The 138,188-nt window shown below is 52.6% G+C and overlaps 5 protein-coding genes across 13 annotated transcripts in view; all 5 read left to right on the plus strand.

Annotated features, from left to right (window-relative positions):
* The first annotated feature begins 4,802 nt into the window (after nt 1-4,802).
* On the plus strand, nt 4,803-41,381 carry ZNF541 (zinc finger protein 541). Its single transcript, XM_036834514.1, has 16 exons — nt 4,803-4,925; nt 15,330-15,734; nt 18,879-19,122; nt 21,478-23,350; nt 25,106-25,164; nt 25,371-25,530; nt 25,688-25,861; nt 26,765-27,089; nt 34,043-34,106; nt 34,722-34,864; nt 35,269-35,372; nt 36,607-36,682; nt 37,243-37,331; nt 40,586-40,726; nt 40,908-41,089; nt 41,207-41,381. Exons 2-16 carry the CDS (start codon nt 15,428-15,430, stop codon nt 41,379-41,381), a joined length of 4,116 nt encoding a protein of 1,371 aa, XP_036690409.1. The 5' UTR covers nt 4,803-4,925; nt 15,330-15,427.
* A 5,323-nt stretch (nt 41,382-46,704) lies between these two features.
* NAPA (NSF attachment protein alpha) lies at nt 46,705-72,080 on the plus strand. Of its 2 annotated transcripts, none has more exons than XM_036833375.1 (11): nt 46,705-46,943; nt 57,707-57,786; nt 60,739-60,855; nt 65,698-65,744; nt 67,201-67,278; nt 67,448-67,503; nt 67,591-67,675; nt 68,457-68,561; nt 69,750-69,822; nt 70,264-70,314; nt 71,303-72,080. In XM_036833375.1, exons 1-11 carry the CDS (start codon nt 46,825-46,827, stop codon nt 71,470-71,472), a joined length of 981 nt encoding a protein of 326 aa, XP_036689270.1. In that variant the 5' UTR covers nt 46,705-46,824; the 3' UTR covers nt 71,473-72,080. The 2 variants fall into 2 exon arrangements, with proteins under 2 accessions (XP_036689270.1, XP_036689271.1); XM_036833376.1 differs by having other exon boundaries at nt 46,706-46,943; nt 69,750-69,818.
* A 2,598-nt stretch (nt 72,081-74,678) lies between these two features.
* KPTN (kaptin, actin binding protein) lies at nt 74,679-81,951 on the plus strand. Its single transcript, XM_036833374.1, has 12 exons — nt 74,679-74,954; nt 75,336-75,418; nt 75,522-75,606; nt 75,704-75,758; nt 76,986-77,061; nt 77,182-77,255; nt 77,474-77,583; nt 77,683-77,760; nt 78,550-78,625; nt 79,391-79,526; nt 79,613-79,795; nt 81,532-81,951. The coding sequence occupies exons 1-12, from the start codon at nt 74,732-74,734 to the stop codon at nt 81,658-81,660; spliced, it is 1,308 nt and encodes a 435-aa protein (XP_036689269.1). The 5' UTR covers nt 74,679-74,731; the 3' UTR covers nt 81,661-81,951.
* A 2,160-nt stretch (nt 81,952-84,111) lies between these two features.
* SLC8A2 (solute carrier family 8 member A2) lies at nt 84,112-115,060 on the plus strand. 3 transcript variants are annotated; one of them, XM_036834885.1, is made up of 10 exons: nt 84,112-84,217; nt 88,596-89,289; nt 93,849-94,513; nt 100,240-100,662; nt 105,226-105,329; nt 105,478-105,495; nt 106,869-106,993; nt 107,297-107,396; nt 111,564-111,842; nt 113,606-115,060. In XM_036834885.1, the coding sequence occupies exons 2-10, from the start codon at nt 88,612-88,614 to the stop codon at nt 113,980-113,982; spliced, it is 2,769 nt and encodes a 922-aa protein (XP_036690780.1). In that variant the 5' UTR covers nt 84,112-84,217; nt 88,596-88,611; the 3' UTR covers nt 113,983-115,060. The 3 variants fall into 3 exon arrangements, with proteins under 3 accessions (XP_036690780.1, XP_036690781.1, XP_036690782.1); XM_036834886.1 differs by lacking the exon at nt 111,564-111,842; XM_036834887.1 differs by lacking the exons at nt 111,564-111,842; nt 113,606-115,060 and adding an exon at nt 110,196-111,542 and having other exon boundaries at nt 107,297-107,386.
* A 12,909-nt stretch (nt 115,061-127,969) lies between these two features.
* The window catches only part of MEIS3 (Meis homeobox 3), a 12,320-nt gene continuing 2,101 nt past the window's right edge, over nt 127,970-138,188 (plus strand). The window contains exons 1-13 of one of the 6 annotated variants that reach the window (XM_036834896.1): nt 127,970-128,111; nt 128,373-128,480; nt 129,885-130,066; nt 130,288-130,447; nt 130,544-130,594; nt 131,759-131,809; nt 131,990-132,139; nt 135,016-135,127; nt 135,315-135,463; nt 136,419-136,495; nt 136,735-136,793; nt 136,897-136,983; nt 137,336-137,405. In XM_036834896.1, coding sequence (XP_036690791.1) covers nt 128,100-128,111; nt 128,373-128,480; nt 129,885-130,066; nt 130,288-130,447; nt 130,544-130,594; nt 131,759-131,809; nt 131,990-132,139; nt 135,016-135,127; nt 135,315-135,463; nt 136,419-136,495; nt 136,735-136,793; nt 136,897-136,983; nt 137,336-137,385 — 1,248 coding nt within the window. In that variant the 5' untranslated portion in view covers nt 127,970-128,099 and the 3' untranslated portion in view covers nt 137,386-137,405. Of the gene's footprint in view, nt 128,112-128,372; nt 128,481-129,662; nt 129,778-129,884; nt 130,067-130,287; nt 130,448-130,543; nt 130,595-131,758; nt 132,140-135,015; nt 135,128-135,314; nt 135,464-136,418; nt 136,496-136,734; nt 136,794-136,896; nt 136,984-137,335; nt 137,406-138,188 lie in introns of all 6 variants that reach the window. The other 5 variants (XM_036834897.1, XM_036834900.1, XM_036834898.1 and 2 more) reach the window with 5 other exon arrangements.

The following is a 138,188-nucleotide window of genomic DNA, read 5'->3' on the forward strand; positions in this document are numbered from 1 at the left end:
CTTTGCTCCTGCCTTTTTCCCTGCCAGGACTGCCGGCCTCCCTCCTGGCTGTTTAATCATTCACATATGTTCAGCATATGTTATGATTCAATGAGGGCTTTCTTCCAAGTATTCCCATTTACTCTTTGTGACCTCCCATGCAGTGGGTCGCTGTCCTCAATCTGTGGGGCAGAAACTGAGGTTCGACTGAGGCCATATAGCTTGTGGGTTAGGCTGGGTTCAAATCCAGGTCTTTGGATCCTGACTCCTCCTTGATTCGGTGAGTGTCTCTGTGCCTCAGTTTACTCATCTGGAAAATGGGGATAAGAATAGTATCTACCTCATAGGGTGCTTGTAAGGATTCAAGTGAGTTAATATATGTAAAGGGCTTCAAACAGTGCCTGGCACATGGCAGGGGTGCTGCTGCTGATGATAAATATTTGATTCCAGAGCTCATGCTCCTTCCACCACGGCATGTGGTCTCTGGCAAGAGGTTAGCGTCCCCAGCTTCTAAGCCTGAGCTCACGTCCTACCTCGAAACTCTCCCATCGGAGCATCTCCCATGCACCAGGCCCTGCGTTTGGTACCTTCACACATATGTTGCATGAATTCCTTTCATTGTAGAATTAAAATTGTAGAACATCATCTGCAGAAAATGTAATTTAATAATTTAAAATTTAATTTTAATTCACTGCTTACTTTTATTTACTACAGTTTAATCAAAATTTAGTAAAAAAGTATAATCTAATCACTAACATTTAAGTTTAATGTGACTACCGAATTTTAATTTAACTTTCATCAATTATTTAATTTTTTTTTTTTGGCTGCGTTGAGTCTTCGTTGTTGCATGTGGACTTTTCTCTAGTTGTAGCAAGCGAGGGCTACTCTTGGTTGCGGCACACAGGCTTCTCATTGCGGTGGCTTCTCTTGTTGCGGAGCACAGTCTCTAGGTGAGTGGGCTTCAGTAGTTGTGGTGCGCGGGCTCAGTAGTTGTGGCTCGCGGGCTCTAGAGCGCAGGCTCAGTAGTTGTGGCACACAGGCTTAGTTGCTCCGCAGCATGTGGGATCCTCCCGGACCAGGGCTCAAACCCGTGTCCCCTGCATTGAATTTCAGTCTTTAAGATTTCACTAGTTTTTCCACTAATGTCCTTTTTCTGTTCCAGAATCATCCAATCCAAGTTGGTTTTTTGTTTGTTTTTGTTTATTACAAACATTGCTGCTTATGACTATTCTTGTGCACATCTCCTAGTGCATATGAGCAAGTTTCTCTACCGTCAATCCCTGGATTGCTGGGGCATGGGACACATCACATCTTTAATTTTATTCAATATCTTCAATTTGTACCCCACTGTGATTGTACCAAGTTTACCCATGACCAGTACTGTGAGTTCCCCTTGCTCTGCGTGATAGAAAAAATGTAAAAATTTGCCAAAACCGGTGGGCGTGACCTAATATCTGTGGTTTTAATTTGCATTAAAATCTTGCTATAATTAGGCCCCTTTTCCTATGTTTCCTCTTGTATGAAGTGCCTCTTCATATTTTTTATTTGTTTGTTTATTGGGCTGTTGCATTGACTTGTAGTCTTCTAAAATAATTTCTGAATGCTACTTCTTTGTGTTATGTGTTGCAAGGATATTGTCTCTGTCCATAAAGTGATCAATGTTTGTCAAAGGACAGGAAAATGTCACTTTCCTTCAGGAGCTTAAGTCCTGTTCCTTAAACTCTCATCTACCCATTGGCCAGGGTCCTCATTTCTTCCACCAGGAGAACACACTGCTGAAACTCAGTATTTTTTAGTGTTTGCTATATAAATCAAGAATCCCTCTTAAAACGAAGGCAGGTTTTTAATCCCTGTCTTTGCATAACCTACAAGGCCCTACATAATCTGCCCCTAGTTTACGCTTTCCTTTACTCATGTCATTCTAACCACACTGGTCACTGCTGTTCAAATGGACCCCACATCTTCCTGCCTCAGGGCCTTTGCACTTGCTCCTCCCCCAGATATTTTTATAGCTCCCTTCCTCATGGCCTTCCAGTCTCTGCTCAGAGTAACCTTGCCAGAGAGGCTTTTACTGACCTATATAAAATAGCATCCTCTGACACTCTCTACCTTCTTTCCTTACATTTTTCAAAAAGGATAACCACATTGCATTCTAAATGTATTTGCCTGTCCCCCACTAAAGGTATGCTCGCTGTTCAGTACCAAAGCCGTTAGCTACACTGGGCTATGGAGCCCTTGAAATGTGGCTGGTCTGAACTGAGATGTCCTGTAAATGTAAAATATACACCAGATTTTAAAGTCTCCCCAAAGTAAATTATCTTATTAAAAGATTTTGTATTGGTTACCTGTTGAAATAACATTTAGGGTTAAATTGTATTATTAAAGTTAATTTCACCTTTTTTTTTTTTAACCTTTAAAAAAATCTGGCTACTAGGAAATGTAAAATTATGTGACTGGCACTTGGGGCTTGTATTATATTTCTACCAGACAGTGTTTCTCTAGAACATAAACCAGAGCAGGGGTGTTTGACTCATATACTGTGGTATTTCAGAACAGAATGGAAACTCAATAAACAATATTTGTTGAATGAAGGAATCCAAAAGTGGAATGCCAGTCCTTTTCCTCTCCTCTCTGCTCTACCAACCCCAGGGATCAATTTTTTAAAACATCAAAACTTTATTGGGATATAATTTACATGAAAGTCACCCATTTTAAGCGTAAAATACAAGGATTTTTAGTAAAGTCACCACGTTGTGCAGCCATTGCTACAACTCACTTTCAGAATATTTCCATCACCCCAATCAGATCCCCTCGAGTTTGTTTACTAGTCGATACCCATTCCCGCCCCCAGGCAACCACGAAACTGCTGTCTCCATAGGTTTTCAGTGCGCAATTTCTAAGGAATGAATTCCCCGTCTAAGTCGTTCCACGGTTCAGACTTCTTGGCCGATCAGCACGCCCCCACCTCTCACCCCGGGCCATTGCTCCTCCCGGTTTCCTTCTGTCCGGCAGCACAGCTCAGGACATAGCCCGATCCACAGATGGTTCAGGGTTTGCTTAAAGAAAGGCGGAGCAGATCGCGTCCCGCTTTGTGCTTCTGCAGCCCCACATCTTCCCAACCCACTGCCAGGCAGGTCTCGGTGGCCCCTCGGGAGCACGGGGGACTGCCTCGCTGGGCCCCACGACGCTGCGAGGGCGGCCCCTGCTCTCACCGCCCCCCCTCCATCGCGGGAGGCTGCAGCTCAGCGTGGCCCGCGCGGAGCCGGAGTTCCCCATGCTGCGTCCGAACGACGCTCTCCAGGAACAATGGCCGGAGCTGCCCGACTCTTGGCCTCGGTGTGTGGGTCGTAGGGGGGGCCGGCCCCTCCCCCCCCCCGCAGCTCCTTTCCCGCTGCGCCTTCACACTCTCCCGCCTTCAACCGCCCTCCTCCCAAAATGGCGACCAACCGCCTCCTTTCCCGCCAGCCACTGGTCACCTGACCACGCCAAGCCACGCCCCTCGCGTGGCCCCCGCCCCTCAGAGGCGGCCGAATAGCCTCAGAGAATGCGCGGCCGGGCGGCACGCGCCGGGAGCCCGGGCGGCGCGAGGCGCGCGCGCGAGGACTCTCTGGGCGGTGCGAGCGACCCGTGGCCACGCCCGCGCGCCCGCGCTGCGGGTGAGCGGGGCGCCCCGGGAGCGGGCCCGGCTGCGCGTGCGCGCCTGGCCGGCCGGCGGGCAGCGCCGGGGAGGCGGGGGCCGCTGGGAGGCCCGCAAGGCGCGAGGCCCGGCGTGCGAGCCCCCGGGGTCGGGTAAAACCCGGTTGCTGATGCCCCTGCCCCCCTCCCCTTCCTCCCTATCCCGCCCTTTCCCGCCCCTTCCTCATTCTTCAACCCCTCCCCCCTTTTAAAATCTAATTAGTTTATATTTCTTATTTAGGGGGGGCCCAATCTCCCTTTCGAGGGGCGCAGCAGGCGCGGCGGGTGCCCCTCGCACCGCGTCACGCACGCACCTTCTGCATCCGCACAGCCCCTTCCCCCTTGGAGAAGACTCTCCTCAGAGGCCCCTGGCCCACTTTTCTTTCCTACCCCGCTCTCCCCGGGCCCCAACTGCCCCCTCGCAGCTTCCCAGCTCGCGCCGCGGGCCCTACCCGACCTCCGCACTTTCTGCATCTCGGCCTTGCATTCGCCCTCCGCTTTCTAGGCCCCTGGTGCTAAAATCTCCTTTCCTCCTGAAGAACCCCCCCCCCTTTAGGGGACCCAGATTTGTTTCCTTTTAGGATCTTCCAGCAAAACCAAAAAGCCCTCCCAGACTCCTTGATTACGCCCCTCCCCCTCCTTTTAGGAGCTTCCTCTAGCAAAAAAATTATTTTTTCTTTCCCAGATTTCTCCTCCATTGAGGATCACTTTCCAGCAAAAATTCTTTCTTCCCACCAAGAGTCCCCCTGTTTGGAAAAATCTTTCCACTGATAACAAACCAACTCAGTCCTTCCGTTTTCTCTCTCGTCTAATATTTATTTTTCCAACCCTCTTCCCCAACTCTCCATCGAAAACCCCTTTTCATCACCAGTTCCACCCCAATTAGGCTTCTCCCAGCAAAGCTCTCCAGGTTCCTTCCCAAGGGAGGAAAAATAAAGAAAGAAAAAAATAACTCCTTTAACAACAAAATCCCTTTTCCTACCTAGATCTCCCCAGTTCAGTATTGCTTTCTTCTTTCTTCCAAAAATTGCCAATCTCCCCCAATTTCACACCTGTGCCCTTGCTTCTTTGGGGACCCAAGTTCTGACTGCCCCTGCCTTTCCACCACCTGCTTTCAGGGCAAAAGAAGTTGGATGAGTGTCCCGAATTTATTATCCAGCATTCCAGGAGGAAATATCTAATGGTCTGTCACCTGAACCCCCTTCCCTGCGGGACCTAAACTGGGCCCTCCTGTTCCCTCGAGATTCTTTCACTCACTCGCACTTCTCCTGGTGAGTTTCCTCCCTTTGCGCTTGTCCGAGGACATCCACTTTGTCAGCTGGATTCCTTTCTTTCTCAGAAGGGTTTCCCGTCAATCCAAGGGTCTCTGTACCAATGGTGAAACCATTAGAAGTTGCTACTTTGGGAGGTCAGATGAGGAAAAGGGTTATTTATTGTACACGTTGACTGCTCTGTAGGAATGCAGACATTTATTAGATTGGTGTATGTTTTATCATTTATTGCAAAGAAACCCTTTTTTTTTTTCTCTAGCTCAGCAACTTAGATACCTACAGGGGATGGGCAGGTAAAGGCCCAGACTGTGGCGAACCTAAGATTGTGTTCCCCATCTAAGCGATGCCAGCCAGTGGAAATGGCCAAATGGAAATGTCAGGGCAGTGTTGCCAGAACTTTTACTTTCTTTTTTTCTTTTTCCAGAAGAAACCAGAACACTGTCTTTATGTGAAGCTTTTTGATCTTTAAATGTTGACAACCAATTTAATAAGTATTTAAAGACCTTTATTTAAATATAAGTATTTAATATATTTATTTAAATTATTTAAATTATTAAATTTTTAAATATTTAATTAAATATTTAAATTAAATATTTGATTTTAAAATTATTAAATATTAAATTAAATTATTTAAATTATTAAAAGTATTTAAATATAAGTATTTAAAGACCTTATTAAAGACCACACCAAGGTGTGGGACCTTGCAAAACATGTTACTGGCCACCAGTTTGGAATTTTGGGTTTAGGTTAGACACATACACACACCTATTTGGGCCCATGCGTACATGCTGGACTTTTTCTCTTCAGAGCAGCAGTTCTCAGACTTTTTTATCTTAGGACCCCTTTACGCTTAAAAATTATTGAAGACCTCAGGGTATTTTTGTGCATGTGAACTGTATCTGCTGATATTTGCTGTATTAAAAGTTTAAACATAAATTTTTTAAAATTAATTCATTTAAAAATAGCAATAGTAAACCCATTATATATTAACAATTGACATTTTTATTAAAAAACTATATTTCAGAAGATAAATTTAGCGAGAATAGTGGCATCGTTTTACTTTTTTTGGGGGGGCTGCGTTGGGTCTTTGTTGCTGCACGCGGGCTTTCTGTAGTTACGGCGAGCGGGGGCTACTCTTCATTGCAGTGAACAGGCTTCTCATTGTGGTGGCTTCTCTTGTTGCAGAGCACGGGCTCTAGGCGCGTGGGCTTCTGTAGTTGTGGTGCACGGGCCTAGTTGCTCTGCGGCATGTGGGATCTTCCCAGACCAGGGCTCGAACCCGTGTCCCCTGCATTGGCAGGCGGATTCTTAACCACTGTGCCACCAGGGAAGTCCCCGTTTTACATTTTTAGAGTCATCTGGAGTCTTATATCTGCTTCTGCATTCAGCCTTTTGAGATAAGTCCTGTAGCCCCTGGAAAGTTTCACTGAATAGGAAGGGCAGATAACATCTAAATATTATTATGAAAATAGTTTTGACCTCACAGACTCCCTGAAAGACTCTCGAGGACCCCAGGGGTCCTCTCATTGTCCTCATTATGAAAATGTCTATTCTAGATTTTAACGATTATCTGCATTTTCTGGTAGGAAGAGCTTGTGGAGTGAGAAACTTTGATGTCTCTTTTCCTCGTTTAGTTAATTCTGTGTAAGAAGTCTCTCTGGCAAGTGCAGTCATAGCCTTCTGATTCCTCTATGTCATTCTGTTTTCCAGCATAATCTTTACACCTGCTTTTTAAATGAGCGATCAGAGGAAATGAGTTAAACTTATGGTTAAAATTATATATTGGTTACATGGCTAGAGGAGGAGTTTTCCTTGGTTGTTCAACTGAAGAATGTAAGTGCAGAGTATAGGGCAGGAATCCCAGCGTCAAGCGTGGAATCACTGCACAGTGAGTGGTTAAGGGTGAGGGCTTTGAAGTCACACTTCCCAGGGTTGAATGCTAACCTTGATTTGGGACAAGTTACTTAACTTCTGTGGACTTGATTCACCTCATCCATAAAATAGGGTTAATAATATAGTTTATGCCTCAAAGGGATGTTGTGGGAATTAAATGAAGTGATATATAAGTGATTGCAGTAATGCTTGGAACATGATAAAGCTTTGGTAAATGTTTGCTGCTATTCTTAGTATTATGATGGTGGTTATTATGGGGGCCAGGCCGGAAGGTAAGTGGGGACTGTGGGACCTGGAGGCCATTGCCCCATCCAGAGATGGCCGTTGTCCCTCACTCTATCCTATTATTACCTATCCGGGAATATCAAATCTAATCATTTTCAAGAGAAGCCAGAAATTCATATCTCTAGGTGTAATCTCCCCATTAAAAAAAATGTTGATGACTGATCCAATTTTTATTTATTTTTTGGGTATTCAGGCAATCTGATCCCATTTTTTTTCCTTTTCTTTTTTTTTTTGATCCAATTTTTAAAAACACTGTGTAGGTTAAACAAAACAAGCCTGTAGTTTACAACGTTTGGAGTGGGAAAATAAGGAAAGAATTGGCGTCGGCGGGGTAAAAGCTGCAAGTCTCTCCTACCTCCCAGCTCCGAACAACCTGATGTTACTGAGACATGATCACTGTCTCCCTGGTAACACTGATGCAGAGAGAGGAAGAGAAGGTGGCTCTTGGTGGGGAGGGGGAGGTGGCAAAGCTGACACACCAACAGGTTAGGGCTTCTCAAAGAGGAAGAGAGGTGGCCCAATGGAATCCTGTCACTCATAAGGAAAGGGATGCTGAGAGCCTTCTTTGATCAGAGTTCTGTGACCAGCAAGATGCTCTAAGAAGTATAGACACATAAGGCAGAGTCAGAGTCATCCTAGAGCTTATAGTCCGGGGGAAAATAGAAGAACCTGAAAGATAATTAAATTTTGAAGCCATTCAGGATGAGTGTTACGTGGATTGTCAGACAAGTGCTTATCAGAGTTCAGAGGAGGGAGAAATAATCTCAGACTTAGTTATGTTGGGAGTATTCTCTGCAGTAGAGGGGGCGTTTCGATCTGATTTGGAAGCGTTTCATTTGGTAAAGCCGAGTAAAGAGAAGGTGGTCAAGGGAGACGGCACAAATCAGTGTCATAAATTCAGGGGCTGGGCAGGGCATATAGATGAGTGGGATGGGCAGGTGTGAGAGGTTAGGGAGTGGTGAGGACTGTGGCAAACTGGAGAGTGCATGCTGTGTCTAAAGGCAGCTGTGGCTTCTCAGCTCCAGCCAGTTGTCGCTTTGTGGACTCAGTGTTGACAGAGCATCAGATATTTTCCCCCAGGTTTTTCAATAGAAGTTGGACAACCTTATTTTCAATGCAGTGTCCCAGGTAGTAGCCACAAGCCACTTGTAGCTAACTTAATTAAAATTAAATAAAATAAAGAACTTAGTCTGTCAGTTGCACCAGCTGCATTTCTAGCTGCTCATTAGCTGCATGTGCTGAGTGGCTATCATTGGACAATGCAGATTTAGAACATTTCCAGCAGTGCAGAAAGTTCTTTTGGATGGTGATACTCAGTCCAAAAAAACTCTGACAGATTTTTCAACTTGATAACTAATTGAAAAATATTGAAATTTACTGCCGGCTGAGTAAAACATTTTTATAGAACAGGTAGATAATGAAATTGTTCTCTCCCTTCCCTCCAAACAAGGCCTCAGTAAATATTATTTTCCTAATTGTGGATTTATGGCTGCGGTCTAGAATCGTATGGTGGGTTACTTTCCCAAGAGGTTGTAGCATTTCACAGGAGAATCTGTTTCTCCTCCTACCCCACCAGTCATGGAATGATAGGCCTTTTTTAAAAGAAAAATAAAATTGCTTTGGATCCCCAGTGTTGACTTAAATTGTTTTTTAAACTATTAAACAAGGCCTAAGTGATGATAAAATGAGGCACAAGTTCCTAAAGCTTACAGCTCTTGTGCCACCATAAAGCCAAAGTCAATTTGCAAATCAAATAGAAACAAAGCAACCAAACTAATGAAACTCAAATTACGAACATTAATTTAATGAGAGGGATGCTATTTGGCTGGAATTTAACTGCTTCCTTGAAACAAATACTTTGCAGACTGCCACACCGGGCCCTTTTGAGTTTAGCAGGCCCTGTGGTATCTCAGATCTCCCGTCCCTTTTTTCAGTTTGAACTGCAGCAAAACCTCCACTTGTACCATGATGTCCGCTGGCTTTAGTTGAGCCCAAAAGCATTATCATGAGCTAAATCCACCTCTGTCCTCTTCTCATTAGCCTGCAGCAATTAAAGCAGTCCTAGTCAGCAGCGTTAGTGGCATTAGTGCAATTATAAACATACCCCGGGCATTGAAACCAAATGGTAGTATTACTGGGTTATAAAGTGGTAATCCAATAATCCAGATATACAGATTTTCTTGTTTTAGATTGTTCTCAAAACGAAAGCACAAAATTACAAAATTCTTGGAAAGAGTAGTTGGACGCTTGGGAATGTCTCCAGGGGACCAGAAACCCTGCCCTACAGGGACTAGCGGGGAGCTCTGTGCATAGAAGGTGCTAAAACTTGTCGAATTGAATTTATCTGTTGACAGAACAAGAGCAAGTTCAATATTGGTTGAGCGAGGGGTTGCTTTACTATCTGGAAAAGGATGTAAATATCAAATCCCAGCCTTTGGACTTCTGGCGTGCCTGCCTGAGGTTGTAACCGGACCAGTTTGTTCTCTGGACTGTAGGAATATGTTGGAAGGAAGGCGATTCGGCATTGGGGAAATCACGGCATAATCCTGTCTCCCACCCCGCCCCCATCGGCACCTTTTGTGTTTTCTAGTATAATTGGTGCACTGCAGTCTACAGATTAATTTATAGGGAATCAGTGTTGTGCAGCGGGTAAGAACACAAGCTCTAAAGTCAAAATATCTGGGTTTAAGATCTGGTTCAACTACCTGTTAGGTGTGTGACTGTGGACAAATGATTTACCCTCTCAGGGTCCCTTTTCTTCTCTGCCAAGTGGGAGTAATGATAGAACCGACCTCGGGGTCGTTGTGAGGGGTGAGTGAATTAAGGCACGAAGAGCACTTGGTGTGATACCTGACAAGGAGAAAATGCTTACAGTTTTACTTTATGAGATGTTGCTTTATGTTACTTTTAAATAATGCTTTATGTTTTATATTATCTGCTTGTTTTTATAGTTGGGAGGTGAAGGAGATGGGTTCTTTTCCCCTTGGAGTGCTGGGAGCACTTTATAGCAGCACTGTAGAAGAAACTTTGGAATTGGCAGAGAAATTCACTTTGCCTTAAAATATAAACTTCTGTCGTCCACATTCCCGTGTCTGCAATTTAGAATCCCCAGAAGCTCTGAGCATGCTGAGGTGGCTCAGACCTCTTTGTGGCCACACCTGAACTCACATACTGCTCTCTACTGTCTTTATTTATTCTGTTTACTCTGAGTTGTCAGGGTTTCGATGCAGAAAGAATGATTTGGTCACCAGGTGCTGCCCTGGACCCACTGGGGGTTACTTACAGTGTGGCGTATGCATTGATTTACCTTTCTGAATCCCTCAGATTCTGAATTCTGAAACTCACTTGGGTCCCGGAGTTCTGGTACAGGATTTCAGATGTGCACTGAACTTTAATTTGAGCGCCCTCAGTAGGCTACTTACACAGGCACACAGGTGGACACATAATGTGACACTCAGACGTTGCGCTTGCAGCTATTCTATTACATTGCAACATGAAAGGTTTAAAAACAATTGAAACCTATGGCCTAGGAAATTAGCCCAAACTCCAGTTATTCTAGGATCCACTCGATTTATCAGTGAGTCGTCAAGCGTTTATTAAATGTCTAGCTATGGACAGAATTACGCGTGATAGCCCCAAATGGAAACAACCCAAATACTCATCAACAGATGAATGGATGAAGAAAATGTGTTCTATCCACACAGTGGAATAGTGTTCATCCATAAAAGGGAATAAAGTGATGATATGTGCCCCAAGGGGGGGTTCAAACTCGAAAATGCTATGCTTAGTGAAAGCAGCCAGACAGAAAAGGCTGCATATTGTTTGATGCCATTTATATGAAATGGATGGCCCTCTCCATACTTTGCATACGTCATAATTTTTTGTTGAAAAACTGGACATTTTGAATATTATAATATGGTGACTCTGGGAATCAGATTCTCCCCCGCACCTCCACCCCAGGCTTTGCTGTTGTCCACTGTGGGTTGTAATTGTTTGTTCGTTTAGTGACTTCTCTAGGCTATTTTTATAAAGACTGTATTTTTTGTTATGCGTGGTCAGTGAAGACTCTCTTCTGAGATTTGACCGAGATTTCCTTAAGTGTCCAAAGAGGCATTTGACAGAGATTTCCTTAAAAGTCCAAAGCAAAACAAACAAACAAACCCCACATCAAACAACTCACAGTCTCTGCCGTTGAGATCTGGGTGAGTGTTGGGACAGGCCTTCAGCATTCAGCAGGCAGCTTACAGCTTACGTTGGGTCTTCACTGCTGTGCGCAGGCTTTCTCTAGTTGCGGCGAGCGGGGGTTACTCTTCGTTGCAGTGCACAGGCCATTGCGGTGGCTTCTCTTGTTGTGGAGCACGGGCTCTAGGCACGTGGGCTTCAGTAGTTGTGGCATGCGGGCTCAGCAGTTGCGGCGCACGGGCTTAGTTGCTCCGCAACGTGTGAGATCTTCCCGGACCAGGGATCGAACCCGTGTCCCCTGCATTGGCAGGCGGACTACTAACCACTGCGCCACCAGGGAAGTCCAACAGCTCTTTGCTTCTTATTGCTGGATAATATCCCATTGTATGATGTACCGCAGTTTGTTTATCCATTCTTCTGTTGAGAGACATCTTGGTCGCTTCCAGTTTTTGGCAGTTATGAATAAAGCTGCTATAACCATTTGTGTGGACATAAGTTTTCAGCTCATTGGGGTGGATACCTAGAAGTGCGATGGCTGGATGGTATGGTAAGGCCCTGTTTATGTTTAGCTTTGTAAGAAACTGCCAGTGTGGAACCCTTTCAGAGCCCTTGTTCCCCAAAGCATCTCACTCTCCAGCTTTCCTCCCTGGCTTTCAGTGCTGTCTGTTGTCGGCCTCAATTAATATCCTTTGCCCCAGGCTGCAGTGACTGGTTGACTGCCTTGAATGTTTTTGACAAATGCCCTCCCCATGGCCACTCTCTGCTCTGAGCAAGTTCTGAGTTACACACAACTCAGAAGGCAACTCACAAAGGCAACACCTTTTCATTAGACCTTCAGGAGCTATTTGACAGGTCAGGACAGACAGCCTCAGTTCTCTGAGAACAAGGTCCTGTCTGCTCCCTCCCACACCAGGAACCCACAAGAGAAGGTGAGTGCTGTCTTCAGAATCACTGCTGAGCTGGAGAGTGGAGAAGCGGGGGTGGGGGGGTTCATTCACCTTTCTCTTGATAAGTGTTTATACTTGGTTGCTGTAAACCTTGACTATTTTCCACAGTTCAGACAAGGTAGATTTTTTTTCACTGTTTCTATGCTGGCATGGGTGGGAAGTTTTTAAATTATTAATGCAATCTTTTTACCCTTATAGGTCTTTTCAGATAGTCTGTTTCCTCTTGAGTCAGTTTTGGTAATTTATATCTTTCTAGAAATCTGTCCGTTGTTCTCTGAGTTGCCTAATTTGTTGGCATGCAGTTGTTTATAGTATTCCTTTACAATCCTTTTAATTTTGTAAGATCATGAGTGATGTCCCTTCTTTAATTTCTGATTTAAATATTTTGAATCTTTTCTCTCTCTCTTTTTCTTTTTAGGATAAATTCTACTAGTTTACATGTTACATAGTTTATTCCTTTTCTCTTGCGGTTACACTTAGATTCTTTTAGTGTGAATACTTTAAGTATGAAGTTAATCTTCGTCTTTCTTTTTTTTTTTACTAAATGATTCAAAACCTGTGGTAGTCTTTGAGCCAAAGTCTACAAGGTACAGTCTTATGCCTTGTCTGGAAAAGTCTGTGTAGACTCTTGAATGCTGGTTTTCCTGTGCGTTGAGTTCTGCGCTGACTCCTGCCTTTCCTCAGTCTGCAGGTGGGGGTAGTCCTTGTCTTCTAGCCTCGTGTCTGTTGAGAAGTTGTAAATGATCTGCCTCGTCTTCCTGGTAGTTTTTAGGGTTTTCTCTTGGTCTTTAGGGTTCTGCAGTTCTGCTTGTGTGTCGAGGAGTGAATTCATTTTTATTTGTCCTGCTCTGGCCTTGCAGTGCTTGGTCATGAGTAACCATATACCTTCAAGAATCATATCTTTAAGTCTGGAGTCCTGTGTTTCCGCAGTTCTGGAAATCCCTCCACCATTCTCTCTAAGATACCATGTCTCCTCCATCCTCTCCTCTTCCCTTTCAGGACCCCTTTTAGGCATATGTTGGACTTTTGCATTTGCTTCTTCATTTGTATTTTCCATTTGTTTCTCTCTCTGCACTGAATTCTGGGGGGGAAATTATCTTCAGATTGCTCTGCCCGTTCATTATTTGTCTCTTCAGCACTGTTTAATCTGCTGTTTAATCCTCCCAGTGAGTTTTTAATTTAAAAGTCTTTCATTTCTAGAAGTTTCATTTGTTTCTTTTTTTTTTTTAAATACAATTTTCTTTTTGTTTTTGTTTGTTTGTTTGTTTGTTTATGGCTGTGTTGGGTCTTCGTTTCTGCGTGAGGGCTTTCTCTAGTTGTGGCAAGCGGGGGCCACTCCTCATCGCGGTGTGCGGGCCTCTCACCATCATGGCCTCTCTTGTTGGCGGAGCACAGGCTCCAGAAACACAGGCTCAGCAATCGTGGCTCACGGGCTCAGCCGCTCCGCGGCACGTGGGATCCCCCCAGACCAGGGCTCGAACCCATGTCCCCCACACTGTCAGGCAGACTCTCAACCACTGCGCCACCAGCGAAGCCCTCATTTGTTTCTTTTAAAAAATGTCCTTGCTCCTTGTGTCCTCTTCTTTTCTCTGCTAGGTTTTGTTGTCTCTCGTCCTATTTTTAACTAGTTCTTATGATGCTTTTCAAGGCTTGTGTGCAGTGTTTTTCTTTCATTTATTTAGTTTTCCTGTGGATGGCTTGGTTCTTCCAGGGTCCCAGGTCTCCCTTTCCTGTGAACTCAAGTCCCTGTTTCCTTTTCCATGTGTCTGTTACAACCTCAGGTCCCAGCCTCCAGGGCAGTGCTCTTTAAGAGAAATATAATATGAGCCATGTATATAATTTAAAATTTGCAAATAGCCACATTAAAAAATAAAGAGGTAGATGAAATTAATTTTAATAACATATTACATTTAAGCCAGTAGATCCAAAATATTATCATTGCAACATGTAATCAATATGAAAATGAATTATTTTTGGTACTAAGTCTTCCAAATCCAGTGTATTTGACACTCACAGCAGGTCTCAGTTCGGGGCCACATTTCAAGTGTGTCATCACCACATGTGACTGGTGGCCGCCATATTGGATGACAGTTCCAGGCCCTGTATTGGAGTCTGACTTTCCCCTTGGGCCAACTTGTGCTCGCACCTGTGGCTTTGAGTTTCCTCATTGTTGCTGGCACTTGGGGTCTTACCTGTCTCTTGAGCTTGACTCTGTATTAAAAATGGTCTTTTCTCATATCTCTATGTGTTTAGAGTTGGAGAAGGAGGTCAGTTTAGTCCACCATGTTGCCAAAATCCTTTCATTTATTCCTTACAACAATCTTTTTTTTTCTTCTTTTTTTTAAAAAATTTTTATTGGAGTATAGTTGATTTACAATGTTGTGTTAGTTTCAGGTGTACAGCAAAGTGAATCAGTTATACATATACATATATCAACTCTTTTTTGAGATTCTTTTCCCATATAGGCCATTACAGAGTATTGAGTAGAGTTCCCTGTGCTATACAGTAGGCTCTCATTAGTTATCTATTTTATATATAGCAGTGTGTATGTCAATCCCAATCTCACAATTTATCCCTCCCCCCCCACCATCCCCTGGTAACCATAAATTTGTTTTCTATATCCATGACTCTACTTCCATTTTATAAATAAGTTCATTTGTACCCCCCCCTTTTTTTTAGATTCCACATATAAGTGATATCATATGATATTTGTCTTTCTGTGTCTGACTTACTTCACTCATTTTGACAATCTCTAGGTCCATCCATGTTGCTGCAAATGGCATTATTTTGTTCTTTTTTATTGCTGAGTGATATTCCATTGTATATATGTACCACATCTTCTTTATCCATTCCTCTGTTGATGGACATTTAGGTTGCTTTTTCCTTACAACAATCTTATGATGGAGGTACTCTTACGCTCAATTTACAGCTGAGGAAACTAGGGCTCATGGAGCTTAAGTGACTTGCCCAAGGTCATGTGGCTGTTAAGTGGCCGAGAACAAACCCCCATACAGGTCTGTTTGAATTCCAAGTCCACGCTCTATCCACCATGCGTGTTGCTATCTCTTAATTGTGATTCCTCCTCGTTCATTCTCAGGAATTAGACACCACCAAGAGCTCTCTCCTCCCTGACTCCTTACACAGCCTTGCTTGTCTAGAGAGTAGCTCTTGGCCGAGACCTGGTAGTGGAGAGCCATGGACCAGTGCAGCCTGGGGGACAAGGGCACCCTTCCATCCGAGATGCACCTCCCTTCGTTTCCCGAGAGCCAGGCGCTCAAGTGCAGCGACACCCTCAACCGGGATCTGGGGCCCGGCTCACGAGACCTGCTGTACGACGGCCTGAGCCGCTTGGACCTGGACCCCAGCCTCCCGATGCCCGACGCGCCCAGCGAGATGCTGGAGGACAACTTGGATGCCCTGTCCCTGTCTTCAGGGAAGGACGGTGGCTCCGTGAAGCTGCTGGAGGAGCGCGCAGATCCAGAATCCCAGACTTCCTTACGAGGTGAGGCTGTCCAGCCGGGTCCCCCGCCTGGCGGGCTGTTTCGGCGCTCCTGTGGCTGGTGAGGGGTTGAGTGTACCCGGAACGGTTAAGAGCATTTTTCTCTTCCACGGGCGAATAGGGAACAGTCACTTTCTTCCTACTTGGAAATTGTTCCTAACTTCCTAGTCAAGGAAACTGAACACTGATCCTGGGGAATAACGTTGAGAAACTTGGATGTTTGGGGGTATCCTAATCTTGTGTGTGGTGTGGGCAGACCTTTGAGTTGATGGGACACTTTCCCATCCATCACCACAGCTCAGAGGCTCCTTCCGCGTGTCCAGAATGACCCAGTATCCTGTCCACCTGCTCCTTGGTTGTCTAACCTTCCTAAGCCTCATTGTCGCCATCTGTAAAGTGGGGGACAGTAATACCCACTCTGCTTCCCCCCCAGAGTGACAGCAGTAAGAAGTGAAAGTAAAAGCACTTTGCAGGCTGTGAAGCACTGGACAGATGGTAGTGATTTTTACCAATACTGTTAGAATACCTTCCGACAGCCCATTGATGCAGTTCTAAGTCTTTCTCTTCCGCAGCGGAGGAGCAAAGGGAGAACTAATGGAATAGTCAGAGACCTTGGTTAAATCACCTTTTGGTTTACCTTCAGGCTTCCGCCATAGGATAAATTTGATTTTTGTTTTTAACCCACTTCATGGGTTCTTGGGTAAGTTGCTTAGGCGAGTTGACTAAGAGCTCTTTGATATTTATAATCACACCACACGCGTGGAAGGCCACATCCGGAACAGCCCTGCAGAACAAATGTCAATGTTAATTGGGATCAGCCGCTCAAGAAATGTCCTGCATACTCGCTGGAATGAAAAACTGCTGAGGCCCGCCCTCCACACGATGTAGACAAGCCATTAGCCTTGTCCCCGTGTTGGAACCATGGCTAAATGTGAAATCCTAGAAACCAAGGACATCCTTGGTATTGCAGGTGCTGGGCCAGGCCTGGCTACAGTAATTAAGGTTCTCAACCTGGACCACAGAAATTACCTAGAAATGCTGCTACGGTGAGTACGTGTGCGTTTTGCTGGGCAGAGAAACTGATTTTCACCAGATTTTCATATGGGTCTGTGCCCCCCAGCAAATGTTACAAAACATTAATCTAGTTCAGTTTTTCCTAATTTGTTTTAAACTTGAGGATTTTTTTTTTTTGGTTACCTTATTTAAAAAAATCCACTGAACGTTAAATTTTAACTCTTTACACTTCTCTAACTTAAATTCAGATTCATACAAATGGATATGCTTATATGTTTTAATTAGAAAAGTAATACATATTTATATAGAAAACTTAGAAAATAAAAGTAATAACAAGAAAAATCCCCACCATGGCTCCCACACGTGGATTTTTAAAAAACGTAGGTGAAGCCACTAGGATACACGTGGTTTTGCAGAGATGTATTAAGTGTCTAATTCATTTGACGTTTCTAAAACTTAGTGTGTCTGCTTTCTTATATGAAGGTAGACTATTCGATTGTCACTGTAATGGTTATCCCATTGTATTGTCAGACCCTATTCTTGCCTGATAGACTGTTACAGTGGATCTGTGAATAACTTTGACATTGAGTTTTCTCGTGGATGAGTACTTCGCACATATTCCTCCCTGTAGGCTTGCTGGTCGGAGAACACACACAGTTGTAGAGCTCGTGTACACGCTTTCTGGGAAGAGCAAGTGGCTTCCCGGGCCAGTGACTCAGTGTGCCTGTTTTTCAGTGTCCCTGCCAATTTTTTTGAAACCACGTTTTGTTTTCTAGTTTAACAGTTGCTTTAATGAGCATTTTATTTATTTATTTTTAGAGAAAAACTTCTGTTTATTTAGGCTGCGTTGGGTCTTCGTTGCTGCACGCGGGCTTTCTCTATTTGTGGCGAGCGGGGGCTACCCTTCGTTGCGGTGCACGGGCTTCTCATTGCGGTGGCTTCTCTTGTTGCGGAGCACGGGCTCTGGGCACGTGGGCTTCAGTAGTTGCGGCACGCGGGCTCAGTAGTTGTGGCTCACGGGCTTAGTTGCTCCACAGCACGTTGGGATCTTCCTGGACCAGGGCTCAAACCCGTGTCCCTTGCATTGGCAGGCGGATTCTTAATCACTGCGCCACCAGGGAAGTCCCTCCCTTTACCTTTTATTCATCAAATCTAGCTCTGCCCCTTGTAGCAAGACAGAAGCAATCTGTTCCCTCCTCCACATCCTGGCCCTTCAGCTACTTGAAGACATCTCCCTCTCCCACATGGACATTCCCAGCCCCTTCACCTGTTCCTCTGATGACGTGATTCATGGAAATACCTTTTATCATTTACCCAAGGAGTACAGAAACATGGAAAATTCAGATATACAGGAAGAGGAAAATTAAGTTGATCCATGATCCTACCAATCAATCCCATTCTGTTTGTTTTCTATTCAAATTTATTTTTCCCTTTTAAAGACTAGATCATTCTGTTTTACAGCAGTCTGCTTGTTAGTGGCACAGCACTTAGTGGTACAGCATGAACATCCTTTCACGTCATCAGATATTTTCCTGCAGTTTTATCTTAAATGCCTGCGCCATAGACCATTGAGACCAGAATGCAGTCACCCACCTGCCCTCGTGTCAGTTATTAGGTGGTTTCTCACATTTCACCAGGAAAAACAATGCTGCAGTTAACTCGCTTGCAGTTAACTGCAAGATCTCCATTAATTTGTACAGATCTACGTTAATTTCCTTAATTAAAAAACCCAGAGTGGAATTGGCTGGGAGAAAGGACTTAAACTTTTTAAGATTTTGCATTGTGCATTTCTGGCTTGCACTTGCAAGTGTGCTGTTGATGTTACGGTCATGAAGCCCCTGCCCGTCGTGTCACTGTGTCCTGGAAGCGCTCAGACTGTTGCTGTCCCCTCCCTTACCCCCCAAGTGAGGCCTCAAGATTGGGTGCTGCCCTGGAGGGGTGGCCTGACCAGGGTCCCTTCTCCCCTTCACCTGGTGCTAAACCTGGCCTTCTCTGCGAGTGAAGCTGCTGAAGTTGGGGTAAGGGTTCTTGGCCAACTCCCTGAGTCCGCTGTGGTCCGAGGGTGCTAGAGTGCTTCCGCCCGGGCTCCGATGTCCCCGGATGTCATAACCTGTGCTTTCTCCCTCTGTCTAGACCTGGGGCTAGGCGCGCTCAAGGTGCCCAAAGAGGCTGACGAAGGAGGCAGGGCCACGTCCAGGAGCACAAGGAAAGGGAAGCGGCAGCACAACTCCCCTCAGAACCCACTCCTGGACTGCAGCCTGTGTGGGAAGGTGTTCAGCAGCGCCAGTTCTCTCAGCAAGCACTACCTGACGCACAGCCAGGAGAGGAGACACGTGTGCAAAACCTGCAGCAAGGCCTTTAAGCGCCAGGACCACCTGTATGTAGGAGTCTGGTCAGGACATCTGTTCAGGGGGCTGCTGGGGGCTGGGCGTGTTCCTGGTTCTTTTGCATCCCCTCCCATCCACCTGCACCGCCCCCCACCGCCGGGTGTCCCAGGTGTGTGCGACCTGTGCTCCTCCCATGGCCAGTGTTTTGGGGGGCAGGGCTTACACTGCCCAGGACAGGCCGCCCTCCCCAGCCTCCAAATTCACTCCAGTGAGGAGAGCGCCGCTGCGATTTGCAGACAGGACCCTTGTGCTTTAAAAACACACTCCGGAGGCAATTTTGTCATGGAGGGAGTTGGGCTAACTCTGCAGAGAAATTTTCAGAGTCCCTGGTAGGTGTCTGAGCAAAACAGATATGCACTTCATGATGAATATGTGTTGGGATAACACCAGGGCGTGAGGGGTTCTGAAATGCCTGTTTCTAGAACATGGCAATGGAGTGTTCACTCTTTTTTTTTTCCTTTTTTAATTCCCCCTTTCTTTAATTCATTTTTTTTTAACTTGACTTTAAAAAGCAAAAAAAACAAAAAAACAAAAACAGAAACAAAAAAAAAGCAAGCTCAGTATAAGAGGAGCAGAATTCCGTTTGTTCTTCATGTCTTAGAAATGATAAGCTTTTCTTGCTGCTGAGGGAGGAGAGACAGACTTTCAAACTGAGAGACTTGTAAGTGGGCGAGGACGATCCCTTGCATTTTTACAGCTCGCCCAGCCTTTACTGAGGGCTTCGATGAATCCCGCTTTCATTTTATCCTCTCCCCTCTCCCCGTGAAGGATGGGAAATGATTTACTCCTGTCACAGGCTGGTAACAGTTAGGGCTGGAAAGTGGGTCTCCGGACCCCCTCTCTGCTGCTTCCCTCAGATGGAGGCCAAGGGTCCACATTTGGAAAAGGGTTTTATTATTTATTGGGCCACATTGATTAGAACCATCCGGAGTAGGATTGTTGGGAACCCAGAGGGTGATTTACCCATTTGTTTATATTTGTAATATATTAATGTAGATATAAGAATGATGTAAATATAATACATACTTGCATTCTTTTATATTTGCAGAAATTATAGGCAAATCTGGCTTTTTTTTTTTTTTTTTTTTTGCTGTGGGGCTCCCAGGTAGCTGTCTAGAGGAATCCTATGGGAAGGTGAAGACTCCTTTGTTCAAGGAAGGATCATCCCCAAGTTAGCATTTCCTCAAGTGCATTCTCAGAACTCTGGTTCTCTGGTTCTTGGGGATGCTAAAAGGGGCTATTTAAAAAAATGGTTTTGTGGGCAAACAAGTTTGAGAGACATGGAAAGTTAAACAGATATTTCTTTTTTTTTTTTTTTTAATTTTTTATTTATTTATTTATTTATTTTTAATTTATGGCTATGTTGGGTCTTCGTTTCTGTGCGAGGGCTTTCACTAGTTGTGGCAAGGGGGTGCCACTCTTCATCGCGGTGCACGGGCCTCTCACTATCGCGGCCTCTCTTGTTGCGGAGCACAGGCTCCAGACACGCAGGCTCAGTAATTGTGGCTCACGGGCCTAGCCGCTCCGCGGCATGTGGGATCCTCCCAGACCAGGGCTCGAACCCGTGTTCCCTGCATTAGCAGGCAGATTCTCAACCACTGCGCCACCAGGGAAGCCCTAAACAGATATTTCTTTATCTATTCTGTGGCTTTTCAGTTTGCTACTATGAACCTCCAAGAAGTAAACTGTTTTTTCAAAACTTATTTGCCAGCTGAGCCCAAGTCCTCAGGGAGCAACTCCGGAGACTGGTGTTCCTTAGGAACCCACTTTGGGGAACTCTGACTTGGCTCCCACTGATTTTTTTTAATCTCAGATTAGGGGTTTGCTTAAGGGTGAGGGAAAGAGCTCCCCCTTCCAGACGGCTTTTTTTTTAAATTTTTTTTTTAAGTACATTTTTTTTTAATTAATTAATTTATTATTAATTTTTGGCTGTGTTGGGTCTTCGCTTCTGTGTGAGGGCTTTCTCTAGTTGTGGCAAGCGGGGGCCACTCTTCATCGCGGTGCGCGGGCCTCTCACTATCGCGGCCTCTCTTGTTGCGGAGCACAGGCTCCAGACGCGCAGGCTCAGTAGTTGTGGCTCACGGGCCCAGTTGCTCCGCGGCATGTGGGATCTTCCCAGACCAGTGCTCGAACCCATGTCCCCTGCATTGGCAGGCGGACTCTAAACCACTGTGCCACCAGGGAAGCCCTCCAGACGGCTTTGACCGTAGCAGGGGTCTTTCCTCATAGGGTCTGAGCACAGTTTCTGAGTTGCGATGCTGCTGCCCCCTGGGGACACGCCTGAGGTCCTGCAGTGCGTGACCCACGCCGAGACACCCGCTAACCTCCTCCTCATGTGATTCCAGGACCGGGCACATGCTCACCCACCAGAAGACCAAGCCGTTTGTGTGCATCGAGCAGGGCTGCAGCAAGAGCTACTGCGACTACCGCTCCCTGCGCCGGCACTACGAGGTCCAGCACGGCCTGTGCATCCTCAAGGAGGCCCCGCCGGAGGAGGAGGCCTGCGGGAGCTCACCCCACGCGCACGAGGTGGCCAGCCAGCCCGCGCCTGCGAGCCTGTGGCCCCTGGCGCCCCCGGAAGCCCCATCCCCCAGCTCCCTCTTGCCCAGCCGAGACCTCCTGCGCTGTATCGTGAGCAGCATCGCGCACCAGAAGGTCCCTTCTCCCGGGCCAGCCCCGGGAGGGCCTTCAGACAGCCGCGAAGGGAGGAACACGGCCTGCTCCTGCCTGCCCGCATCGGGGTCCTCCTTCTGCGGCCCAGCCAGCACCCCGGCGGCCCCAGGAGCCCTGGGCACTGAGGTTCCCGAGGAGCCCCGGCCCCCACAGAAGGAGCCTGCCACTGACGTGTCCACAGCCGTCCACTCGCGGGCAGCGGAGGAGAGCGGCCCCGACCCAGCCGAGCCGGAGCCGCCGCTGCTCCAGCCCCCGTCATCCCTGGAGGGCTGGCCCGAGGGCGCTCCCCTGCCCCCCTGCCTGCCTCTGTTCCGTGGCCAGACTGTCCCCGCCAGTTCCCAGCCATCAGGCCACAGTTTCCAGTGGCTCTGGAACCTGTCGGGCTGCCCTAAGAGCAAAGGAAACAGTATGTTTGTCGTCCACAAGCCCTCTGCAGTGCCGTCCCGGGAGGGCTCCGAGCCTGGCCCCGGGCTCAGCAGCGACTCCCCTGCAGGGGAGCCCTCACCCAGCCGGGGCACCGGTCTGGAGGACACGCCGCCCTTCCCTCCCACGCTCCTGAAGGCACCGGGGGAGGCCTCGGGTGACCCCAGCTATGCCAGTACCAGCGGGGAAGATGACTCCTGGGCTTCCAAGAAGAGCAAGTTTGACTGCGACTCCTTCTCGTGGCAGAACCCTGGTGAGCCTGGCCCCCAGGACGGCCCGAAGTCCAGCGGCCTCCCGTCGGATGCCATGCCGCTCTTGCGGCAGCTGTTCCTGAAGTCTCAGGAGTCTCTGGTGAGCCACGAGCAGATGCAGGTGTTCCAGATGATCACCAAGTCCCAGCGGATCTTCTCCCACACCCAGGTGGCCGCCGCCTCCTCCCAGCTTCCCACGCCCGACAGCAAGCAAGTTGCCCTGAAGTCACTGCAGGGGCTGTGGCCGCAGCAGCCCCCGCCTATGGCGCCCACTGTTGACTCTCTCCATGCTGGCCCTGTGAACCCTGAGCCAGAGGGATCCCTAGCCCGCAGGAGAAGATCCACACCCGCTTTCCCCACAGAGGCCTCCCCCAGCAGCGTGAGCCAGGACACAAAGGGAAGAGCAAAAGTGGCTGCCACTCCACCTGCCCTCACAGCGTCGTCCCTGGACCCTCCCAGGAACCCAGACATCTCCTCTCTGCCCAAGCAGTTGAGATCCTCGAAAGGGACCTTGGACCTGGGGGACATCTTCTCCCCTGGGGGCCTGCGTCAGACCCAGTTAGGAGGGGAGGAGCCATCCAGAGCCCACCTCCCAGGGAAGCAGGCCCAGGCTGAGAATGGCACGGCTTCTGGGGCCACAAAAGGTGAAAAGGGCCCGGCCTGCTCCCGGGGCGGAGGCTACAGGCTCTTCTCTGGCAACTCCAGGGCCCAGCGCTTTTCAGGCTTCCGGAAGGAGAAGGTGAAAATGGATATGCGCTGTGCGGCTTCTCCAAGCCAGGTAGCCATGGCCTCCTTCTCGTCGTCGGCCGGGCCTCCAGCGGATCCCCCCTGGGACTCCAAGTCCAAGCTGACGATATTCAGCAGGATCCAGGTACCAGGGCCCTCTCACGGGACCTGACCATGCGGGAGGCAGAGTCTTGTCCTTACCTGTTTCCGTGTTTCTAACTTGTCCAGGCACCGTATTTAACCTCAGCAAATCCTCAGATGCAGTTTGTTTACAGAGGGGGGAATGAAGGTCCAGAGAAGTGACGGTTCCTCCCAACACCCTCTGCCTCGCAACACACACACACAAAACAGAACAGGGCTTTAGAGTTGTCAGAGACACTTTGTGTCATGTTTCTTCACTAAACTTTTTCTATTTGCTTTCTTTCTGCCTTTCGCTTCCTTTTGGATTTGCCTCCTTCACTTCTTCAGAGAATGTAAAGGCAGAGCTCCTTTGCCTTTGACATTCGTACGTGAAATGCTGTCTTTTCTGGTTGTGAATCACAGGTCCACAAGTCCGACTTGGCCCCTGCTGCAGCCTGGCGCCGGTCCGCCCTTGTGGAGCAGCTTGGGTCCTCCCACGTCGTGCCCACGAGGTCCTGGGCGCAGAGAGCTCGGCCCCGTGTCTTCGTGATGCTCTGAGGGCCAGCGTCCTTCCTGTCACACCACAGCTGCCTCCTCCTCTTTTTTTTTTTAACAGCTTTAATATTCACGTACCATCTAATTCACCGTTTTGAAGTGTACCATCCAGTGGTTTTTAGTATGTTTACAAGGTCATGCACCCATCGCCATTCTTTGCCAGAACACTTTCATCACCACAGAAAGGAACCCCACACCCTTGGTTGTCACCCGCAATCTCTCCATCCCTCCTAGCCCCTGGCAACCATGAATCTACCTTCTGTCTCCATGGATTTGCCTTTTCTGGACACTTCATGTGATTGGAATCATACGCTACATGGCCTTTTGTGTCTTTTGCTTCTTTCACTTAACATGATGTTCTCAAAGTTCATCTGTGTCGTAGCATGGATCAGAACTTCATTCCTTTTTATTGCTGAGTAATCTGTCCATTGTATGGATACACCATATTTTATTTATCCATTCATCAGTTGATAGATATTTGGGTTGTTTTCACTTCTTGGCCATTGTGATAACGCTGCTATGAACATTTGTGTACAGATTATTGTCTAGACATATGTTTTCATTTCTCTTGGGAAATACCTAGGAGGGGAATTGCTGGGCTATAGGGTAATTCTATTTGAGGAAGTGCCAGACTTTTCCAAAAAGCTGTGCTGCTTTATATTCCTACCCAGAGTGCATGAGGCCTGCAGTTGCTCTGCATCCTCGCCAACACTTGTTATCGTCCAGTGGTTTCTTTTCATTACGGCCACCTTGGTGGGAAATGAGAATCTTGTTATGGTTTAATTTGCATTTCCCCGATGGCTAATTCTGCTGAGCATCTTTTAATGTGTTTATTGGCCATTTGTATATCCTCTTTGGATAAGTGTCTTTTCAGAGTCTTTGCCCATTTTTAAATTGGGTTGTGTTTTTATTATTGAGCTGTGAGAGTTCATTATGTATTATAGATACATAAAGATACGTAGTCCCTTATCAGATACATGATTTGCAACTCTTTTCTCTTATTCTGTCTTTTCACTTCTTGATGATGTCCTTTGAAGCACAGAAGTTGTAAGTTTTGATGAAGTCCAATACGTTCTGTCTTTTGTTTGGTTTTGGAGTCATCCAAGAAACCACTGCCTACTCCAGGGTCACCAAGAATTACACCTGTGTTTTCTTCCAAGTCTTATAGTTTTCACTCTTGCATCTCATTTCTGATATGTTGGCTCAGATGTATTTTCATCTTCAGGGTGGAAGTATCTACCGGCTCCCCCACCCGATGAAGGAGGAGAACATGGCAGGTGGCTGGTAAGTTCAGAAGCCCCTCGGGAATCCTCTGGTGGCTTTGATGTGCTGGCCCTGGGTGAGCGAGCTCTGGATGCTTCACTCCTGAAGGGGCGAGCACCAGGCCACGGAGAATCGGGGGCATCGTCTCCATTTCTTAGGGTTCGTCCAGAGCTGTCAGGGGATCAGTGTTTGGGGACGGAGTCCCATTCTCCCTTTCTTCCCCACAGTCACCAGCACAGTGGTGGTCCCACAGACTGGGCAGAGCCAAGGAGCACTTACGTCTGCAAGAATTGCAGCCAGATGTTTTATACAGAGAAAGGGCTGAGCAGCCACATGTGTTTTCACAGCGACCAGTGGCCGTCACCTCGAGGGAAGCAGGAGCCGCAGGTGAAGGGGCACGAAGCTGCCACTCATCTCAGGACGGAGCCGTCCTCCTGCGGGGAGCCTGGCTGGGGGCCGGGAGTCAGGGCTGTGCTGCTCTGGAGGGGCCCCTTGCTCCCTACCTACTGTGTCTCTTAAAGGGCTGGCTCTTCTCTGGGTGTAGGTGTTTGGCATGGAGTTTTGCAAGCCACCAAGACAGGTGCTGAGGCCGGAGGGGGACAGGCAGAGTCCCCCGGGAGCCAGGAAGCCGTTGGACAACATGACCGCAGCCCCTTTGGTGGTCCCTGTGTCGGTGCCTGCGGCTCCAGCAAACCATCCCCCGGGGAGCAAGGTGGGTGCTGAAGGAAGTAGGTGCACTTCCTTCCAGCTGCTTTCCCCCTGCCAGTGGGAGCTGTGAGAAAAGCCCCCAAATCCTGGCTCCAGAAGAGCTTGGTTTGCGTGTTCATTCATCCGTTCAACCTCCAGTGAACTTCCTTTGTGTCTGGCCCTGTGCTGGGCAGGGTTGGGGACACTGCAGCGACCACAGCAGGCCTGCCCCTGTCCCCTGGGGCTCCCAGCCCAGCGGAGTAGATAGACCCATCCCCGGACACTGACGACCCAGAATGGGCCGGGCTGGGAGAGGGAGCTGTGGGAGCCCCGAGGGGGCACCAGAGACCCTGCCTGAGGAGGGGGTATCGGAGCTGAGATCTGGAGGAGGAGGAGGAGTGAGACGGGCAGAGAGGAGGGGAGACTGCATGGAGGTAAGGGAGAGTGTAGCGAGTCCAAGCCATCGTCTCTTCAGCCTGTGCTGGAAGACCCCACCTGGAGAAGTTCGTGCCGGACTCGGGGACGGGGTGCATGGAGCCCACTGTTTGTCTCGCAGGAGCTGCTGTCATTTTGAGGGGAACAGTTTTTCCTTTTGTCATGCTGTTGCATCCATCTGGCCCCCACACTTTAAGTGCCAGTCATTTTAACAACGGACATGAGTTTCCAAAATGGTCCGAGTGAGGGCCTCTCCTTGGGGGGTGTGGGTGCCTGAGAAGGCTCCAGTGTCAAGTGTCGCCCGGCTTAGGGTCTGGAGTCTGGCTCAGGCGTGGTGGCCCTGCTCGGCTTCCCGCGCGGAGGACTCTGGGCACGGCCATGCTGGGTGTGCGCCTGGCTGGTCAGTACCCTTTCCCACTCTCATGCCATCTTGAGGACTGAGCTGTGGGGCCAGTGGCCTCAGGTGACCCCCGTGGTTCTGAAGTCTCTTCTTCTCCAGGGACAGGGGAAGGACGGGGAAGAGAGAGACAGCAAGGAGAGCAGCCAACACAGGAAGCGGAGGAAGCTGCCCCGGCCCAAGGCACCGCTCGTCCCTCCTCCGCCCTCCACGTCCGGGGAGCCGGGCCCGGGGGGATGCCGCCAGAGCTGGCTGCGCTCGCCCGTGCTCCTGGTGGACCGCCTGCTGAAGGGACTGTCCTGGTGCCCTCCCTACACGCCGCCCCCGATGCTCAGCCCCATCCGGGAGGGCTCTGGGCTGTATTTCAACACCCTCTGTCCCACGTCTGCTCAGGCCCGTCCCGACAGGCTCGTCAGCACCATGCTTGGTGAGTGAGGTTGATCACCCCACGACGGGCCTGCGGGGGGCCAGACCCCACCCTCTGTAGAATCTGGTCCAGCCATTCTCTCTGGCCTACGCCTGGGTCTGGTCTGGGGGTCCCGTTGCTGTTCAGAACTATCCCAGGACTATCTGGGACCAGCAGCCTTCTAGGTGCTTATAATTTTGTAGCCAGAAAGAAAATAGACGCCATTTAGCCTAACCACCCTTCTGCCTGCCCTTTCGAGTAATTTTTTTTTTAATTTTTTTTATTTTTGGCTGTGTTGGGTCTTCGTTTCTGTGCGAGGGCTCTCTCCGGTTGTGGCAAGCGGGGGCCACTCTTCATCGCGGTGCGCGGGCCTCTCACCATCGCGGCCTCTCTTGTTGCGGAGCACAGGCTCCAGACGCGCAGGCTCAGTAGTTGTGGCTCACGGGCCCAGTTGCTCCGCGGCACGTGGGATCCTCCCAGACCAGGGCTCGAACCCGTGTCCCCTGCATTGGCAGGCAGATTCTCAACCACTGCGCCACCAGGGAAGCCCTCGAGTAATTTTTTAAACAGCTTTATTGAGATATAATTCACATGCCATATGAATCACCCATTTAAAGTGTACAGTGTTTTTTTAGTGTATCCTTAGAATTGTACACCCATCACACAATCTAATTCTAGAGCATTTTCATCACCTCAGAAGATTATTTCCACGAGCGGTTACACACAGGCCCTGTAGCCCCCAACTCCTCAGCCCTGGGCAACCACCAGTCTACCAACCTACTTTTTCTCTGGGTCTCCCTATTCTGGACATTTCATATAATTGGAATCATACTATATGTGACGTTCTGTGTCTAGTTTGTTCACTTAGAACAATGTTTCCAAGGTTCATCCATGCTGTAGTTTGCATCAGTGCGTCATTTCTTCTTATGGATGAGTGATATTCCATTCTCTGGATAGACGACGTCTTATTTATCCGTTCATCAGCTGACGAGCATTTGGGTTGTTTTCGTCCCTTGGCTATTACAAGGGACGAAAATGTGCTGTTATTGCAAATGTGCTGTTAAGAACATTTATGTATAAGTTTTTGTTGGACGTAAGTCCTCATCTCTCTTGGGTATATACCTCAGAGTGGAATTGCTGGGTCAAAGGGTAACTATGTTTAACCGTTTAAGGAGCTGCCAGACTGTTTTCCAAAATGGCCGAGTCATTTTAAATTTCCACCAGCATTGTATGAAAGTTCCAGTTTCTCCACATCCTTGCTAACACTTCTTATCTGTCTTTTTTATTATAACCATCCTAGTGGGTGTAAAGTGGTAGCTCATTGTGGTTTTGATTTACATTTCCCTGATGGCTAATGATGTTGAGCATCTTTCCATGTGCTTATTATCCGTTTGTATATCTTCTCGGGAGAAATGTCTATTCAGATCCTTTGCCCATTTTTTAAATTGAATTCTTATCTTTTTATTATTGAGTTGTATCAGTTCCTTATATATTCTGGACGCAAGCCCCCTATCAGATATATGATTTGCAAATTCTCTCCCATTTTGTGGGTTGTCTTTTCATTTTATTTATGGTATGGTTTGCAGTACACAAGTTTTTAATTTTGATGAAGTCCAACTTATTTTTAGGTCTTCGATCAATCTTTAGTTAACTTTTATATATTGTATGAGGTAGGAGTCCAAATTCATTCTTTTGCATGTACATATCAGTTCTTCCAGCACTTGAAAATACTGTTCTTTTCTCATTGAATTGTCTTGGTACCTTTGTAGAAAATCAGTTGACCATAAATGATTTGAGATTTTTCTTCTTTTTTAATACAGACATTTTACAGCTATAGATTTCCTTCTGAGCATCGCTTTAGCTACATTTTGTAAGTTTTAGTATGTTGTGTTTTTATATTCATTCAGCTAAAGTATTTTCTAATTTATCATTCCACTTCTTGTTTAATACACTGATTATTAAGGAGTGTGTTGCTTAATTTTCACATATTTGTGAATTTTCCAAATTGCCGCCTTTTATTGATTTGTAATCTAATTCTCTTGTGGTCAGAGAACATACTTTGTTTCTTTTTAAATTTAATTTATTTATTTTTATTTTTTTGGCCGTGCTGTGCAGTTTGCAGGATCTTAGTTCCCTGACCAGGGATCGAACCCATGCCCCCTGCAGTGGAAGCGTGGAGTCCTAACGACTGGACCGCCAGGGAATTCCCTTAAATTTATTGTAACATTTAAAATTTATTGAGGCATGTTATATGGGCTAGAATATGGTCTGTCTTGAAGAATGTTCCATGTGAATTTGAGAAGAATGTATTCTACTGATGTTTGGTGGAATGCTGTATTTTGTCTGTTTTGTCTAGTTAGTTTCAATTTCCTTGTTGATCTTCTGCCTAGTTGCCCTATCTACTGTTGAAAGTATTGAAATCTCCAACTATTATTTTTTTTTTTTTTTTTTTTTTATAAATTTTATTTATTTATTTATTTATGGCTGTGTTGGGTCTTCGTTTCTGTGCGAGGGCTTTCTCTAGTTGTGGAGAGCGGGGGCCACTCTTCATCGCTGTGCGCGGGCCTCTCACTATCGCGGCCTCTCTTGTTGCGGAGCACAGGCTCCAGACGCGCAGGCTCAGTAGTTGTGGCTCACGGGCCCAGTTGCTCCGCGGCATGTGGGATCTTCCCAGACCAGGGCTCGAACCCGTGTCCCCTGCATCGGCAGGCAGACTCTCAACCACTGCGCCACCAGGGAAGCCCCAACTATTATTTTTTAATGGTTTATTTCATCCTTCAGTTCTGTCGTTTGTTGCTTCGTGTATTTTGGGGCTCTGTTTTTAGGTGTGTATATGTTTGTAATTGTCATATCTTCCTCATGGCTTGACCTTTTATCATTATGATGTGATTGTGATATCATTTGTCATTATTACAATAATTTTATCATTATCTCTAGTAATATTTTTTGTTTTAAAGTCTAATGTGCCTGACATTAGTATAGCCATTCCATCTCTTTTATGGTTGTTGTTTGCTTGGTATATATTTTTCTCTTCTTTTACTTTCAGCCTATTTGTGTCTTTGAAAATAAAGCATGTTACCTATAGACAGCATTAGTTGGATCATGTGTTTTTTTATCCAGTCTTACAAACTCTGCCTTTTGATTGGTTTGTTTAATCCATTCTTGTTTAATGTTATATTGATATGGTTGGATTTACATCTGCCATTTTGCTTTTTATTTTCTATATGTTACATGTCTTTTTCTCCCTCTGTTCCTCCTTTCTTTTGTATTAAGTATTTTCTAGTGTAACATTTTAATTCTTTTAATTTTTCACTTTTTCTTAGTCATTTCTTAGTGGTTGCTCTAGGACTTAAAATATATGTCTTATCAGAATCTGTTCAGATGTGTAATAACTCATTAACAATGAAATATAGAAATACTGCTCCTACATAGCTCTATTCCTTCTAACTCTTTTGCTATTATATGTGAGAGACCCAGTAATACCTTACTGGTCATGTTTATTGCTTTATATAATTTTATTTCGTGTAAAAAAACAGAGAATAAAGGAAAGCAAGCATGATTTATAGAGATTGTTATATTAACCTTCTTATTTACCATTTCTGATCTTTTCAAATATATTTCTATATGTTATAGGCCCACAATACATATTGTTTTATGCAGTTGTTTTTTAAGGCACTTAAGAAAAGAAATATTTAATCATACTGATTTTTATAGTTACCCATATTTACTAGTGCTTCGCTTTTTTTTTTTTTGGTTTGGATTCAAGTTACCATCTGATGTCATTTGCTTTCAATCTGAAGAACTTTCTTTAGTATTTATTTTTATTAGGGATATATAATTCACATACCATACAATTCATCCCTTTAAAGTATATAATTCAATGGTTTTTAGTATATTCACAGAGCTGTGCAACCATCACTACCATCAGTTTTCAGAAATTTTCATCATCCCCAAAAGAAACCCTGTACTTATTAGCAGTCCCTCCTTTCCATCCTCCCCACCCCCAGCCATGGGTAACGACTAATCTACTTTGTCTCTATCGATTTGACTATTCTGTATATTTCATATGAGTGGAATCATACAGTATGTGGTCCTTTATGAGTGCCTTCTTTTAGTTAGCATGATGTTTTTAGGTTTCATCCACGTTGCAGTATGTATCAGTACTTTGTTCCTTTTTGTGGCTGAATAATATTTCACCTTTAATATTTCTTGTAAGACAGGTCTGCCAGCAACAGATTTTCTCAGTTTTTACTTATCTGGGAGTTTCTTTATTTTACCTTCATTTTTGAAAGATAATTTGCTGAATATAAGATACTTGGTTGACACTTTACTTTCAGTAATTTGAATATATTATCCCATTGCCTTCTGACCTACATCGTTTCTGTTAAGAAGTTAGCTGTTAATCTTACTGTAGTGCCCTTGTATGTAACAAATTGTTTTTCCCTTTTTGCTTTCAAGATCTTATCTTTATTTTTGCTTTCAACATTTTGCCTATGTTATGTCTGGATGTAGAGCTCTTTGTGTTTAATCTTTCTTGGAGTTTATAGAGTTTGTTGGATATACATATTGTTTTTCATCAAATTTGGGAAATTTTCAGCCATTAATACTTTAAATATTCTGTCCCCTGCTCCCCTCTTTCTGGTACTCCCACTACATGTATAATGTTGCATTTAATGACATCTCACATTTCTCTGAGGCGCTCTTCACTCTCCTACATTTTTTTCTCTCTGTTCTTTAGATTTCATAGTCTCCATTGTTCTGTCTTCAGGTTTGCTGATCGTTTCTTCTGCCAGCTCAGATCTACTGTTGAGCCTTATTTTGCTTATTGTACTTTTTTAACCCCAGAATTATTTCCATTTGGTTCTTTTTTCTTTTTTTTTGGCTGCATCACACAGCATACAGGATCTTAGTTCCTCGACTAGGGATTGAACCCGAGCCCCCTGCAGTGGAAGAGTGGAGTCTTAACCACTGGACCACCAGGGAAGTCCACATTTGGTTCTTTTTAAAAAATAATTTGCATCTCTTAATGGCATTTTCTCTTTGATGAGAAATTTTTATTTTATCTTACTTTAATTCTTTAAGCATGGGAGCCGGGGGAAGAAGAAGCCCCCATCTCCTTGGCTGCACCTACCTGGGTAGAGCTTCCGTTACAAAGAGCCGGGGGCTAGGTGGGTAAGGGAGTGGGCCATGGCTCCAGTGCCACAGGCTCTCACTGTTCTTACCAAGATTTAGTAGATTCTCTTGAATGAGTATTTCTTAAAATGCTGTATGCCTTTAGGACAACTTGCAGAGACTTTAGCTTACTGTTCTTTTTTTTTTTTTTTAATGATTTTTTATCAGTAAATTGGTTGTTTTGCTGAGTTCCTTACTCTACTTTTTCAGAAGTCTTATCCCCCTTCTATGCAATCTTTTTATTTTATTTTATTGTGATGTGAACAGTTAATCTGTGATCTACCCTTTTAACAAATATTTAAGTGTGCAATACAGTATTGTTGACTATAGGTACAATGTTATACAGCAGATTTCTAGAGCTTGCTTAACTGAAACTTTATGCCCATTGATTAGTAACCTCCCATTTCCCACTCCCCCAACCCCTGATAACCCCTATTCCACTCTTTGATTATATCAATATGAATTCAACTACTTTAGATACTTTATATAAGTGGAGTCATGCAGTATTTCTCTTTCTGTGACTGGCTTATTTCACTTAGCATAATGTCCTCAGTGTTCATCCATGTTGTTGCATATTGCAGAATTTCCTTTTTTTTAAGGCTAAATGGTATTCCATTGTATGTTTATATCACATTTCCTTTATGTGCTCATCTGTCAATGGACATTTAGGTTGTTTCCACATCTTGGCTATTGTGAATAGTGCTGGAGTGAACATGGGAGTTCAGATATCTTTTTGAGGTCTTGACTGCAGTTCTTTTGGATGAATACCCAGAAGTGGGTTTGCTGCATGATATGGTAGTTCTACTTTTAATTTTTGAGGAAACTCCATACCATGCAATCTTTTTTTTTCTAATTTTTAATTTTATATTGGAGTGTAGTTGATTTTTTTTTTATAGATTTATTTATTTTATTTATTCTTATTTTTGGCTGCATTGTGTCTTTGTTGCTGTGCGCAGGCTTTCTCTAATTGTGGCGAGCGGGGGCTACTCTTGGTTGGGGTGCGTGGGCTTCTCATTGCAGCGGCTTCTCTTGTTGTGGAGCACGGGCTCTAGGCGCGTGGGCTTCAGTAGTTGTGGCTCGCAGGCTCAGTAGTTGTGGCTCGCGGGCTCTAGAGCGCAGGCTCAGTAGTTGTGGCGCACGGGCTTAGTTGCTCCGCGGCATGTGGGATCTTCCCAGACCAGGGCTTGAACCCGTGTCCCCTGCGTTGGCAGGCGGATTCTTAACCACTGCGCCACCAAGGAAGCCCTGTAGTTGATTTTTAATGTTGTGTTAGTTTCAGGTGTACAGCAAAGTGATTTTGTTATACATATTCACATATCTATTCTTTTTTAGATTCCTTTCCCATATAGGTTATTACAGAGCATTGAGTATAGTTCCCTGTGCTATACAGTAGGTCCTTGTTGATTATCTATTTTATATATAGTAGTGTGTGTATACCATGCAATCTTAAAGAGCCTGCTTTTAGCTGCTCTGGAAAGGCAGGCAGAAAGGGCCTCGTGGGTCAGTTCTAGCTAGTCTTCTTTTTTTTTTTTTTTTTTAATTTTATTTTTGGCTGCGTTGGGTCTTCATTGCAGTGCGCGGGCTTCTCACTGCGGTGGCTTCTCTTGTTGCAGAGCGCGGGCTCTAGGGCACAGGCTCAGTAGTTGTGGTGCACGGGGTTAGTTGCTCCATGGTATGTGGGATCTTCCCGGACCAGGGCTTGAACCCGTGTCCCCTGCATTAGCAGGCAGAGTCTTAACCAGTGTGCTAACAGGGAAGTCCCTAGCTAGTCTTCTTGAGGCTCTTCTTTGCGTGTTTTCCAGATCACATGGATGGCTCTTTTGGCATCTGTGTGGTGAAGGACGACACCAAGATCAGCACTGAACCGTGAGTTGGAACAGACTTAGAACCTGAGGGTCCTTCCAAAGTGGGGATGCTTTTACCCTCCTTGCATTCCAGTGACAGTTTTTCCCAAGGGAGCCTTCATCACGGGAAAATCAGGTCTAGATCCAGAGCCTCTCTAGGAGAGACGTGGTGGATTTTTCCAGGTGTTTCCCCAGTATTCCTTCTGTCCAGACATACCATCGTTTCGTTGGATCTCTGGGGACAGAACGCCCAGCACCCTGGGGCCCGAGGTAGAACCGGTGAGATACTCTTGTGTAGCCGCGGACTGTGGCTAGATGGGCGTTACCTTGGAAGTAGAAGCATGCCAGGTGTCAGCACATACCTCCCCTGTCCTAGACCCCAAACGCCTGAGGCCAGAAATCTGGCGATAAAGCAAATCGGAGGAAGGAAGGGAGTATCCATCCCTCAAGAGGTCTCTGGAATACCTGTGCGTGTCTGTTGGGGTGATGAGCACTCCCTGTGTCTGAGAGATGGCTGAAGGGTTCCACAGAGCAGGGCTGTGGCCTGAGAGCAGGGCTCACCGCACATCTCTCTTTTATTTCCCATCTTGGCCACACACATATGTCTTGTATGTCCGTGTGTGTGGCCTCATTTCAGACACATCAACATAGGAAGCTGGTTTCAGGCTGAGATCCCAGAGCTCCAGGACAGATCACTGGCTGGAACTGACGAGCATGTAGCTTCTCTGGTCTGGAAGCCATGGGGAGATGTGATGACCAACCCGGAAACGCAGGATAGAGGTGGCTGAGACTTTGGGGCCAGGTTCCCAAGGGCCCTCCTCCATCTCCAAGGAGTTTCTCCTCCCAGTTCTCACCTTGACCAAGAAGCAGTGATCCCCGGGCGGGGGCGGGGTGGGCAGAGCTGGCCTTCAGCGCAGTATTGCTTTGCTGTGCTGCAGCCCCTTGCCCCACCTCTCCTCTCACCCAGTAGCCGGCCAGGCCACCCAGAGCAGGCGCCAGGAGCAGGGTTTCTGCCGTCCTCCTTGTCCCTCCCTCCCCTCAGCCTGCTTTTAACAGAGAGGTGAGGGAGATGGTGACAGGAGCCCCCCGCCCCATCTGTGCTGTCGGGGAGGTTTCCTCTCTGGCCCTTGCTGACCCTCTGTGTCTCCTCTCCTTCCCGCTGCCGGGCTGCCTGCTGGAAACAGTGACCAAGCTCTGCAACGTGGCCTGCTCCAGCGTGATGCCAGGCGGGGGCACCAACCTGGAGCTCGCTCTGCACTGCCTGCATGAAGCCCAGGGCAACATCCAGGTGAGGTGCAGGCGAGGGTGGGCTCAGAGGAGCTGTGGGAAGCTCCCTGCTCTCTTAGGGCCAGGGGCTCTAGGCGCATGCCACGTGCCTTCTACTTGGGGCTTTGCAGCTCACGAGAACCGAAGGCTGGCCACCCACCCTTCTCCCTGGTCGCTTTGGGACTGGTGGTGTCCTTGTGAACATAGGGGAAATGCACACATACAGGCTCAATCAGTTATTTATCTGGGGTGACAGCAGAGCACCGGGGTTCCTCCAACATTACCTCATCTCAGCGGCACTGGGGAGGGGGTGCCTAGCAGAACCAACTCAGGGCCTGCATTAATCTGGTTTACTTACTGAACTTTAACTTTTTGATTAAAAATGGTGTGTGAAAACCTCTGATGCAACAGAAATGCCTCTGCCTCCTCCAAGGACCCTCCTCACAATCCTGAAATTTAGAAAATAAAGTCCAACTCCGTGTAGTGGGAGAGGAAGTCACGTCACCCGAGTTAGAGACCCAAGAGTCAGGGCTACGTGGTGCTTTTTCTCAAGCTGAGAGGCAGTGGCTGGCACGTGGCGGGTGCTCAGCAGAGTAATCAGCACATATTTACTGGGTCCTCCTGATACCTGGTGATGTCACGGTGTCAGGCTGGGGCCAGCTCAGGGGCCCATTCTTGGCTTAATGCTCTGCTGCCACCATCTTGAAACTCTTAATAGTTTTTGAACACAGGGCCCCGTGTTTCCATTTTGCGCTGGGTCCTGCAAATTACATAGCTAGTCCCGACCGGGGTTACGCTGTTGAGCAAGACAAATGCCCTCTCTTTGCAGGGCTTACATTTTAGGAGAGTGAACACATGAAATACATTTTTTAAAAGTGATAGATAATGATTAGTGCTATGAGGACCATAAAGTGGGGTAGGGCAAGGGCAGTGCCACTCCAAATGCTGCTCCTGGAAGAAATAAGGAGCTTGTGCCAGAATAAGTCCACACACTGTTTCCTTCATCAAGTAAACCTTGCTATGAAAAAGGTAACGTCAGCTGCACTCAACAGTACGCTTCGTGCTGTAGGCAATGCGTCCCAAGTGGTTCACAGCTGGTGGCCAGTCCACAGACCGACCACACTTTGAGTCGCCCTGGGGTAGGGGTGGCTTTAGGGAGGGCTGCACATATTTTTTGAATGAATGAAAGAATGAAGGCGGGCCTCTGCCTCACCTTCCCTCCCTCAGAGAGTTCCCCGCCACTCCTCTCGTTCCAGGTTGCCCTGGAGACCCTCTTACTGAGAGGACCCCAGAAGCCATGGACTCACCCTCTCGCCAACTATCGCTACACAGGTAACTGGAGCGTGGCTGCCCGCGTGGTTTGGGCCTGGCTGAGGCCCCTGTGAGCCAGTCAGTTTCCGTGGCAAGCTCTGCATGTGCCTCTCGGAGTTCTCTTGGGGCCTGCACCTGCCCTCCCAGAAGGGCCCGTCCTCTCTGGGGGACTCAGTGGGTGCTGTTCTCTAGTTGGATCCAACCTTCCCCTTTCCACTGGTTCCCTCACGGGCTCTGCCTGGCCAGAAAGGGGGTGCCAGGTTCGGGGGGGCTCAGGTTCCGCAGCTGAGCACTCCAGCCCTGGAGTCAGGCAACCTGGGGCCCCCGCCTGCCCTTGGCAAGTCTCTTAACCAGCGGAAGCCTCAAGTTGCTGCATCTGTCAAGTGGGGATGGTAATAGCCCCTACCTGCTAAGGTTTTTGTGAGGATTGTGTGAGATAAAGCAAGTAAGGGGCTTAGCAGAAATCTTGGCATATAATTGGCGCTCGGTGGCCTGAAAAAGGAGGGGAGTCTGCACTTCAGCCGTGGCTGTGGTCCCAGAAGGAGAAACATCCTTCCTCCTCTTGGCTGTTTCTCCAATAGGTTCGGACATCTGGAACCCCATGGAGAAGAGGCTCTTTAAGAAGGCGTTCTGTGCCCACAAGAAGGACTTCTACTTGATACACAAGACGGTAAGGCGAACGTGGCAGGCTGGTGTAGACAAAGCTCCCTCACACGGCCGAGGCGCTAGAACTGCAGGGCCTGTCAGGGGCGATACTCTGCTCATGCTGTGAACAGTTGACAACTAAAAAGCCATTGCTTTGAACAACCCCAAACAGTACAGAAATGAATCCCACGTTCAAAATAAAGCCCTCCAGGCCCCTCCCCACAATCCTACTTCTGATTGATAACCTGACAGGCATTTACTGCCCATACGGATTTTACACACCTATATGCACTTTCTCAAAAAAGGATGAGATCATATATTTAATATCCTGCTGATTATTTTGCTCTTTTTTTCAACTTGATGTACACAAAATTGCACATAATCAAAGTGTAAGATTTAATGTTTTTGACATATTTATACACTTGTAAGACCATCACCATGATCAAGATAATGAAAATATGTCACCTCCAAAAGTTCCCTCCTGCCCCTTTGCAACCCTTCCTTCCTGCCACCCAGGTCCCTAGTCAACTCTTGTCTACTTTCTGTCACTATAAATTAGTTTGCATTTTCTAGAGGTTTATATAAACGGAATAATCGTACAGCATGTGACCTGCTTTGTCTGGCTTCTTACACTCAACATAATGATTTTGAGATTCATCCATGTTGTCGTGTGTACCAATAGTTCATCCCTTTATTGCTGAGGAGTGTACCATTGTGTGGACGGACCACCGTTCATTTAATCATCCACCTGTTGGCGGTTTCCAGTTACTGATGACTACAGATAAAGTTGCTCTGAACATTCACATACAAGTCTTTGTATGGACATGTACTGGGTTCTTTTTTTTTTTGCGGGGATGGGGGTGGGATTATAAATACCTAGGAGGGGAATGAGGGTAACTTATAGCAGATGTATGTTTAACTTTTTAAGAAACTGCCGAACTGTTTTCCAAAGTGGCTATACCATTTCCCATTCCCACCAGCAGGTTATGAAAGGTCCAGTTGTTCCACACCCTCGTCAACACTTGGTATGCTCAGTCTCTTTAATTTTAGCCATTCTAATGAGTGTACAGTAGCATCTGACTCCATTTTCCTAATGACTAATGAGGCTGAGCATCTTTGCCTTTTTTTGCTATATGTGCACCTTCTTTGGTGGGCTGTCTGTTCATATCTTTTGCCTATCTTTTTATTGGGGTGTCTGTGTTTTTATTGAGTTGTAGGAGTTCTTCTTTTGTGCTGAACACCAGTCCTTTATCCAGATATATGCTTTGGAAATATTTTCTCCCAATATGCAATTTGTCAGTCTCCTAACAGTGTCTTTTGAAGAAAAGTTTTTAATTTTGATTAAGCATAACTTATTAGTTTCTCTTTTATAGACTGTGCTTTTCGTGTTGTATCTAAGAAATCTTTGCCTAACCCAAAGTCACAAAGATTTTCCCCTATGTTTTCGTCTGGAGGCTTTATAGTTTTAGGTTTTATTTCTAGATTTATGACCCATTTTAAGTTTATTTTTGTATGGGGTGCGAGGTGAGTTCATTTTTTGCATATGGATATTTATTGTTCCAATACCTTTTGTTGGAAAGACCATATTTTCTCCACTCAGTTGCTTTTGTACCTTTGTTAAATATCAGTTGGCCATATATATATGCATCTACTTCTGGACTCTGTATTCTGTTCCATTGATCTGTTTGTCTTTTATTAAGCTATTCCCATATTGTCTTTATTACTGTAGCTTTATTCTAAGTCTTGAAATCAGAAAATGTTAGTCCTTCAACTTTGTTATTCTTTTTCAAAGTTATTTTTTCTATTCTAGATCCTTTTTATTTCCCTATGAATTTTAGAAATAACTTGTCAATTTCAAAATAAAAATTCCTGCTAGGAATTTGATTGGTACTGTTTTTGACTCCATAGGTCAACTGGGGAGAGTTGTTTTCTTAACAATATTGAGTCTTCTGACTCGTGAACAGGGTATATCTCTCTATTTAAATCTTTAACTTTTCAGCAATGTTTTGAAGTTTTTAGTGTACAGTTGTTGCATACTTTTTGTCAGATTTATTCCTAAGTACTTCTGTTTTTTATGATGTTATAAAGAGTTCTTTTTTATTTCAGTTTCCAATGGTTTGTTGCTAGTATGTATAGAAATAAAATTGATTTTTATATTGATTTTGTGTTCTGAAATGTTGCCAAACTAACTTATTAGTTTTGGTAACTTTTTTGTGGATTCCACTGGATTTTCTACATAGACAGTCATATCATCTGCAAATAAAGACAGTTTTATTTCTTCCTTTCCAACCTGGATGCCTTTACTTTTTTCTTGCCTTGTTGCACTCTAGAACCACCAGTACAGTATTGAGTAGAAGTGGTGAGAGTGAAAATCCTTGTCTTGTTCATGATATTTGAGGGGAAACCACTCCACCGTTAGCTGTAGGGATTTTGTAGGTATCATTTATCAGGTTGAAGAGAAGTTCCTTCTATTCCTATTTTGCTGAGAGTTTACATCAGCAATGGACATCGGATTGTATCAAATGCTTTTTCTGCACCTATCAAGATGCTCATATGATTTCTCTTTTTTAAGTTTAATACGATGAACTACATTGATTTTAGATTGTTCAACCCATCTCACGTTTCTGGGATGGGCTCCACTTAGTCATGGTATATTGTCCTTTATAAATATATATATATATTGTTGGATTCTATTCGTTAAAAGTTTTGTTTAAAATTTTTCATCTATGTTCATGAGGGACATTGGTCTGTAACTTTCTTTCCTTGTAATATCTTTGTCTGGCTTTGGTATCAGAGAAATGTTGAACTTACAGAATGAGTTGGGAAGTGTTCCTTCCTCTTCAGTTTTTTGGAGGGCTCTGCCCAGCTGTCGCATAAGGCCATGAGGTATCCGCCACGTAAGGACACTCTGCTTTAATTAGTCCCAGTCGGTAGACATGTGGCTCCACAGGATGTCACAGTGAGCGTCCTTGTGTGTACCTTTGTGTGCGTTTTCCTGGAGAGAAGCGTTCCTGGGCCAGCCTTGTTGCTCAGAGCGTGCAGAGCTTAGGTGGGTTGACTCTGGTGGCTTCTCGCTGAACCCCTTCATCCCCAGGAGGACTTTGGGATTCTCTGTCCCCTGTAGCAGAGGAGCATACCAAGCCGTAGGGAGAGACGTTTCAGGAGGGCTTTCAAAAAGTGGCGGCTGGCCCCATGGGGAGGGGATTTAGGGCGTCAAGGCCATACTCACTGCTGCTCCTGAGGCACTGTCCTTAGCCGGCTTCTGTCTTCCTCCACTAGATCCAGACAAAAACTGTAGCCCAGTGTGTTGAGTATTACTACATCTGGAAAAAAATGATCAAGTTTGACTGCGGCCGAGCCCCAGTGCTGGAAAAGAGGGTCAAGAGAGAGCCGGATGACGCAGACAGGACAGAAGCGAAGGCAGAGGGTCTCGGGGTAGGGCTTCTGGAGTTCAGCGCGGATCTGGGTGCCCGGTGCCCATCCAAGCTGGGCGGGGGTGGGGGGGTGCACCCCGCGACGTTTGTGCTCTGGACCCCTGCTTCTCCCTTAGAAGGGCGGCGGGGTGGTCAGCACCCTTTCATCATCTCTGCCCCCTCTGCAGATCACTTGTAGCCCTCGGGAGAGACCCAGCCACCGTCCAACCGCCGAATTAAAGATAAAGACTAAGAGTTACAGGAGGGAGTCCATCCTCAACTGCAGCCCAAACGCCAGCTTGAAGCGGACCCCCGAGCTGCCGGGGAGCAGGGAGCGCCAGGGCTTCTTTCCCTGCAGGGAGTGTGAGAGGTACCGCCCTTTCCCTGGGTGCTCCCACACCGCCTGCCCTCAGCCCCCTGGGGTCCCTGCCTCAGGGCTACCCGCCTCCCCCTGCTCTGACCCCTGTGTCCTCTGGTGCCTCCTCAGGGTGTTTGACAAGGTCAAGAGTCGAAATGCCCACATGAAGCGGCACCGGCTTCAGGACCACGCGGAGCCCATCGTCAGGGCAAGGTGGCCCGTGAAGCCCTTCCAGCTGAAGGCGGAGGAGGAGGAGGAGGAGGAGGAGGAGCTAGGGGCTGACATCGGCCCTCTGCAGTGGTGATTCTGGGCGGGCAGCAAGTTGGGACGGGCACCTCCAGCCCTGTCACGTCTCCTTTAGCCACTCCAAGGTACCCCTCTGCCTCCCTGGCCCCGTCAGTGTCCCCACCGGGCAGCCCAGCTTGCAGACACGAAAGGCATTAGGCCACGAGCAGGCAGGGGACGCACGGTCATCTGATCACTGCGAAGGCCCTGCCAGCTGTGCCAGAGGCTCTGTTCTCTTTAGGTTAATAGTCTCTCGCCTTCTTTCAGTTCCGCTCCTTCCAGAGCAGAGAGGCTTGGGGAGGGAAAGGTTACATCTGGGTAGCTCTTCAGTCTTAGCCTCAGTTTCGGGCTTTGGTTACATTCGTTAGATAAGGCCAAGATGTAGAGAATCAGTGGAAAATACCTTCAGATCTCCACCGTGTTGGGGCCCCTTACCGGGGGTCTCTCTGCCTTCAGATTCCATCCCTAGTCTTGCCATGACTTGTACGTTGTTAGGTTTTTTTTGTACGTGTTGACTTGTAAATCTTATTAAATTGGGTTCTTAAGCAGCTGTCTTCTGGCTTCCCTGCCTGTTGATCCAGCGAAGGCTTCTGAGCCCCTGCCCCTCCCAAAAGCCACAGTGACGAGTAAACTGAGTCCCTGCCCTGGAGGAGCCTCACACATTCATGCAGCCCGCATTTATCAAGCACCTACTGTAGTTGTGCCGGACACGTGATGGGGACATAGTGATGTGGAGGGGCAAGGCCCCTCCCCTCACAGAGCTTACATTTTAGGAGCGGGAAGGTAGCAGTGATAAATCAGCAAAAAGGCGAGTTTAGATATCGATAGTGCGTATGCTTTTGGCCGTACTAACAGAGGAGTCAGCGTAGGTTTAAGCTCTCAGGACACGCGGTGGTGCCAGTGGCTCCACGGTGAAATCAAGGCCTGCCAGCGGTGGCCAGTGTCAGCAGGTCAGCAAGAATGCCCTCTTCTACGCGAGCACCCAAACCTTCGGAGGGTGCAGGGCAGAGAGCAGCTCCCTCCCTTCCTTGTTCCCCTTTTTAAGAGTGAGGAAAGCTTGTAGCAGCGCCCAACAGAACGCTCCTCACGTCTCCTCGGCCAGAACTGTAGCCCGTGCTCTTTCTAAACTGATCCCTGGCAGTGGCAAGGGAAGTGGCCACCGTTATCCCGGACCCTCAAGATTTGTCTCCAGGACTGGGGAGAACCAGTGTGTTCCCTCAGATTTGCTGTCACCCGATCAACACTGGAATCCCATTTGCCAGGAAAAGAAGAGGAAGCAGAGATGGCCACTGGGGAGTCAGACCTTGTGTCCACAGCAAAGCGACGTGAGGAAAGTACAGCAGGGGGCCAAGTCCGAGGGAGTGACAGGGAGTGGCAGGCCAGTAGGTGGGTGGCGTGGGGGTGGGAAGCCACACCGAGGAGGCTGCTGAGGCCGAGACCCGCTTCCAGGCCACGGCGTGGCGAAGCGCTGACTCTGCCACGGGACCCAGGGGAGGCTGTTCAAAGCTCTAGCTGCTGTGTGGAGGCCGTGGGCGGTGAGACGGGAGGCCTGGAGAGTAGCTGGAAGGCCCTCAGGGGAGATGGTGGCCTGGGCTGGAGAAGCAGCGAAGAGGCCAGAAGCGCAAGGCTTAGGGATCACGTTAGAAGTAGACTCAGACTTGCTGAGGGGTCACACGTCACAGAGAGAGCTGGTAAGGAAAAGGACGGATCGAGGTTGGCATGGCAGGTTGGGGTTTGAGCAACTGAGCAGATGCTATTAACTGAGATGAGGAAGAGGGACACATCAGAGGGTTGATAGCTTAAAGGCGTGATTGCGTCTATAACTATGTGCTGCCTTCGGAGGGACTGGCTAGGGGAGCAGGGTAAACGGTGGTGTCAGGAGGCTTCACAGAAGGGCCAGGTTTCAGCTCAGTAAATCGGAAAAGACGGGGAGGGAGGAGGAGCAGAGGAGGAAGTTGAGTTGGAAGCGGCGTGGGCACTGTGGCTGGGGAAAGGGCTCTGGCGTCAGATGAACCAGAATTTACAGCCTGGCTCTTCTTCCTTCTTTGCCACCTTGGGCAAGTCATTTTCCCTGTTTGAGTCTCAGTTTTCTCATTCTGTAACTGGGATGGAAAACACCTACCCCCATATATCTGTTGATGAGAAAATGTAAATCGGATATTGGCAGGTGCCCCGTATGACCTGAGCACTCATGCTGTTGCTGTCACCGTGTGGGTCCCACCCTCCATAACAAGTGAAGCCCGATGACACTGGAAATGAAAGTCTCTGGCTTCATGGTCGGGTGGTATATTAGTTACCTATTGCTGCGTAACAAATTAAGCTGAAACTTAACAGCTTTAAACAAATGGAAACTTTTACAATAGTGCTGCTTAGAGGGGCAGGGAACCCAAACTGTTTGTGGTTATCCAAACTCACCCCCATCTTATCTGCGGTCAGAATACAGTGGCAACCACAAGTGGGTGGTCCAGAAGAATCTCTGAATGTAAGAAGAGAGTTGGGCAAAGGTTTCTTGTGAATTACCTCCCCCCAGCCAAACTCCACCCCCAGAAAACAGTGTTTTCTCAACCCCAAATTATCTGCATCGTAATCATCTAGGGGTCCTGTAAAAAATGCATATTCTTGTACCCCACCACAGACTTTCCTAATCTGAATCATTGGAGGTAGGGCCCTGGAACTTAAATTTTTTAAAGAAGCTTTCTTAGAAGAATAGTTTTTAGATATGCATAAAAATTGGGAAGATGGTATAGAGAATTTCCATATACCCCCCACTCAGTTTCCCCTATTATTATCTTACATTAATATGGTACATTAGTTACAATTAATGAACCAATATTGCTATATTATTATTAACTAAAGTCCATCCTTCATTCAGATTTCATTAGTTTTTACCTCATGTCCCTCTTCTGTGCCAGGATCCTCCCAGGACACCACATTACATTTAGTTGTCACATCTCCTTAGGCTCCTCATGGCTGTGACAGTTTCTCTCACTTTCCTTGTTTTTGATGACAGTTATGAGAAGTCGTGGTCAGGTATTTTGGAGAATGTGCCTCAACTGGGGTTTGTCTTATGTTTCTCATGATCAGAGGGGGAGGAAGACCACAGAAGTGAAGTGCCACTGTCATCACATGTTATTAAGGGTACACAGTACCAGTGTGACTTGTCACTGTTGATGTTAACTTCCACCACCTGGCTGACAATGTTTGTCATGTTTCTACACTGTAAACTTAGTCCCCGCCCCCAATACTGTCATCTGTGGAAGGAAGTCACTGTGCACAGTTCATGCGTAAGGTGTGAAGAGTCACGCTTCAACTTCTTGAGGGTAGAATAGCCACATAAATTATTTGGAATTATGCACGGAATATTTGTCTATTTTCTGCCATTTATTTATTTGTTCAGTCATTCATTTATATCAGCATGGGCTCATGGAGGTTTTATAGACTGGGTTATTATCCAGTGCTACTTTGTTGCTCAAATTGTTCCAGCTTTGACTATTGGGAGCTCATTCAGTTAGCTCTTGTGTCTCTTTGACATACCGCATTTGTGTGTCTGTGTGTGTGTCTGTGTGTGTGTGTGTGTGTGTGTGTGTGTATGAGAGAGAGAGAGAGAGAGACGAGATGGAGGCTGAGAGACTTCTGTTCTGGAACTACAAGATGCTCTACGCGCATCCTGTATAATTTCCTGCCCAGTCCTAGAACCAGCCATTTATCCAAGGAGCCCTGGTTCCTTTTATTGGAGAACAGTATTAAAAACTAAGATCTGGGCACTAGGTGTGTTTGAACCTGAATTTTTAACACAGTCTCACCAGCTACTTCTTAATGAAACCAGAGTTAGAGAACCTCTGCTCTCAGTTTTGACTCCCGTCGCTCAAGTATCAGCATACCTCAGAGGTACTGCAGGTCTGGTTCCAGACCACCACAATAAGGCCAGTCATAGGAGTTTTGTTTGTTTCTTTCCCAGTGCACATAAGTTATGTTTACACTATACTATAGTCTATTCAGTGTGGAGTAGCATTATGTGTAAAAAAAAAAAAAGTACATATCTTAATTTAAAAATACTTTATTGCGGACTTCCCTGGTGGCACAGTGATTAAGAATCCGCCTGCCAATGCAGGGGACACAGGTTCGAGCCCTAGTCCAGGAAGCTCCCACATGCCACGGAGCAACTAAGCTCACGCGCCACAACTACTGAGCCTGCGCTCTAGAGCCCGCAAGCCACAAGTACTGAGCCCTCGTGCCACAACTACTGAAGCCCGCGAGCCTAGAGCCCATGCTCCGCAATAAGAGAAGCCACTGCAACGAGAAGCCCACGCACCGCAACAAAGAGTAGCCCCCACTCGCCACAACTAGAGAAAGCCCGCGCAGCAATGAAGACCCAGTGCAGCCACAAATAAATAAATAAATAAAAGAAGAGAAAAAAGTCTCCAAGTATTTGGAAACTAAATAGCACTCTTCTAAATAACTCCTGGGTCAAAGAAAGAAATAAAAAATGAAATTATTTTAAAAAACTGCTAAAAAATGCTAACCATCATCTGAGCCTTTAGCCAGTCGTAACAGTAACATCAAAGATCACCGGTCACAGGTCACCCTAACAAATATAGTAATAAAAAACTTTAAAGTATTGCAAGAATTACCAAAACGTGACAGTGAGACATTAAGTGAGCCAACTCTGTTTGGGAAATGGCGCAGCTTGGACAGACTTGCTCAACACAAGGTTGCCACAAACCTTCAATTTGTAAAAACCGTAATTTCTGCGAAAGGCAAGAAAGCAAAGCACGATAAAATGATGTTCGCCTACTTCACTGGCCTTCCCAAGCCAATTTCAGCATAGGTCGACAGAGGGCGCAAGAAAAGGGATACCATTTTCAGTCTTACCACTTACGCCTTTCCAAGTGAAGGAGAACGTCAGGAGGTAAAGAGCGAAGGCGGGGACTAAACTCTTGCGCAAGGGAACTGTCAAACCCAGGCGTGGATCGGCCGTGTCTTCCGGCATGGAGCTGTCACGTGAGGATCAATGGTCAGCTGACTATGGTCCAAATTCCGCCGGGAAGTGAGATGGGACCAAGGGCTGATGTTGATTGGTGGAGGAGGATCCAGAAAGGTAGCACCTCAAGGCGGGTCCTTGGCGGTGAGGACTACGACTGGCTTATGCGGGGTCACGTGGTCTGGCCCGGTAGCACCAGGAAGAGAGTAGGGTGCCGTACGCGGATGCATACGCATGCGTTAAAGCATCGGGTCGCCAATTGGAGGCTGTGAGTCACGGGGCGGCGTGCGGCGGCTGGTGAGGGCGTGGCCGACGGGGCGCGCGCCGCGCTACGACGCCGCTGGTTGGCCAGTGCGAATCACGTGGTCCTGGGCCGCAGGAGGCGCGCGCCGGTGCGACGTCAACGCAGACCACTAAGCTCTCCTGAGCTGTGTACCGCGGCCCGGCCGCAGCTGAGTCCTCCGAGGGCCCGGGCGGTTTGATGAGTACCTTTGCGGCCGCTATGGACAACTCCGGGAAGGAAGCGGAGGCGATGGCGCTGCTGGCCGAGGCGGAGCGCAAAGTGAAGAACTCACAGTCCTTCTTCTCGGGCCTCTTTGGGTAAGAACCGCGCCGAGGGGTCCGGCCGAGACCTAGACTGGGAGGACAGAGGAGTCGTAGACTGGGGCGGCGATAGAGACGAAGGGCTCGAGCCTAGAGGACGGGGGGTGGGTGGGGAGGTTGCAGGATCATGTGACATGGTCTAAGGCAGCAGAGGTGACACCGGCCAAGGGCCAGGGTGCCCGGGTTGTGGCATTGGCAGAATAGTTTGAGGAGAGTCTGTCCGAGATGGTAGAAGGGCCCTGGGCTGAGGACACCCAGGCCGAGGCGACACCATCTGGAGGCAGGAAGGGGACCCAGGCTGAAGATGGGCCAAGGGGCTGGAGGAGAACCTGGGTCGAGGGAATATGGTCTCAGGCCTTGAAGGGGACCTGGCCTGCGGGGACTGAGGGAGCCTGGGAGGGCAACCAGGTCAAGAAGCCTTTTGGAGCTCTAGGAGAACCTATTTGAAGGATCCCAGACGGGCGTCTTGGGTCCCTGGGACTGAGGACCCCTGCCCGAGGGCTTCACCTTTTCAAGGCCTGGGGCGGTGGATTTGTGTGAACGCAGGCTCAGGACTCAGGGCTAAGGTGATCCTGGGAGTGATGAGCCCAAGTCTGAGATGTGTGAGGTGTCTGGGATGAGTATGGCCTTGGTCACGGGTGAGTAGTGTAAGGGGACCTGACACCAGAGTGAGATCTGAGCAGAGGAATCCCTGGGGTGATGGAGTTACGGCTTCTGAAGAAGCCTGGACTGGGAGGCTGGAGACTAACGTGGGGTGAGGCTTGATTTAGGTACTGGAGGGATAAAAGGGAGAGATGAGGGAGATGAGAAAACCAAAAGGGGCCGAAGACCTGCTGTGTGATCCTTGAGTAAGGATTGGGTGGGCATTGTGAGTAGTATGAGAGTGGCGTGCCCAGGATACCGCTGAAGGGGTCTGGGAGACAGAACCAACACCTGCAGTGTGGCAGACGTTTCACATAAAGTTCACATTGGCTCGTAGAAGTTGTTTGGATGGCCGTCCTTTGAGGAATTTTAGTGGCTTCGGAGTGTCAAAAGCCCTGGTTTGAAGTGGTCTCTGCCATTTCATGACCTTGGGTAAGCTGTTTACTTTCTCTGTTACAGTGGGGCTTAGTGAAACCTATCTCAGGTGTTTGTTGCTAGTATTGAATAAGAATGTAAGTAAAGTGCTTAGAATTGAGCCTGGGATGTGGTTATCACTCTGAGAGTGCTAGCTGCCATCAGCGTTACTTCCAGGAAGGAAACAGATGTGGAGCCTGTGCAGGGCTGGTGGGGATCAAGGTGGGGGTCTGATGGGAGAAGTGGGGATGGGGGGTCAGAGCAGGGAGAAGCAGTGTGATGAGAGAGGAGCTGAAAGAGGTTAGGAAAGGAACTCCGGGCCATGGGGACTTAATAGGCTGAGGGGAGGGGGCTTGAGGCCCCGGGTGGAGGGAAAGGAAGGCCGCGGAGGACTGAGGAGGGTTGTGTTGCTCATGGGCCTGGGAGGAGAGCTGCAGTGGGCCGGGTGAGTTTGTAGTGAGTTAGGAGGAACCGTGAGGAGGGGGCCGCGTGGAGCCTGGCAGCAGAGACAGGCAGAGGTTGGGGAGGGCTGTGAGGCTGGGAGAGTCGTCCAGAAGGCTGGAGAAGGGGCTTGGGGGGAGGACCAGGGATTGGGAGAGATGGTGTTAAGAGGTTGGTAAGGAATGAAGTAGGGGAGGGTTCTTCCCAGGAAAGGAGATGGGAGCCGCTCGTTGTTATTTGAGGGTGGATTATGTTTAGTGAAAGAACTTGAGTAACCTGGCTGAGAATTGCCTGGTGTGGAGAAACATCCGGGGCTGATGGCCTGTATTGATTAGGTGAGAAATGTTTTATCTTAGAGGCTAAGAGTGGGGAGAGGGTATGTGTGTTTCTGCTTCCTTCACAAGGGGAGAAATTCAAGTGCTGTGTTCTGGGGTGGGGCTAAGAGCTCAGTTTTCGGTAATGGTTTTCCTGGGTGGCTTTTGGTGTCTGCTCCCTTTGGACTGGGGGTTAGTGTACTGTTGGGCCGTGCTTGGAGGGAGCAGCTGAGTGAGACCCTGAAACACCTTTCACCTGGTTGGGAAGGCAAGATGAACGCTAGCTAAAATACTATTAAAGCAAAATTGTCAAATGTGACTAAGGGCTAGATTCTGTTGTTTGTGGGAGGTGCCTGACCTGAGAGGAAGCTGCATGAACTGAAGGAAGGTTCTGGTGAGGTGTGAGCTGGGCCCCAAGGAACCCTAGGTCATGCTAAGGGAGTGGGGGCTGGGGAAGGTGTTCTAGGCAGAGGGAATTGTGTGAACAGAGGTCTAGTGTGAGGGGAGGTTCTGCCCGAAATGATGGGGAACTGAGATCTAAAGGGAACAGGGGTGGCTCCCCAGAGGAGAGCGCTCCATCTGGGAGGATGAACAGGAGTTCCAGGGGTACCCTCTGGCGGGGGAGCACTGCTCCAGGCAGAGGAGACAGTTTGAGCAAGGCCCAGATGAAGGTTTAATGCAGGGGGTTCCGTGTTAGCCCATAAAGGTAGAATGGGCAGAAGGGGGTGAGACTGAACAAGAACCAGGCCCAGTCCTGGAGGGTCTTCTGAGAAAGGGCTTGGATTTGAGGAGGTGCTGGAGAGTACTGAGGATGTGAACGGGGGCCTGTCTTCGCCTCTCCGGCTGCTGTAACAAAATACCATAGGCTCGCTGGCTGACAACCAACAGGAATTTATTTCTCACGGTTCTGGAGGCTGAGAAGTTCAAGGTTATGGTGCTGACAGATTCGGTGTCTGATGAGGACCTGCTTCCTCACAGACAGCTATGGTTTCACTGTGTTCTCACGTTGTGGAAGGGGCGGTGGAAGGGGTGAACTAGTTCTCTGGGGTCTCTTTTGTAAGGGCACTAGTTCCAATCATGAGGGCTCCACCTTCATGACCTAATCACCTCACAAAGGCCCTCATACCATCACCTTGGAGGTTAAGATTTCAACACATGAATTTTGGTGGGGGACCCAAGCATTCAATCCATAGTAGGGCCACTGCTGGAGGGTTCCCATTTGCCTTTTAGAAAGGACTGCAGCAGCTGGTGTTGGGGAGAGTGAAGACAGTGACAGTAATACTAGCTGATAACGTTTATTAAGTGCTCACTCTGACTCTGAGTCCGGCCTGGGCCAGGCGCTTTACCTGCGTCCTCACATGTAGTCCTCACGACATCCCTGTGGAGGTGGACAAATGGGGGCTTAGAGATGTTGATATATTTGCCCAGTCCTCTGGTGAGTGGGAGATCGCGTTCACACACAGGCCTGTCTGATCCCAAAGCCCTCTTGCTGCCACACGAAGTTTCTCCTTGATGCTCGGGCCCGTTTCTGGGCACTCCGTTTAGGGAGGATGTTGGCAAACTAACTAGGCGTCTTAGGGAGCTTCCTTCCTCTGATTCTCCCATCTTCCCCACCCACGTGGCAGTTTTCTCCAAACGTCTGAAAGAAAGAGCAGGTGTATTCATCCCAGACCCTTCAGCTCCAAGAGCGGTTGCCATGGTGCAAGGCTAGCGCACAGGACAGGGATGCAGACGGAGACCGAGACCCGCCTGACCAGAGCCTGTCTGCCGGAGGGGCCGGCCCGAGAGGACTTGCCTCATGGGCGGGAACCACTCCTGACACCTTCCCTCTGGAGCTGGGGTTGCCGGGGTTCCCGGGGTTCAGCGTTTCACAACCCTCTGTGGCTTCTGAGGACTGGCGGAGGGAGTGTCGGGGCTCAGCTTGTCCCTCTTGCTCCTCCTTCCCCTTTCAGGAACCTCAGCGATGACAGCAGCCCAAACTGAGAGGTCTCTGCTCATGTCAGAAGGGCCAAGTAGGGTTGCTCCCGCCTGGGATCGGGGGCAGCCCCGTCACCTTGGATGTTAAGGCCTTCTTTGCTCTTCGTTGTTTCTGGGCTGCCAGGCACTAGGGGGCTTTGGTGCACCAGCAGCCTGGGAGGGAGGCTGTACCAGCCGGCTCGCAGATCCAAGCTGCTTCTGTACCTTCCCTCCCCTCCTCGGCTCCCCAGCCAGGGCTCAGGAGATGGGAGAGCAGCCCAGACTTCTGCTCTGGAAGCAGAAAGGTGGCGATTTCCCAAAGACGATGCAGTTGTGGAAAAGGAGAGGGGAGATGCAAGATGCGCTCTTTCTTCCTTCCTGCTCCCTGTCTCCCAATGGATCCAGACTTCTTGCTGTGCCCCTTCGGGATGGCGCAGGTTCCAAACAGTGGTTCTGTTCCCCATGCTTTTCCTCGTCCCGAACATTTCCCCGTGACCCCTTCCCCCAAATCCAAAATAAAAACTTCTTTCCACTCAGATACCAGTGTGTTTAGCAAGTTTCTTCTTCTGTGAACTGAAGATCATAGTAATACCTACTTCGTAGGATTGTCCTAAGGAGAGAATGAGGTTATGCATGTGAAGCGCTGCGAGCACAGTGCCTGACCCTGGTGAGTGGTTATGAAGTGCTTATTGTTATCAACAGTATTAGTATTAGGTATTGTGATGGGAAGTTGAGCCCGAGGCGCTGGAGAACTAGAGATAACAGGGCGCTTTCTGTGCACAGACAGCAGCCTGCAGATCAAATGTTGACACAGTTCCTGCTTGAACCGCTCTTGGGCACCAGCAACCCCTGGGAGCCCTGGAGGCTGGCTTTCCTGAGGCAGAGATTGCGGCCAAGGTCCTCCGGGTAGGTGTCCCCCATCCAGGACCCCCCCAGGCCCTTGGCTGAGGAGTGCCAGCTTCCAGACCACCCTCCACCTGCAGAGCACGCAGGACCCCGGGATGCTGGTGAGCTGGGCACCGAGGTCACTCACTGTCCCCTGCCAGCTGCCAAGATCCACAGCTTAAAACTCAGCCTCCCTTGCCCGGGCTCAGAGTCGAGGCTTTCCTGAGGGGACACAAGGCTTCCAAGGAAGCCGGTCGTCATTTCGCCGCAGTCCGAGGGTTCTGCCTCTCTTGATGGATGGGACCCTGCTGTCTGCTCACACAGAGGTTTTGACACTCCTGTTTGGAGTGGGGCTACTGAGAGGCAAGGGTCTTTCCGAAACATCATTTAAGAATAGGAACCATTGGGTACTCTGGCTGGGATGAAGGAATCCTGTTGGGTTGCAGAGGGCATCCGTGTAAGAACCACGGGAAGGCCTGCTGGGCTGTGTGGCAGGCGTGGCCGCTGCCCTTGAGCTCACGGGCAGGAGGGCGATGGCCCCGGAACCAGCCCCATCCGTGTGGTGTGCAGGGGCTGGGGTAGGTGGGAGGCCCCCCGCTCTGTGGAAGCCAGGGGAGGGGCGCCATTTAGCTAATCTGGAGGTCAGGCAATGAAGCCCACGCTGAGATGCGAAAGGAGAACACTTCCAGAACCCGCTCTCTCCGCCAGCCTGAAGCGAGTGAGGATGCTCTCGTTGGCTCAGCACCTGCTCTGTGGCAGGCGCTCTCCTGGCTGCTGCCTGCGGGGACGGGGTGTTCCTCGTGCCTCCAGCAGGCCTGCCGGCTGCGGCGTCTTATCCCCACTTACAGCTGAGGAAGCAGAGGCTGGGGCGCCACGAGCCAGCACTGGAATCCAGGCCTGCCTGACTGTGGTCCTCGATTTTTCCACCCACCCCGAGTGACTCTAGAATTCCCGTTGCCGGGTGGCCGGCGGCCCTTGGGATGTATTTCTCCTCCGTCGTATAATAGCAGCTGTTGGAGCGCCTGCTCCGGGCCGCGCTCTGTGCCGTGTGCCAGGTACTGCGGCTTCTGACCCTCACGAGACGCCTCCCAGGTCAGGCTCGTTGTCTCTGTGTTACAGATAAAGAAACCAAGGCTCAGGGATGACTAGCCCAAGGCCGCACAGCTAGCAAAGTGCCCGAGGCTGACTCAAGCCCCCAAGTGCGTTCTCTCTCTCCCCATTGCCCATCCAGGCATTTCAGAGCTGGGCAGTTAGTGTGTAACACTGGATTCTTCCGTCGTTCCTGGGGCCCTACGGGAGCTCGACGCACCGCAGAGCCAGAGGGGCAGCGAGGGGCTTAGCGCTGGTGGGCGATGCAGGAGGAGAGGCCGAGAGATGCCCAGAGACCCCGCGGCTGTGGCTCTGTCAGCAGAGGGGCGAGGCTGGGGGGCCGCTGCTCCCGGCGCCGGGGGCCTCTCTGTTTTCTGATGTACCTTCAGCCTGCCACTCCGTGAGGCGGGCTGGGGCTCAGCGGGGGGCTGGCTTAATGGCCCCTCCGGGCCTCCAGGCTGCTCAGGCTGCCCCCAGCCGAGAGCAGCATTTTCTCCTCAGATGAGGGAAACCTGAGCAGCACTGGCTGTTTCATCGACAGGAGAGGCCGGAGCAGGCAGGGACCTTGTGCGCCCCCTCCTTTTCCAGAAGACTCTCGGACACAGGGAAGGAAGCTTCCTGGACCTCAGGGTGAGCAAGAGGCGGGGCAGGTTTCCCGGCCCGGCCGCTTCCTGGCAGCGTCGGCTTGGGCCAGCCCCTCACCACTGTGAGCCCAGCTTCCTCCTCTGTCAGCCAGGGTCATACCTAGAGGGTGACTGTGGGGATCTCTGTGCTGCTTCAGGTGGCACCTGGCAGGCCGCTGTAACGAGTCATGAGGATGCACAGCAAAGGAGAGGAGGTCGGGGCCCCGACCGGCCCTTGGGTCCGTTCTTCCCCACCCAGGGCGCGGACGGAGAATCAGGGCGGGGACCTTCAGGCCGAGGAGGGGGCTGAGGGCAGGTGTCTAATGGCACCGCAGAAGGACAGGGGTTTAGGGAGTGTCGGGGACCTAACGTGGGAGTTACTCCACCTGCCTTGCCTTCTGAGGCCCTCAGGAGACTGCAGGTTGGGTGGGTGGCTTGTTTCTGGGAGCCGGGAAGTGCCCAGGGGATGGAGAAAGGAAGGAGGGAGGCTGAGACTCTGCCCTGCTGATCCCCTGGCCTGGGTCCCACCGGGCTATCCGAGCGTGCCTGGCACCGCACCCTTCCCTCCATACGGCAGCCGCTGGAGGATGGTGGCTGTGCCTGGGAGACCTGAGCCTGCTTCCTCCACCTTGCGGGGCGGGGGAGAGAGCAAAGCTGCGTCGGGTAATTACAGACAGCCCTGCACCAGCCCGGCCCAAACCAGTTCCCTCTATTCCCGGTGTGGCTCGGAGCCGTGTGATGGGAAGGGCAGAGCAGAGGCAGCTTGGGGGGATCAGTGGGGGGAGGGACAGTCAGCTGTCCCAGGCGCTGCCACCTGGGCTCTTCAGAAGATGCAGGGCCAGCTAGCCCCTCTGGCCCTTGTGCAGGGGTCCGAGGGAGGCCTGGTTTCTTTCCCTCAGCAGGTTTGTCGGGGAGGCCACTCTTAGATAAGTGACATGAAGTGACCTGACCAAGGAGAGAAGTCCTGTAGTAAACCATGCAGATTTATCACATGGGGAGACAGCTTGGAAAAGCAGAGGAGCTGGGCTCTTCTTCCTTCTGCCCTTTCTTTCCTTGCCAGAACGCTCCTTATTATAGGGCCTAAACCCTTGTCCTGGCTTCCAGCATGGGGTCCCCCGTCCACCTCTCCAGCCTCAGTGCCTGCCACTCCCTGGACCATAGCCATCCTGCTCCCCTTCTCTTCCTTCAACTGGCCAAGTTTGTTTCTGTCTCAGGGCCTTTGCACGTGCTGTGACTGCTGCCTGGAATGTGCTTCCCTCTTCACATGGATGGCTCCTTAGTCATCTTTGGGGACTAAGCTTAAATCTCACATAGTCACAGCAGCTTTCCCTGACCTGCCCATTCAAAGAAGCCCCTCGTCCCCCAGTCCCTCTGCAGTTGTCTTGCTGATGTCCTGTTTACTGAGGGTCAGGTCTTTCTCCTTTGTTTGCTGCTGTTATCTGCAGTGCCTGGCACATAATAAATGCTCAGATATTTGCTCCCCAGTTGAATAAATAGCTATGTGAATGGCTTCTCCTTCAGGATCTGCCAGGGACCCAAGTCATATTACTTTCCCCTTTGATGACTCCACTTCCATCTCTAAGGCAAGAGGCTGGAGCTCCAGAGATTCTCCTGTCATCGCCTGGTCATGGGAGTGGCCCGGACCCAAGCTTTGAGGGGAAGGAGGAGGCAGGCCTGGAGGCCTGAGCAGATGTTAATCCCTCTGGCTTTTCCACCCGCAGTTAGAATCAGTGAGCCAGCACGGGGTTGGCCCAGCTTAGTCTGGGATCATAGAATTTCAGCCCAGCAGCTGACAGGCCTTGTGTTCTGAGCCCGCCCCGTCCCGCTGAGCTGCGACAAGCCAGCTGAGGCTGACTCTGCTCATTGTTATCACCCGGCTTTGGGCCTCTCCGTGGTGGGACGGGCCATTTCTGCTGCTCCGGGAGCCTGAGCTTTTTCAGAGAATGTCTGGGCCTGGAGAGGATTTAATTGCACTCACAAGGAAGGGAAGGATGCGCTAGGGGATCCATGGGGTGGGCAGATCTGTGGTTGCGGCCTGTGAATGCACCTGGCTCCTTTCAGAGAACCTTCCAGAGAAGATCCCCCAGGGGGTTTTGTAGCCTGGCCCCCAGGGACCCTTCTGAAATCTCTTCTGCCCAAAGCTTGTGAAAGTTCCTCACCTCTCCAGGGCCAGGAGTGGGTTCTGAGGAAGTCGCTCCAAACAGGGGCCCCAGGCCCAAGGCATCTTGTGCAGCTGTGGTGGGAAGATGGGGGAACCCAGCAGGGCGAGCGTGGGAGGTGTGCGTCACCACATCCCTCAGGGCTGCTTCCTGGGGACAGCAGAGGGTGGGTGCGGAGTGTCAGCACAGCCCCAGAAGGCAGAGGGGAGACTTCTCATCTGAAGAAGAAGCTTACCTGGTGCGATTTGGATTCAGGAAGCCAGGATTCCAGTCCCAGCCACCCTGCCAGCCCGCCCTGGGGGTATTGCCTTCCGACATTACCTGACATGGGACAAGTCACTGGTGGCTGCTTCCCAAGAGGTCAGTCTAGGTCAGCTTTTTCCCTCCCAGACTCGCCTGATGATCTGAATCATCTGAGGCCATTGTTACAAATCTTGATTGCAGGCCCCACCCAGACCTGCTGAGTAAGATCTCCAGGGAGGGTGGCTCCGGGGCTGTGGTTTGATTATTATAGCAAACATCTGATGTGCATCCAAAGCATGGGCAAGCTGGCCCTACCGCACCAGCAGTGCAGAGGGCAGGGGTGCTCCCCATACTGTGTCCAGAATTAGGTCGGAGGCCCTCGCCCTCTGTGGCTGGTGTCGGCGAGGATCTAGGGCCAGATGACACAGGACTGAGGGCTGGGACAGTGAAGATGATTTATTTGTGTGGCTTTATTTTTGGGGGGGGGGGGTGCCAGTGGGCAGCCTCACAGCTTGCGGGATCTTAGTTCCCCAACCTGGGTTGAACCTGGGCCCCGGAAGTGAAAGCGCCGAGTCCTAACCACTGGACCGCCAGGGAATTCCCATTATTTTGCCATTTTAAATAATCTTGTGCTGAGCATCCTTGTAGCTTCGCTGCTTAGTTTCTTTTTTTTTAATTTTTTTTTGTAGTTTATATTTTTTTATTTTTGGCTGCGTTGGGTCTTCGTTGCTGCGCGCGGGCTTCTCATTGCAGTGGCTTCTCTTTGTTGCGGAGCACAGGCTCTAGGCGTGCAGGCTCAGTAGTTGTGGCGCACGGGCTTAGTTGCTCCGCGGCATGTGGGATCTTCCCGGGCCAGGGCTCGAACCCGTGTCTCCTGCATTGGCAGGCGGATTCTTAACCACTGCGCCACCAGGGAAGTTCCTCTGCTTAGTTTCTTAGGATAAATTGCTAGGAATGTAATTCATTGCTGCATCACAGAACCCAATGTAAATGCTAATATTTAAAATACATATATATTTTTTTTCTCGAATAGGTAAAATATGCAGACGATTTTAAAATCCAGACAGTACTAACGAGGGATATGAGTCTGTCTCCCACACCTGGCACCCAGTTCTACAGACCCCACCTTAGAGAAAAATACTGTAACTATTTTTTTTGTGTGTATTTTTCCAGAAACCTTCTATGTTTACATGTATGTTTCTGTTCTCACCCTCTTTTTCTGTTTTGTTTTAACACAAATGGGAACTTGCGGTGTACATATTTTAGAACAGTATTTCTTCGTATGTCTGTATTAGTATATATCTGCCTGGTCGTGAATTGGCAGCAACACGCTTTTAGGGTTGAGACGTCTTCATTGGACAGCTGCAGTGTGCAAGGGACAGGGTTAGGGCCTCGAGGAAAGGACAAGGTGTGCTAGGATGGACTCTTCCCCCAGAATGCTTTGCGGTCTCGTGGGGAAAAGGGATTTGCAGAGAGCCTGGGATCCAGTGGTCAGCACCGAGCATCTGAGCAGGAAGTGGAGGAGACTGTCAGAGGCAGGGCTCCTGGGGGTGGTCGGGAAGGACCCCCCCCTGCAATGAGGGTCCAACCCAGACCTGCCCAGCGAGGGCCTAGCCAGCCTTTGCGTGAGGGGCTGGGGGCCACCGACTCCGTCTCCCTTGAGCTCGAGCAGAGGCCTGAGCTGTAGCTGGACTTGGGAAGCTGGCTTCATGGGGACATGCTGGGGCTGGGGCTGGGGCCACCATCCAGCGGAGATGTGAGGGCATATCTCCACTGTCGCTGGGGCAGAAGGCTTGCTTTTCCCTTTTTTTGGGGGGGCCTCACTGTGCAGCATGTGGGATCTTAGTTCCCTGACCAAGGGTCGAGCCAGTGCCCCCTGTATTGGAAGCTCAGTCTTAATTAACCGCCAGACCCCCAGGGAAGTCCTGGCTTGCTTTCTCTTTGATACCAGATTAGATCTTTTTCTTACCTGTTTTTCCTTTCCTTTTTCCCAGAGGCTCATCCAAAATAGAGGAAGCATGTGAAATCTACGCCAGAGCAGCAAACATGTTCAAGATGGCCAAAAACTGGAGTGGTATGTGATCCCTGCTAGAGCGCCTCCGTGGCTCTTTCTCCGGTTTTCCCTCAGCTTCTGGTCCCAGAGGCCTGGCTGAGGCGTCGGCCTTGCAGCTCCCCCACCAATGCCATCTCCAGCTTTACAAACCCACTGGCCTAACATCTGGTCATTCCGAGCCCGCTGGGTTGTTTTACAACTTGGGTCACAGGGCCTTGGAATGAGAACTTAGAGGATAAGGATAAATAGATTATTGAATTCAGATAGACCCATGTAGATTGATGAGCTCTTTGAGGGGTTTCTCCTTAAATTCAGAATTTCAGGTTTCCAGCAAGGACCTACTATATAGCACAGGGAACTATATTCAATTTCTTGTAATAACCTATAATGGAAAAGAATCGGAAAAAAGAATATATATGTGTAAAATTGAATCACTGTGTTGTACACCTGAAACTAACACAATATTGTAAATCACCTATACTTCTACTAAAAAAAAAAAAAGAAAGAAAGAATCTCAGGTTTCCCTGGAAGCAGTTCCCTAATACTTCCATCAGAGTCTGAATTCTGGGCTGGGGATCATTCAGGTGGTTCCAATAATAACATTAACACGGCTCCATTTATCGAGCACTCTCCTAAGCACCAAGCTTGCATTATTTAACTGAATCATCACAGCAACACCATGAGGGTCAGTACCATTAATATCCCCATTTCACAGATTTGGAAACTGAGGCTTGGCCCAGCCCTTTGCCCAACACGCCACGACTAGTGAGTGACTGAAGCAGAATTCAGAAACCAGAACTCTGACTCTGGAGCTGGAGGGCTTAACCTGCCCCATGTGGCTTCCTGACCTTTGGAGCCAGAGTGACTTGGATCTGTGTCACAGCTCAGGCTGGCCACGTGACCCCAGGGAGGTTACCTGGCCTCTCCAAAACTGTTTCCTCCTCAGCACGGCAACGGGGAAAGGAACGGTCCTGACCCTGCGGGGCTGTCATGTGGGTTCGTGGAGATCAGCCGTCCCCACGCAGGGCAGTCAGCACAGCACAGTAGCAGCTGCGAGCTCCATTTCCCACTCCTATTAGCAGCACCCCTCCCTCTAGAGTGGGAGGGGAAGCCTTTAGAGGACTCCAGTCAACAGACTGGCAGACTGCAGGAGCACTTACAAGGTCCCCAGCCATCTGTGTGCTCTCACTCCGGTTGGGGCAAGACACACACACAGACAGTATCATAGAATACTGGAAGGGCCTCTTTCCGGAAGAGGGCATCCCAGGTCACGTGCCTCCTGAGACTCTCACAAGCTGTGTTGGTGAACGGAGTGGCCCTTCTGACTTGGCCAGGAGGGGTATGGTCAGACCCTGGCAAGGCTGGAGCTTGGGCGGCGTCTGCCAAGGAGAGGTGGGTGGGCAGGGAGGGGCTCTTTTTTTAATCTTTTGGCCGCACCGTGCGTGCGGTATGCGGGATCTCAGTTCCCAGACCAGGGATTGAACCTGTGCCCCTGCAGTGGAAGCGCAGAGTCTTAACCACTGGACCGCCAGGAAAGTCCAGGGAGGAGCTCCTGGAGGTCCAAGGGGCCGAAGATCTGTTTGGGTGCTACCTGCAGGCCTGGAAGAGAGGTTCAAAAAGCCAGCCTCGAGCCCTTTGGGGGCTGACTTCATAACATGGCTTCAAACATCAGCAAGATTGGATCAAGAAGATCAAGCAAAGACAGTGTTGAAACCCAGGGAGGAACTTTCCAACTACAAAGGAAACGAAACCTGGGATGGGGCTGTGAAGGCAGGGTGTGGAGGCACAGGGCAAAATGGACTACCGTTTTCTGAGAATATTTTTGGTGTCCTGAAAATTAGAAGAGCTTTTTCCTAAGCTTTCACAGCATGTATTGTGCCTAGAGCCAGATCCTATGTGTATTTTTATATGCTCCTAAGGTAACAATACCATTAGAGAAAGAGTATTTCTTTTTCAATCGCATAGATGGTGCTTTTCTCCTAAAATTTGTCACCTCCCTCCTTCCCCCAAATATTCAAACAAAAGTCGTAGGCCTTTTTTTTTTTTTTAAGTTTTCCCCCAATGATGCTACTTTTCTGGAAATTCTGCACTCAAGTTTGGAGCCCTTAAAAACAAGAAAGAAATCATACATAGTGCAAACCTGGGTGGCTTTGTCTAGCCTCCTGCTCTAAAGGGACAGGATGGGGGCCAGGCCCGATTGTCCTCTTCCAGCTCAGGAATTCTGTGATTCGGACTCAGCTGGAGGAGGACGAAGGGCAGGGGCCTCAGGACTGAGCTGGCGTTGGCCATTGGCGCTCCCACTTAGCACAGCCCCTACCCCTGGAGGAGGAGGGGTCCCGCTGTCTCCCACAAGTCAGATTAGGAGCCGGAGAAAAGGATGGCTTGGGGCGCCTGGAAGGTGGCAGTTCGCAGCTGAGTACGGGACAGCCTGGGCTTCAGGTGTGGTCTCCGCCTCCCTCCACCCATGGGCATTGGTCCCCATGCTCTCAAGTTCGTGGCATCTCCGTCCTGTTTCCCTTTCTGGCCGTGAAGCCCCTGGGGGAGTGGACCTTGTGAGGCCTCCTTGCCATCAACATGCAGTGACTCCGGACGAGGGACCGGCATGTGGACAGAGGCAGGGGAGCTGGGGAGTTAGATTGGAAGGGCTGGGGGCCGTGCGGGGAGAAGTCAGGCTTGGAAGGGGAGAGGCAGTGGGGGGTCTGGGGTAGCTGCATCCTCATCGCCACTCTCTTGCCCAGCACCCCCGAGCAGCCCCATCCCACGGTTCAGCCGGCACGCTGCCTGGGCCTGGGGTGGGGGCAGCAGCTCCGGGGTCAGGAGGCCCGAGGTCTAGGCCTGCACCTCGGCTCACCCCGGCCAGGCTCTTCCTCTCTCTTTCTGCACCTGGAGAGCTCGACCACCTCCCCGGGCCCTGTCTGAGCGACCTAAAGCGCGGAGCCGCCCCTAAGACGGGATCCCCCTCTTCTGTTTCAGCCGCCGGAAACGCCTTCTGCCAGGCAGCCCAGCTGCACCTGCAGCTCCAGAGCAAGCACGACGCGGCCACCTGCTTCGTGGACGCTGGCAACGCGTTCAAGAAAGCCGACCCCCAAGGTGAGGGCCTCTGTGGGCCGCTGGAGCTGGCAGCCCAGAGCGCCAGCTGAGCCCCGACCCAGAGAAGGCCTCAGGTTTCCGACCCAAGATAGTAGGCAATAGGCTGGCCTGGAGGCGCTGGCGCTCTAACTTCAGAATTGGCTCCCTTCCGGCTGGCGTTGGCCTCCCCTTCTGCTCTGTGCCTGCAGCTGATCGCGCCCCTCCCCTCCTGGAGCCTGGGAGCATTTGGGAGTGGGAGTTACATTTCAGACCCACCGCATGCCAAGGAGAGAGGAAAATCTGTTCTGTTGTCAGAATTAACATGCGAGAGGGGGTGGGAGGGGGTGCAGAGACCAGCCAGGTAGGAGTTGCTGCCGAAAAAGGAGCGGAAATTATCCTAACCTGGCTTCCCTACCCCCTGGGTGCGGGGGGATGGGGTCAGAGAGAACAGATCCCAGAGACGTAGCTGCAGAGAACAAGTTCCTTAAAATGAGAGCGTGCTGGGGACAGAAGCCCAGTTTGGGACTGACTCACTGTGAGGAAACTGTTTCTGTCCCCCTGGGCTCATCCTGAAGTAGAAGCACAACCCAGTGGGTACCAGAATTTTGGATTTCATGGAGCTGGAATTTTATTTTTTAATCATGGTGCCAGACATCGGTTGCCAACTTTTAATTTTAACAAGCTCATTTTTTTAAATGACCATCTACTATCACTATTCACTCATAAGAGAATGGGAAATACGTGAATATTAATTTTTTTTTTAAAAAAAGGAGATGCATCATCTTGGAATAAAGGCCTATCCTTCCCAAGAGAGGGCATTTGGCACCAGTGCCCGGGGGTATCTCCAAGGATCTGTGAGCACTGGTTCACACACCAGCGCTGGGGAATTGGTGGCGGATTCGTTATCACCATCGGGACATCTAGTTCCCAGTGGAGGATTTGACGTCTGTGTGGACCAAGTAGCTGTTCTCTGTTCCCAGACGTGACGGGTGGTTCCTGTGCAGCCAGGTGTCTCACACATGTGAGCTCAGGCTCAGCAAGAACCAAGGGGAGGCCTTGTGACTGGGTGGGCCGTCGTCGCTCTGCACAAAGCTAAGTGCATCTGGCTGGCAGCGCTGTGCCACAGCAGGCCACGTGGTGATGTGATGATGACCCAGGGTGACCTTGGGTTTGTTTTCAGCTCAAATCACCCAGGGAAGTCTGTGCGTCCCCCGCAGAGGGCCCCCAACCCCAGCCTGCCTTCTCTCTGGGGAACTGGTCGACCTGCAGATGCTGCCCTAGCATCTGTGACGCTCAGCTGCTGCTCCAGAGTGCCTGGAAGGACTGAAGTCTGGGGCGGGAGCTGAGGCCAGGCTGCATGGCACGTGCACAGCGCCACTTGCTCTTCACACAAGCCCCCGCGCTTCCGGGGGACAGGCCCCACCTGGCACCGTGATGTTGCGTCCTTCCCCAGCTTTTGACCTGAGCCTTCTCAGCGAGCAGCGATGGTCTGCAGGGTGTGTGTGGGGTGCTGGGGCCCGGGTCGGGGGTGTGGCCCGGTGCCTGGCCTCCGGAAGCGTGGAGGGCGGCTGAGGCGTCGGTGGGAAGGCAGCAGTGGTTAGGTGTGGCAACGTGCCCATCTTGGGGCTCAGAGGCCAACTTGGTTTCTCTAGGGATCAGATCAGCGAGCCTGCTTCTCTGCCCTGGATGCTGAGGGTGGGAAGGGGTGGATTTGGTACTGGCGGTGGCTCTCAGGGAGCAGGAGGCACTGTGGCTCAGGGGAGAGCCTAGTGTGGGCAGAGCCGGGAGCGGTGCCTTGGCTGGAGCTCCAGGCTCTTGGTGCTGAGCCGGGAGCGGTGTTGGAGCGGCAGCGTCCCAGCAGCACCGCATCTCGACTGCCCACCCCAGTCAAGGAGGGCGGGGCTCACTGTGGTCTCTGAGGCCCGGGGCAGCCTGCTCCCCTGTGACCTCGGGGAGACACCTAATCTTTTGGGTCTCCATTTCCTGGTCTGGTAGAGCAGAGACCACACGTGAGATAAAGCACAGACGTGCCCAGCACGGCCCCTGGCGTGTGATAAACGTCCAGTAAGGGGCAGCCCTCGGCTCCCATCAGATGGCAGCCCGGCCTGGGCACCCCCTGCCTCCACCCCTGGCCGCTTGCCTTGTGAAGCAGAGCCGGAGGGCCCATGTGGACCACTGCCCGGTTTCCCCGAGCAGGTGGCCAGCTCCCGGGGCCTCGCTGCTCCGCTCGCCTGCCTCACAGGCCTCGCCTGTGCCAGCACTTCGTACAGGAGTCCTGGAAACGCCCCCTCCCCACCGCCGACAGGCCGCTGAGCCTGTGCCTGGGACTGCCAGGGCGGAAGGAAGCGATTGGGCGCCTGTCACCGCTCTCCCTCTGCGAGTCTGCCCTGAGGGTGAGCCGAGGGTGGCCTGCCGCCCCCTTGGTGGCTGAGGGCAGAGGGGGGAGGTGGTGACCACAGCTGTCATTGGTTCCCAGCCGCCGCCGGCCGCTATGGGTAGACTCAGGCCAGGGAGGCCTCTTACCCTGCCCGCCTGCTAGCCGGGCCCAGGGGTGCGTGTGTGCGCACACGTGCACCCAGGGCAGGGCAGTGGCCAGACCCCCACTTGCCGCCCCCGTGTGCTCCGCCAGCCTCACTGCCAGCCTCACTGGGTACCTGCTGTGTACCAGACACGTGGCGTCTTCCTTCTACCCATTCCACTTCTTCGTGGGGTTCTGCGATTTTCCTCCTTGTACTGAGGAGACCTGTCTCCCTAAGCCAGCGCCTTCCCCTCTCTGGGCCTCAGCCCTCCCCGCCCACCTTCTGGGGCTGGATCATTCCCAGAGCCCCTTTCTGGCTCCCGGTTTCTGCAGGTGTCTGGTCAGGGGCAGGTGTGCCAGGGTGCGTGGGCTGTGCGCCCCTGGGGTCCTGGTGACCGGAGATAAGCTGGTTGTAGCCAGTGTGTCAGCAGCTAATCCGCTAGTGCTCTGGCTGGGGTGGCAGCTGGCAGCCTGCCGCTTTCAGGGACAGCTGTCCTGGAGCGAGGGGGCTCAGCCTTGCGAATCCATGCTGCTGCCTGTGGGTGAGCCTTCTTCCCCTGCTGCCGCCGCAAGGGCCGTCTTGCTGACGACACTCCAGGCCAGCGCCGGCAGGCCCGGGGCGGCCGCTGCAGGGGAGCCCCTCCTGCCAGGGGAGCTTCCGGCCTCTCGCCCTCCAGGGCTGCTAGCCTCACCCGGGCAACCTTTGCCCCTCTGCCTGTAGGTGCCTGCTTGTGCGCCCCACGCTCCAGGAGAGGGCGCCTGCGAGTCGCCTGCGGGGGACCTGCCTGCCGCATCCACCCCCTGGGGTGGAGAACGGCGCAGAGCGGGGTGTGCGCGGCTCACGCGCTGCAGCCCTGCCGCGGCTCCCTACCCTCCGTCCACTGGGCTGCCAGCTCACCAGTTACTTCCAGACATGCTCTGTCACAAAACGTGTGTGTGTGTGCGTTAAAGTAACACTGCTTCAGGCTGTATTTGTTTGTGGTGTTCTCTCCCTTTTCTCCTTCTCTGCCCCTTCTTGCTTTCTTTCCCTCTTCCCTACTGCCTCAGGCTTCCCCCATCAGCCTCAGAACCTTGACCCAGTGGGGTACGCTCTCTGAATCTTTTAGGGGTCCCGAGGGGCCTTTCAGAATTGGACCCGACCTACCAATCCTCCCTCCCCCAGAGCAGTGCTCACAGACACCCCCTTTTGGCCTGTAAATTTGGTGGTTGGGGGGGGGCTTGTGGACTCCCTGAAGGGCCAGCCACAGGTCTGGGCCGAAGAGCCTCTGTCACACGTCTCCCTGCGTGATGAGACCATTAGCCCCTGGAGAGCAGACACCGGGCCTGCGGCTTCGTTGCAGCATCTCAGCCCAGTGGGCCCTGCTGACTTTGGAGACCCCGGCGGCAGACCAGGGGGCTTACAAATGCCGGACTGCGGGGTGAATTTTCAACCTTGCCCCAGCTCAGAGCCCACCTCCTGTGGTCTGTCCAGGCTCTCTGTCCGTCTCCCTCCATCTCCCCCAACACCCTTTCCTCCTGAGATGCATTAAAATGGTGTTAAAAAAAAATCCACCCGAGAGCTCATCTCTATCTGCTAGAAAATGCCACCCACTCATGCTTCTCTCTCTCCTCCAAATAACTTGTCAAAAAAAAAAAAAATGCCTTTCCCAAATTTCCAAATTTAAAAACTTGCAAGAGGTAGTACAACAAAGGTGCCCAATTCTTCCTCCAGGTGCCATCCCAGTGCGTGTGTTTTGTCGGTGAAACCTGTGGCTTGAGGAGCCAGCAGGCAGCAGTGCCAGGCGGAGGAGGGTGCAGAGGGCTCTGCTGTAGGCTGGGATGTGGGCAGAAGAGTGGGGACCCCAACCGCTGGGGCCTCAGCATCACAGCACCCAGCCGCCTCCTGCCGCAGACGGAGGCCAGGGGATGCAGCTGGTTCGGGGTCCCACCGTGAAAGGGTGGCAGAGCCCAGGTGGGACCTGGCCGCCTCTGCCGGCAGCTCATCCTCAGGGGCAGGGCCTTGGCAGGTCTGGCCCAAAACACCCGCGGGAGTCTGGCCGCCAGCTGGCTATGCCCTGTCCCAGGGGTTGCTGGGAAGGTGGTGGCATCGTGGCGGCCCGAGGGGGAGGGCCGCTGTATCAGCAGGGCTCCCCCGGAAGCATGTGCCCGGCAAGTCACGGTCAGCAGAATAAATTAGCCTGACCAGGTTTGCTGCGGCTCGGCGTCCCCTCACCTTCCCTCCCTGCTCAGGAGCGTAGCCCTGGCCCCTCCCACTGCAGCCCTGCACCTTCCTCCTCTCCTCGGCCTCTGCTGAAGTGACTTCACCTTCTTATTTCTCCTCCCCGCCTTCCTTTTTCTCTCCCCAGAGGCCATTAACTGCTTGATGAGAGCAATTGAGATATACACAGACATGGTAAGGGTCACTGCGTGTCCTGTCTGCCCCGTTGCAAGTCCTACCATATTGCCCCAGCTTCGCCTCTCCTCCTCCGGCCCTGAGAGCAGGCGGGAGACTGGCAAGGTGGGGGGTGTCACCGGAGCCGGGCTGGGCTGGCTGGGTCCTCACGCAGCTCCTCACCAGCCTGGCTCCTGGTGGCAGCTCCCAGCACGTCACAGGGGCTGACGGCCCCTCCCCAGGTCCTGCCTCTGGCCCCCCACAGGCCGTCATTGTCCTCACTCGTAGACGTCACTGCTGTTGGGGTCCTCGCGTGTCCGGCGCGTTCCCCTTACCCAGACCTCCACCCCGCCAGCGTCCCGTTTGATTCGGGGAGGGTGGGCAGGGCCCAGAGTCAGCTCAGCCCCGGCCCTGCCCCAGGGAGCATCCCCATGGACAGGTGAGGCCCAGGGAGGCGGCTGCTGGGCTGAGGCCAGGGAGCCAGGACCGTGGACCAAAGCCAGGCCCTGGCGCCTGTCGACTCCACTTTGCCCCTTCGCGCTCTACCTGTGTCAGACCCCTCCCTCGGGCAGGAACCTGGGCCGGAACCTGGGCCCTGCCTCTGGCCGGGTCCAGGGCTGTGCTGTAGTGGTGTCGCCGTAGCAGTGGCGGCAACCACCGTGCATTGAAGCAGACGCTCCGAGCTGGGTGGTTTAGTCTCCCCTGCAGCAGCCCCGTGAGGTGGGCACTGTTGTCATCCCGTTTGACAGGAAGGAGGGTCCCAGACAAGAGACGTGACTCGCTCAGGGCCCCACGCCTACCGACAGGAGTCGCTGAGACCCAAAACTAGCCCTGGCTGAGCCCAGGGCCTTGCCCCTTCCTGCTGCCCTCAGCAAGGAGGCGGCCATGGACCAGGCTCCGGGTGTGAGTGGCGGGCCAGGCATCTGGACCCCCACTGGGTGGAGGCAGGTAGGAGGTGCTCAGCCCCTCTGGGAGCTGGAAGGCATCCTTGGGGAAAGCCCTGGGCGCCTGCAGGGGAAGCTGGAGAGCAGGGGTTGATCTGTGAGGAGGGCTGTGTGGCCGCACGGGACAGGGAGGCCGGGAGGGAGGCTGTTTCTTAGGCAGCGGGGCGCCTCTACCAGGTGACTCTGGGCTGGTCCTCCGCCTCTCTGGACCATCTGTCACACGCCTCCTCGGGCCAGAGCTTCTGGCAAGTCCCTGTGCAAACGGTACCTCGGCGTTGCTCCATCTGCCTGTGCCCGCATGGAGACTGGATGTGGAGGGCCGTGCCCGCCGTCACCCAGGCCGCTCATGCTGGAGCCTCCCTTTTAAGCCCCGTGCCCCTCTGTCTCTTGGGACCTTCTGCACACCTCCCCTCCCAGGGGCGGCTGAGGGCTGAGAATCCAGCTTTGGGGGACGTGGAGGGGTGTGGTTGAGCTGGGGCGGGGCACTCAGGACGCCCCTCGTCACTGAGGGCTCCTTCCCACGTCTCACCCAGGGCCGGTTCACCATCGCGGCCAAGCACCACATCTCCATCGCCGAGATCTACGAGACGGAGCTGGTGGACATCGAGAAGGTCAGTGGCAGGTGGGGCCCCGGCCAGTCCTCTGAGACCAGGACAGGAGCACGGGGCACCGGCAGAGCCTGGGTAAAGGGCTCCGGTGAGCCCCGGGCCGTATGGCGCCCGAAGGTGATGAAGGCTGCATTGGCCCCTCGCCCTCCCCCCACCGCCCGTGTCTCCCCAGGCCATCGCCCACTACGAGCAGTCGGCAGACTACTACAAAGGCGAGGAGTCCAACAGGTACCCCTCCTGCCCGCCCCAGCCCCTCGGCAAGGGCCCCGGACCCGGCTGCCACCGACCTCCCTCCCCTCTCTCTGCCCCATTCAGCTCTGCCAACAAGTGTCTGCTGAAGGTGGCCGGTTACGCGGCGCAGCTGGAGCAGTATCAGAAGGCCATTGACATCTACGAGCAGGTGGGGGCGGCACGGCGCCCCATCCTGCCTGCCAGTGCCCCGCCCTCCCCCCCATTCTCTGCACTTCCCTCGGTCATCCCCACGCCCTCACCCTGTACTCAGCCTGGCTGAACACTCTCTCTGCCCACGACCCCACGCGGTGTCACCGCCTGTCACCGCCGTCTTCCTAGACAGGCCCTTCCCACACTGCTCACAGGGCCCTTCCCAGGCAGCCCCAGAGTGAGGCCAACTCTGAAGAAGCAGAGTCAGGGAGAGAGTGGAAAGAACTGCGAGGCCCGGGGTAGCCAGAGGCAGCGGAGGAGCCTGCTAGAAGGGGCCCAGGAGGGGGTGTCTGCTGGGCGGGGAGGGCTGGGGGGGGCCCGGCCGCCCTGGTGGGCTCAGCCTGGCCAGGAGAAAGGCAGGCAGCTGGCCTCAGAGGAGAGCGGGGCGGGCGCCGCCTCTCATGTTCCCGCAGCCTGCCACCCCTCTGCCCACCGATGTGCCAGCCTCCTTTCGGGCCTGACAGCAGGCCCGCCTCTCCCTCCACCATCGCGGGTGCCTCGGGAAGCCCACGGACACCTGGCCTCAGCCCTGTGGCCACACCCCCACTCCCCATCATGCCCTGGTCCTCGGTCACTCACAGACTGGTTGCTGACTTCCCCGGGGCTGGTCTCTCTTCTCCCTGCCCTCGGGGTCCTGGGTTAACAGGGCCCCGCTGGGGAACAAACCCCGTTCCCAGCTGGCCCCCAAGTGCCTGGCAGTGACCCTGGCCCTCTGGCTGCCCGCCTGCTCGTGCCTGCAGGTGGGGACCAACGCCATGGACAGCCCGCTGCTCAAGTACAGCGCCAAGGACTACTTCTTCAAGGCGGCTCTCTGCCACTTCTGCATCGACATGCTCAACGCCAAGGTGAGCCCAGGCCCAGGGGCCCACCCAGAGCTTACCCCACCCCCCACAGGGTGACTGCCCTTGGAGCACAGTGTCTGTCACTAGGCCGAGTCACCTCTTAACCCCTTCGGAGGGTAAGCCCCTCACTCACATCTGGCCCCTGGCATTCAGCTTTTGGGCAGGAAATGCTTGTTTCTATCTCTGATTTCACTCGCTCAGTCCCTGTAGCCTTTGAGTTTCCAACTCCCGACTTGCTCAGTGCTAGGCTTTTTCTTCTGTGGGAGTACTTTTTGAGTCCTTACTGCACCCCATGAGGTTGATACCATGGTCGCCCCATTTTACAGATGAAGACACTGAGGCTGAAACCAGCGTCCCTTGTTCAAAGCACGTGGCTAGTAAACTGCAGCCCCAGGATTCCAGATCTTTCTGACTCCCAGTGTCATGATTTGAACCAGAGCCTAAATGCCAGTTCCGCTTGTTCTCAGGGCTTCTTAGCAAGAGAGGGGTCAGGGCTGGGTGAGGGGTTGGGGAATGGCCAGGGAGAGGAGCTGGGTTCTGCTGGCGTCTGGGATTTCTTGGGGTCTCCAGCTGCCCCATCCTCAGCCACATGGTGTGTCTGAGCCCCACCCTTGCTCCCTTTGCCGGCGTCCGGCAGGGCAGGTGAGAGCTTGGGCTTTGGGGTCAGGCCAGTTCAGATCCCCAACACGTACCTGTGCCCTGAGCGGGTCACTACCATCTCTGGGTCTGTTTCCTACTTTCAAAATAGGGTCACCATCGTTTGACCCTCCCCGGGTCCTCGTGAGGGTTCAACGTGAGAAGTGCCTGGCGTCAGGCCTGACACATAGGATGTGCTGTTATGAGGCACTACCTGGCGGTTGTTGCCATTGCCCCTACCCTGGGTGGACCGGGTGCAGGAGAGGCACTGAGCACCGGCCTGGGGAACCCTCCTCCCTCCCCCAGGCCCCCACCGCCCCCGTCCCCTGCATCTGTCTCTGCGGCCAGGCTTGCACTGAGCTCAGCTCCTTGAAGCTGCCGCCAAGCACAGAGCCCGGCGTCACTGGAGGCTGGGGTGGGGGGGTGGGGGCGCAGACAGCTGACTCGGGGCCAGAGCGGCCCCCGGTCCCCTCGGCTGCCAGGCCAGCTGCTCCGAGGGCCCTTCTTTACTAACTTGTGCCCTTCTTCCTCCCCTCCGCCCTCGCCGACACTCAGCTCGCTGTCCAGAAGTACGAGGAGCTGTTCCCTGCGTTCTCCGACTCCCGGGAGTGCAAGCTGATGAAAGTGAGTGCCGGGGGCTCAGGCCACCCCTTTCCTGCGTCTGCGCTTGGAGCAGGGCGTGTGGATGGGAATCTGGAGGCTTGGCTCCGGTTAGCACGATCACCGAGATTTGTACAGTACTTTTCAAGGGTCTTTTGTTTCCCCTTCGTCTGCCGTTTGGGTCTCCAGTTTCTGGATGAGACAAGTAAGATTCAGTCAGCGATGGAGCTGGGGGCAGAGCTGGGAGGCTGTGGGATCTCACGCGCACACAGGCACGCGTGCACGCGTGATGTTCTGTGTTAGCGACTTTCCGATGCGGAGGGCAGGGTTGGAACACAGCCTCTTCCTTCCTGTCAGCATGGGAGTCCCCCCGACTTTCACTCACCCAGATAGTGTGTGTGTGAATCTCATCCAGGTCAGGCCTCAGGCCAGCCTGGGCCCCTGAGCCCCGCCTGCCATTTTCTTGCAGAAATTGTTGGAAGCCCACGAGGAACAGAACGTGGACAGCTACACCGAGGCGGTGAGTGGCTGGCAGGCGTGGCCGCCCTTGTCAGATGTGCTCCCATGAATTTCACCCTTTTTTATCTCCAGCCCCGGCCCCTGGCTATGAATTCCTTTCTCCCGTCGCTCCAGAATCCTCACAGGTAGCCCCAAGAGGTGCGGGGAGTGTTCTCCCCGTTGTAGAGATGATGGCACTGAGGCCTCTTGGGGCCGGAGCTGGGATTGGAGCCCATATCTGTCTGCTCCTGAAGGCCAAGGTCTTTGCACCACTCAGAGTCCCCCTGGGGGAGCAGTTAAGGATGTCTCACATCAGGCACTTCGGGTGATCCTGGATGTGCAGGGAGGGAGGGAATGAGTCGCATCGTTCCCCCTCCCCTCCCCGAAAGCAGGAGGGAAGAGGAGCAAAGGGTGCCGGAGAGGCAGCATTGGGAGGGTCCCCCTTTCCAGCAGCTTCTCTGATAGAACCGCCCCACGGAGATGTTTCTCCCTTTCCTTACCCTGTTCTGAGCTTTCTGGAACTCAGTTCCATCCAGCTCAGGTCCACATTAGGTCCTCCAGACTGTATCTGTCAAGCATGTCTCTCCCTGGGTACCCATCACCAAGGCCATCACCCATCATCGTAGGCCTCTAAATGATGACAGAGACCAAACTTGTCAGGTCCATCCCGCCCCAGACAGTCCATCCCGCCGCTTCTTATGTCTCCAGGCCTCAATTTCCCATCCGTAAAACAAGAAAACTGGACTTTTTTTTTTTTTCAGCTATAAAATCTTTCTTCCCCCCAAGGGAAGCCTCACACCCAGGCCAGTAGAGACACAGAAGGGAGCCGCTCCGGCTTGTGTTGGGGCCCACGCCTCCTCTTGCTCCTCCTCGGGGACTGAGGCTGACAGGAATACACCTGGAGGATCTTGGGAACAGAGACCGTGGGCTAGGATTGGTGGCAGGGCGGGAGCCGAGGCCAGGCGCCGGGTGGGCAGCCCCTCCTGACACCGGTCCCCCGGCGCACACAGGTGAAGGAGTACGACGCCATCTCCAGGCTGGACCAGTGGCTCACCACCATGCTGCTGCGCATCAAGAAGACGATCCAGGGCGACGAGGAGGACCTGCGCTAGGCCCGCCTGGCCCCCTGGCGCCCGTCTCCCTGCCCCGTCCGCTCTCCCCCAGCCTGGCCCTCCAGTGAGGATCGAGAGGATGGCGAGGAGCCCAGAGAGAGGTGGGGCCCGAGACGTTGGCTGCGAGACCTTCCCTCCTCCCCACCAAGGAGTCTCGCAAGCCACAGCGCAGGCTCAGCACTGCTTCGGGGGCCCCTGAGGCCAGGCCTGCTGGCCAGACGGTCACCCTCTGTTTTCGCCGCATCCCTTGCCCCCTGCCCTTTTATTTAAGCCCCCGGAGGTACCCTTCTCCCCGCCCCGACACGCAGAATCTTTGATGCAGACGTATTTGCTGTGGGTGCTGCCGGGGGTCAGGGTCAGCATCTGGCCCCCCATCTCCCAACCAGCTGAGTCGTGAGGTTGGTGTCTGTCTCTCCACCTTTGTCCCCCAGCCGAGCTCTGAGCCCACGTAGCCACCGTGATTTGCTGTCACCGCTGGGGGTGGGCTCCTTCCCCACCCAGCACGGGAGCCTCCCAGCCTCCTGCAGCCCTCACCTCTCAGGGTAGTCCCAGGCCCTGGAGCTCCGAGGGCCATCCCCATGCCCACCCCTCCATCTCCACCCTGTGCTTCGAGGTGTTGTTGGTGGGAAGCTGCCGCTGCCTGAGGAAGGAAATAAAAGACAACACTTGTGCACGAGTGTCTTCCTCCTCACCCTTCAGGGCCTGTGTCCCGTCTCCCTGGCCCTCCCGCCTTGGGCTCTGGGCATGCTTTGTGGGAAAGAAGAGGGCAGGCTTAACCAGGAGGATGGTCTGGGTCAGAGCCTAGAGAAGGGGAGGCCCAGGGCTGGTGGGTTTGGGAGCCATGGGCTTGCGATCTTTGAGCTCTGGGCTTTCTGGTCCTTGGTTTCCTCAGCTGGGATGATGGGTGCCAGTGCCCCTCCCCCAGAGCTGGCGGGAGGACGGATGCATCACCGGTGATGAGAAGGGGTGGAGGAGGCCCACCAAGTCTTCCAGCCTCACACCCCACGTCCATATTTCCCTGCAGGGAGGGCTGAAAGCCCCAGTGGCACTGTTCCATCTGTCGAAGGGTGGGGGAGGGAGCGGCTTTGGCGGGCGGAGTACATGGAGGACTGAGTGGGTATGGTGAGTGGGAGGGGAAACAGCAGGAGCCCTTTGCCCAGGAAAGGAGGGCAAGAATCAGCCGCCGCCTCCACACTCCAGCACGTGGGCCTGCCTGTCAGGTGGACAGTCTGATGTGCCTGTGCTTCCACCGGCACTGGGCTGGGCCGGGCGCTCCCCACTTTGGAGTAGGGGAACAGCTGGAGGAGGGTCAGTGCCCAGTTGCAGACTCAGTGTCACAGTATGTGGCGTGACGTCAGGAAGTGAACAGGGGCTGCAGAGGAGGGGCTGCAGAGGAGGTGCTGCCCAAGAAACCAGGGCAGGCTCCTCGGAGAGCTGCTCCAGCCTAGAGCCTGGAAGGAGTTCAGGAAAGGTTCAGGCTCAGCGTGTGTCAAGAGAGTGGCCTCTATATGACACCCTGCCCTGCCCCTCTGTCCCCTTCAGCTTCTCCCACAGCTCTAATCGATTGGTAACAGCTGCCTAGAGCTCAGTTAAGACTCCTGAGATCTCAGATTGATTACCAGTGTCTGCCATGGCACAGGCTGAAGAGTAAGTAGTGTGAGAATCTGTGCCACCCATGACCTAAATAGTGATTTTCAACCCTGGCTGTGCTTTAAAATCATATTAAAAGTGCTCAAGCTTGGGTTGCACTCTGATAGATTGTGATTTGATTGAGGTTCCCCACCCTTTTGGTTTTGGAGGGTTTTTTTCCATAGGTGATCCAAATGTGTAGTTAGGGTTGGAAACCACTGAACAGGACAGTTCTTTCCTTTCCAACCCATTTGTTTATTCATTCACTCAAACATGAAGGGAATGTGGTTTCGCGGTTACCAAGGGAGGTAGAAGAAGCCTGAAGAAAACATTGTTCAGAAGCGGCAGAACCAGACCCCACCCCCATTTACTCAGCAATTATCTACTCAGCACCTACTGTGTGCCACGCCCTGGTTCAAACCCTGGGATTACAGCACTAAATAGCATAACCAGATCTGGAGTGGACACAGACGCCTTTCTTTTCACCACCCTCCAGATCCAGTCTGCCTTTGAGAACTCTCCTCTCAGGTCTCTTATGCAAGTGTCCCAGGTGCTTGGTAAAGGGCCTGGTACATAGTTTTGGGTTCTTAACATGTTTACTAAATGCTCGTTCCATGTCAGGCCTTGTGGGCCAGGCATCAGGGATTTGACTGTGACCAAGGGAGATCCAGTCACTGCCTTCACAGATCTTGCAGTGTGTGTGCGTGCGTGTGTGTGTTTTCTTTCTGTATGGAAGGGGGTGACAGAAGATTACTCAAGGTGGCCAGGACAGCTGGCCAACTCATGTCTTATGGAAATAACATACAGGTATACATAGAGTCCCCAAACCCTTGATGCCCTTCTGGAGACAAAAAAGTATATACGGGAATCCCAGAAGACCTCATCCTGTCTCCACCACTTACTATCATATCAGTCAAGGGACTTATTCTCCCCGAGCCTCAATTTCATTCTCCAGAAACGGATAATAAACCTCTTTCCAGAGTTGTTGCAACAGTTTTTGGAGATAAATTCATACAGTGGTCAATAAATGCTGAATAAATGAACGCGGGGTAACGAGCAGGGTAGTTGTGAAGATTCAATGAGATAATCAGCCAACATGACTGATAAAGTAGGCTTTCAGTAAAGAAGGTGGTGGTAATTGGCCAGGACAGATAGCTAGAACTTTTTCCTTGGGGTAAGAAGAATGCATTTCACCATTTTAAAGGTGATGTGATTCAAACAAACTATGGAGCTATTGTGTTTGGGTTCCAATACTGACTGCTGCTTCTAGCTGTGTGATCTTAGACAAATTACTTTACCTGTCTGTGCCTCAGTTTGCCTGTGAGTTTTAACTAAAAATTGATAGATGTAAAGCGCTTAGAACAGTTCCTGGCAGGTAAGGGCTATATTGAGCATTAAGGTTCTTCTTATTCCGCCTTCCGCACAGCCCACAGCAGGGGCCACCACCTCCCACCTTCAGGTCTTAATCTGCCGGCGGCAGTCCCCACGGCCCTGAAAAGGACCAGGCAGGAGCGCGCAGGCGCATTGAGGCAAAGTCTGGTGGGAAGCCCAAGCGGCCCGGCTGGCAGCCATCTTGGTAAAGGGCAGCGTCGGCAGCTTCTCTACGTAATCAGTCTGCGCGACCGGCTGGCGCCCGGCGGTCCATGGCGTAGAGCGGGCAGCCGCGGGGGCTACGGGGACCGGTGTTTGAGGGGCGTGATGGGGGAGGCGGCCGTGGCCGCGGGGCCTTGCCCGCTGCGCGAGGACAGCTTCACACGCTTCTCGTCTCAGAGCAATGTGTACGGGCTGGCGGGCGGCGCGGGCGGGCGCGGGGAGCTGCTGGCCGCCACCCTTAAAGGCAAGGTGCTAGGTTTCCGCTACCAAGACCTCCGACAGAAAATCCGGCCCGTGGCCAAGGAGCTGCAGTTCAATTACATTCCCGGTGCGTGGCGCCATGGGGCTGGGGGCTTGGAACGTAGTGCTGAGAAGGCTTCTGAGGCTCTGAGCCAGGTCACCAGATGGGAGAATGGGATCAGGGTGATGGTGATTGAAGGGGGTCAAGGCTGGTTATCTGGAGGCATTGGGGTCAGAGGACGGGGCTAATAGGGGCCTGAAGTAGTTAGGGTTCAGGATTCCTCAGACTCAGAAACCAGGATCCCTCCTACCATGGTGATGGTGATGAGGACTCGCACCGTCCCAGAGGTCATGATAATTTGTGGTGGTCGGAGATGACTGAGTCCTAGAGGTCAGGGCTCACTGTTGATTGGAAATATTGGGGTCACGGGTCTGCCTGAAACGTGAACTTTGAACTGTTCTCTCCCAGTGGACGCAGAGATTGTCTCCATCGACACCTTCAACAAGTCGCCCCCAAAGCAGGGCCTGGTGGTGGGGATCACGTTCATCAAGGTACCCAGAGCCCTCCACCTATCCATTTTCTCCTCCTTACTGGGTCTGACCCATATCCCTCTTGCTGCCCCTACTCTCTCCTGAGGCCAGTTTCCTCTCCCAGGATTCAGGGGACAAGGGCAGCCCCTTCCTTAACATCTACTGTGACTATGAGCCTGGCTCTGAGTACAACCTGGACTCCATTGCCCGTAAGTGTGGCCTGGAGGGAAGGAGGGATGGGGAAGGGGGTGGGGGGTGGGGGGCTGTCAGGTCTCCTGTTCCCATCTGCCTGTGCTCCCCCTGCAGAGAGCTGCCTGAACCTGGAGCTCCAGTTCACTCCTTTCCAACTGTGCCACGCAGAGTAAGTAAGCCACAGGTGTGATACAATAGGGAGTGTGTGTGTGTGTGTGTGTGTGTGTGTGTGTGTGTGTTGGGAGGGCGGAGGCTGTAGCAAACTGGAGACCACAAACCTGCCTATAGACAATCAGACTAGTTTGTTTTTTAAAGCATCGTGCATTTAAGGTAGCCATGGACCAGACTTGGCTGATGGGCTACCATTTTGTTATCCCCGAACTAGATAATTTGAGAGTGAATTGAGCACCTGTGCTCCAGACGTGTAGAATTCTCAAATTCTAACGATCTAGATTTGGGTATTCCAAGACCCAGAAATGCCAATTTTTCTAGAGTTATAAGCTCTGGGATTCCAAGATTTGAAAATTCTACAGTTTGATGATTCTGAGATTCTGTAACATTAAAGCCCTAACGTTGTCATATTTCAAGGAGATAGAATACAGACCGTCTAGAATACTGATGTTCTAGAATCCCAAAGTATAAGAATTCCATTCTAGAGCTCTGAATTCCAGAACACCAGTGTTCTAGCAGAGGGGTTGGCAAACTTTTTCTTTTAAGGCGCAGCTTCGGGGTCAAATAATCTCTATCACAACTACTCAAGTTGGCCACTGTAGCAAGAAGGCAGCCATTGACACTGTGTAAATGAATGGGTGTGGCTGTGTTCCAATAAAACTTTATTCACAAAAACAGGCCGTGGGTTTTGGATTTTCCCTGCAGGTCATAGTTTGCCAACCTCTGGTCTAGCAGATGAGAGTTCTAGAAACTGAAGGTTCTAAAGCACTAATGTTCTGGGTTCTACAATCTGGGTATTCTACCAATTCTATAAGTCTGAATATCCATGATGGCAATTTCCAGAAGTTCTAGCATTTCAAAGGAGACAGAAAACAGAACTTCTAGAACACTGGGGTTCTAGGGTAAAGAGGTACTAGTGTTCTGAGGTTCTGCAGCCCATTCTAGAGCTCCATGTTCATTCCTGAATCCACATCCAGAGTGAAGATTCTAGCAAGTGAGGGCTCTAGAAACAGAAGGTTTCTGTGATTCTGGGACTGGAAAGTTCTAAAATCTGAGATTCTGTGAGGGCTAGTTTCTAGAATTCTACATCCTGAGATCCTAGCTCTGGATCCAGTGTCTAGAACCCAGAATGTTAGGGTTCTCGCAGGCAAGAGTTTCTGCAAGAGGAGGATTTTAAAACACACGGACTCTACCAAACTGGCATTCTAGATTTTTCTGCTTTCAGGGTCCAGGTCGGGGATCAACTGGAGACCGTGTTTCTCCTGAGTGGGAATGACCCAGCCATTCATCTCTACAAGGAGGTGAGGCAGGGGGAGGCTGGGTGGGCAGAGCCCTGCTGGGGCCACCATGGGCTGGCACGGGGCGCAGTGTGTGAGGCTGGCCTCTGACTCCAAGCGGGTGGCGGGTCTTGGTTCCCCCAGAACGAGGGGCTGCATCAGTTTGAAGAACAGCCCGTGGAAAACCTCTTCCCAGAGCTCACGAACCTGACCAGTAGGTAGGAGAGGCCCTGACAGAGACCAGTGGGAACCGGGGCAGGCAGCCTCAGAGAAATCAGGTGGTGGGAATTGACCCCTAGAGAAATCAGGCCCACCGGAGGCCCAGGGCTCTACCGGAGGTGGGGTGGGGTGGGGTGGATGCTTCTAGGGAGGTGGAGGTGGGGGCTGGGGCCTGGTGACGGCCCTCAGGCCCCTCTGTCCACCCGTCCACCCCCAGTGTCCTCTGGCTTGACGTGCACAACCTGCCCGGCACGTCCCGGCGACTCTCAGCTCTCGGCTGTCAGAGCGGTTATGTCCGTGTCGCCCACGTAGACCAGCAGAGTCGAGGTGATGGCTGGGGCGGGGGCCCAGACACGGGGGGCGGGGCAGGGCCGGGCGGGGCGGGGGTGCTCGGGGCTGGGCCCTGAGTCCTCGCCCTCCACACAGAGGTTCTGCAGACTTGGACGATCCTGCAGGACGGCCCCATCTCCCGAGTGATCGTGTTCAGCCTCTCGGCCCCCGAGGGTGAGCTCCGGGCAGGGGGAGGCCAGGCTGCGGGCTCGGCTCCTCCACCCACATTTGTACCCCTCTCCCCACATGCCCAGCTCCCCACCATCCCTCCCTCCCCACTGTGTGCCCCACTCCAGCCCGGGAGCTCCAGTGTACCCATTCCCTCCCCACGACGCTCCTGAATTTCAGCTCCAGCTACTTGCCCCTGTGGTGGTCTGACTTTAGCTTTTACCCTGGAGTTGAACTTCTGCCTTTCCCTTGGTGGTCTGACTTTCACCGCTCACACTGTGACTTCCTCTGACCCCCCGTCTGTGGCCTCTTCACTCTGTCTCTTGCTGCCATCCAAGTCCAGGCTTTTCTCATGGACTCAGCGCTGTCTCCCCACTCGGGGTCTCTCCTTTCGCCCCACATGTTGATCTGTTCCTCTTACTGCGGTCTGTCCTTCTCTGGCGTTTCTCTTGGCCTGACCTCTGTAGTCTGTCTTCTGCCCCTTCCCCTGTGGTTTATCCCCTGATGCTCTCACTGTGGTCTAACCACGGACTTTTGTGCTGTCACCTAACCTTTGTCTCTTCTACCCTGGTGGTCTAACCTTGGACTTTTTAAACTGTCATCCAACACCTCTCCCTCCTCCTGGCATCTGACCTCCATCATTCTCTCGTGGTCTAACCTCTAACCCTCCCCCTGTAGCCCAATCTCAGGGGTCTAACGTATGTTCCTCTCAGGAATGGACGGATGGGGAGGAGGGAGGAGGAGCCTAGAACCTGTCCCCTCACACCTCCCCCGCCATTCACGTTCCTTCTCCAGAGACCGAGGACAGGCCACAGCAGGAGGAGTACAGCGTGCTGGTGGCCAGCATGTTGGAACCAGCGGTGGTGTATCGGTGAGGGCCACAGGGCACGTGGGTGTGGGCTGACCCCATGCCTTTGCACGGTCATCTAACCTTGTCATTCTCCGCAGAGAGTAAAGCTTTGGGTGTAGTGGTTCAGGGCTGGGCAGGTAGAGGTGTCTGTGTCCCAGGGAGAGGAGCATGAGTGTTTAAGTCTAGAACTTGTAGGGGATGTGCTGAGGCCTCGGGTGGGAACCGAGATGTCCCGTCCCCCCTGGGGTAGGTGGACAGAGCATGTTGGCAAGTGTTTAATCACAGGCTCCATGTGGGAGAAAGCCCTGGTTTATGGGATCTGCCCATTTCCGTGCTGTCAACACTCCCACCTCAGTGGATTTTGAGCCACCAACGTGATGCCAAGCCGCTCACAAAGTTTCTGAAAATTTCCCAGTCGGCTCCCGTGAGCCAGTGCGAGCCAGCTGGGCACAGCTGGTGGGCGGTGAAGGTGTCCGGGCTGGGGCTGAGCTCTCAGGCTTCAGGGGGCTTCGTGGGTGTCCAGACTGGAGACAAGGGGGTCACCAGAAGGAAGGTGTGGGTTTCTATTTGGGAGCAAGGCGGTCCCACCTCCAGGGACAGTGTGGGCGTCCAGATCAGAGACAGTTTGAGCTCCCCTTGGTGGATATGAGGATGTCTAACTTGGAGACGAGGGTGTCCAGGCTTCAGGAGGAACAGTACATCCAGACCTGACCCGTGAGGGTCCGGTGCTAAGGGTGGCGGGCACCGCGGTCGACCTCAGTCTCCCCGCCGTGGTCTGACCCTCAGGGACCTGCTGAGCCGGGGCCTCGAGGACCAGCTTCTCCTGCCTGGCAGCGACCAGTTTGACAGCGTCCTCTGTGGCCTGGTCACCGACATCGATTTGGATGGGCGGCCGGAGGTCCTGGTGGCCACCTACGGACAGGTGGGGCCGGAGGGGTGGGGCTGCCGTGGCCTGTGTCCTCTGCCTCCTGCCTCTCCCCGTGTGACCCCAATCCCCTGCCCCTGCAGGAGCTGCTCTGTTACAAGTACTGCAGCCCAGAGCGCGGGCTCCCCGGGGCCCAGCGTGGCTTCCGCTTGCTGTGGCAGCGGAGCTTCTCGAGCCCCCTGCTGGCCATGGCGCACGTGGACCTGACCGGGGACGGGCTGCGCGAGCTCGCTGTGGTCTCCCTGAAGGGCGTGCACATCCTGCAGGTAGCCAGGGGCCCCTGAGACGGCGCCTTAACACCCGCCTCATTGAGGGCACGTTCTCATGGGAGAGGGGTAGGCAGGCCTCGGCCGGATCCCTCTGGAAACTGGAGCCTGGGCCCCGCGTCGGGCAAGGGGGTCATTGGCTGCAGGTCCCCTCTTGGGGGAAGCAGGCGGTTCCTGTTGGTCAAGGAGAAGGGAGGTGCTGGGGGCACTCACAGCCAGGGGGAAGGGGGTTCAGCCACAGCATCTGTCACCCCCGGCCCCCTGGCCTCCCTCCGCCTCCCGAACGCCTGTACTTTGTTCCGCCTGCTTCGACCGTGTCCCTTCCCTGTGGCCCAGCCTCGATCTGCCCCCGAGACCTGACCTGCACTCTTCCACTGCGCCCTAACCTTGGCCCTCCTACTGCAGCCACCCTTTCTTCTACCTGTGTGACCGGCTTCATTCTGCCTGTGGTCTAACCTTCAGCCTCCTTCTCCAGCCAATCTCCAGCTCTCTGCCATAGTCTAATCTCAAACCCTTCCACTTTGGTCTAACCACTGAACTTTCTACTGTGGTCACGCCCGTGACCTGTGGTCTAATGTCCAGCCTTCTCCTGTACTTTGACCTCTCACCCTCCAACAGCAGCTTAACTGCCCTTATGGTTTAATATCCAACCATTCCAATGGCCCAAGGTCCAGCCTGGAACCTTCCGTTGCTGTTTAACCTCCAACTAATATGTCTGACCTCTGACCTTTTCACTACGGCCCGGCCCCAGCCCTTCAGCTGTGATGTACCTCTGTTTCCTGATCTGGTGTTTTCCCACCCCTTCGCTCTGGTCTGACTCCAGGCTCCTTTCACATGTGGTCTCACCTGGGTTCTTTCTACTGGAGTCGAGCCTTACTGTCTCCGCTGCAGGCTTTGCTGGGGCCTTTTCCTTCAGTCTAGTCGTCAGCGGAATGGTCCAGGTTAGACCTCAGAGAGATAGAGGTTGGACCCCAGTGGAAAAGTCTGAGGCTGAACCACAGTACATGGGACAAAGGTTGGACCCTCGAGTAAAACGGAATGAGGAGAGGTCTGAGGTTAGACCACAGTGGACAGGGCTGTGGTCCACCTGGGGGAGAAGGGGCTTCCCTTCTGCTGCGGTCTCAGCCTCCCAGCATCCCGCATTGTGATCTCTTTCAAGCCATTCCACTGTGATCTCCCCTCCGTCCCTTCTCTCAGGGGCTAACTTCGGACCCTCCAACCAGGGTCTGGCTCCGTCCCTTGTGTGGTGACATAGTCCTCTCTTTTCCACTTTGGTTTGCTCCTTCTCTGTCCTGTGGGCCTAACCTTTTCTGCCAGGGTCTCACCTTTGTTCCCCCTGCTGTGGACTAACCTCAGCCTCTCTCGGGTGGTCAAGCCTCACCCCCATATAACGCGAGCTCTCCTTTATGTTTTTTTGTTTGTTTGTTGGGGTATAGTTGTTTTACAGTGTTGTGTTATCTCCGTTATGTTTTGATCCATCCCCGTCCCCTCCACTGAGTTCTAACCTCAGACCCACACATCTGGGGCTGGGCTTTGTCCCTTCCACCGGAAGTTCACTGAAGGCCGTCCCCCTGGGTCTGACCTTCACCCCATCACAGAGACCCATTCGAACCCCACACGCGGACCTCCCACCGTGGCTGTGCTCTCAGCCTTTGGGGGTTGGGGGGGGGGGGCGGCATGTAACCTGCACCTTCCAGCTCTGTCTCAGCCCTGCCCTCCTCTCTCGTTCCCCACAGCACAGCCTGATCCAGGCCTCGGAGCTGGTTCTGACCCGGCTTCGGCACCAAGCGGAGCAGAGGAGACGTCAGCCACAGAGGCTGGGGGACAAGGTGGGCGCCGGGCCTGCTGAGACCCCGGCCTCCTGAGCACCCACCCACTGCCCACCCCAGGCCTGCCACAGTTCCTTGGGGTGCCCACCTCCAGCTCTTCATGGCGAGGGAAGCATCCTGAAGGAGGCACTGGTCTCCCCAGACACCCCAGGGTGGTGGAGCGGTGGGTCCTGCTCTGGCTCTGCCCCAGCGTGCCCTGTGACCCCCACTCCCCTCTCTGTGCCTCTGTGTCCCCATTTGAAAATTGGATGATCCCACCCCACCCCACCTCTATCCCCTTGAGACTCGGTCAGTGGTGATTATTTCTATGTCTAGAGGAACCAAACTTGCACTTGTCTCCATTCTTTTGTTCGGCATACGCTTGATGAGGACCAACTGTTGCCAGGCTCTGTCGGGAGCCGGACTCACCCAGAAGAATGGAGGGAGGGGGGGACTTTGGGGATTGGGGATCCAAGGTCAGACCCAGCAGCCGGACTGAAGTGGGATCGTAGCGTAGATTTCAGAGGAAAGAAAGGAAGTTAGGCCCTACAAGAAGTTAAACCTCCATAGGAAAGACTGTAGAATATAAGGGAAAGGTCTGTAGGGTTATTAGACCTCCGCAAGTGAACTGAGGTTAGACCCCAGTGGAAAGCTCTGGATCTGAGGTCAGGGCTCAATTGGAAGATAAGGAAATTGAGCCTCAGAGGAGAAGATGTGGGTGGAAAGGACTGTCGTGGGGAAGCCATGGTCAAATTGTAGCAAGGGGTCTCAGGCCAGACCCCCTGTGAATAATGCTGAAGTTGGACCCTAGCAAAAATTACTATGGTTAGACCTTGCGCCAAGAGCCAAGGTTAACACCCAGCAGAAGTGATCGATTTAGGTCTCAACTGGGGAGTCCTGAGATGAGCCCCAGGCTACACTGTCCTGGAAAGGGCTAAGGGTAGGCCTAGTTGAAAAGCCCAGGGGATTGCGGAACCAGGAAGTGGGAGACAAGGCTAACTTCCCTGCCCCGTGGCTGTAGCGATTGCCCCTCCTGTGGCCACTTCCGTGGCACCAGGAGAAGGAATTGAGGCCTACATCACAGGGACCAGTGGAGGGCGGGGACAACAGAAGAAATCTTGCCAGGAATAGAATCGGGTCGGGAGGGTGGGGGAGCAATTCCTGAGCGGGGTCCAGGCTGGTTGTGGGAGGGAGTTCCTTCCTTGCTGCTGCAGGGTTTGGGTGGGACCCCTGCTTCCTGGGGGGGGGGGGCAGGCACCATGGTCGTTCTAGCCATCTGTCTACCTTCTGCCATGGAAGTCCACCCGTCAGTCTGACCATCTGCACCGACAGTGAAGACTAAGCTACCAGTGCCCCACAGTGGGTCTTCAGGAGGCTGGAGCCCACCAATTCTTGGCCACCCTTGTCTTCACCTCACCTCCCAGAACCCAAGTGTGGGAAATCGCAGGGAGCCGGAGCTGGGTCGTCTCCCTCCTCTCCTGGCAGTGGGCCCGGGGGTGTCCAGCCAGGACTGGCGATGGGCATGGGCCATTGGCAACATCAGGGTCTCCCTCCTGCTGCCCGTCTGCAGAGGCTGAGTGCTCCGTCGCCTCCTGTCCTGGGTGGGAGTGGGACCCTAGGGTGGGATTTGGGACATTTAAGTAGTGATGTTCTGGGTCTGTGAGGTGTGTGCACGTGTGTGTGTGTTCACCATTTCAGGACTCATGAGTTTGTGTTCCCAGCGCCTGCCCGGTCCTTTGCAGCTGGCTGCCTAACTTCTTGCCGGCCCCTCAGTCTGGGACAGTGTGTAGTGTAGCAGTTAAGGGAGAACCTGAAGCCACACTTCACCACTCTGTGCCTCAGTTTCCCCATCTGTAAAATGGGGCTAGTAGCATTTACCTCACAGGGCTTTTAGGAGGGTCAGCTGTGTCAACATGTGTCAAGCACTTATTAAAAATGTTATAACAATGCCTGGCACGTGGTAAGGGCTGGAAGCCCCTTGTGAGTGGCAACTGTTGCTATTATTATTAATGGGTGCCTTTGTGGTTGTTTCTGGCTGGCTTTGTCAGCAGGCACAGCATGTGAATTTGGATCTGACTCTGGCTAAAAACATTCTTGCCCTCCCCGCAGTTCTGGGAGCCTGTGACTATTTGTAGCTGTTTTGCCTCTTTGGCCCTTGTATGGATCAGCAAGTGTGTGTGTGTGTGTGTGTGTGTGTGTGTGTGTGTCCGCGCGCGCGCGCGCGTGTGCTGTCCCTTGCCTGTGGTGCTGAACCCAGAGGGTGGGTGGGAGGCTTGGGCTGCTTCATCTCCCCCCACCCCACCCCCCGCCCCTCCTCTCTCCAGGCCCCGCCCTGGCTCCCCGCGCCGGCCTCCCCTCTCCCCGCCTCCTCCTCCTCCCTCCCTGCTCTCTCCCCCGGCCCCCCTCCTCCCTCTCTAGCCGACTCCCCCTCCCCCGAAGCCCTCCCCCCTCCTCCTCTCCTCCCTCTATCCCCTCTCCCTCCCCTCCTCCCTAGCTCTCCCTCTCAGTCTCCAGCTCATCCTTCTCTCTCCCTCTCTCTCTCCCTCTGTCGGGCGGAGTCGCCCACCACTGCCAATCCAGTGCTGAGGGAACCTGCTCTAGGCTGTAGCTGCAGGTAGGAGACCCCCAGTTAGGGGGGGCTTGGGGGAAGGATGGTGTTACCCCAGGTGGGTGGAGGGGGGCATTTGAGGAGCCAGGAGCCGCTTCTCCCTGAGCTCCGTTATAGGGGATGGGGGGCTGCATATCCCGGGCGCGGGTACCAGGGCCCTAAGGTGCAGTAGGGGCGCCACCAGCGGTCAACATCCTCAACCCCTCCTGCGCTTCAGGGAGCACGGCGGGCTGGGGAGGGGGTGCCTCCTGGGCACTGAGGAGGTGAGAACACCCCACCCTGTCTGGGGCAGCACCCGCACTCGCGTTCTCCACCTACACCTCCGCCCCCGCCTTCCTGTGTCTGGGTCTCGTCTTTCTGTGTCTCCACATCTCTCAGGGGTCTCTGTCCTGCGGAGTCTGGCCGCCTCTCCGAGTCCCTTTCCCTGTCTCCCTCAGTCTCACTCTTGTCTCTGTCTCTCTCTGTGCCTGGGTCTGTTCCGGCTTTCTGTCTCTAAGTCCTTGGTTCCTCTCTGCTTTCCTCTTTCGCCATCTCTGTGTGTTTCCCTCTGTCTCTGTCTCTACTGTCTCAGCTTTCCCGTGTCTCTGTCTCGGTCCATCTCCGCGTGTATCTTTCTCTTCCCTGCTTCTCATCTCCATCTCCGTCTCTAGGACCTGGTCTCTGTTTCTCTCTCTCTCTTTCCTCTCCGCTTCCTCTCCCTGGTTAACTGCCTCCTACACACCTTTGTCTCCGCCCCTGGCAAGGGGAGACCTGGGGGAAGAAGACCCGCCCCGCCCCCTGCCGCCGCCGCAGAGTGGGCTCCCCCAGGAGGCACGGAGTCCCCCAGACTCCTCTCCCTTCCTCAGCCGAGCTCCCCCATCCTCCCGGCTGGCATCCGCCCGTCCCTCCCCTGAGGACAGAGCTCCTCTGCTTTCCCCTGCCTTATTTCTGGCATCCTGAAGCCAGTCCTTCTTGCAGTCTAACCTGTAGCCTTTGTAGAGGAGACTGAACCAGTCCTGTCTGCAATCTAACCTCCCATTCCTCTTCAAAATTGACTGGACCAGTCCCTGCTGCAGTCTAACTTCCATACCTCTTTTGCCGTTTGTCCATTTCTTGACTCATTCATTCTTTTGACAATTACTGAGCACCTTTCCTGCTCCAGGCACAGCTTTAGGTACTGGGCCAGGCCAGTCCCTCCTGCAGTCTCGCCTCCATCGTCTCATGGTGTGCCAGCCCCAGACCTGTCTCCCAGTGGGGCTGGAGCTCAAAAGCTTCTCCACCGCCCCTTGGGGGCTCTGAGAGGGCCCTTCTGAGTCTAGAGGTCCCTGGCCGATACATCCTCTTCTTTTCTGTTGGGAAGGGGGCCCCAGAGAAGGCGGGCGAGATGAGAGGTGTGGGGCTGAGCCTGTAGCCCAGGCTGTGATGGGGTGAGGTCCTCTAGTGCCCACGTGGGATTCCAGGTGGGTTAAAACAAGCACCAGCTTAGGAGTCCCACACCTTGAGTTCCATCTCTTCTCTGCCCCTGACTTGAAGTTGCATGACTTGGCCAAGCTCTTTGCCCCTCCGGACCTCAGTTTACCGATCGGCGTACCATAGCCTGAACACTGAGACTGTGTGTGTCTGTGTGTGATCCCCAGGCTGGGACATTGTGTGCAGGCGGGAGAGCCTGGCTTACCCTGGAGCAGTAAGCGTGCATGTTTAGAAGGCCGTGTCCCCACCGAGAGCAGGCAGCGGGCACCCCCTGCGCCCACCCTGAGCGCGGTCAGGAACCATCACCCCCCTTAACCAATATGAGGGACTTGAAGGAGGGGGTCCCACCTGGCCTGCCGCACTGACTGCCCCACCCCACCGAAGCTTGCAGTCCCACCCTACAGATGAGGTCTCCGAGGCCCCGAGAGGTGGGTGAGGCAGAACTGGGGCACTCGCCACTGACCCAGCTGGCCACCGGCCCACAAGGGAGGGGAGAGGTGGCCCCAGGAGACGGTGCCCGCCATCTGCCCTCCGGAGTCCCACCCTGGCCTCCACCTGACGCTTTCGCCCCTGGATTCTAAACCCAGATTATGTTTCACGGCTGCTCATGGAGCGCGAGGCAGAGGCAGGAGCCTCAGGAAGAGGGAACCCAGCTGTCCCCAGTGACAGGGCTCAGCTGTCCCCAGTGACAGGGCTCAGCCCTCTTGGTGGTTCATTTAACAGATATTTATCTAGTGCTTTCTCTCCCTGACCCCTTCTTCCCTAAGGCCCCGGGGAGAGGAAACCAGGTTTTGCAGGAAAAGGCATTGAACCAGGCTGCTTTGCCCAGCGCCAGGGCAAGGAGGGCGGGCCTCCTATTGGCTGACCCGGGTCTCCCTTGAGGACTGAGGCGGGAGGGACAGGTGGTTGGACTTGAGGGCGGACTTCCCAGGCCATGACCCTTCCCTGAGAGAGGGAGTGAGATGCTATAGATGAATTCTTGACTCCCAGGTGGACCTGGTTTCTCCTGAAAGCTGGGGGGAGGGGAGGGAGGGAGAAGAGAGCGTGAGTCTTTGCCTTGGATCCTGGTGGGTTTGTAATTATGCCTAAGTCGTTGCTAATTAGGGGGCTGCTAATTAGGTGTATCGTTAGGGGCCTTGCCGAGGGGGCTAATTGTGCGGTGGCCCTTTAAGAATCACCCCGCCCCCTGCCCCCCTACACACACACACACACACACACTCTTCAGGGAAGTTCTGCCAACATTTTGCCTCCCTCCCCCAAAGGAGCCAGCTCCCAATCCATGAGGACATGGGTGTACGTTGGGGGCAGGCTGTGGGTTAGACTGTGAGAAGAACTTTTCAGACAGAAATGGACGTTACTGGGAGAACTGCTGCGGCTGGTGGCCAGGAGAGGGGTCCGGGAGGGTGGAGGCCCTGAGGACCCCTGCCTTCCTCTCTCAGTCCCATATTATAGGCTACGGGGTTACCATGACAACACAAGGGTGGGGCAGGGGAGCTGGAAGTCAGGACCACTCTTGGAGAGAGAAACTGGGAGCTGCAGAATGGGTGCTGGGGGACGTTGGGCAAGTTATTTAGCCTCTCTGAGCCTTGGTCTTCTCCTCTGTGAAATGGCTGGGGACTCCCCAAAGTGGGATGGTGTCATTTCAAACAGAGTGGCCACAGAAGGTGACATCTGAGTGGAGAGCTGAAGGAGAAGAGGGAGCGGATATGTGGGGAAGAGTGTCCCAGGAAGGGGGAACAGCAGGTGCAAAGGCCCTGAAGCAAGAACTTGCCTGAGGAACAGCAAGGAGGTGGTGTAGCTGGGGCCAAGTGAGGGAGGGGGAGAGAGAGAGAGATGAGGCCAGAGAGGGAATGAGGGGCCAGATTGTGCGACACCTTATGAAGCGGGGAGGGGACTTTGGTGTTCTGAGTGAGACCAGAGCCATGGAGGGTTCTGATCAGAGGGGAGGATGTGAACTGATTGGCATTTTTAAAGGAGACCTAGACATAGAAATAGCCACTCGAACCCAGGACCAGAGGCAGGAAGAGAAGTATTCACCCCACACCCACAAATGTGGGTGTGGGGTCAGAAAGCCCAACCTAGGACCTCATGTCACAGCTTCTAAGGAATCCTGCACCTTCCAGAGACCCAGGGATGCTGGAGAGAGACACCTGCCAGCATTGCGGGGAAGGATGTGAGTGAGAGACCCTCCAGCAGCCCCTCCCCAGCCCTACCTGAGACAGACAGACAAACACCCCAGCAGCTGCCACAGCCCAAATCCCAAGCAGGAGCCCTCCAAGCACCAAGTTGGAAACCATAGGAATCACAAAATGAGTTGAGGGCTCCCCAGCCCCTTGCCTCTCCCACTAACTTATTCAGTCTGTGTTCTTTTGCGCCTGACTTCACTCTTCCATGGCATGTCTGTGAGATTCATCTGCATTGTTGAGTGTATCAGTTGCCCGCTCCCTTTTCAGTGCTGTATAATATTCCACTGCATGACTATTCCGCCATGTACTTCTCCATGTTCTTGCTGATAGGCATATGGGTTGTTTCAAGAGGGGAGCCATTATAAATGAAGCTGCTGCGAACATGTGTGTATGTGTCTTCTGACGAACACTTGACTTATTTCTCTTGGGTACATACCTGGGAGTGGAATTGCTGAGTCCTAGGATACCTGATGTTCAGCTATAGTTCCCTGCAGTGGTTTGACTCCCATCAGCAGTGCATGATGTCTTTATCTTTCTGTGTCTTTCTCTCTTGGTCTCTGCCTGGCGCTCTCTGTGTCTCTTTGTGACCCTGTCTCTTTGAATCACTGTCTCTCTTTGGCTCCCCCAGTCTCTCTCCTCCCTCTGTTAGTCCTCAGCTTCTCCCCCATTCTCCGACCCCGATGAACCTCGACTCCTGAGCAACAGGGAGGGGTTTGCTCCCCTCACCCAGACTTCCTCCTCCCCCACAGGACCCTGACCCCCTCCATGGCTCCCCTGGCCTTGGTGGGGTTTGCACTCCTCCTGGGGACTCCCCCATGCTCAGGGGCGGCCACCCCGACCCCCTCCCTGCCACCTCCCCCAGCCAACGACAGCGATGCCAGCAGCATGGGGGGCTGCCAGGGCTCCAACCGCTGCCAGCCAGGGGTCCTGCTGCCCGTTTGGGAGCCCGATGACCCATCGCTGGGAGACAAAGCCGCGCGGGCCGTGGTCTACTTTGTGGCCATGGTCTACATGTTCCTGGGTGTATCCATTATTGCCGACCGCTTCATGGCATCCATCGAGGTCATCACGTCCAAGGAGAAAGAGATCACCATCACTAAGTCCAACGGCGAGACCAGCGTGGGCACCGTCCGCATCTGGAATGAGACTGTGTCCAATCTCACACTCATGGCCCTGGGCTCCTCGGCCCCTGAGATCCTGCTGTCTGTTATTGAGGTCTGCGGCCACAACTTCCAGGCGGGCGAGCTGGGCCCGGGCACCATCGTGGGCAGCGCTGCCTTCAACATGTTTGTGGTCATTGCCGTGTGCATCTACGTCATCCCAGCTGGTGAGAGCCGCAAGATCAAGCACCTGAGAGTCTTCTTTGTCACCGCTTCTTGGAGTATCTTCGCCTACGTCTGGCTTTATCTCATCCTTGCCGTCTTTTCCCCGGGTGTGGTCCAGGTGAGCAAGGACCCACAGACATCTCCTTGGTGCATGTATGTCAGCAAAATCCAGAGGGGTGGCTCCCCGGGCTTGGAGAGTCAATGCCTGTATTTGCAGAAATGCATGCTCACATCTGAGAGGGCTGCCAGGTATGGTTGTGCAGGTCACGCACTGCACAAAGGCATTGGGCCGGAGAGGGCAAGTTGGGACTGGAGTCCAGTGGGTGCTCCCAAGCCAGGTCTGGATGGCACTGCAGGTCCTGGAAAGGGCTCATCTGCCCAGGATGGGGTGCCATTTTGCAATATGCCCATCCAGAACTCTCACAAGGGGGCCATATGTGCTAACAGAGTCCTAGTGATCTGTGTAATGCATACGACAGTCTAGCCAGGTATTTGCCAGGTATGGTCACACATGTTTTCTTATACTCCCTGCCTTTTGCATAATTTATTTCCACTTTGGCAATAAGACATCCCCCATTTGCATAATTTGCGTTACAGTTGCATAATCCAGCCTTGTGTTTTCTGACAGTGCTAACTTGGGTAACTTGGTGTAACTTGGTGCAATTTGCACAGTTTACCCATGGATTTTGCATAGATCCATGCCCACATCTGCGTAATCTAGCTCTGTATTTGCCAGATATGCAGTCGTGGTTTGCATAATTCATTCATTATTAATAATTGATTTCTGATGTTAGGATAATTTATGCCACTTCACTGTAACTCATACTCACATCCAATCCAACCTAGGTATAAGCCCAGCCCACTGCAAAGACCACTTTGCATAATTTATTCCAATAGTGAGACAAAATTTAGACCCACAGCTGCATAATTTACACCCACATTCACATAATCATTTGCCTCTCATTTATCCAGTGTCTTAATGGGCATACTGCTTAGTCTTCCTTTAAAACATTTGCCCAATTTATTTCCCACAGCCCCCATGACCACCACCTACATTTGCATAATGTATTCATGGGCCTGGCTTAATTCGCTCACACACGTGCATAATTTATTTGAGCCTACCCAGGATTCCTTCACACGTACGTATAATATACTCATGCATATCTGTCATGTTTTGCCAGTTATAGTTTCTTTCCAGGAAGGATCTAAAGTTAGAGTTATAAAAATTCTTTGCAGATGATATCGAGGCAGATCTGAGGGATTAGAAACCACAGTGAGGAAAAGGGGAGATGGTAGCACCGGAAAACAGGGATGAGAAAGGGAGAGAGACAGTTACTGTGATTGACTCACTACTGTAATGCTGAGTTTCCTGGCTGCCATGGCAAAAAGTACAGAACGATGCTTCACACGGTTCTCAGGCACTATTAAAAAAGGATGCTATTCTGACTTGGGTTTTCAAAGTGGTCCCTGACAAGGATTTACACCGAAACTGTGAAAGGAATTTTAGACACCATGGGTGGGAGGTGGGATAGGGATGGGATAGGGAGAGGGAGAGATTTCCCCTGAGAAGGAGCTGGCTCAGACATAGGGAAGACAGTGTAAAATGCCACAGCTCTGGGTAGAGAAGTGTCTATGGAGGATCTCTTCAGGAGTAAATGGAGACCAGACTGTTGGGATGTTTTCATGAAATGGCCAGACTTATGGGATGTTTTCATGACATAATCGAAAGAACGGGCATGAGCTAAAGATGATGCCATTCCCTCCTAGAGGCAACGAACTGGAGTAGTGAGAGGTGGGTCTGGCTCTGGGTTTTCTCCAGAAATGCTGTGTGACGTCAGGCAAAGCCTGTACCCTCTGGACCTCCGTTTACACATCTGAACGATAGAAGGGGTTGAAGTAGACCATTGGTTCTGGACCCTTCATAGCCAATCCTCCCTCTTTATAACAAATTTTGTTATATCCCCTTTATTCTGCTGGTGTGAAATTCTTAGCTAATAGGAGAGAGGTTTTCTCGCCTCGGAGTTTGGTGCCTGGACTCTGGAACCCGAGGCCTGGGTTCAAATCCCACCTCTGTTGTTTCCTAGCTGTATGACCTTGGGCAGTTTCCTTACCTGCTCTGTGCCTCAGTTTCCCCACCTGTAATCAGGGAGTCATCCTAGTACCAGCTTCAGAGGGCTGCATGAGGATCTGTTGAATTGCTACATGTGGAAGGGCTTAGAACAGCGAGCCTGGGACAGGGTAAGTGTGAGCTCCTCTTCCCGTTAACAAACTTCCCTACACTGTTGGCTTCCCAGAAGTCAGTATAATGCCCAGACCATGATATAAAGGAAAGTAATATCTAATAGAACAATCTGCATTTCTACATGTAAACGCTTGGGCATGACTACCTTCAAAGGCATGACGAAGAGCCAGATGGTGGCATCTACTTACATATAATGAACAAGCTGGTGTTTAAGAGAAAAAAAAAAAATCAGAAACCATTCCCATGCACGGAGACCAGCAGAGGAGCGGGTAGCCATGAGATTGAAATCAGGCATATTCAGCGTACATTAAACCATACAGGAAAATACTTCATACAGATATAAAACAGAATGGAGGGTAGACTCCAATTATCATAAGCAGGGTTTTCGCTGACGTGAACGTCCGGTGGGAGGTTCTGAAGTCAGGCAGGACGTGGGACAATTCTGCATCGTGTGGGACTGTCCCATGAGTCGCTGGATGTCACCAGGCTGGGACCGTATCCCCCTCCCCAATTATGGTGGCAACCCATAAATATCCCTAGATCTGTGACACCCCCTCTTGGGGGCGTTCTGTCCACTGAGACCTGAAGGTGTGTCTCACTCCCCTCCCAGGGTGGGCAAGCCCGTGAGCCCATTTGCAGGGGATGCGCTAGAAAGCAGATGTGAATCTATCAGAATCACCTTTTGTTTACCTGCAGGGAAGAAAGCCGATCTCAGGTGTTTGAGATCTCTCTTCTGATTAAGAGAGAATCGCCCACAGCATATACAGTGGCCAGTTCAATGAGCACAAGGCAAGAGTTCATTTTACAGCTTGCGTGGAAAATTCAGTTTCTTTTCACAAACCTGCTTGGTGGCTTTGTGTGGTACTATTTCCAAGTCCTGCCTTTCCTCTGAACCATCAGTAAACACAGCGACAAGGGCCTGTGGCAGTCGGAGCTTAAAGATCGTTCCCCTACCAGGCTCATTTTAAATACACCTCTGGGGCCATCTGATTTGTAAATACTCTTTCATCTTTTCTTCCTTATCTTTAATGAGAAAGGTAGCATATGAGTCTTTACATGAATATTTCAAGGCGAGCTGTCACGTGTTGGTGGATGTTTCTTGTACATGCCTGGGCCTGTGCCAGACCACAGGCAGACTTGAGTCCCAGACCTCAATGAACCCAAGATAATAGCGCTAGTAATAATAATAATGGTAATGGTCATTTCATGTTTTGTGTATTTTCCATGTGTCAATAACCAACAAGGCTACGTGCTAGGGGTACATAAGCTCATTCAATCTTGGGGATGTCCCCATTTTACAGACAAGAGGCTGGGCCAGGCATTCCTCTTCTAGAACCAGGATCTAAACTCAGCATTGCCTTGTCTCTCTGGGGCGGTAGCATGTAAATATGGGAACTCGCTTTATGAGGCTGTCAGACAACGAGCCAAACTTGGGCTTCTTTTAGAGTCAGAGTCCTGTCCCTAAGGGCCAAACAAATCCTAAGGAAGGAGAATCTGGCAAGGGCTGTACTTACTGGTGGGGTGGGTGGGGGTGGGGAGGGAATATGACAGTTTGGGGAGGTGAGCAGAGGACAGACCCTGGGTGATGGGTAGGCTTTGGAGAAGTGGAGGCATCCCGGGTGAGGAGGGGCAGAGGGGAAATGGAGCAGGGAGAGAAAAGACAGAGGGAGAGAGAGGCAAGAAGAGACACCAGCTCTGCCCCTGGACAGGGGCTGGGACCACGCGGTGGGGACGTGTCTCTGGCTTGGTGGTGGCTTAGGATGTCCGGGGATAGGATGTCTGGGATCCCGGCACTGGGGCAGCTAAGTGTGGTTCTCAGTGTGACAAAATGTGGATGGATGGATGGATGGATGGATGGATGGATGGATGGATGGATGGATGAGACCAGGAGAGAGACAGGAAGGGCGGGGGAAGGGGGGGGACATAAAGAGAGAAGTGTGGGGTGGGAAACTGTGAAGAATTTCATGAGGGAGAGAGGTAGGTATCTACAAAAGATATGAAAGAGAGACAAGGAGACAGCGGCAACAAGAAAGGAAGACACAGAGGGAGAAAGATAAAAAACCAACTGACATAGAGGATGAGACAGAGGCAGAAAGAGACAACGACCTAGAGAAACAGAGAGAGCGAGATATGGGGCGAGGCAGGGAGGAGCAGAGACAAGAGCCAGAGAGAGAGAGAGACAGAGATGGAGGGAGATAAGGGAAAAGGGGAGAGACAGAGACACGAAGAGGAAGGGGGAGAGGCAGAGATGAAGAGAGACAGGAGAGAGGCAGAGCCAGAAGGCCAGATGGGGACAGATGCAGGAGAGGGGCGCGGGGAGCGCCGGGTGGCGGCCGGGACCGGGCTCTGGGAAGAGAGGCGCCGGGAGGCGGCGGGCCGGCTGCGAGCGCGCCCCCTCCCGGAGCGGCGGTCCTGACCCGCGGGGCCGCCCGCAGGTGTGGGAGGCGCTGCTGACCCTCGTCTTCTTCCCGGTGTGCGTGGTGTTCGCCTGGATGGCCGACAAGCGGCTGCTCTTCTACAAGTACGTGTACAAGCGCTACCGCACCGACCCGCGCAGCGGCATCATCATCGGCGCCGAGGGCGACCCCCCCAAGAGCATCGAGCTGGACGGCACGTTCTTGGGCGCCGAGGCGCCGGGCGAGGTGGGCGGCCTGGGCCCGGGGCCCGCCGAGGCCCGCGAGCTGGACGCCAGCCGCCGCGAGGTCATCCAGATCCTCAAGGACCTCAAGCAGAAGCACCCGGACAAGGACCTGGAGCAGCTGGTGGGCATCGCCAACTACTACGCGCTGCTGCACCAGCAGAAGAGCCGCGCCTTCTACCGCATCCAGGCCACGCGGCTAATGACGGGCGCGGGCAACGTGCTGCGGCGACACGCGGTGGACGCTTCGCGCAGGGCCACCCTGGCCGAGGGCCCCGGCGAGGACGAGGACGACGGCGCCAGCCGCATCTTCTTTGAGCCCAGCCTCTACCACTGCCTGGAGAACTGCGGCTCCGTGCTGCTGTCCGTCACCTGCCAAGGCGGCGAGGGCAACAGCACCTTCTACGTGGACTACCGCACGGAGGACGGCTCCGCCAAGGCCGGCTCCGACTATGAGTACAGGTGGGTCCCGGGCAGTGCCCCCCGGCCCGCCTCGGGTGGGTGGGCAGGGAGGGCCGGCTGTTCGAAGGTCATAGGTTCCGCCATCCAGCGGCCTCCCAGGCTCCTCAGTCTCCTGGCTACCTCTGGCGCCCATCCTTACTTTGCTATGGGCAGAGCTGCAGTATTCATTCATTCATTCATTCATTCATTCACTCTTGAGAGTCTACTTTGTACCAGGCACTGTTCTAGGCATTTGGCAAACGCTGCTGGACAAGACAGACAGCAGTGGCTGTCCACCTACCACGGGCTGCTCCTCCCATGACCATGCTCTACCTGTGCATTCTTGTGCTTGACACTCCACTGTGTTCATTTTTATAGCTCCATTATATGTATCATACCTGGTAGAACAAGCACCCTCCCACACACCATTAGTAAGGTAAAAATGTTTATTGAGCACCTACTATATGCCAGGTGTATACCCCGGTGAACAAGACAGCTAAGGTCCCTACCCTCAAGTTGCAATAAGGTTATAAACTATGAAACATATAAAAACATCAGGTGATGGGGGGAAATGAAGTGGGATAAGAGGACAGACAGTGTCCAAATTGTCTCTGGGTCTTTGGTTCCACCATAAAGCTACCCACTCTTTGCACCCTCCTGTGTCTCACTGCCCCAGTATCTCTCCTCACCCCTCTTTGAGCAGAACTGTGATCTTGTTCAGCAACTCCTACTGCACGCCTACTAGGTGCCAGATGCTTTTTTAAAAATTTTTATTGAAATATAGCTGATTTGCAATGTTGTGTTAATTTCTGCTGTACAGCAAAGTGACTCAGTTATATATATATACATTCTTTTTCATATTCTTTTCCATTATGGCTTATCACAGGATATTGAATGTAGTAAGACCTTGTTGTTTATCCATCTGACAGATGCTTTTTTAAGGGGCTCAACAGAGAACAGTAAAGAAGATAACTTCTGTGTCCTCATGGGACCACAAAATTCTTTATGTATTTGTAGTTCTGTCCATACCACACTCTTTCAAGAATTATAGGTTTACAGTATGTTTTGTTATGTTAACTGATGTGCAAGTCTCCCATGGTTTCCTCTAATAATAGCATTTATTGTGTGTCTTCTATGTGCCAGAAACGAATCTGGGCAATGGAGACCAGCAGTAAACGAAAGACGTAAAAGTCCCTGCCCCAATGCAGCTGACATTCTCATGGGAAAGACAGGCCATTAGAAAGTATACATTCAAGACATTAAAGTATCAGGGAGTGGTAAGAACAGTGAAGAAAACAAAGCAGAATACGGGAGAGAGTGTTGATGGCTGAGCTTTTCACGGGTTCCACCTGCCGAGTGGAAGCTGAGCTGTTCACAGATCTTTGGTTCCGCCATCATGCAGCAGCCAGCCCCTCCTCCGCGAACTCTTCTCTTTCTGGGACTGAGGTCCCTGTTTCACAGATTTTTAGTTCCACCACTGTGCCTCAGCAAAGACCTTTGGTAGCCCAGGCTCCCCTCTGCCCCATCATATCTACACATCTTTCCACTGCTTTGGACATTTGTAGGTCTTTCCCTCCACCTCAGTCAGTCCAGGATCCTTTAGTCTGCCCATCCTCATCCACCTCTCCCACCCTGCCCCTCCGCAGCCTTCCCTGAGTGGAGCACAGCTGTTCACGGATCTTTGTTCCATCATCCTGTAGCATGGGATCCCTTTGGCCACCCATGACCTCCTCCCTCCATCCTCTCTGCCCATCCTACATCTCCAGCCTTCTTCGACTGAAGAAAAGGTATTCACTGTTTGGGGGCTTGCTGTGACTCAGTCTATCCACCATTCCCCTCCTACCCACACCTCTGGGTCTGCATTGCCCCCATCAAAGCCCCAAGCCTTTGCAGAAGGAAGTGAGTACACGTGTCACCTGCTGGGATCAGAGGCTGCCTTCTCACCTGCCAATGACGTCATGAAGGAGATGTTTGAAGTGAAGGAGTAAATGCTGTTCAGTGGTGGAACCAAAGAGCCAGGAGGAGTTGACACCTTCCTATCCATCCCTGTTCTCCCAACGCAGTTGATATTCACAGGCCTGGCATCACTTATCAAGGCAGCTTAGGTCCAGGACTGGGAGGGAGGACACCTGGGCTCCAGCCCAAGCTTAGCCCTGCCCCCTGTTCCCTGTGTAAGTTCCTGCCTCAGTCTGGGTAGACAGGGCTGTCACGTACAGTTGTTGAGGTTGTACACTGCACAAGAGCAGCACATCTAAGAAAGCGCTATTCATATAGTGGACATTGTAGATTTCTATGTCTATTATGACAATTTCCAGATTCGTGGAAATAGTGTCTTGAAGAAGGGGGGCCGTTTTCTAATTTGCCCACAGGTATCACTAGGCTATGGTGGTCCTCTGGGGTCTTAGTTTCTCCAAATTAATAATGATCTCTGAGGCCCCCAAACTGTACGGCTCTTCCAAGACTCTGAGATTTAAGCCCCTATAATCCTAACATGCTAAGGGTCTAAAATTCTAAGATTCCAGGTTTCCCACATTTTGATATTCTAATCTGTACCCCAACCAGTCTCTGATCTGATGGTTCTAAGATTTTCATTTTCTCAGATTTTGTGCACCCAGTATGGGAATATGAGTCCTGTGAACCTAGCCTTCTATGATTCTGATATCTGGTTTCTAAAATCCCCATGTTCTTTTTCTCCCCAACTTTCTTTTTTCTTCATTTATTTATTTATTGGCTGCATTGGGTCTTCGTTGCTGTGCGCGGGCTTTCTCTAGTTGCGGCGAGCGGGGCTACTCTTCGTTGCAGTGTGCAGGCTTCTCATTGCGGTGGCTTCTCTTGTTGTGGCGCACGGGCTTAGTTGCTTCACGGCATGTGGGATCTTCGTGGACCAGGGCTCGAACCCGTGTCCCCTGCATTGGCAGGCGGATTCTCCCCAACTTTTTATTTTGAAAAATTTCACACCTACAGAAGGGCTGCAAATATAGTCTGGTGAGCCCTCACGTAACCTCCACCCAGATTCACCAATTGTTCCTATTTTGTCCTGTGTGCATTCACTCTCTCTCTTTAATATATAATAATATGCTTTTTGAGATGCTACTCTTTTTTAATTTTTATTTTATATTGGAGTATAGTTGATTTACAATGTTGTGTTAGTTTCGGGTGTACAGCAAAGTGATTCAGTTATACATATACATATATCCATTCTTTTTCAGATTCTTTTCCTACATAGGTGATGACAGAATATTGAGTTCCCTGTGCTATACAGTAGGTCCTTGTTGATTATCTATTTCATATATAGTAGTGTATATTAATCCCAAACTCCTAATTTATCCTTCCCCCCCCACCTTTCCCCTTTGGTAACCATACGTTTGTTTTAGAAAAATATATAATAATATTAATAACTGTGGCACTTTATTAGAATGAGTTGCAGACAGCAGGGCCATTCACCCATAAACATAAGTGTGCATCTGCTACGAATAATGATATTCTCCTCCATCATCACAATACGATGATCACACTTAGGACATTTGATACTGAATCAATATTATGATCCAATCTACAGTCTATGTTTGCATTTCCCCGGTTGTCCCTATCTCACCCTTCATGGCTGTGTCTTCACTCCCTCTCTTCCCATCCAATCTGGAACCACATGGTGCATTTGGTCGTCATGTCTCTTTCACCTTCTTCAGTCTGGATCGATCCCTCAGCCTTTCCATGACTTTCATGACCCCGACACTTTTGAAGACGTTAGACCACTTACTAGAACAAGCCTCAATTTGGGTTCATCTAATATTTCCTCATGATTAGATTCAGGTGATGCACTTTGGCAGGACTCCATGGAGGTGACGCTGTGCCCTCCTCGGTGCACGGTGCCCTCCTCGGTGCATGGTGCCGGGAGGCACATGACGCCCACGTGTCCCATTACTGGTGATGTCCAGGTTAACCATTTCGTAAAGATGGTGCTAAAAGCCCAACATTCTACTATCCCTTAAGTTTCCACTTCTAACATGCCATTACTTTAGGATTCACTAGTTAGCTAGTGCAAATATCACGAGCTAACTTTTGTTGAGTGTTTCCCCTGTATCCTAACTGCCTGGAGATCACACAGCTGGCACAGGTCGGCCCACCCAGCTGGGTGCCTTAGCCACCATGGATAGCGCCCCTAGGCTGACGGCTGCCCCAACAGGGAGCCCTAGTTCCCTCCATCCAGATCTTGTCATCCAGTTCTACCTCTGCCAGAATCTTGGGGTCCCTCTGCCCCTCCCACAGAGGGATAGGGGGGATATTATAGAGTTTTGACATCTGTTAACATCCCAGAGTCATTTTGATGTCTGCAGCCCTGCCAGGAGGAGCCCACTCATTCCCTGTTCCCTCAAACTTTCACCCTGACTCAGGCCCTGCCTCATTCCCTCCCCCACTCCATAATAGAACATCTTGCATGTGCTTTAGAGAGTTACACAACTGACGCTCTTTTAAACCTAAGCCAGTTCACGTCCCTCCTCTGCTCAGAGGCCTCCCATGGTTCCCATCTCACTTGGAGTAAAGGCCAAAGTCCTCACCGTGGCCCACCAAGACCCCATGACATCTGCCCCTGTTCCCCTGCTCCCTCAGATGCAGCCTCCCTGGTGTTCCTCAAACACTCCAGGCCCACTCCTGCCTCAGGACATTTGCACTGGATGTTCCCTTTACAGGAATACTCTTCCCCAGATATCCTCCACGTGGCTCCCTCCCTCAGGCCTCTGCTCAGATGTCACCTCCTCAGAAAAGCTTTCCCTGACCACTCTAACACAGCTCCTTCTCCTCACTCTCTACCCTCCTTCCTCTGTTTTCTCCAGACCATCATCACCACCTGACATTATATGTTTTATTATTCGTCTCCTGCACTGGAACAGAAGCTTCACCAGGGCAAGGATTTTTCTCTGATCTGGTTTGCTGCTGTTTCCCCAACACTATGAACAGTGCCTGGCACACAGCAGATGCACAATACATGTCTGTTGGATGAATGAACTGTAATTAAATCCCTAGATGTGTAATTGTCACTGTGATATGGCTCTGCCATGGGGCTGTTCCCGTGTTCCCAGCATTGCCCAGCAGTTACTCTGGGAGTGTATGTTGAATGACTGAATGATGCCAAGTTAAGGAGTGTGGACTTTCTCTTGGGGATATCTGGGAGCACAGAATGGTTTTTATGAGAAGCATGGCAAGGTCAATTCTGGGCCCTATGTCCCTGCTACTGAAAGTGTGGTCCATGTACCAGAACCATTCACATCCCTTGGGCGCTAACTAAAACTGCAGAGTCTTGAAACCCAGGCGCTACTGAACCAGAATCTGCATTTTAACAAGATGCCCCAGGGAATTCGTGTGCACATGGAGGTTGGAGAAGCATGGCTGCGGACCACTCCAGGCTCCCTCTACACCCTGGGACTTTGCATGTGCTGTTCCCTCTGCCTGGAGCTCTCCTGCCCACTAAATCTTCTCCCATGAAGCCTGCCCTGATCGGACCTTCATCATCAGATGATGATGTTGGGAGGGACCAACTCTGTCTTGTTCTCCCTCTGCATCTCCTGCCCCGGAGAAGCCCACCCTCATTCACCCTCAGTATTACTTGTTTAATGCCTGTCCACCATTATATTTGTAAGTTCTTCCGCGGTGCGGCCCCCTCCTCTAGGAGGCCCACCCTGACTCCTCCCACCTCCCCCACAGCCTTTGAGCGACCTTCACCCCTTTCCTTCCCCTCTCCTCCACCGCAGCGAGGGCACGCTGGTGTTCAAGCCGGGCGAGACACAGAAGGAGCTGCGTATCGGCATCATCGACGACGACATCTTCGAGGAGGACGAGCACTTCTTCGTGCGGCTGCTGAACCTACGCGTGGGCGACGCGCAGGGCATGTTCGAGCCCGACGGCGGCGGGCGGCCCAAGGGGCGGCTGGTGGCGCCGCTGCTGGCCACCGTCACCATCCTGGACGACGACCACGCGGGCATCTTCTCCTTCCAGGACCGCCTGCTGCACGTGAGCGAGTGCATGGGCACCGTGGACGTGCGCGTCGTGCGCAGCTCGGGCGCGCGCGGCACCGTGCGCCTCCCCTACCGCACAGTGGACGGGACGGCGCGCGGCGGCGGCGTGCACTACGAGGACGCGTGCGGCGAGCTCGAGTTCGGCGACGACGAGACCATGTGAGCGCGCCGGTCGGGCAGCCCGCGGGCCGGGGCAGACCGAGCGCGGCCGGCGAGAGGGGCGGGACCAGGACGGGACGGTGCCCGGGCGGGGCGGGGCCTGGATGGGCGAGGTCGAGAAGTGGGTGGACCTCGGAGAGGCGTGGTCTGGGAAAGGGGTGGGGCCGTGATGGGGCCTTGCTCCTGAAACGGAGAGGTCAGGGGAAGTGGGGCAGGGCCCAGGGAAGAGGTGAGACAGGGGAGAGGAGGGAGGAGACTGGAGTGACGGGGCGTGGCCAAGATGTTGGGACGGGATGTGGGCGGGGCTTGGGAGAACTGGGCTGGTTTGGGGAGAGGGGAGTGGGACACCAGGAAGAAAGGCCAAGAGAGGAGAGGAAATAGGGTGGGGCCTGGGGAGAGGAATGTGGAAGGCTTAATTGGTAGAATGGAGGAGTGTGGCCTGAGGTTCCTTTCGAGGTGGGAAGGTGTCTGTGGAAATGGAGGGCGAGTGGGGTCTGGGTAGGGACTCAGGGAAAAGGACAAGGACAGCGAAAGAGGGCGGGGTCTAAGGAGATGGGGCAGAGACTGAGGAGGTGGATGGGGGAAGGGGTGAAGCTATTGGGTAGGCGGAAGAACCTGGGGAAATAGCAGGAGACCTAAGAGGAATGTGGGGGAGGCTTTGGGAAGAGGCCGAGTAGGAATATGGGGGCCTAGGAAGAGACACGGGAAGCTGGAGGGCTGGGAGTTGGGAGGGTGGGGTGGAATCTCGGGAGGTGAGCTGGATACACAGGAATACGTATGTAGACACACAGACACAACCAACACGCACACCGGCACATACGGACACACAGTCAAAGACACAGAGTCAGGGCTGTTCTCACGCCGAGACACCCGGCCACCCCTTACACAGATGCCCGAGTCCCCCCCATGTGTGCCTGCAGCCTCACATCCCCCTCCCCCTTCCCCCCCCCCCCCCCCGCCTGCCTGGGATGCAGAAGGTTCCTCCCCTCCTTTGCCCGCTCCCTTCCGCCCCCGCACGCCAGTCTGTCTCTCTCCTCCTGCCGCCCACGCTCCCCCCACCTAGCAGAGGCCCTACCGCGCTCCCCTTCCGTCTCCCCCTCCCAGCTTCTGTGGCTTGGCCTCCCGCTCAGCTTCTCACTGCTCTCTCCATCTCTCCGTTTGCGTCTCTGCGTCTCTCGCTCCTGGCACTCCCCCTCTGGGTTTCTGTTAATCTCTAGATCTCTGTCCCCAGTATCTAGCTAGCTCTCTGATTCGGGTTATATTTCAGTCACGAACTCTCCATACCTTTCCATCTCTCTCTCTGTCTGACTTGGGTTGAGAACTTAGGTTGGGAGCTGAGGGCACCGTTCCAGGCCCCATGTCTCCCACCCAAGAGGCCGAGGGGATGGAGGGCGTTATCTTTCTACTTGTTCCAGTCCTTCTTGTAGTCTGTCGCTTCCAACCAACTTCCCGCCGCTACAAACCCACAGGCCCTCTCCTCCCGCACACGGCTTCCCCAGGCTGGGACACCCTCTGTCCCCCACCCCCGCCCAAGCTTCCAGCTGTGGCTTCAGGAGACGGAGAACAGGAGGCTAATTAGCGTTTAGGGAAACACATCCTTCCTCTGACGGGCAGGCGCTAATTAGAGATGCTTCGAAGCACCTGGTCTGGAGGGTTGGCCCCAGGCAGGATCAACACAGAGATGGAAGAGAGACACCCAGAGATGGGGCGGCGGGGAGATATGCAAGAGAGAGAGACAGACAGAGAGGCACCCAGAGACAGAAGAGACCTAGCGAAAGAGAGACGGAGCCGGAGTAACGGAGAGTCAGAGAGAGAAACAGAGAAGAGAGAGAGAGCACGAGAGAGACAGAAAGACACAAACTGAGAGATGGATACCAAGGAAGCCAGAAACTGAGTGACAGAGGCCCATCAAGAGAGGGGAAACGGGATTGGGAGACTGAGACGGAGGAAAACTGAAAGGAAGAGAGATGCAGGGGAGATCAAGAGAGACGTTCTTCTCACTGAGAGGAAGTCAGTGGGACTCAGGGAAGGAAAGGCCCTCCTGATGCTACAGAGAGAAAGAGTTTGGGTCAGCAAGAGAGGATGGGAGACAGGATAAGAAAGAGACTGGGTCTGAAATCAGAGTGGAGTTCCCAGGAAACAAGGAGGGCAGGCGTGAGGATGACAAAATGTCAGGCTTGGGAGGAAGGCTGTTTCCTTTTTAAAAAATAATTAATTAGTTTTAATTTGAACTATAGTTGATTTATGATATTGTGTTAGTTTCAGGTGTACAGCTAAGTGATTCAGGTATATGTATATGTATATATATGTATATATATTCGTTCTCAGATTCTTTTCCATTATAGATTATTACAGGATATTGAATATAGTTCCTTGTGCTATACAGTAAATCCTTGTTGTTTATCTATGTTATATATAATGGTGTGTATCTGTTAATCCTATACTCCTAGGGCTGCTTCCTTTGATCTCAGGAAGTCCTGCCCTTGTCTAGCTCGAGTCCCTCTTGCTGTCCCTTGCTAGTTGGGTTTCTCCTCCTTTTGGGTCCCGTGAGGGCACACTTGTCTGGGCGCCAGTTGGCGCGTGGGTCACTGCGTGTCAGTCACTGCGTGTCAGTGGATCACGGCGTGTCTGAGAGAGAGTGAGCGTCGGAGGTGTGTGTGTATCACCCTGTCAGTGTGTCAACGTGTCAGTAGCCGTCTGCGTGTGTCAGGAGACCCCCTCCTTGCTGCGGTGTTTCAGCACCGCGGACAGCTCCCAGCCCACTCCTGAGGTGGGGGGCACCCATTTTTGCCACCCACAGAAAATTTTAAATATCTTGAGACTGGGAGTGGGTGAAGGCGGAAGTAGGCGTATGTCTCCACGTGACCGTCTTGTGTGCGTCTGTCTTTGCATGGGTGTCACTGTGTCCTGTGTGTTCGTGTGTTGAGATAGGTCTGTTGATTGAGACCCCTTTGCTTAGATTGTGTTGACTTTGGCTATTCCATTCTGTTGCATTCAGTCTCTCCGACACTGACAGACGGAGATGGGGAGTGGAGGACACAGAAAGAAAGGCAGAGAGCTGGGGAGAGACTGAGACAGAGAAGGTCAGAGAGATGGAAAGAGAGAGACACAGAGAGGCTGATAGATGGGCAGAGAGACAAAGGAAGATTGAGAGACTGTGATGCAGAGAGAGATGTTGAAGGGAATAAACAGACACCAAGAGGCATAAAGAGTGAGGTGTAAGGAAGGAGAATCTACATGGAACCACAGCAGGGGTCTTACACGTTGGTGATGTCGCCCAGGCTGCGGAGGGGGTGTCGTGCTAGTTGGCATCTGGTCCGTGTGATTTTGCCACTGCATAGGGGATGGCTGCGGGGTATGATGGTGTGTGGGTGTGGGCAGTGTGATTGGCTGTGCTTCCTCTGCTGGGTGACTGCGTGGGCTGGGTGTTTGTGTTTCTGGGTTCTGGGGCCAGGCCTTGTGGTTCCTACAGCTGAAAGAGCTGCTAGTGGCAGAGCTGTGGGCTTTGGGGGGTTGTGGGTCTTCGTAATAGAGGGGGGGTCGGTTGTATGCCTGAAGGGGATGGATAACTTTTGGCTGTTTCTCCCCGCCCACCCTCCTGGTTACCATGGCAGCGGGGATGCAGAGAAAATCAATTAGCCCTCTGTTACACCTGCGAATGTGGTCAGGACAGGAAACAGGAAGCCAAGGGTCTCCCGGACTGAAAACTTTGAGTGAACAACTGCTTATGGAGGGCACACTATATGCCAGGCACTGTTCTAGGCGTTGGGGATACAGCAAAGAACATAAATGAACAAAGATCACTGCCCTGGTGGAACTTACATTTTAATGTGAAGAGGCAAATGGCAAACAATAAACAAAATAAACACATTAGACGGTGTGTTAGAAGATGATCTGAAACAAGGAAGACATAGAGCAGGGGAAGGGGGCCAAGCATGCTGGGGTAGGGGTAGGGATGGATTTCAATATTAAAGAATGCAGTGGGAGTGGGTCTCATTGAGAAAGAAAGTAAAGTTTGAACAGAGAACTGGAGGAGCTGAGGGAGTGAGCATGGGGAAACCGTGTTCTAGGTGGAGGGAACAGCCGGTGCAAAGGCCCTGAGGCACAAGCAGACCTGGTAGGTTCAAGGAACAGCAAGGAGGCCAGCGTCGCTGGAGGGAGTGAGCAAGGGCGAGAGGGCTGGGAGGCCAGAAAGGGAACAAGGGCCAGATGGCAGGGGTTCTTGTGGGCCATTCTTGGGTCTTTGGCTCTTCTTCTGGGTGAGATGGGAGCCAGGTGAATGTTCTGAGCAGAGGAAGGAAGCACCCAGTCTAACCTAGGTTTTATCGGGATCCCTCAGCTTGATGCTTCATACAAACTCAGCTTCGTCAGATGCTTCTGCGCTTGTTTCTGTCAAATGGGGATAATAAGAGAGCCTTCCTCCCCAGGGTTGTTGTGAACATTGAATGAGATTCCAGAGCCTGAGATGGAGCGAGTGCTCAAGAAACTGGGTGGCTAATGGGCGAGTTATTGGTGATTCAGGGGGAGGGGGTCTTAGGCTGCGTGCTCTCCCTCTCTGCTCAGGAAAACTCTTCAGGTGAAGATAGTTGACGATGAGGAATATGAGAAAAAGGATAATTTCTTCATCGAGCTGGGCCAGCCACAGTGGCTTAAGCGAGGGATTTCAGGTAAGGGGTGATGGGTGGGCTGTGGGAGAGGTAAGGGGTCCAGGGTGGGGGGACCCTTGGAGGCTCAGTTGTGGGCAATCCTTCAAGCTCGTGGATCTGAGCTTCCCAGGGAAGATCTCACCTTCTCCCTGTCTCTGTCTCTCCCCAGCTCTGCTACTCAATCAAGGTGAGTGGACTTACTTCCAGACCTGGGGGGGGGGGGCACCGGAGGGAGGGTCTTGGGGGTGGGTCAGTGCCTCAAGTTCCCCTCAAGGTCAGGTTTGAGGCAGGTTGCAGGTGTGATAAATTTGGTGGAACCAGTGTGAATTTGGGGTGACAGAAGTTTAAAGGCCAAGATCGTGTTTTGGTTGTAGTTAAGATGGTGGGGGGGAGTAAGTCATAGAATCCAATTTGGGTTTGTGGTGGGGTCAGAGGGAATCAGGTTTGAGGTTGATTAGGGCTGGGTTGAGGTTGGGATTTGGGATCAGTATTAGGAACTGGGTCAAAGCTAGAATTAAGATGGAGATTGGCTTCTGGGTTTGTGGTGGGATCTGATTAGAACTGGGGTCAGATTGAGGTCAAAGCTAAGGAATTTGAGGTGAGTTTGAGGAATTTGAGGGTAGAGTTGGAGCCAAGGTCAGAGATGGGGGTGAGAGTTGGGTCTAGGGTCAGGGGCTTGGAGATAGTGACAGAGTAATTTTGGAGCTGAGATCAGAATTGGGGTTTGGGGTTAAGATTAAGGATAGACTGAAGATTATATTAGTCAAGGTAAGTAATACAAGCTACTAGAACAAATAGGCCCCTAAATCCCAGTAGCTTAACACAATAAAAGTCATTTCTCACTCAGGCATAGTTTTCTGAGACTGTTCCTGGTTGGCGGGTGGCTTTCTTACGAGAGTTAGGATTGGGTTGGTGCTGGGCTTGGAGCAAAGGATCAACATACTTTGGGGAGGTCAGTGAGCCCAGAGCCAACTGTAGATGGTTCTGGGTCCAAGATTTGTACCAAAATCGGGAATCCCCCTCTCTCCTCACCACCTCAAACACACTCTAGGATGTTTTCAGAGCTTGGATATGAAGACCAGGCCTCTTCCACAGGGTGGTGATGGTAATGACGATAGTGGTGATAATAATAAAGTAACCTTTTTAGTTATTGTGTGCCAGGCACTCTTCTAAGCACTTCACATGAATTAACTCCTTTAACTAGGAGTTAATAGGAAACCACCCTATGAGGTAGGTACTGTTATTGTGCCCATTTTACAGATGTGAACTCTGAGGCACAGAGAGACTAAGGTATTGTCCAAGGTCACACAGCCCCCACCACATGAACCTCAGAGCCCACCAACTGAACTTCGTGGACCAGCCCATGGGAGCTGGGTCTCAGGTTGGGGAAGGTGGTGGTCAGATGGGAGGCAGGGGCAGGGGGGGGGAAGCATCACCAAGGAGGCGTCCCAGAGAAGAGCAGACAGGGTTTTCTTCATCAGTGGGAACAGGTAGTAAAGGCATCACAGGCCCAGGTAGGTAGGTCTCCTTGGAGTCTAACTCCCATCCCTCATGCTGCAGGGGATGGGGACAGGAAACTGACAGCTGAGGAGGAAGAGGCTCGGAGGATAGCAGAAATGGGCAAGCCAGTTCTTGGGGAAAACTGTCGACTGGAGGTCATCATTGAGGAGTCGTATGATTTTAAGGTGATTTTCTGGGACCTCACCTTCCTGGAGTCTTGCCTGGGTCATTTCCTTGGGGAGAGTCCAGGAGGGGATCAACCATGAGGGTCACAAGGGAAGGGCAACCAAGGTCCGAGGCCACCATCTGTGTCCCTCCGTTAGCACCATGGACAGCACACGCTTCCCTTGTCCCTTCTTGCTAGAACTGGGATATGGAAGGTTGAGGACCCCTGAGCATGGGGTGTGAGCCCGCATCCCCAGTACCCTTCATGGAGCTGCCCTGGGGTGATCATGGGCCATGGTCTCTCCCCACCCTCTCATTCCCAGAACACGGTGGATAAACTCATCAAGAAAACGAACTTGGCTTTGGTGATTGGGACCCATTCGTGGAGAGAGCAGTTTTTAGAGGCAATTACGGTGAGCGCAGGTAAGTGGGAAGGGAGGAGAGAGGAAGAGAGAAAGAAGAGAGGGATGGAGAGACAGAGGAAGAGAACTGAAAGGGAGAGGGAAAGAGGGACATGGAGAGAAGGACAGAGAGCGATAGAGAAGAGAAAGAAGACAGGAAAGACACAGGGATATGCAAAGAAAAAGACTAAGAAACAGATACAGAAAGACAAAGGAAAAGATAGGGAAAGTTTACAAATAGGAGAGATAGACACACAGAGAGGCACACAGAATCCCAGAGAAGGACAGAGATGCGGAGAAAGCATGAAAGGTGTGGAAAATGAAGACGCAGAGGGCCAGAGAGAGAGAGAGGCAGGTAGACACAGAGACACGGAAAGTTGGTGGAGACAGGGGCAGAGGTGGAGAGCTGTGAAGCGGAGGGATCCCAGCCCGGGCTTTCTCCTGGCGTCAGGTAATTGGAGGGTGGAAACAGGTTAAATGGCGTGGCCTCTCACACAGCCTGGGTCCTCTGTTGCTATGGAGACAGTCTCCAGGGCACCCAGTTCTCCCACCTGAGCGGGTTCTCACCCCCTTAGGCCTCAGACAGGCTCACACTGCCCCCCTGTGGCCAGATATTTGATGACATGGATTCACAGACACAATCTTGGAGACCAACACTGGCCATCTGTGATAGGAATTGGGGAAACTGAGGCCAAGAGACATAAGAGGGACTGGCCTGAAGTCCCTCAGGGAATCCAGAAAGGACCAGGGTGGAACTCAGGACTTCTGTCACTTGAATAACATCAGGTTTCCTTCAGGGAGACCAAGCTGGTGGGAACTGAAAACACACGAGGAATTGTGGTTGGAAAGAAACTGGTCGGTGGGATCAAAAGAAACGAGGCATCAGGGATGGAAAAGTAGCCGGTAGCGGGCCTAGAGACACCAGATTGTAGGCCTAATAGAAATGGAGTGGCATCTCCCTCTGAAGCCACATTCTTTCAACATCTACTTCTGAAGGATCCTCTGGACCCGGTCCTATGCAGGGCCATTGCTGGGGACAAAGAAATGATCATGACAGCTCGGGACCTGTCCTGACAGAGCTCACTGTCCGGTGGGGGAAACAACCTGTCACAAGAGAGTGACAACCCAGATTGGGCAGGACTGGGACGGGGTCCCCAGGGAGATATGGGAGACCACATCGGGTGTCTGACCCAACTTGAAGGTCAGGGAGGGCTTCCTGGAGGAGGAGCCTTCTGATCTGAGTCTTCAAATAGGAATAAGAGTTAGCCAGGAGGAGGGAGCCAGGCAGAGGGAAATCCAGAGTCTGGAAATGTGCAAGATTATGGCACATTTAGGGAGGGTGATTGGTTTCAGGCATGAAGAAAAGGCATGGGATGAGGTATGAGAGGTGAGCAGGGTCCAGACCCCAAAGGCCTTAGAGGCCACAGGAGTGGGCTTGGGTGTCATTTTAGGTGCAGTGGGGAGCCATGGAGCTTTTTTCTTGTCTTCTCTTTTTTTTCCCCATGGAGTGTTTTTTGAATGAGGGGAACTCCTGGAAGTGGAGAGAACCTGTGGAAGGAAGAGCGAGAGGGTGGGATGGGGTGTGAGTTGAGGCTGTCAAAACTGGCAGGAGATGGGTCATGCAGGGTCTGAGAGGATGTGGTGAGGAATTTGAGCTTCAAGAACAGTGGGGAGCCAGAGAGGTCCCTCTAGGGGCTTAGTGAAGGTAAGAGGGTTGCATGAAACTGAAACTGTGGGTGTGAGATGGTGGTTGTGGAGGCCATGGGTCTATAGAAAGCAAGTGATTAGATCAGAGGAAGTAGTAGAGGAAGAATAAAACCATTATGGTAATAATAACAGTAATAATAATCACAACGATGACGACGATGAAGACAGATTGAGTGTCAGGCAGCTTTGAAGTCCATTTCCTGTATGAACTCATTTAATGAATGTATCCCGAGTATCTGGGTTGGGGCTTGATCATTTTGTACTTTGTTCCTTTTGGTTCCTCACGTGAGCACAAAGCTTTTTGAGGTGCTGAAGAAGGGTGGTTCTCGCTTCCTTAGGGGATGAATCATGTCCCATCTTGCACTTAGAGGTGATTTTGTATTTCCTTTACCTCCCGATGGAAAGTTCTTTGCAGGCTGGGCTTGGTTTCAGGCATCTTTGAATCGCCCCCCAGGCACCGGCATGGGCCTTCAACAATGGCTGCAACAATGACAGTCACAGTGGAGATGTGCCCGGCCCCATAGAGAGCACATTATATGGCCTGACTCATGTAGTCATCCCAGCCCTCTCTTGAGGCAGGTCTGATTATTATTCCCATTTCTCAAATAGACATTCAGAGGCTTAGACAGGTTAGGACACTGATTCAAGATCACACAGGGTTTGACACCAAAGAGTCGGCTCCAGAACCACAGGCATAGCCGTGAGGCTCCCTCTAGATGGGAGAGGCTGGAGAAGTAAGCAGAGGCCAGAGCCTGTGGGTACTGGAAGGCCAAGCGCAGGAGTGTGGGCCTGGATCTGAGGGCAATGGGGAGCCAAGGCAGGATTTGGAGCAGGGCAGGGAGAAGCCCCAAGAGACGGAGTGATAGCAGCCCCCTCCCTCCCAAGAGTGTGTCTTCCCTGCTCTGACCTCCGCCATGTCTCAGTATGGTCAGTTAGGGATGCGTTCAGTGGCAAACAACAGAAAACTTGACCGTAAGTGGCTTAAGCACACTAGACTTTATTTTTTCTCACGGAACAAAAAAAAAATCTGTAGGAGGCAATCAAGAGTTAGCAGCAGCTCAGTAATGTCATTAAGGGCCCAGGCCCCGTCTTTATTTCTCTTTCCCATTCTCAGCTGTTGTCCTCATGGTTGCAAGATGGCTGCCGTACATCCAGGTGTCAAGTCCATACTCCAGGCAGGAAGAAAGGAAGCTGGGAAGCAGGAAGGGGCAGAGCGCCTGTTGCATTTGAGTTTCCAGTTCTAGTTTCCAATTGCATTTTACTTGGGGTCGCAGCAAAAACATTTTCTTTGTGATGCAACATGCAGAACCGAGAAACCTCACAAACCACTTAGTTAAACATTTACAAATTCAACCATTTATTTCTTTAACAAGTCAAGTGGCTATGTGAGCTAGAAAAGTGGGAAAGGGATATATGACCTGAATCCCCAAATCCATCAGTCTCTCTCTGCCTCCACTGCCACCAGCTGTCCTGTGCTCCCTGACATTCCAAGGAACCATTGGGTGGGACCATGGAAAGTGGCTTCATGATTTGGTGGCTGGTCTGGCTTTTATTTCCTGACTTAATGTGAGCAACTGGCCAGGGGTTACAATGTTTCTTATCAGCATCCTTCCAGATGTAATTCGTGGCACACTCAAGTGTGTTCATTGCTTCTCATTCATTGCTTTCTGCTTATCAGTTTCAGGTGAGGTAGGAAGACATTTCATTTGCACTTTCCCATTACACAAGTCACTGCAGGTCAAAAGTGGGTCAAATTCGGTCACAATAGGTGACACAAACAGCTCTAAGGATGATGCATCCTTTACAAATCTCAGAAAACACATCTGTAACAACAGGACCCCTATCAGGAAAGCCAGAGTTTTCCAGAAACCCTCTGTTTATGTCTCATGGCCAGACTGGATCACACGACCACTGCTGCAAGGTATTCTGGGAAACCAAGTATTTAGCTGAGGACCTGACTGCTGTTGGCTGCATGGAATTCTGGGAAAGTGAATATTTTTATCTGAGGACAGTGCTGTTGCTAGCCTCAAGGGATTCTGGGAAAGTGACTAATGTTAGCTGGGCACATGGTTCTCTCTAGCCTCAGGGGATTCTGGGAAAGTGAGCACCTTTAGCTGAGCATGTGGCTACTGTCAGCTGCAATGAATCAGAGGAAGTGAATATTTCTAGCTGCACACCTGGCTGTCAGTAGCTGTAAAGGCTTCTGGGAAAGGCATATCTTTAGCTAGGGACATGGCCACCCCTAGCAGAAGGGATCCTGGGAAACTGCATATTTTTTATCTGGGCACATGGCCTCCTCTAGCTTCAAATGATTCTGAGAAAATGAATATTTTTACCTGGGCCCATACATTCTCTTAGCTGCAAGGGATTCTGGGAAAGCAATTCGTTGGGGACTTGCTGCCTAGAAGTTGAACGAAAGGGGGGCTCTGTAGGTGAGGAAGGAGGCATGGGCGTGTGCCCCAGCTGGGTCGTGTGCCCACAGGGGACGAGGAGGAGGAGGAGGACGGGTCCCGGGAGGAGCGACTGCCGTCGTGCTTTGACTACGTCATGCACTTCCTGACGGTGTTCTGGAAGGTTCTGTTCGCCTGCGTGCCCCCCACCGAGTACTGCCACGGCTGGGCCTGCTTCGGTGTCTGCATCCTGGTCATCGGGCTGCTCACCGCCCTCATTGGGGACCTCGCCTCCCACTTCGGCTGCACCGTTGGCCTCAAGGACTCTGTCAACGCTGTCGTCTTCGTGGCCCTGGGCACCTCCATCCCCGGTAACCCCTCAGGAGACCACTTGTTGGGGGAGTGTCTCAGAGAAGCCAGGCAGGTGGACCCTAAGAGAAAGGCCCTGCAGAAATAAGGTGGTGGAATCCTACAGAACCCATATGGTGGGTCCCTTGGAAATAGGCAGGTGGGTATAATAGAAACTAGGTGGAGGGAACCCATGGATTCAATATGTGAATTGAATCCTCCCCAAAAGCAAGCAGGTGGAATGTCCCATAGAACTAAGATGGTGGGAAATGGCAGAAACCAGACGATGGATGCCAGGGAAAGAAAGTGGCAGGACATTGAAGAGACAGGTGTTGGAAGGAGGGTCCCATAGAAATAAGGTGGGAACTTCATAGAAACCGTGCAGTGAGTTCCACAGAAACAAGATGTTCATTTTCCGTTTCCTCCCCCTGCCGAGCAACCAGATGAAAGATTCCATAGACCTTTGTTGCTGGGCATGATAGGAACCAGGCCAATGAATCTCAAAGCTTTAACTAAGATGAGAGTCAGAGTAGAAACCACATGTTGGAGAAGGTGCCATAGAAATAAGATAGTGAGGCCTCAGAGACTACAGTGTACGTGATCCCCTCTTCCCCTAAAATCTGAGGGAGAGTCCCTTAGAAACCAGGTGGAGGAGACTGAAATTCCTGTAGGAGGGAGGAGACCACGCGAGGAGGCAGACACCTTTCTTTTCCACATCAATGTGTTCACCAGCCAGGTGGTGGCGCTGTAGGCCCAGACAGCAGGTGATGGGTCCTGTAGAAAGCAACCATTGGTGAATGGGTCTGTGAAGCCTGCCCTCCACACCAGAGACTTGCAGTCTTAGCGAGATGTTCAGGAATGGGTGGAGGCCAGAGAAGCGAAGCTTGACAGAAGCCAAGTGGGGAATTGATGGGCAAGGGGTGCCACGTGGCTGGGGCCTAACATTTATCTTGTCCAGCCAGGTGGCAATGGGATAATTGGGCCTGTAGAAACACAGGCAGTGGGTTCATGGGAAACAGCTAGTGATTCCCAGCGAAAGCAGGCAGCAAGTCCCAGAGAAAGTAGGCAGCAAGCCCCATAGAATAGAGTGGATTCCACAAAAATCAGGTAGTGTGTGTGTCCCACAGAAAGCAGATTGAGTCCCACAGTGAGTGGGCAGCAAGTCTTGTCGAGAGCCAGCAGCAGACCCCATAGAACACAGGCAACGGTGGGGAATAATAGAAACTAGGCAGGGGGGCCCATGGATTCAGTATGTCAGCTGAATCCTCCCCCAAAGCAACAAATGGGATGTCCCGTAGAACTAAGGTGGTGGGAAATGGTAGATACCAGACGATGGATTCCATAGAAAGAAGGTGCCAGGGCATTGAAGAGACAGGTGATGGGGGGGGGGGTCTCATAGAAATAAGGTGAGGACTTGATAGAAACCATGTAGTGGGTCCCATAGAAAGCAGGCAGCAGGTCCCATTGAGAGAGGCGGTGAGTTCCAGGGAGTAGGTAGTGGATCCCATTGGTTGCAGACACGTTCCATAGAAAGCAGGCAGCGGGACCTGTAGCGAGCAGGCACAGAGATGGCGATCGACTTTGCCCCCTGGGTGGGGTCAAGGGCACAGAACTCCAGGAGTGGGAGGCGAGGCCCGCGCGACACTGGGGTGAGGAGTCTGGATCCTTGGGCCAGCGGGGTGCTGGTGGGTCTCCCTCTGGGGAGCAAGTGACTGACGAAGCCAGGCGGATGCTCGTGGGGGGGCCCGCGGAGCCCCCCTGACCCGCGGCGTCTCTGCCCCTGCAGACACGTTCGCCAGCAAGGTGGCGGCGCTGCAGGACCAGTGCGCCGACGCATCCATCGGCAACGTGACGGGCTCCAACGCCGTGAACGTGTTCCTGGGCCTCGGCGTGGCCTGGTCGGTGGCCGCCGTGTACTGGGCGGTGCAGGGCCGGCCCTTCGAGGTGCGCACCGGCACGCTGGCTTTCTCCGTCACGCTCTTCACCGTCTTCGCCTTCGTGGGGATCGCCGTGCTGCTGTACCGGCGCCGGCCGCACATCGGCGGCGAGCTGGGCGGCCCGCGCGGCCCCAAGCTCGCCACCACCGCGCTCTTCCTGGGCCTCTGGTTCCTCTACATCCTCTTCGCCAGCCTGGAGGCTTACTGCCACATCCGGGGCTTCTAGGGTCCTCCCCAGGGACTCGGCCTGCCCCTCGAGACCACCGCCTCCGCGCTGGACTGGCTCTCCTTTGTCCTCCAGAGATTTGTCCTCCAGCCTCCTCTCCTGGGCCTCGGCCTCCCTTCCTCCTGGGAAGCCATCTCCCCCTGTCCTCGGTCCCCACTTCCAGCCTCCTCCCTTCCCCTCGGGAGCCTCCCCAGGTCCTCCTGCGAACAGCCCCGTCGGTTACCTGCAAGTCCAGCCCGTCCGTCCGTGTTCGTTACCGGCTTTGTTACTGGAGCAATTTCCACCTGGAGGCCCCTCCCCAGAGAACCCTCCCTCATCCGGAATCCTCTACAGAGTCTCCCATCTGTCTCCCTAGGCACCCAGGCTTGCTCCATGCCATAAGTCCCCCTTCCTCTAGAGGACCCCCTCACCACTTCCACGGACCTGTGCCCCAGGGCCTCAGAACTCAGCCCTGCCTGGGGGGCCCTTGAAGGAGGCTGGTCCATCCCAGGAGGTCACAGATCTCAGCCCTTTCCCCCAACCCTCAGGGAGCTCTGTGGGCCTCGGGGGATGGGGGAGGAACAGATGGGTACGAGCACAGGGGGGCACACCTTCCCTGATTTCTCCACTCAGGCCCTTGGGAGGACACTAATTCTCGAGGCTTGGAGAAGGGAGGGGAAAGTTTGGGCTTCCAGAGCTGGAGGAGGCACATTTTGGACCTGTAACTTCTCACCTTCCAGCGCCCTCACTTGCCTCCACTACCTCTGAGAGCCCAGCCACGCCTTGGAGGTGGGAGGGGGGCTATGTGTGTACATAGTGTGTTTGGGGGCGGGGGGACGCGGGAGGGTGCATGACTTGGGGAAAGGGTGACAGACTTTTCTACTGAGAGGGCAGCAGACTCCCTCAGCCGTGAGAATTGGCTTTGGGGAGGAGGCCAGGAATCCAAGGGAGTACAGCCTATCTCCCCTGACTATCTAGAAGGCTCATTTTGCCCTCAGTGCCAGCCAATCCGGGCAGGACCCTCGAAGAGGAGACCGAGGGTCCCAGAGGACCAATGCTACAAGCCAGCAAATGCTGCCACATCTCTGCCTGATGGGGAGCAGGGGTGGGTGGGAGGGTGGGACTGGGGCCAGGGGGTCTGGGTGGGCATTTTTAACTTTGGAGGCCACCTATCTGTTGGTAGGCCATGTGCATTTTCTTACTGTTGATGTTTCCTGCCCAAAGGACACACTTGGGGTGCGAGGAGTGCTGCCCACTTCTTGGGACCCTGAGGATGACCCCGCAACCCCCGTAGCACTCTTCTTCCCACAGGTTTTTAGCGTCCTATCGTCCTGCTGTGAATCAGCCCCAGCGTCCCAGACCTGTTGCCCACTTGCCTTCTCTACTCCTAGCTCATCAGCACCAGTCGCTGTCTCTTTTCTTTGTGATTTCTGTAAAAGTTGCCATAAAACTTTGAAATTCTGCCTGGAAAAACAGCCTCCCCGTGGGAAGTTGGGATTCACGAGGGGAGGGCTAATGAAGTCTTTGATGGAGATTTGGGCAACTGTGAAATACACCAAATAATCTGGGTTTTTCCATGCTCCCCTCATCCTCTGCCAGGACACACCGGCATGCACCAGCCACTCTGAAGATCAGCCCTAAGCTCCCCCTAGCCACGCCCCCACTCATTACCCAGGAGCTGCACTAGCCACGCCCTCATCCATCACCCAGTAGCTTCCCTAGCCACGCCCCCATTCCCTCAGCCACAAACTATTCCGCGTCATAGGGTATCCTGGGAACGCAGAAGAGAAGGACCCTGAGTCGCCTGAGCAGGAGAGCCGGGGTTGATGCGGGTTTCCTAAAGAAAGCAGGTAACTAACTGTCTCAGAGGAGGGGTGTGTGTGTGTGTGCCCGGTTAAAGGGCACAGCCTATGTAAAGGTGTGCAGCCTTGTGAGTTAATGACTTTTTCGTAGTCTTGCAAGTGGTTGAATCCTGCAAGCAAGAATGGAGTGTGGGCACGTGGGGAGTGGGGAGTGGACCTGGGAGGGGGTGGGCAATGTGGACAGTTTCCAGCCCAGAGAGTGAGGTCTCCCCTGGGCTTGGGGAGCCAAGTGGGGGGCAAGTAGAAAGAACAGCTTTGAAGGATATGCTGGATTCAGGTGAGTACATGCCGAACGTGAGATGCCTGTGGGACATCCAGAGATGTCAGGGTGGGGAGGGAGCCAGGGGACACCTGGAGCTCAGTAGAGGAGGCTGCACTTGAGAGAGATTTGGGATTTGTTGGCAATGAGGTGTCACCGAGCCGCAGGAGGGGGTGGGCTGCCCAGGGCGTGGATAGTGGGAGAAGAAAGCAGTGCCTTGAGGAGCCCCAGTATCTAAGGGGCACATGGAAGGTGGGAGACCTGTGGATGGAGAAGAAGCCAGAGAAGTAGGTGGGAAGCCAGGAGACTGGGGCACCTGAAGCCGAGAGAAGTTTCCAGAATGAAGGTGTGGTCAGCAGGACCCAAGGCCATGGAGAGGTGGAGGAAGATGAGAACTTAGAGGCTACCCTTGGGTTTAGGTTTTGATGTGAGCAGTTAGGGGGAGGGTGTGGGGGCAGAAGTCAGGCTGATATAGAGTGAGGAGGGGGTGGAAGTTGGGGAAACTGAGTCAGAGCATATAGACCACGCTTTGGAGAATCTTGAGAGAAAGGAAGGAAACTACGGGACCTGAGAGGGCTTTTCCTGCAAGGTGGGGAGATGTGTGGAGCAGGAGGGCACTGAATGCAAGGGGGCTGAAGCTCTTGAGAACAGTGCCAACAGCAGCGGGCAGTTAGGGAGCACCCACGATGCCGGCACTGTGCTGGGCTTCCCAGGGCACAGCCTCGTCCGGTCCCCTGCCAGTCCCCGGAGTGCCCCCCTTCTACCAGTGAGGAAACTGAGGCTCAGAGAGGCGAAGCAACTCGCCCCAAGTCTCACAGCGAGGAAGGACAGAGATGGAAGAGGATGACATCCAGGGTGCAGAACGGGACCAGGACGCCTCTATTTTACCAGACGTGAATAGGGAAAGGTGTGAGTCTGGGGAGAGGAGTGAGGGCTCAGCTTCAAAGCGGGGCGTCTCCAGAGCTTGGGGTGTGGACGAGACGAGGAACATTACAAATGCCCCTTCATCCCACCCCAAATGCCATGATCCTCACCGGGATGCAAGGCGATCCAAGGGGCAGCTTGGGAGTGATTTGAATTATTTGTCATGGGATGCAACATAACATAATGATTTACTTTCTGGGTGCTTCAGTTCCCTCATCTGGAAAATGGGGATAATAATAATAATAGGAACTAACAGTACCTGTTTCACAGGATTGTTGTATTGAATATATACATATATATTTTTAGAATAATACCTGGCACATAGTAAGAGCTTAACAAATGGGAATAGTTATATTTTCCAGGTATTTCCCCCTTACTTGCTCACTTACACACACACACACACACACACACATACACACATGCCCCACCATTGCCATCCTGGAACAGACAGCCTCAGAATGACAGAGAAATGCAGACTCCCCATGAACTGCTTTGCCACCTGAGTCCCAGATGCTAAGTCACCAAACCCAGGGGGCAAGAACTAGACAAGGGGGAGTATTCCTTCCCCTCCCTCCAGACCCTGGGTTTCTTTAATTCACTTTTCCATTGGGTGCCCGCCCTGTGTCTGGCGCTGTGCTGGGGACACTGCAGTGACCACAATGTCTCTGGGCCCTGTTCTCCCGAGGCTTACACGGTAGTGGCGGGACATATGCCAAACAGGGTGCCAGAGGTGGTGGTCACAGTGGGACTTGTGAGGGCAAGAACTCTGTAGCAAGGCACAGCAGGACACTGATGGCACTGAACTGGGTGACTTAGGCAAGTGTGAAAGGGGATATTAACGAGGCTGTGCAGAGTGCAGGGAAACAGACAAGGGATGGTGGGGCACCCTGGGGCTAGCAGAGGTGGGAGCTCTTACTACCCCTAGCCTGCTGGGCAATAGAAGGGGGTGATTTCCAGAACCTGAAGAGGATGGCTGTATGTAAGTCCTCGTAAGAGCTTCCTAATCAGATTTTTATTAATAGCAGTTAGATATGGGTTTAGATGTGAATAACAAGGATCCAAAATAATAGTGGTTTAAATAAGATAAGAGTTTCTTTCTTATGTAACAGTTCACGTCTGGTATGGCACCTCTATTTCAGGGGGGCAATACAGAACCTGCTTCTACCTTGTTGCTCTGACATAGCTAGAATATGACCCTCACCTGTTTAGTCCGGGATGGTGCACCTCCGTGTCATCATCTTCCAACCAGAAGGACGGAGAGGGAAGGAGAGGTCCCGGATCCACCGTCCCCTGCAAGGCTTTGACCCAGGAGTTCCACTTAACGATTCCTGCTACATCTCAGTGTCCGGACCCGAATTATCTGGCCACACTGAGCTGCAAGAGGAGCTGGGGAGAAAGTAGTTTTAATTCTGAGTCATTATGCTAAAACTCATAGAGAATGTTTAAGGAAAAGTGGGAAATTGGAGGTTGAGGGGCAATGAACAGTCTCTTCTGCAGAAAGGTTTGAGGGAACTCACAGAGCTGATGCTCCAAAAACCAATCAGATTGTGGGTACTGGATGAAATCAGCACTGAAATGAATGCCAAAGGACCCTAGATCCTCTGCATCGTCTGTTCTGTGAACCCAGGTCCTCATCTGTATCCAGTCCTGACCCTCTAACCTTCCCCAAATTCTCAAATGCACATTTCCTCTGCTTCATCTTCCTAACAGTTTCCCAAGTTCTTAATCTATTTCCTCCAACTAAATCTTCAGCTTAAAACCTCCCCCTACTCCCCCAATTTCCTCACTTGCCTTTTCTGTGACACTCCATGCATCCTGTTCTGGGTGTCTGTTGCTACATAACAACCATCCAAAACTTAGTGGCTTAAAATGACAAGATATTGTCTCTCATGGTTATGTGGTTGGCTCCAGTTGACTTAGGCTCTACGGGCTGACTTGGGGTCTCTCACGATTGCAGTCAGCTGTCAGATGAGCCTGCAGTTATCTGGAGGCAACTCACTAACTCCTACGATAACTCACTCACATGGCTGACAGTTGACGCTGGCTGTCAGCTGAAAGCTTAGCTGGGGCTGTTGACAGGAACCCCGTGTCTTTCTTTTTTCTTTTTTTTTAGCCCGTGTCTTTCTTGACAATTTCTGTTTCTCTTCTTTATTTGTATCTTGTCTGTGCACTGCTGTCTCCCCACACCGCCCCCCACCACCGACCCGTCTCTTTCCAGAGGTCTCTGTCGCTTTTTGACCCTTTCACCTCTCTGTTTCTCTGCTTTGCTTCCTCGATCTGTATCTTCCGCTCCCCCCCCCCCCACCTTATCTCTCTGTTTCCAAACGTCAGTGTCCCCTGCCCACCGCCCCTGTGTCTGTGTCTCTGTGTGTGTATCAGTTATCTATTTCTGAGTAACAAACCACCCTGAAACTTGGTGGCTTAAAAAAATGATTTTAACGATTCTGTGTGTTGATGGTGGTGTTGGCTGACGTCATCGTGTGGCTGCATTCATCTTGGAGCTTGGCTGGGGCTCGAATGCGCGAGGTGCCCTCGTTCATGGCTGGCAGTGGGCGCTGTCTGTGGGCTGGGAGCCCCCCTTCCTCCCCTAGTTGTCTAGACCAACTTCTTTGCAGCATGGTGACTGGGTTCCAAGAGAGCCACCGTGGAAGCTGTAAGGCCACGTCTGCCATATTCGGTGGGTCAAAGCAAGTCACAAGATTCAAGGGGCAGGGTAATAGACACCACCCCTTGGTGGGTGGAGAGGGCACCCTAGAAGGAGGGGAGGAATTGTTGGTGGCCATTCATGGTAGGCTGAATAATAGCCCCCAAAAGATATCCACATCCTAATTCCCAGAAACTGTGAATGTGTTCCCTTCTATGACAGAACAGGATTTGGCAGGTGTGATTACATTAAGGATCTTGAGATGGGGAGATGATCCTGGATCATCCTGGATCACATGGATCCTTAGAAGAGGGAGGCAAAGAGGAGATTATACTACACACAGAGGAGGAGGCCGTGTGAAGACGGGGCAGAGATTTGAAGATGCTGGCCTTGAAGATTGGAGCAATGTGGCTGCAAGCCAAGGAATGCCACAGCCCCCAGAAGCTGGACGAGGCAAGGAACTGATTCTCCCCTAGAGCCTCTGGAGGGATTGCAGCCCTGCTGACACCTGGATTTTGGCCAACTGGGACTGATTTTGGACTTTCAGCTTCCAGAACTGTGAGAGAATAAATTTGTGTTGTTTTAAGTCACTGAGACTGCACTAATTTGTTACAACAGCAGCAGGAAATTAACACACCATCTCTAGAGCTAATCCACCACTGCCTCTTGTCTGAGTTTCTATGGATCTCTACATCTTGAACTCTTTTTTTAAATTGTGGTAAAATACACATAACATAAAATGTACCATTTTAACCATTTTCAAGGGCACAATTCAGTGGCGTTTAGTACCACCACGATGTGGTGCAACCGTCATCACTATCTAGTTCCAGACCTTTTTCATCTCCCCCAAAGGAAACCCCAAAGCAATTAGGAGTTATGCCCCATTCGCCCCCCACCCCACCCCACCCCCAGGCAGCCACTAATCTACTTCCTGTCTCTATGGTTTTGCCTATTCTGGACATTTCACATAAATGGCATCCTACAATGTGTGGTATTTTTTGACTGGCTTCTTTCACTCAGCATGAGTAATGTTTTCAAGGTCCATCCATGCGGTAGCATGGAGCAGAACTTCATTCCTTTTTATGGAGGAATAATATTCCACTGGAGGAAAATACCACATTTTGCTTATCCAGTCATCTGTTGAAGGATGCTACATTTTTTTTTTTGGCTGCATTGGGTCTTCGTTGCTGCATGCGGGCTTTCTCTATTTGTGGCGAGCGGGGGCTACTCTTCGTTGCGGTGCACGGGCTTCTCATTGCAGTAGCTTTTCTTGTTGTGGAGCACAGGCTCTAGGCGTGCGGGCTTCAGTAGTTGTGGCACGTGGGCTCAGTAGTTGTGGCTCGCGGGCTCTAGAGCGCAGGCTCAGTAGTTGTGGCGCATGGGCTTAGTTGCTCTGGGGCATGTGGGATCTTCCCAGACCAGGGCTCGAACCCGTGCCCCCTGTATTGGCAGATGGATTCTTAACCACTGCGCCACCAGGGAAGCCCCGAAGGATGCTACATCTTGAACCCTTATGTTCTTTTTATTTCTTTGTCATGCCTCACATGCTCATAGCAATTTAGATTTTGGAAGTATATTAGTAAGGGTTCCCCAGAGAAATGAAGCCAATAGGATGTATAGATAGATAGGTAGATAGACAGATAATAAAGGATTTATTTTAAAGAATTGGCTTATGTGATTGTGGGGTCTGGCAAGTCCAAAACTGGGAACCCAGGGAAGCACTGAGGTTGCAGCTCAAATCTGAAGACAATCTGGAAGCGGAATTCCCTCTTTCTCAAAGAACCTCAGTCTTTTCCTTTTAAGACCTTCAGCTGATTGGGTGAGGCCCACCCGCATTATGGAGGATAAACTGCTTTACTCCAAGTCAGCTGGTTTCAGTGTGAATCTCACCTGCAAGATACCTTCACAGCAACATCTAGGCTGGTGTTTGACCAAACAACTGGGTACCATAGCCTAGCCAAGTGGACATATACAATTAACCATCACGGGGGGGGGGTCTCTTCTCGCCTTGCCCCCCTTTCTGCCCATCCACCATGTGCCTGGCTGGCTGCTGTCTCAGGCTGGGCTCCAGAGAAGTCAGCCCAAGGCAAGTGGCTTGTTTGGAAGGCGATTCCAGAAAACACTGGAGGGGAGACAGGGAAAGAAACCATTAAGGGGCGTGTTGACAAACAGGTCACCCCCCGTGGACAATGAGGTCCGCTGGGGACTCTGTAGAACCCTCTTTGGGGGCCCAACGCGGGGTGAAGAAATTGGGGTGTTTATTTACTAACTCCCGGCTGCTGAGGGGGAAGGCCGCTTCCTTCAGTGGGGGGCGTCACAGGTGGCAGCGTGGGGACTGCTATTGGGTCAGAGGGGTGCGAACGGGGCATCCCTGTTCCCGTGGGGAAATCCGTGGGCACCAAGGAACGAGGGGAGGCACAACTGTGCCCAGGTCTCCCCCTCCCCTTGCCCCACACCCCCCAGCCCCCTTCTCTGCGCCTTGCACCTGGGAGCACAGAGCTTCTGGTCCCTCCAGTGAACAGGGAGGGCTTGCTCCTGGCACCTCCTCTGCATCCTGCTGTCTCCCTGAGGACTGAAGTCAGACTCTAGGGAGGACTTCCAGGCACTCAGGGCTGGCGGTGGGGGGCAGAAGGGATGGGCCTCCCAGGCCTCCAGGGACCCAGTCCTCAGTGCCTCCCAGGGCGCTCGCCCTCTTGCTTCTTCCTCCCCCTGCCCTCTCCCTGCAATTTTCTCTCCCTGGGGTGGAGGGAAGGAAATGTCTAGGATGATGGATTGAAAAGGGGCAGCTGGGGTCAGGAGAGGAGGGACCGAAGGACAGACGGGAAGAGGAACAGACAAGAGGCAGGAGGGAGGGAGCGGGGGAGGGAGGGGGTCCAGAACAAAACATCGGGTGGGGGGAGGGCAACAGAGACAGACAGGAGAGAAAGAGGTCCCCAGAGATAGAGAGAGATGGGGAGGGGGAGGGGGGAGAGACAGAGAAAGGAAAGGAGAGATTGAGAGTGAGAGTGAGAATGAGAGAGAGAGAGATGGAGACAGAGAGAAAAAGATGGAGGGAGAGACACATGAGACAGACGGATGGACAGACAGACAGACACACACACCCAAGACAGGGAGGGACACAGTGAAAGAGGAATGGGGGTGGGGGGAGGGGGTGGGCAGGAAGAGTGAAGAGGGGAGACCCAGAAAGGAGACAGGGAGGCAGATGCGGAGAAAAGGGAGAGAGAGAGGCCGGAGAGACGGGAAGTGGGTGGGGGAGCGGCGGCCCTGTGCCCCTCCCCCGCCCGCGTCAGGCCCGGTCCTCCCGGTGACCTCTGGCCGGCCATGGCTAATGGTATGATTGCTTGGTGGGGCGGCAGGCAGCGGGTGACGAATGAGCCTCCGGAGTCACCAGCTCTGGTGATGGATGGGCCTGGGCGGCAGGCGGAGGGGCGGGCCCCGGAGCGGAGGAGAGGGGGCCCACCAAGATAAATGTTTCCTTCTCCTGGAGCCGGGCCAGGCACAGGGGGAGGAACTGGGGATTCGGTGCGATGCATCTATGAAAGGCCTGGGCAGCGGGGTGGAGGAAGGCAGAAACCCGGGGACAGGGATGGGGGTGCAGAGAGGTGGAGAGACAAAGGCCCAGAGACACAGGTCCCCAGAGACAGACTGGGGGTCGGGGAGGGAGGGAGGCCTGAGAGAAAGTGAAGGGGAGAGACCGGGAGTGAGAGTGAGAGAGAGAGAGAGAGATGGAGACAGAGACACAGAGAGATAGCCCAGAGAAAGAGAGACACAGAGACAGAGAGAAAAAAATAGAGGGAGAGACACATGAGGCAAACAGCTGGAAAGACAGACACCCAAGACCGAAACAGAGACACAGAGGCCCCCTCATATAGGATCCGCTTTTCCCCACCCCCGAGATACAGACCCTTGGGGAGAGACTAGGAGTGGGGCAGGAGGGCGAGGCGAACATAGCTGATGAGAAAGAGGGGAAACTGAGGCGGAGAGCTTGCAGGCCGACGAGAGAAGATGGGGGGCCCTGAGCTGGTCCTGGCTCACTCCCTCGGCTCCCACAGCCTCGGAGCGCAGACCCTGGGGACCACTGGGGTTCCCTGGGGGTCGCCGCTGCCTGGTGGGCACAGCCCCAGTGGCCCGTGCTCCGGTGGGGGGACCGAAGAGAGCAAGAAGGTCCCGCCCAGCCACTGAGAGGTTGGTGGCGCACTGGGAGAAACTGGTGTTGGGGAGACCTGTGAGGTCCCCCAGATCTATTCATGCAGATCTCAACGGGGTGGGCTAGGCTTGGGGCCTTCCCATCTATAAAATGGGGGCAGGGTGGGGCTAGGGGGTGAGACCCCATCCTGGGGCTGGTGTTCATGTGCGAGTCTGTGCCCCCGCTGAGATGCACACACACACACACAGACACACACAGAGACACACACAGACACGCACACAGACACGCACACAGACACACGCACAGACACACAGACACAGACACACACACAGAGACACACACACACAGAGAAATGCACACGGGCAGTCGGGATGCTTCCAGATTCCTGCACATAGGGGCCCAAACATCACCTCACAGATGCAACCAAGGCGGGACCAGCAAGTACGGGGCACCTGCCAACAAAGGGGCTGGGCCTGGACCCATCTGCGCCCTCCCCTGCCTGAGACGATGGGTACAAATGTCTAACCAAGGACCAATTAAGGGAGACAGCTCTGCAGAGGAGGCCTGAGGTCTGAGAGAGATGGGCCAGGGTGTGTCTGTGTGTGTGTCAGACAGCCAGAATGGGGGCAGCAGGAGTGAGAAAACCAGCCTCCTGCTTCCTCCTCCCTCCAGACTCTTGCCTTCCCCAGCAGGTTCTCTCCCAGACACTCCTACTTTCCCCTTGCTCTTCTCTTTAATTAAAAAGATTTATGCCCAAGAGTCCAAGCCCCTCCTCCCTGTTTGGGGGCTGAGCGATGCAAGGAATAACTCTGGTCTCTGTCTCCTGTCTTCTCTGTCTCTGTCTCTCCCTCCCTCTCCCTCCTCCCTCTCCCTCCTCCCTCTCCCCCCAACCCCCTCCTCTGTCCGGCTCACTCTGGGCCTCAGTCTGCCCCTTTCCTTCTTTCCCTCTTTGCGCCACTCTGTTTCTGCCTTTCCCCAGCCGCCCTGCCCCCACTGGCTTCACCAAGACCGCCACCTTGCCCCCCATCAGATCAGGCCACCCTCCTTGTTTTCAGAATCAGCTTGGGCGAGGGGACCTCAACACACCCCCCAAGACCCAAAGCGAGGCTGGGGGCCCAGACCCCCGGCTCCCGCACCCTAAGCCTCGGCTGAGAGCAGTAGGGGGAGGGGAGGGGGTGCACCCAGAAAAGCTTTGCGCCTTTAATTAAAAAGTGATTTAAATAAATTTTCTGCTCCAAAACCCCTATCTGGGGGGCGGAGTGTGTGTGGCAGTGATTAAAAGTTCTCCCCTGACCCTCCGCCTGCCTTAAAGGGCCAGCGTCACCCGAGGGACAGTGCGTGGGAAAGTTTCAGGGGGAGCACCCATTGGCTTGAGGACCCCGGACTCAGACAAGGTGCCCAGAGTCCTGGCACCTACCAGTTTAACCATTTCGCCATCACTCCTCACTCCTCAAGCCCAAGGCTCATCCAGCTGATGGGGAGATTGAGGCTTAGAGAAGGAAGAATTGGTCTGAGGTGGGTCTGGACCCCAGATTCCTGGAGGAGACCCAGGGATAGCCAGGAAGGAAGGTTGGTGGTGTGCCGAGGGGGGGTGGTCAGAGGACAAGAGTCAGGGACACAGAGAAAGACAGGAATGGAGATCCTGGGTGAGACAGAGAGAGTGAGGGCCGGCGAGAAAGAGATCCAGGGAGAGACAGAGATGGGGGGGTGGGCTGGAGGTGAGGCTGAATCCTGGGTGGACGAGGAATGGCCTTCCCCGGGCCTGAGGGGGACCAGGGCCATCATCCTCGCCCTCAGCCAGAGCCCTCCAACTTGCCTTCTCCCTCTGGGAAGTGCTGCTGCTGTCCTAACCTCAATCCTTCATGCTGTAGCTCCAGCTCTCTCACCCCCTTCCCTGGCCCGGGTGGTTTGGTTTAATTTCCACAGGCTGGGAGGAGGTAAGAGCAGCAGGGTGTGGCAGAGGTGGAGCTGTTTATGAGGGTCATAAAAATATCCTTAGAGAGCCCAGCAGGGGTGGGCGTACGGCTTGCAGCCTGCCCTCTCAGCCCCCTTCTCTCTCTCTGGGACTCTGTCTCCCCCTCCCATCTCTGCCCTCCTTTCTCTGGGTCTTTGTCCCCTCCTCCAATTTCTGTCCCTTTCTCTCTGGATCTCTGTTTCATTTCTCTCTGGAGCTCTTACTCTGGGGTGATGGTTTGTAACTTTTGGGGGGTCAAGTATCCTTTTTGATCATAGGATGAAAACTATGGGCCATCTCCCTAAAAAAACACATAAGCACCAAGACCATAATTTGCCAGGCAACCTGAGGGAGTTCACAGGCCTCTTGATACCCACTTATACATCCCCTCGGGAATCTGAGGCCACCAGAAGATAAAGACACTAGTGTAGAAAAGCCAGTGAGAGAATGAATCCCAGGGGTCTCAACCTCCCTCCCCCAACCCCATGCCCTCTCCTGCCCTCGCTGGCCTCCAAAACATTCCTGCCCCAGAGCCTTTGCACCTGCCATTCCTCTGCCTGGAATGATCTTCCCCAGACATCCGTATGGCTCCCTCCTTCCCCTTCTTCAGGTCTCTGCTCAGATGTCACCTCCTCTGAGAACTTGCCCTGTCCAGCTTTTGTCACCCCCCTGTCCTTATTCTGCTTTGTCTCAGAGCACTTACCACCTCCAGGCATGATTTTATACTTACACATTTATTTACCGGACTAATCTCTCTCCCCCACACCATCCCCAGTAGCATGTGAGCACCAGGAGACCAGGAACGGTTGTCTTTTGTTCCCTGCTACATCTCCAGAACGTCACCCAACACACAGTAGGCGCTCAATAAACTTTTGTTGCAGAAATCTTTCTTTCATTAGAACACCAGTTTCAAAGGCTGCCTGGGTCCCAGGCTCCTCCAGGAATCAGATCAGTGAAAAATTGGCAGAGGGGCAGTGATAGTTCCAGGCATGTGCACGCATGCGCGCGCACACTCACACACCACTTACACACCCACTATATTCAGAAACAGAAACAACACACCCACACCAGGCATGATCCAACAACCAGACACACACAGACACAGCTGGGGACACACACACACACACACACACACAGATGGCTTCAGGCAAGCGCACAAGTGTCCTTGTCTCCCGGGGTGGGAAGTTAGGGGGGGCTGGAGCAAGAAGAGAAAGTACAACATAGGGTTTGGTTACTTCCAGCCTCTGGTTCTCCTCTGAGCTATCTCCCAGTCACAGAGAGAGAGAACAGGGAAAGGGGGAGGGGAAGAGGGACTGATCAGAGGGCCTGAGTGGGAGCCTGGGCGGCCAGGAGAGGCAGAGGTGTGGGGAGCAGAGACGGGAGAGAGACACAGACACAGAGACAGAGAAAAAAAGAGAGAAAGAAATGGAGAGAGAGAGACTTGAAGACCTAGAGAAAAGAGGGAAGCAGGGAGATGGAGAGAGAGAGAGACGGAGACGGGTGGAAAGGAGGAGGAAAGGGGGGAGAGAGAGAGACAGGGACCTGGGGCGGCCGGGAGGGGGAGAGGCGGAGAAGACCCGAGCGCGGTGGGAGGAGAGCGCGCGACGTGGAGAGAGGAAGGCAGGCGGGGTGGGGATCGAGGCAGACCAGACGCTGCGAGACTCCGATACAAAAACCCGCCCCCGAGAGCGGCCGCAGCCCCCGGGAGGGGGGAGGGCGAGGGGAGGGGAGGGGGCTCCGGACGCTCCCGCCCCGCCCCGCCCCGCCAGCGGCCGAGCCGCCGGCGGACAGTGGGTTAAGCATCTCCGCTGTGGAACTTCCGGATGTGACCACAGAGAGAGGGAGAGACCGGGAGAGGGGGAGACGGGGAGAGAGGGAGAGACGGAGCCGCCAGCATCCCTCCGGCCCGCCACCGCCGGGACCCCGCACCGCGCGGGGAGCCGCCGCCCGCCCCCCGGGCCGGGCCCCCTCGCGCCCCCCTCTCCCCCGCCTCTCGGTCTGTGGATCTCGGGCTGGTTCCATCCTCCCAGGACCCGGGGGAGGGACTGGGGGCCCCGGGGAGGGGGCCTCGGGCGGCCCTCCCCCGCCTTCTCGCCCCTGCCCTCGCTGGCAGGAGCCCCTAGCTGTGACCCCCGCGGGGGCAGGAGGCTGGGGGTCCATGCTCGGAGCCTCCGCTCGGCCCGGCGCCTGCCGCTGACGGCGGTGGGGGTGGGGGGGCCGGGCACCCAGCCTCCTGCCCCACCCCCTGGCGTCGGCACCGCGGGCCATCTGGGGCCGCTGCCCCTGGCTGCGCCCTCCCCGCCGGCCAGGCCCTGGAGGGACCCGGGAGCTGCCGCCGGCATCAGCCCATGGCCCGGAGGGTAGGTCTGAGGGCGGACGATCCTGTGCCCCGGCCGGTGGTCGCATCCCCCATCCTTCCATCTCCTCCCTGGGGAGCTCTGGCCCCCATCAGCCCATCCCGCTCTCTCCACCATCTCTTTCTCTGCCTCCCCTCTTCCTAACCCCGGGTCTCCCCTCTCTGCCCCTGGTCTCCCCTCCACCTCAGGCCCTTTATCCTACCCCCCCCCCTCTTCTTTTTCATCCCTCCCCCATCCTTCTCCCTGGTCTACTTTTGTTCCAAGTCCTCCAGAGGGTTAGGCGTGGGGACAGTGCTGGGAGAGGTGGGTCTCACCAGGCAGGGCCAAGGGATTCTCTTTCGCTGTCCTGGGGATGGAGAGACAGGCGAAGAGGTGAGTAGGCACCTTTGGGGGTGGAGGGGGGCAGGAATACCACAGGATTCGAGGACATCCTAAGATGTGCGATGAACAGTGGGGGGCAGATGGATTCAACTTCAGTGCTCAGGAGAAGTTAGGAGAAAAGGAAAGACACACACACACACACACTCAGAGCCCTCCGCACACACCCCCGCGTGGCCGGAACACTGGTGCTCCCCCCTCCTCAGTCCCTTTGCCTCTTTGAACCTCAGTTTCTTCATCTCCGAGGAAAGGATTGGACGTGGGTGACTTAAAGGTCCCCTGGCTTCCCCGGTGCGTGTGCTTCTGTGATGACAAAACACAGAAATCTCACGCGTGATTTCTCTTTGGGGCTATTGGCACAAGTGCGTTTGTGTGGTTGAGCCGGGTTATACTTTGGTTCAACAAGTGTTTATTGAATGTGCACCAGGCACTGTGCTAAATGTCTCATGCATTGATTCATTCACTCACTCATTCATTCCTGCGCCTGGCTTTTGGCTGTGTGTGTGTGTATGTGTGTGCGTGTGTGGTGGGTTCACATGGGGAGTGGAGTGTGACAAGTTAAGATGCACTCAGACGTGCATATTCATCTGTGAAATGAAATTGAGCGGGGGAGACTGTATGTGTACATTTGTGTACAAACAATGCACTGCTTTGATGGGCAGTGCCCACGAGCGAGAATCAATTTCTCTCCCGGCTCCTCTCTCTCCCCTCCTCTCTCTCCCCTTCTCTGTCTCTCTGTCTCTGTCTCTGTCTCTGTCTCTCTCTCTCTGCCCCCTGTCTCCCTTTGCCTGTTTCTCCTGTATCTTCTCTCTGTGTGTGTCTCTCTCCCTTTCTGCTCTTCCCTCTGACTCTACATCTCTCTTTATCTCTTGTCTCTTTCTCCACCTTTTTTGTCTCTCCCACCATTTCTCTCCCTCCCTCTCTCTCTCTCCCTCTAATCTCTCCTTCCCTCTGTCTTTCTCTTGCATCTCCCTCCCAGTCTCTCTCTTCTCTCACATCTCTCTCCCTCTCTCTGAATCTCTCTCCCCCCAACTCTCTGTGAGAAGCTGGCAGTTACCGGCCAGCCAATCCCTGACCCCCCAACCCTGACCCTCAGATCCAAGACCTGGGTCAGTCTCTCTCCCCTGGACCCTCCTGCCCACACGCTGGGAATCTCTGACGGGACATTTTTCACAGTCCACCGGTCCAAGGGAAGGCTTGAGGACAGGGCCTTCAGTCCCACCCAGACAGCTCCATGGGACATCGGGGGCCTAAGGGAGCAAGGCTGGGACACTTGGGGACAGTAGGGCAGGTGACTGGGGCAAGGAGGGGGCATTTCCTGGGTGCGAGGGTAGGGAGGTTTCTTGTTGGTGCTGACACCTCCCTGGGGCTCTTCCCCTCTCACCTCCCCCCACCCAGTACGATGAGCTGCCCCACTACCCCGGCATCGTGGACAGCACTGCAGCCCTGGCTGGCTTCTCGGAGGCAGTGCCCTCGGCACCGAGAGCCCCCGGGCCCTACGGCCCCCACCGGCCTCCCCAGCCCCCGCCCCTGGGCTTGGATAGTGATGGCCTGAGGAGGGAGAAGGATGAGATCTACGGGTGAGTGGGGACAAGGCTGAGGGCTCCATGGGGTCTCGGGATGCGCCCCCGCCCTGTTTCTTTGTCTCTCTGGATATGTTTCTCTTCTCTGACTCTGTCTCACTCTGTTTCTGTCTCTCCACCTCTTCCCTCTGGGTCTCCTCTCCACCTCCCGGTTGCGCCATACTTCCCAGCCCCCCTGCCCTCCCCTCATGAACTCTCACCTCTCCTGCTTCCCCCAGACACCCACTCTTCCCGCTGCTGGCCCTGGTCTTTGAGAAATGTGAACTGGCCACGTGTTCTCCCCGTGATGGGGCTGGGACTGGGCTGGGCACACCCCCAGGCAGTGACGTTTGCTCCTCCGATTCCTTCAACGAGGACATTGCAGCCTTTGCCAAGCAGGTGGGCACCCACCATCCACTGTGCGCCAGCAGAACCAGTGAAGTGGGGTGGGCAGGAGACAGGATGTGCCCTCCCTGGCCTCTCTCTTTCTCTCAGGTCCGCTCCGAGAGGCCTCTCTTCTCCTCCAACCCGGAGCTGGACAATCTGGTGAGACCTGGGCCCTCCCCAACTCCTCCTCCTCCAAGGGGGTCTCCTGTTCCACCCTACATAGCCCTGGGATTGGTTGTGGGAGCAAAGAGGAGACTGCCTGGCCCACGTCCTCAAATAGTGATAATTGTTGCCCATTTGCAATGCAGTGTAGCCTAGAGTTTGAGAACAGGGACCCGATGGCCTGAGTTCGAATCCCAGTTCTACACTTACTAGTTCTAAGAACCAGGGCAAGTAGTTCCATCTCCCTGGGCCCCGTTTTCCTCATCTGTGAAGTGTAGCTAGTAATAATTTCTATCTTGTAGGGCTGTTGTGAGTGTATAATGAGTTAAAGAGAGTCAAGCATGTAGCACAATGCCTGGCACTGAATGGGGACTCATTAAGTGTTCGCTGTTCTATCAGTCAGAACAGGGCTCACACCAAAATGAATAAAAGCAATTAGCTGTAAAGGAGAGAGGAGAGGAGAGAGAAGAGAGGGAAAGGGAAGAGAAGGAGGAGAGGGAGAGAGAGGGAGAAATACCACGGCTTGTCCCTTCCTTTTGCGGTCCAGCTCCCACCAGAGCTTCCTATTGGCTGAACCCTTTTGGCAAAGGACTCTGGGAAATGTAGTTTTCAGGTGAAGGGTGGGAAATGGATCCAAGGGCAAGCCGACAAAGGATGTGGTGTTATTATTAGAGCATACCTTAGCTCACTCCTCTTGTGATGGGTCCTCTTCTGTCTCTTGCACCTCTTGCTTCTCTTTCTTTGTCTCTGATCTCAATCTCACACTCCCTTGTTCCTTAATTCTGGGTCTCCATCTCTGTTCTCTATTTCTCTCTGCCCCTGTCATTTTGTCTTTGTCTCTCTTTGCACTCTTTTTCTCTTTGTCATCCAATGCACTTTTTGTTTCTCTCTCTTCTTCTTCCTCCTCCTCCCCCTCTTCTTCTCCTTCTTCTTCTTCTTCTTCTTCTTCTTCTTCTTCTTCTTCTTCTTCTTCTTCTTCTTCTTCTTCTTCTTCTTCTTCTCCTTCTCCTTCTCCTTCTCCTTCTCCTTCTTCTTCTTCTTTCTTCTCCTCCTCCTCCTCCTCCTCCTCCTTCTTCTCTTTTTACACCTCCTCCTCTTCCTTCTTCTCTGTCTCGCTCCCTCGCTCCCTCTCTCCCTCCCCTCTTGTGTCTCTGTTTTCAGATGATACAGGCCATTCAAGTGCTCCGCTTCCACCTGCTGGAGCTGGAGAAGGTGAGTGCTTGTCACTTCCCCTCATGCCCTCACTTGCCCCCCATCCCTTCCCTTCTTGCCCCCTCCACCCCTCCTTCAGGCTCTCTCCCCACCAGAGTTGCAGCAGAAGGCCACCCCCATCCCTATACACCCCAGCCCTGGCCCCCGGGTGGCCCCCCCAGTACCCCGGTGCCCCCTCAGGTCCACGACCTGTGCGACAACTTCTGTCACCGCTACATCACCTGCCTCAAGGGAAAGATGCCCATCGACCTGGTCATCGAGGATCGGGACGGCGGCTGCAGGGAGGATCTCGACGACTACCCGGCCTCCTGCCCGAGCCTCCCAGATCAGGTGGGCCCCAGGATGGGGCAACAGGCATTGCCCTGAAACCAAAGGCATGCCCAGAGAGCTGGGTTCCAGCATCAGGGCGCACACAACACACCACACAACCTCAGACAGCCACCGTCAGACATGGCCTGACCACAGGACATGCACCAACTATGCAACAGCTACACAGACTGCAATACAGCTGGATGACAGCACACATATACACCCCAACAGCTGCAGATACCACACATAGACTTGGCTACACCCACATAGGTTCACAAACAGCCACAAAACCCATTACACTCACAGTCAGGTGACATCATACGCCACATACTTAAACACTCACAGCCCAGCGGCATAATAGCGTCATAGATCACACAGCCTGATTGAGACACTGCCGTTCTCGAGTGTGTGTGTGTGTGTGTGTGTGTGTGTGTGTGTGTGTGCAGTACACACACCTCAACAACATAACAGCCACCCAGCTGGAGATGGAGCCAAATGGCCCCAGATCCTGTGACATAAACTCAGCTACACCCACACTTAGACCCAGAGCAGCCACAGTGCCTGCACACACACACACACACACACACACACACACACACACACACACACATGCTACCCTAACCTCTTTTTCTTTTTTATAAATTTATTTCTTTATTTTTGGCTACATTGGGTCTTCGTTGCTGCACGCAGGCTTTCTCTAGTTGTGGCGAGTGGGGGCTACTCTTCCTTGCAGTGCACGGGCTTCTCATTGCAGTGGCTTCTCTTGTTGCGGAGCACAGGCTCTAGGTGTGCGGGCTTCAGTAGTTGTGGCACACGGGCTCAGTAGTTGTGGCTCACGGGCTCTAGAACTCAGGCTCAGTAGTTGTGGCACACAGGCTTAGTTGCTCCACGGTAGGTGGGATCTTCCCAGACCAGGGCTCGAACCCGTGTCCCCTGCATTGGCAGGCAGATTCTTAACCACTGCGCCACCAGGGAAGTCCTACCCTAACCTCTTAACAATTGGACTGCTATAGGTGTGGGCACACACCTTGCCACTCAATGGCCACGTGGCCCCAGATTCATTCAGTCTCAGATACAATGAGACTATAGTTTCATAGACTTAAGCACCCAGGCAACAATCACACAACAGCTGTGTGGATCCCAGTGAGGGCCATACCCACAAGGCGGTCACACTATCAACACAGCAATTATACAGCATGACATCCACACCCAAATACAGACACGTGGCCGTCCCACAACTATGCAGACTCGAGCATGCGCACACAGCAGTCACAGGTGAGCCTCAAGGACCCTCTGCCTCACGACCCGTATTATGCACCTGCTCAGTGGCACACCATGTGCGTGTGCTGATCAGTTACAACCCCCTTGGAGGCAGAGCCCTATTCTATATCTTCACACAGCTGCCAACACACGCCTATGGCCATCACCCCCCACCAGAGAATCACGGAGCTGCCTGCCCACTCATGCAGGACTCAGGATAACCACACACTGTCTCCCAAATAGGACACCAACCCCTAGAACTACAGCCACAAGCTTAGAAAAATAAATGTAGCCTTGCATTTGTCAGATACAGCCACCTGGCCGGTTGAGAGAGTGACACAATCATGCTTAAATACGGCTGCGTGTCTTAGCTCTGCCCATGTGACACCTCCTCTCCAGGGACAACCTTGCCTTGTCGGGCACGGACGTAGGCACATTCACACTTATGTGCTGCATGACAGTCTCAGGACAGCTTCAGGTACACTGACATAGACGCTCATCCGATCGGATCCAGTGCCAGAAGGGCAGGGTGACAATTCCAACGATGCTCAAAAGCCTTCAGATCTAATGATTCTGTCGTTTGCACACAACCCATCCCCAATGCCCTCAAACTCTAAATTCCACACAGATATTCTGAGCCTGGAGAAAACTTCTCTAAGGTGCCGGGTCCCAGGCTGAGCCCTGGCAGGACACAAATGATGCATCCACACTGGGTCATTTGCAGGGGTGGGGGACTAATTACAAAGCAGAGGGCAGGGTCTAGGACATTCAACAGGGGCAGGGGTGTACCCCAGGGCTCAGCAACAGCAGGCGGCTGTTGCCATCCCCACTTCCACCCAATCTGCCTCCCAACAACTGAAGAACCTTAAACCAAATGACAAAGAAATGATGCATCTATACAGGTGGGTGGGCCTCCTGGGACACAGAGCTGCGGCAGGGGGTGAATTCAACACATTGTCAAGTTCCTCAACGTGTGTAGGAGTTTGGATAAAGAAAATACAACCCCCGACTCCCTGATCTGCAGTTTGGAGACCCCCAAATCTCTGAAAACTAGAAGTTGGTGTTTTTTTCCCTGTAAGTTTAGTGCAAACTCATTGGGCAGCAAAATCTGACCTGAACTAATGAGAGGCTATTTATAGCCTTTATTTATTCCACTTAGTTAAATATTCATCCATTCTGCTGCAGAAATGTTAATGAGTTTGATGACGAGGTTATGCCCCAGACCCTGTGGAGGTGTTAGGAAATACATGGCGTGTGCACTGATTTACTGCCTAAAGATGTGAAAAGTTTTGAATTTTGAAAGAGCGCTGGCTTCCAGGGATTTCTGATAAGGTGCCAGAGATCTGTACAAGCTCATCTTTCCTGAGTGATTGCTGTGTGCCTTTACGTAAGTTAACGCACTGAATCCTTACCACACTCTGTGAGGGCGGTGGGGATGGCTATTGTCCTCCATTTTTCCAGTTGAGGAAACTGAGGCACAGAGAGGTGAAGTGACTTGCCCAAGGTCACACACAGCCAGGAAGGAGGCAGACACAGTCTTCACACTCAGGACTCCTAGCTCCAGAGCCCGTGGTCTTAGCCACCGTAGTATATTATACAGCAAGCCTTGGCACTGACTTCCAACTCCTATTTTCCAGAATACTACATGGATTAGAGACCATGAAGACAGCGGGTCTGTACATTTGGGGACCCCGGGTCCATCCAGCGGGGGCCTGGCCTCCCAGAGTGGTGACAACTCCAGTGACCAAGGTGAGAAGCTTGAGAGGTGGAGGGGAAAGGTGGGAGTCAGTCTGAAGATTGAAGTTAGACAGCAGGTAGGACTTCCAGAGGGGCAAGGATGACTGGGGTGTGGAGTGGTGCCTTGGGGGAGGGTTCTGGGTCCCTCTGGTCCCTCCACCTCTCCCGTCCACAGCACAGCATGCCTCTCCCTGCTCAGGAGATGGGCTAGACACAAACGTGGCCTCTCCCAGTTCTGGGGGAGAGGACGAGGAGCTGGACCAGGAGCCGCGGCAGAACAAGAAGAGAGGCATCTTCCCCAAGGTGGCCACCAACATCATGAGAGCCTGGTTGTTCCAGCACCTCTCGGTGAGAGCCCTGGGGCCCTGGTGCGGGGTGGGCAGAGAGAGAGATGGAGAAGGATGGCTACACAGAAACTGAGGCCCAGAGAGAGACCCAGAGATGGGAGACTGAGGCAGCAGGGAAATATTGAGGGAGAATCTCAAGCAGATGGGAATTGACAAGCGCACACACCCATGAGCACTACCTGTGTGCCAGGTGCCACTAAGGGCTCTTGACTCATTCAGTCCTCTCCCCCACCCCCGACCCTCCCATCCAGTGACCCACCCATCAGTCATCCACCATCCAGCCAAACATACCCCGTGAGGACAGGGATGTTATTAGCTCCATTTCGCAGATGAGGAGACTGAGGCCCAGAGGTCTCACAGCCAGAAGTGGGTTCAAATGCAGGCAGTTTGGCCTTAATCACCAAACCACCCTGCCTCAAGGAGACAGGAGGACAGACAGGGAGAGGCCGAAACAAAGATAGAGATGGGGAGTTATGGAGAGCATTGAGTCAGAGCAAGAGAGACACAGGGGGAGACTGAGTCACATTGGGGGAGAGACAGACAGACAGATAGACACAGAGAAAGATAAGAGATTGGGATGGGGAGAGACATGCACAAGGACCTGACGGACTCAGAGAGGGCTGGTGCTGGGCTTTGCCTCCTTTCTCCAGGGCGGTGGAGTTCCCCCAGTACCCCCCTCCCCCAGCTCCACCTCCCTGATGAGAACTGGCCAATTAGCCTCTAATTGCTGGAAGAGGTGGGGGGACACCCACCGGTGTAATTGCCCGAAGCTTGGCTCTGCCTCCCTCCATTGGGCCCCGGGGAGCACGGAGAAGCTCAGACACGCCGCCATCTCTCCCGTCTCTCCCGGCCTTGCCTCAGCCTGGGCTCACCAACTCCCTGGGACCTGGGCAGGCCAGGCCTTGGGGATCAGAGGGCAGCCAGGCAAGCAGGGTGACTCTTGCTGGTGGCCACAGCACCCGTACCCCTCAGAAGAGCAGAAGAAGCAGCTGTCGCAAGACACGGGGCTCACCATCCTGCAAGTCAACAACTGGTGAGAGACGCGGGAGGCCGGGGCCGTCCGTGCGCCAGCCCGGGGTGGGAGGCCGGGCGCTGTCCGCGGTGCTGAAGGAGGCCCCAAAGCCCCTCGGAGCCTCTCTTCTTCCTGCCTCTGCTTTGCCGCCCCTGTACCCGTCCTCTCTTGCCTGCTCTCTCTCTGTCCCTGTGTATTCATTTCTGCCTCTCTTCTACTCCCTCTTTGCACCCTCCTCCGTTTCCATGACCCCCTCCCAGGTTCATTAACGCCCGGAGACGCATCGTGCAACCAATGATCGATCAATCCAACCGCACAGGTACGGGGAGAAGGTGGGAAGAGAGGGCCTAGTGTTCCTGGGGGAATATCAAAGCCTGAACCAGGCATCCTGGGGCTCAGCCTGCACCCGTCAACTCCCCTAGCAGGGCAGGGTGCAGCCTTCAGCCCAGAGGGCCAGCCCATGGCGGGCTACACGGAGACTCAGCCGCAAGTGACTGTCAGGCCCCCAGGTAAGCCCCGCCCCCTAACTAAGCCACACCCCCAGCACTCCAGGCCCCTCCTCCAAACAATGTGCCCCACCTTCTGGGATTAAGTTCTTGAAAAATACCTTGCTTCATTTGCTTAAGAGGGGAGTCGAAGATGCAAATGCAGATTTCCTGGTCCCCACCTTTCCTCCCAGAGTTTGCTTCTTCCAGGCTTCAACCACCCATTGGAAAGCTCCACTTTTCCTTAAAGGACCAACACCCTCTTAAAGGATGACTCAGTTTGTCCTGATAGAGGAGTCCCCTGGGGAAGGAAGGGGGAGTGGGGCATATGGGGGTGTCTGGTGAAGACCACTAACACTCCTCTTTTGTCTTCCAGGATCAATGGGGATGAGTTTGAACTTAGAAGGAGAGTGGCATTATTTATAGAGGCTGGAGTCAGAAGAAATGTGAGTGTCCTAGGTCTAGGGGCACTGGGTTGGGGATTGTGCTATTCTCAACCCTTCGTAAGACCTCCAGACTCCCAACAGTGAGCCCACACAGAGCAGGGTCAGCCTGCATCCCTGAACTGAGGGTTCTCCTATTCATCCATCCATCCATCAGTTCACCCATACATACATTTATCCATCCATCAGTCATCCACCAACCCACCATCCATCCAAACATACATTCACCCGCTCATTCATTCATCCATCCACCCACCTAGCCACTCATCCGTCCACCTCCAAACTGATCCACCCACCCACACATCCACCCACTTATTCATGCATTCATCCACCTACCTACCTACCTGCCTACCCATGGATCTATCCATGTATGTATCCACCGCCCTTCATCCATCAGAAGATACATCTACCCACTCATTCACCTACCTCCACATTGATCCACCCACCCACATGTCCACCCACTTGTCAACTTACCCATGCATTCACCCACCTACCTACCCACCCATTCATCCACCCATCCACATATTACATACATTTCCAAACATATATTGACATGCCTCAGGTAGGGTCCAGCTCTTGAGAAGATTCTGGGCTCATGAGGAAGTGGGCATCAGAAACCAATGGCAATCTAGTCCAACAGTTCAAACAATAAAACACAGCTATCATCAGCTATCTCTGAGATATCAGGGAAGACTTTGTAGAAGAAGTGGCTTCTGGGTAGGGCATTGAAGGATGAATAGGAGACCACTGGGCAGAAGGTTGGGGGCAAGGTAGCAGGGTGCATTC

Source organism: Balaenoptera musculus, chromosome 19, assembly GCF_009873245.2.
Source record: "Balaenoptera musculus isolate JJ_BM4_2016_0621 chromosome 19, mBalMus1.pri.v3, whole genome shotgun sequence".
NCBI lineage: Eukaryota > Metazoa > Chordata > Mammalia > Artiodactyla > Balaenopteridae > Balaenoptera > Balaenoptera musculus.

Excerpts from the sequence above, each read along its gene's own strand:
- NAPA (XM_036833375.1), top strand. The coding sequence starts at position 46,825 with ATGAGTACCTTTGCGGCCGCTATGGACAACTCCGGGAAGGAAGCGGAG. Across the intron at positions 57,787-60,738 it reads GATGGCCAAAAACTGGAGTG|CCGCCGGAAACGCCTTCTGC; the intron begins GTATGTGATCCC and ends CTTCTGTTTCAG. Across the intron at positions 68,562-69,749 it reads TCGACATGCTCAACGCCAAG|CTCGCTGTCCAGAAGTACGA; the intron begins GTGAGCCCAGGC and ends GCCGACACTCAG.
- ZNF541 (XM_036834514.1), top strand. The coding sequence starts at position 15,428 with ATGGACCAGTGCAGCCTGGGGGACAAGGGCACCCTTCCATCCGAGATG. Across the intron at positions 25,165-25,370 it reads GAGAACATGGCAGGTGGCTG|TCACCAGCACAGTGGTGGTC; the intron begins GTAAGTTCAGAA and ends TCTTCCCCACAG. Across the intron at positions 25,531-25,687 it reads GAGGGAAGCAGGAGCCGCAG|GTGTTTGGCATGGAGTTTTG; the intron begins GTGAAGGGGCAC and ends CTCTGGGTGTAG.
- SLC8A2 (XM_036834885.1), top strand. The coding sequence starts at position 88,612 with ATGGCTCCCCTGGCCTTGGTGGGGTTTGCACTCCTCCTGGGGACTCCC. Across the intron at positions 100,663-105,225 it reads TTCGGCGACGACGAGACCAT|GAAAACTCTTCAGGTGAAGA; the intron begins GTGAGCGCGCCG and ends CTCTCTGCTCAG. Across the intron at positions 111,843-113,605 it reads CCTGGGCACCTCCATCCCCG|ACACGTTCGCCAGCAAGGTG; the intron begins GTAACCCCTCAG and ends CTGCCCCTGCAG.
- KPTN (XM_036833374.1), top strand. The coding sequence starts at position 74,732 with ATGGGGGAGGCGGCCGTGGCCGCGGGGCCTTGCCCGCTGCGCGAGGAC. Across the intron at positions 75,419-75,521 it reads TGGGGATCACGTTCATCAAG|GATTCAGGGGACAAGGGCAG; the intron begins GTACCCAGAGCC and ends TTCCTCTCCCAG. Across the intron at positions 77,584-77,682 it reads CGTAGACCAGCAGAGTCGAG|AGGTTCTGCAGACTTGGACG; the intron begins GTGATGGCTGGG and ends CCCTCCACACAG.